This window comes from Gopherus evgoodei, chromosome 3 (genome assembly GCF_007399415.2).
Source record: "Gopherus evgoodei ecotype Sinaloan lineage chromosome 3, rGopEvg1_v1.p, whole genome shotgun sequence".
In the NCBI taxonomy this organism is placed as follows: Eukaryota; Metazoa; Chordata; order Testudines; family Testudinidae; genus Gopherus; species Gopherus evgoodei.
In genome coordinates, this window is record NC_044324.1 from 219920680 (window position 1) to 220055304 (window position 134625).

A 134625-nucleotide genomic window follows, 5' to 3' on the forward strand; every position below is an offset into this window, starting at 1 on the left:
AAGCGCACAGTTCTTCCCTGCCCATAAATGAAAAGGAACATGTAAAACTGTAAGATTAGTGTGCATCAATCCCTTCATTTGAAGCAGGAGACACCTTAGTTTAAGCGTTATGCAGGGAAAACAATTATTTGATTCAAAGTACATTTCATAAACTGCTCAGGATCAATTTATTTGACCGTTTTATGGCTTGTATCAGATTATATGAAAACTAAAACGATTTAAAAGAAGTGTTAAATACTAAAGAAAGAACACAAACAAACCCTTCCTCATTGTAAACTTTCAGTGAGCCAGGAAATGGGGCATTGATGCTAGTTAGCAGGGATGTGAGTAATTATTCTTTAGTCAGTTCTGAGCCCTTCAGTGTCAGCATGGAGGATCACAGCACAGACCTAGGTTTGTAATGCCTCCTCCTTCACGATTTCCCTTCACAGTAGCACACAATTCCCTGAGACTAAAGAATAAAAGTCATGGGAAACACACATGAATGTGCAGCAAAGAGTCCCGTGGGCTGTGGCACCTTATAGACTAACAGACGTATTGGAGCATGAGCTTTCCTGGGTGAATACCCACCCTGCATCTGATGAAGTGGGTATTCACTCATGAAAGCTCATGCTCCAATATGTCTGTAAGTCTATAGGGTGCCACAGGATTCTTTGCTGCTTTTACAGATCCAGACTAACACTGCTACCCCTCTGATACTTGACACATGAATGAGTACGTCTGTTGGAGGGAACTTCACTGGGCCCTCGTTCCTGTTTCAAATCCCATGTATTCATCAGAGCTGGTTTTAGGGTGGATGGCACTATAAGGAGAACAGTCTTATGGTAAAAGCCCCCATCTGGCCAATCTTTCTCCTTTTCAGCCAATGATTTTTTTTTCAGACTCATTTTCACATGTTCTGCTAGATAAGAGAGAGTTAAAAAGAGTAGGACTAATTCTCTGTTACTCCATTCTTGCCCTGGAGGCAGGGACAGAGGTATCACAGTGCAGGGTGCAATCCAGACTAGTGAGGGGTTGTGTCACCACCTGCTCTGAAATCTGGGATACCTTGTGATCAGGTGTTCACCTCATACTGGCAGAGAAGGGGTTAATAGTGCCCTGGGGAGGCTGAGTGGGAAGCAGCCAATAGGAGAGGGGCTGTGAGGAACAGCCAACCAGGACTCAGCAGGTCTATATAAAATGGAGCTGCAGAGCTGAGTGTGGCAGTTGCTGCAGGGAGCTCAAAGAGTAAGGACTGTGCCCCTGGAGGGCTGAGAGAATGGTAAGCACCGTGGACAGAGTAGTGGCTGGCTCCTGGGACCGAGGAGCTGAGTTCCCGGAGGGGAGGGTGAAGATGGTGCTGGGGCCATGGAGAAGTGGCCTAGGGAAATAGAGCAATATTGATGGAGGTTATGGAGCAGCAGCAGGAGGCTGCTATTTATAAGTCCTTGGGTTGGGGCCCAGTGAAGTGAGAGGGCCTGGGTCCTTCCCCCGCCCCCCACCACTTGCCACTGGGGAAGTGGCTGGACTGTTGGACAGAGATACTCGCTGCCTCTAGCCCCAGAAGGAGGACACACAGATGAACTAGGCAGAATGCTGAGTCCAGAAGAGGATGCCAGTGTGCAGGCCACTGACATGCATTGGTCTTGAGCTAATCCCCAGTATGACTAGCAGGAGGCACCAGTCTGCTGATGAGGGGTATATTCTGTGACATGCCTCAAAATGCTTTGCTGCTGTAGCTCCCAATGTGGGGTGCTCACAGACAGCCAAACAGCATACAGATCACACCCTGAGTGTCTGTCTAGCTACAGCTGGGTTCAGCCCCGCTGACCCCAGTAGCTTGCTGTAGTAGGAAGAGAACCTGAGACATCAGCTCTTGGAGCAGGGCAGTCAAAGCTTTGCTAATATAAAGCAAAGTCAGGCTGTGAACTAGAGGCAGGCCCTGCTCACAGAATCTGGCAAGAACAAGGCTGATATTGCAGAAATATACATTCCTAAGAAATACTAGGCACAGAACACATGCAAATGCATTCCAGAAGGGTGGTACCAGAACACCTCGCTACCCACACATTCCCCAAAGATAACAGGAACACGCTGACCCATCTTAAAGATAAGGTCAGGATAACAGCTTAATGGACAGATGTTTGGTCAAACCAACATGTACAAGGTAATGGATGGCACCCAGACACATCAGAGGGGCAATATGTATATAAAGAGGTATCTCAGAGGGAGTATGTGGGAGGATGGAAAGTCCCAACACTGAGCTGCATCCATTGTCATAGGCATATGTCTTAGTATCCTCATAGAGTCTGCCAGGTGCTATTACTGTGCTTCGACAATAAACCTGACCGGGTGCCTTCATACCTTAACGGATCTTGTGGTTATTGGGCAGTTCGATCAAGGTCTTCTGTGCCAGCTGTCTGCACAGAACTGGGACGGCACACAGAGAGAACACACACATGCAGCCAAACATCTGACTACACCTTCGAGCAACACACTCTGGCTTCCAACAGCCTTGGTTACTATCTGCAGGGTGACCCCAACACACTCTCAGTTCTAAATTTCCCCCCAAACATGTTCTGTGCTGTCCAGCCATTTCCTGGGCAGCTCAGATATTAGAGGTCTTTTGTCCCTGTAAGGGATCACTATACAACAGTTTGCTTTGTAACTGGGGTTGCTCATACAGTTCAATTTAAACACAATATTAGATTAGTTTTGATTAAAGAATAAATGTTTATGTAACTATAAGGAGAGATTTTAAGTGAATACAAGTATAAGGCACTAAAGTCAGAAATGGTTAGAAGAGAAATAAGGATACAGTGCTTTCTAGTAACTAAAACTTAACAAGCTAGATGTGGTTAAAGATAAAATCCTTACTGCAGGTCCCCAGCAACAGGACTGACCAAATGCTCAGATCAAAACCTTCCCAAAATCTAATAGCTGGTTTCTTTGTTGTCTTAGGTGAAAGAGAGAGAGAGGGAGAGAAAGAAAGAGGGAATACCTGGAGTGTTTCTGCCCCTCACTTTTATAATCCAGTCACCCTTTGAAATGCATTTTCCTCAGGGTTACCCCTACATAAAGTTCCTTATCCTTGTGAGGACAGAGACATGGCAGCTCGTAGTGAAAGAGGTTCCATGTTGTTTTTTAAAATGCATATTGATCTGTTCCTGCCCCTCTTTGTTGCCCAAGAATGGCCAATTGACAGGTGCTTGTCCATCAATTTTGATGACACCTATCTATGGCACTAGCTTGTCCTTTGTCTTTGAGGAACAGGTTTACCCCTTTCCCAGTCTTGTCTGGTAACCAGTCATAATTTCAGTTTATGTCCATAATTTTATACATTACATTGCAAGACACATTTCACTATGATCTTATTGACCAGCAAGTTGTTAGTTTTCAGACAATAACTCACAAGGCATATTTTGTACAAAGATTATTACAATAGTGTGTAAGGTGTGAATACAGGGGTTCATTCGATCACAAGAGGGCAAGGGGCAAAAGTGAAATTAAGTGACCTTTACTCGCTTTCTATTCTGTGGCTTGCCAGTGCTTCCCATGATTCCCTGTGTAGTGTGGGAAGCAGAGCATAGCCTAAGTGCAGTGTATTTTGGATATACCCTCAACATGGCCTTGATCTGTCCCCTGCTGGAGGGCTAGGGAAAAAAAGCTTGTATAGAGCTCTTACTGCAGGTCTCTGCAAGCTGGCCTCTGGCACAAGGGGTGTTATCAGGGCCCTACCCATGTTCAGTCAAGAAAGATATTTCCTCATATTATCAAGAACCATAAAAAAAAAGTCTAAGTGAAAAGCGACAAAGAAAAACTGAGCTTGACCCTGGGAGAAAGGAGAGAGATGGTAGAGATCACACTACCTGCCATCAAATCAGGAATGACCAGCAATGACAAATAGATTTGGGATCCAACCTCAAACACAAGGCATAACCCTATCCTGGGAGGGTCGTGCCAGCCTTGGACAGATACCTGAAAGCTCTGTCTTTTGCTTTCAGCTTGATGCCAATAAAGTCTCACTGAATTGTACAAAGGCCTCTTTACGATATTGGAGCAGTATGACGGCACCTGAGTGAATTAATAATTAGGCCCGTTATCTTTAAAAAGCCGCTGTATAGTAAATGAAGGATTAAAACATGTCAGGCAAAAATCTGCTCCCATTTACCGCTGTGCAACTCAAATGATTGGAGGTGGTGGAAGCTTGCTTTGAATGGGGAAGTCGGGCAGAGGAGGAGTGGGATGGATGCGCTGCATGGGGAGCAAAGGAGATTAGTAAGACTCAGGGAGGAAGCAGCTGGCTTCAGGCTAGGTCCTTGCACTTTGCATATCTCTTGCCAGGTGCAGCGGCTTCTGGCTCCAGCCTGATCCCCTGGTTTCTACCTGCTCCCTGCCCCAATCTTAGATGCCGCAGCAACTGCTCCAACCCCTCCTGGTCTTCCTATTCAGTTGCATGTGAGCACAGTTTACAAGGAACATTGGTTCCCAGAAGGTGAAGCAGAATGGTGCGTGGGAGCAGAAACATAAATCTGACCCCCCCCCAGTATTTCAATTGTGGGGGACTAGCCCCACCATCCTCTAGTTCTGCCACTCCCGCACCTAACACATATAAGCCCAGGCACTACACATTGTATGTGGTGCATTTATTACATCACCTATATGCACGCTACAGATAGCTTCTAGTAAAATGCATGTTACACTATGAATGAAAGTACTGGACCTAACTTTCTGGGGCAAAGTTAATGGGAGCTACAGTGATGAAAGTACCAAACAGTATATTGTTAGAAAGTGGAGTCAGTTTTGTCAAATATATACAGAGGGTTCCAGAAAAGAAGAAAAAAACAGTCAGAGTAGGGATGGCATATTGTATGACAAAATTGGGAATTAGTACATCTAAAAGAATATCCGATTATGTAGCTGTCATGACAGCCAAACTAGTAACAATAATGCTAGTATTAAATTGGATCTGGGATGTATGCCTAGCATCAATTTTTTTTCAGATTCAAACTCAGGCTTTTTGGGAATAAAACAGAATATCTCAGTATGTTGAGTATCAGAGGGGTAGCCGTGTTAGTCTGGATCTGCAAAAGCAGCAAAGAATGCTGTGGCAGCTTATAGACTAACAGATGTTTTGGAGCATGAGCTTTCGTTGGTGAATACCCACTTCGTCAGATGCATCTGCTCCAAAACATCTATAAGGTGCCACAGGATTCAGCATGTTGAAGTCATTTAATCAATGAAATTCCATTTCAAATAACAGAGTTAATACAGAGGGATACATGTAGCACTAGCCTGTATCCCAGCATTTACTGGGACAACAGGGAACAAAATGGTGGACAAAGCAGCTGAAGACATTGTAAGAAATGGATGGATTGACATAGAAATACCCATGAATAAACAGGAAGTCAAAGAGGAACGGCAAAAAAATTAGTGAAAAAAGAGAAGATTTTTTGAATTCTGCCCTAGAGTTGAGGATAAGGATGTACTTCAGGGTGTGGATAGCTCTAATGAAGTTCTTTTGTTCAGAATACTAACGAGGCATTGTGGATTAAACAAAAATCTTTTTCAAATAAATAGACACAAAGATGAACTATTTGTACACTATAAGATGGAAGAAACAATTGATCATCTTTTATGCATAGGTAAGGGCTTTGATAAAGAAAGGAAAAAGCTTTCTGGGGAATTCAAATGTCTTAAGGTAACAAAAATTACATTGTTATTTAGTAAAAACATTGGGGCAATAGAGTACTATTAAAAAGGTGTCGTATTACTTGAAAGACACAAGGCAGCACAAGAGACTATAAACTGCTAAGTACTGAGGAATTATAGTTGGTGTCAGCTATAGACTGTTTGGTCAAGTCTGCTGTGCCATAAAAAAGATAAAAAAACAAAAAGCAGGTCAGTTCCTGGCTGGGGGGAGGGATAGCTCAGTGGTTTGAGCAGTAGCCTGCTAAACCCAGGGTTGTGAGTTCAATTCTTGAAGGGGCCACTTAGGGAATCTGGGGCAAAAATCAGTACTTGGTCTTGCTAGTGAAGGCAGGGGGCTGGACTTGATGATCTTTCAAGGTCCCTTCTAGCTCTGTGAGATAGTTATATCTCCAATTATTGTTTGTTTTGGGGACCAGAGGGGTGAGGAAGAGTGCTCCTCTCTGGCCTGGATGTAGAGGATACTACCCATGAGATAGGGTGAGAGATAAAATGGGTCCAGTAGGAAGAAGCCCAGTGAAATAGCAGTGACAGGTTGGAGTAAGGAGTAAGGCTGCTGTGAATAGGGTCCCTGGGTTGGAACCTGGAGTAGTGGGCAGGTCTGGGTTCCCCTACTGGCCACAGGAAAAGTGCCATAAACCCCAAAAGGGGGCCTTTTTTGGGAGCCCAAACAAAGGGATGGATTTAAAGAGTCCAGAGCAGGGCTGAAGACTACCAAAGGCAAGGAGACTTATATTTGCTGGACTCCTTAAAACCCCTGAAGGGGTTCATTTGGACTTTGACTGGGCCAGAGGGCCAAGTCACTGAAGACCTACCAACGTTGGCTGGCAACCTGCAGGGTGGCACCTGCGGTGAGAAAAGGACTGAGGTTTCACAGCCAGCTGCTAGGTGGCACTCAAGAGGTGAGTGCCTCATCATGGTGTGCTCAACCTGCAGACAGTGTCTCATGGAGGCCATTTTGGAATAACACTTTTTCTTTAATGTTTACTTTATACAGTATCAAAAGTGGGATAGTATTTATTCTGATTTTGGTGTTAGCAGCCAGGAATGGAAAAGAGATCTTATTTAGTATTACTCAACGCAAGCTGAATTATGGAGCTGCTGCAGCATCGCTGTTTATTTTTAATTTACCTCCCCCCCAATGATTCAGCAGATCAGAGTGGAAACTGATGAGGGTTGTCTTGGCTTCAGTCTGTTACTCCTCCCAGCACAGAGGGGGAAGTGTTTTTATGGTTAGGAGCTGCAGAACTTTTCAGAGTAGCTTGCACAGTGAGTGTGTAGTGTGGCCAAACTCAAGCATTCAAAACTCGTGAATCAGGCCTCTCAAAACAATGATATTGGCTTAAAAATTACGAGATTTAAAAATAATACATTTTGACCTTTAGGGTACTCGAGCTAGAATCACATTTTCAACTTTTTCTGCACAACCAGGAGAGCTAGACATTTACTTAAAAAAATAAAATAAAAAGAAAGCCGAGATTGTCACAAAATCATTTGACTCCAGCTGCTGGTGCTTTAAGAAAAAAACATAACATATAGCAAGACTTGTGAGGAAAATTGTGTGTTGGAAACACTGATGGGGAAGAGGGGGGCTATGATATTCTGGTCCCACTGAAGTCAATGACAAAGTTCCCATAGACTTCCATGGTGCAGGAGCATAGCAGGTATTATAGCACTTATTTCATTATTTTAAGCAGTCTGATATATTCTGAAAATGGTTCCGTTATTTTCCCTGTAGATGTTGGAAGAAACATCAGGCATTGATAGACCTGACTTTTATAAAGTCTGGATCCAGATCCAGATTTCAAACCTCTCAAATTTCAGGCATGTTCAGGTCCAGGGTTTTGTTCAGGATATGTTAGAGATAGGGGTCAGTTGCAAAACTGCCTTTCTAGTTGTCAGTAAGTATGAAATCATCCTGCAACAGAAGCCTGCATAGCATTTATGTGCTTTCAATAGAAAGAAAATAGAGCAGCAGGGTTTTTCTTTTAATCACACTTTGTGTGGATTCAATAATAAAAGTCTCCTAAATCTGCAAATCCTTTACATATGTGTCTCATTGTGTGTAAGCATTTCCATGAGCTAAAACCTCCCATATCTTTATGAGAGCCATTTATTTGTAGTGGATGTGTAAGGGCTAAGCCAGGCAGCAGCTATGATTATTCAAGTGATGGAAGTTAATTTAGGGGCTGTTAAGTACTACTATAGCTATCCAGTAATGCCTTTTACTTTAAATTTAAAGTTTGTTATCCAAATTTGAAACTGAGAAGTGGTGAGATTCACTAGGAGTACTGCTGCAGAACACTAAAAACTGACAGAAGTCTCCTGAACTGCAGAAGAGGACGGTTACTGTTAGAACTGGGCTACTCAATCTGCAGCTTTTGGGTCACGTGGTTCTTTAGAGCCTGGAATGTGGCTCTCTTCACAAGTTTGAGTGATGCCCTGACTGCCATGTGGTTATTGCCCTGGGGGAAGGGGCAGGGTCAAGGAAATGTGAAGCAAAATACGCACACACACACTATCTGTGTTGCACAGGTAATCAACAAATACAGGTAAATACTGATGCTTTAGTGTGTTAGCTTTAGGAAAGTTATTCTAATGGAGGGTGATTGTGACTAATGCCATTAATCATTTTATTATCAATGTGTACTTTTCTGTTCCAAATACATTTGAATCTTTTGGAGCTGTCTGCACCTCCACTCAATGAAGCATTTCTTTTGTTATAGGTTTGAGTACCACTGGTTTAGAGGTTGGACTTTTTTTTACCATAGTATTTGAGCATCCCCCTACTTATGGAATTATTCTCACAACATCTTGGGAAAGTATTTACCCCATTTTACAAATGGGGAAATGAGTCACCAAAAGAATAAGAAACTTGCCCGTGGGTACACAAGAAGCCAGGAATACTGAACCCAATTCTTGAGAGTCCCAGTCCAGATCCTTAACTGTAAGGGAGAACCTCCTCTAATATACCTCTACCCTGATATAACGTCACCCGATATAACACGAATTTGGATATAACGCAGTAAAGCAGCGCTCTGGGGGGGGGCGGGGGGGGTGCACACTCCAGGGGATCAAAGCAAGTTCAGTGTAACACAGTTTCACCTATAACACGGTATGATTTTTTGGCTCCCAAGGACAGTGTTATATTGAGGTAGAGGTGTAGTTGATTTGAAGCTGGGTCTTTCAGACCTTTCCTCTCAGGGAGAGGCCTAGTGACTTCAGCAGAATTATTGCTGTATTTAAAGATTACTCCTGTGAGTAGCAGGATTAGGCCTCTCCCAGTCAGCTCTATTAGTGAGCTGTTGACCACCGCCTCCATTCTGCCAACAATGCCAATGTAAGCAGGGGAATGATGCCCCTGTTGTGGGGAAACTTTCCTGGCTTACACACTACCCCTTTGAAATGGGCTAGCGAAAGGATCTGAATCCTCACTCCCACTCCCTTTACCCAGAGGCCTGCCTGACCTCGAGGGCTCCCCTTCCACTCTCCTGTGTGGCTGAATCCTCATAACCCCAACAACGATGGGCCCAGGATTCCTGGGGGGGGTTCAACCCCCAATTTTGTCATGGACGTGGTCACTTAGGGCAGGGGCTAAGGTGTCCTCACTCCAGGCTGCTCTCTCTGCACTAGATGCTTCCCTGACTCACTGATCATTTCATACAGTTCAAAGCAAATACAATTTATTAAACAGCAATCAATTAAAAAAATAAGGAAAAAATGGGAAAGGTTAAAGGAAAACACATAATCCCGCTCTGTGGCATGGGGACATCCCAAACAGCATCTCTGGAATGTCAGGGAAGTTCAGTATGTTTCATAGAACGGTACAGAGCACATGCATTGTAATCCAATCCAACCAATTCGCAGTTGTGGGGAGCAAGAGGCAGCTGCAGGCAGGCACTAAAGGCAAAACGTTGAATGAACGGCTGCAGCAAAATGACTGGTTTATACGGCAGCATGAAAAAAAACACAAGCCAAAATCTGTGAGCAAAGAACCATAGTCCACAGGGCACGGAGAGGGGTTACTGAGGCAAGCCACCTCCAGGGAGCTCTGCTACAGAAGCAGCACCAGGGTTTTTGGCGCCCTAGGCGGGGGTCCTTCCGTGCCCCCAGTCGTTGGCGGCAATTCTGCAGCGGGGGGGGGGGAGTCCTTCCGCACTCCCGGTCTTTGGGGCACTTCAGCGGCAGATCCCGGAGCGAGTGAAGGACGCGCCGCAGAATTGCCGCCGAGGATGGCAAAATGCTGCCCCTCCAAATCCTGGTGCCCTAGGCGACCGCCTAGGTCTGCTACCAAGCTGTCTGCAGACTGAGGCAAATGTTACTACCTCAGCAACACTCCGCTCATGTTTTCAAGCTTAACTCCCCAATAGGGTGATCAGACAGCAAGTATGAAAAATCAGGACAGAGAGTAATAGGAGTCTATATAAGAAAAATCCCCAAATATCAGGGACCGTCTCTATAAAATCAGGAGATCTGGTCACCCTACTCCGCCACCACCAAGAGGTTTAAAATCATAATTTTTTTTAGAGGGAAACTGAGATTCTGGGACCTAATTCTAAGGCACAGATTAATGCCCCGAAACAGGCCCTTGGGGCAGCTGTACATGGAAGAGCCATAAGGACACAGTGAGGGGCAACAATGCTGGGTGGCCGGGGGCACAACCTTCCTTTCTTCCAGCCCTGGGGGCAGCTGCTAGCAGCCAGAGGCCACAGAGGGCAGGAGCCAGGTGACTAATGTCTGACAGTGGCCTGGGGGGGGGGGGAACTGCCCCCCCCCCAGCAAGGGACGTGGGGGCGGGGCTTATAGACACGCGAGGGGCGGGGCCTGGGCTGCCCTGCCCGCCGTGCGGTCCACTAGGGGATGGAGGGAGAACGACACCGGGGGCGGGGCCTGGGCCGCGGTCGGGACTGAGAGCGAGGCTCCTCTGCCCGCCCAGCTCTTCCGGGGTCCGCTGGGCCGCGATGCATGCTGGGAGCCGTCGCTTAGGACACCGGTGTAAACAGGGCGGCATGTGCGGGGCGCCCGGGCTCGGCGCCGCGGGGGGGTCCCGGCGCCCTCAGCCCGGCGGCTCCTGCGCGATCCTGGGTAGCCTCCAGCTGCGGCTCCGGGACAGGTGAGGAGCCGGGGTCGGCGCCGACTCCTCCGGGCCCCGCCCTTCGCTTAGCGCCGCCCCGGCCCGGCGGGAGCCGAGCCCGCCCGCCAGGCGCTGGGGCTCGTCCCTGCCCCGTAGTCCCCTTGTCCGTGGGTCCCTGTGAGCTTCCCTGTCTGCCCCGTGCGTCCCCCTCGGGTCTGTCCGGCCCTGCGCGGCCCGTCTCCTCAGCGCGCCCGCCCTCCTGGGCCCCGCCGTCCATCCGTCCGTCCCCCGCCCCGCCTTCCTGGGCCCCGCCGTCCGTCCATCCGTCCGTCCCCCGCCCCGCCCCGCCCCGCCCTCCTGGGCCCCGCCGTCCGTCCGTCCGTCCCCCGCCCCGCCTTCCTGGGCCCCGCCGTCCGTCCGTCCGTCCCCCGCCCCGCCCCGCCTTCCTGGACCCCGTCCGTCCGTCCGTCCGTCCCCAGCCCCCTCTTCCTGGGCCCCGTCCGTCCGTCCCCAGCCCCGTCTTCCTGGGCCCCGCCGTCCGTCCGTCCGTCCCCGGCCCCGCCTTCCTGGGCCCCGCCGTCCGTCCGTCCGTCCCCCGCCCCGCCCCGCCTTCCTGGGCCCCGCCGTCCGTCCGTCCGTCCCCCGCCCCGCCCCGCCTTCCTGGGCCCCGCTGTCCGTCCGTCCGTCCCCCACCCCGCCCCGCCTTCCTGGGCCCCGTCCGTCCGTCCGTCCCCCGCCCCCGCCCTCCTGGGCCCCCGCCGTCCGTCCGTCCGTCCCCCGCCCCCGCCCTCCTGGGCCCCGGCCGTCCGGCCGTCCGTCCCCGCCTTCGGCCCCGTCCGTCCTTCCCCCGCCCCGCCCTCCTGGGCCCCCGCCGTCCGTCCGTCCGTCCGTGTCCAGCCCCGCCCTCCTGGGCCCCCGCCGTCCGTCCGTCCCCCGCCCCCGCCCTCCTGGGCCCCGGCCGTCCGGCCGTCCGTCCCCGCCTTCGGCCCCGTCCGTCCTTCCCCCGCCCCGCCTTCCTGGGCCCCCGCCGTCCGTCCGTCCTTCCCCCGCCCCGCCTTCCTGGGCCCCCGCCGTCCGTCCGTCCGTCCCCAGCCCCGCCCTCCTGGGCCCCCGCCGTCCGTCCGTCCTTCCCCAGCCCCGCCTTCCTGGGCCCCCGCCGTCCGTCCGTCCGTCCGTCCCCAGCCCCGCTTTCCTGGGCCCCCGCCGTCCGTCCGTCCGTCCCCAGCCCCGCCCTCCTGGGCCCCCGCCGTCCGTCCGTCCGTCCCCAGCCCCGCCCTCCTGGGCCCCCGCCGTCCGTCCGTCCGTCCCCAGCCCCGCCCTCCTGGGCCCCCGCCGTCCGTCCGTCCGTCCCCAGCCCCGCCCTCCTGGGCCCCCGCCGTCCGTCCGTCCTTCCCCAGCCCCGCCCTCCTGGGCCCCCGCCGTCCGTCCGTCCGTCCCCAGCCCCGCCCTCCTGGGCCCCCGCCGTCCGTCCGTCCGTCCCCAGCCCCGCCCTCCTGGGCCCCCGCCGTCCGTCCGTCCGTCCCCAGCCCCGCCCTCCTGGGCCCCCGCCGTCCGTCCGTCCTTCCCCCGCCCCGCCTTCCTGGGCCCCCGCCGTCCGTCCGTCCGTCCGTCCTTCCCCCGCCCCGCCTTCCTGGGCCCCCGCCGTCCGTCCGTCCGTCCGTCCTTCCCCCGCCCCGCCTTCCTGGGCCCCCGCCGTCCGTCCGTCCGTCCGTCCTTCCCCCGCCCCGCCTTCCTGGGCCCCGCCGTCCGTCCGTCCTTCCCCCGCCCCGCCTTCCTGGGCCCCCGCCGTCCGTCCGTCCGTCCGGCCTTCCCCCGCCCCGTCTTCCTGGGCCCCCGCCGTCCGTCCGTCCGTCCGGCCTTCCCCCGCCCCGCCTTCCTGGGCCCCCGCCGTCCGTCCGGCCTTCCCCAGCCCCGCCTTCCTGGGCCCCCGCCGTCCGTCCGTCCGGCCTTCCCCCGCCCCGCCTTCCTGGGCCCCCGCCGTCCGTCCGTCCGTCCTTCCCCAGCCCCGCCTTCCTGGGCCCCCGCCTTCCTGGGCCCCCGCCGTCCGTCCGTCCTTCCCCAGCCCCGCCTTCCTGGGCCCCCGCCGTCCGTCCTTCCCCAGCCCCGTCTTCCTGGGCCCCCGCCGTCCGTCTGTCCGTCCCCAGCCCCGTCTTCCTGGGCCCCCGCCGTCCGTCTGTCCCTCCCCAGCCCCCGCCCTCCTGGGCCCTGGCCGTCCGTCCCTCCCCAGCCCCCGCCCTCCTGGGCCCCGGCCGTCCGGCCGTCCGTCCCTCCCCAGCCCCCGCCCTCCTGGGCTCCGGCCGTCCGTCCCTCCCCAGCCCCCGCCCTCCTGGGCCCCGGCCGTCCGGCCCCAGCCCCCGCCCTCCTGGGCCCCGGCCGTCCGGCCCCAGCCCCGCCCTCCTGCCGTCCGGCCCCAGCCCCCGCCCTCCTGGGCCCCGGCCGTCCGGCCGTCCGGCCCCAGCCCCCGCCCTCCTGGGCCCCGGCCGTCCGGCCCCAGCCCCCGCCCTCCTGGGCCACGGCCCCAGCCCCCGCCCTCCTGGGCCCCGGCCCCAGCCCCCGCCCTCCTGGGCCCCGGCCGTCCGGCCGTCCGGCCCCAGCCCCCGCCCTCCTGGGCCCCGGCCCCAGCCCCCGCCCTCCTGGGCCCCGGCCGTCCGGCCCCAGCCCCCGCCCTCCTGGGCCCCCGCCGTCTGTCCGTCCGTCCTTCCCCCGCCCCGCTCTCCTGGGCCCCCGCCGTCCGTCCGTCCGTCCTTCCCCCGCCCCGCCCTCCTGGGCCCCCGCCGTCCGTCCGTCCGTCCTTCCCCCGCCCCGCCCTCCTGGGCCCCCGCCGTCCGTCCGTCCGTCCTTCCCCCGCCCCGCCCTCCTGGGCCCCCGCCGTCCGTCCGTCCGTCCTTCCCCCGCCCCGCCCTCCTGGGCCCCCGGCGTCCGTCCGTCCGTCCGTCCCCCGCCCCGCCCTCCTGGGCCCCCGGCGTCCGTCCGTCCGTCCGTCCCCCGCCCCGCCCTCCTGGGCCCCCGGCGTCCGTCCGTCCGTCCGTCCCCCGCCCCCGCCCTCCTGGGCCCCGGCGTCCGTCCGTCCGTCCGTCCCCCGCCCCGCCCTCCTGGGCCCCGGCGTCCGTCCGTCCGTCCGTCCCCCGCCCCGCCCTCCTGGGCCCCGGCGTCCGTCCGTCCGTCCGTCCCCAGCCCCCGCCTTCCTGGGCCCCCGGCGTCCGTCCGTCCGTCTTCCCACAGCCCCGCCTTCCTGGGCCCCCGGGTCCGTCCGTCCGTCCCCAGCCCCGCCTTCCTGGGCACCCGGCGTCCGTCCGTCCGTCCCCAGCCCCGCCTTCCTGGGCCCCCGGCGTCCGTCCGTCCGTCCCCCAGCCCCGCCTTACTGGGCCCCAGGCGTCCGTCCGTCCGTCCTTCCCCAGGCCCCGCCTTCCTGGGCCCCCGGCGTCCGTCCGTCCGTCCGTCCGTCCCCAGCCCCGCCTTCCTGGGCCCCCGGCGTCCGTCCGTCCGTCCGTCCGTCCCCAGCCCCGCCTTCCTGGGCCCCCGCCGTTCCTCCGTCCGTCCGTCCGTCCCCAGCCCCGCCTTCCTGGGCCCCCGCCGTCCGTCCGTCCGTCCGTCCGTCCCCAGCCCCGCCTTCCCGGGCCCCCGCCGTCCGTCCGTCCGTCCGTCCGTCCCCAGCCCCGCCTTCCTGGGCCCCCGCCGTCCGTCCGTCCGTCCGTCCCCAGCCCCGCCTTCCTGGGCCCCCGCCGTCCGTCCGTCCGTCCGTCCGTCCGTCCCCAGCCCCGCCTTCCTGGGCCCCCGCCGTCCGTCCGTCCGTCCCCAGCCCCGCCTTCCTGGGCCCCCGCCGTCCGTCCGTCCGTCCGTCCGTCCCCCGCCCCGCCTTCCTGGGCCCCCGCCGTCGTCCGTCCGTCCGTCCGTCCCCAGCCCCGCCTTCCTGGGCCCCCGCCGTCCGTCCGTCCGTCCCCAGCCCCGCCTTCCTGGGCCCCCGCCGTCCGTCCGTCCGTCCGTCCGTCCCCAGCCCCGCCTTCCTGGGCCCCCGCCGTCCGTCCGTCCGTCCCCAGCCCCGCCTTCCTGGGCCCCCGCCGTCCGTCCGTCCGTCCGTCCGTCCCCAGCCCGCCTTCCTGGGCCCCCGCCGTCCGTCCGTCCGTCCGTCCGTCCCCAGCCCCGCCTTCCTGGGCCCCCGCCGTCCGTCCGTCCGTCCGTCCGTCCCCAGCCCCGCCTTCCTGGGCCCCCGCCGTCCGTCCGTCCGTCCCCAGCCCCGCCCTCCTGGGCCCCCGCCGTCCGTCCGTCCGTCCCCAGCCCCGCCTTCCTGGGCCCCCGCCGTCCGTCCGTCCGTCCCCAGCCCCGCCTTCCTGGGCCCCCGCCGTCCGTCCGTCCGTCCCCAGCCCCGCCTTCCTGGGCCCCCGCCGTCCGTCCGTCCGTCCGTCCGTCCCCAGCCCCGCCTTCCTGGGCCCCCGCCGTCCGTCCGTCCGTCCGTCCGTCCCAGCCCGCCTTCCTGGGCCCCCGCCGTCCGTCCGGTCCGTCCCCAGCCCCGCCTTCCTGGGCCCCCGCCGTCCGTCCGTCCGTCCGTCCGTCCCCAGCCCCGCCTTCCTGGGCCCCCGCCGTCCGTCCGTCCGTCCGTCCGTCCCCAGCCCCGCCTTCCTGGGCCCCCGCCGTCCGTCCGTCCGTCCGTCCGTCCCCAGCCCCGCCTTCCTGGGCCCCCGCCGTCCGTCCGTCCGTCCGTCCGTCCCCAGCCCCGCCTTCCTGGGCCCCCGCCGTCCGTCCGTCCGTCCGTCCGTCCCCAGCCCCGCCTTCCTGGGCCCCCGCCGTCCGTCCGTCCGTCCGTCCGTCCCCAGCCCCGCCTTCCTGGGCCCCCGCCGTCCGTCCGTCCGTCCGTCCGTCCGTCCCCAGCCCCGCCTTCCTGGGCCCCCGCCGTCCGTCCGTCCGTCCGTCCGTCCCCAGCCCCGCCTTCCTGGGCCCCCGCCGTCCGTCCGTCCGTCCGTCCGTCCGTCCCCAGCCCCGCCTTCCTGGGCCCCCGCCGTCCGTCCGTCCGTCCGTCCGTCCCCAGCCCCGCCTTCCTGGGCCCCCGCCGTCCGTCCGTCCGTCCGTCCCCAGCCCCGCCTTCCTGGGCCCCCGCCGTCCGTCCGTCCGTCCGTCCGTCCCCAGCCCCGCCGTCCGGGGCCCCGCCGTCCGTCCGTCCGTCCGTCCGTCCCCAGCCCCGCCTTCCTGGGCCCCCGCCGTCCGTCCGTCCGTCCGTCCGTCCCCAGCCCCGCCTTCCTGGGCCCCCGCCGTCCGTCCGTCCGTCCGTCCGTCCCCAGCCCCGCCTTCCTGGGCCCCCGCCGTCCGTCCGTCCGTCCGTCCCCAGCCCCGCCTTCCTGGGCCCCCGCCGTCCGTCCGTCCGTCCGTCCGTCCCCAGCCCCGCCTTCCTGGGCCCCCGGCGTCCGTCCGTCCGTCCCCAGCCCCGCCTTCCTGGGCCCCCGGCGTCCGTCCGTCCGTCCCCAGCCCCGCCTTCCTGGGCCCCCGGCGTCCGTCCGTCCGTCCGTCCGTCCCCAGCCCCGCCTTCCTGGGCCCCCGGCGTCCGTCCGTCCGTCCGTCCGTCCCCAGCCCCGCCTTCCTGGGCCCCCGGCGTCCGTCCGTCCGTCCGTCCGTCCCCAGCCCCGCCTTCCTGGGCCCCCGGCGTCCGTCCGTCCGTCCGTCCCCAGCCCCGCCTTCCTGGGCCCCTGGCGTCCGTCCGTCCGTCCGTCCCCAGCCCCGCCTTCCTGGGCCCCCGGCGTCCGTCCGTCCGTCCCCAGCCCCGCCTTCCTGGGCCCCCGGCGTCCGTCCGTCCGTCCGTCCCCAGCCCCGCCTTCCTGGGCCCCCGGCGTCCGTCCGTCCGTCCGTCCGTCCCCAGCCCCGTCTTCCTGGGCCCCCGGCGTCCGTCCGTCCGTCCGTCCCCAGCCCCGTCTTCCTGGGCCCCCGGCGTCCGTCCGTCCGTCCGTCCCCAGCCCCGTCTTCCTGGGCCCCCGCCGTCCGTCCGTCCGTCCGTCCCCAGCCCCGTCTTCCTGGGCCCCCGCCGTCCGTCCGTCCGTCCAGCCCCGTCTTCCTGGGCCCCCGCCGTCCGTCCATCCCCAGCCCGTCTTCCTGGGCCCCCACTTTCCGTCCGTCCTTCCCCCCGTCCCCAGCCCCGTCTTCCTGGGCCCCCGCCGTCCGTCCATCCCCAGCCCGTCTTCCTGGGCCCCCACTTTCCTTCCGTCCTTCCCCCCGTCCCCAGCCCCGTCTTCCTGGGCCCCCGCTGTCCGTCCATCCCCAGCCCGTCTTCCTGGGCCCCCACTTTCCTTCCGTCCTTCCCCCCGTCCCCAGCCCCGTCTGCCTGGGCCCCCGCTGTCCGTCCTTCCCCAGCCCCGTCTTTCTGGGCCCCCGCTGTCAGTCCGTCTGTCCGTCCTTCCCCAGCGCCGTCTTCCTGGGCCCCCGCTGTCTGTCCTTCTTTTCCCAGCCCCGTCTTCCTGGGCCCCCGCTGTCAATCCATCTTTCCGTCCTTCTCCGCCCCGTCTTCCTGAGCCCCCGCTGTCCGTCCTTCCCCAGCCCCGTCTTACTCGGCCCCCGCTGTCAGTCCGTCTGTCCGTCCTTCCCCAGCGCCGTCTTCCTGGGCCCCCGCTGTCTGTCCTTCTTTTCCCAGCCCCGTCTTCCTGGGCCCCCGCTGTCAATCCGTCTTTCCGTCCTTCTCCAGCCCCGTTTTCCTTGGCCCCCTCTGTCAGTCCGTCCTTCCCCAGCCCTCTCTCCGCCTGCCCGTCTTCCTGGGCCCCCGCTGTCTGTCCGTCCTTCCCCAGGCCCTTCTCTACCTGCCCCATCTTCCTGTGCCCCCGCTGTCCGTCCGTCCGTCCTTCCCCAGCCCCTTCTCCGCCTGCCCGTCTTCCTGTGCCCCCGCTATCTTTCCATCTGTCCTTCCCCAGCCCCCTCTCCGTCTGCCTGTCTTCCTGTGCCCCCGCTGCCCGTCCGTCCATCCTTCCCCAGCCCCCTCTCCGCCTGCCCTATCTTCCTGTGCCTTCGCTGTCCATCTGTTCGTCCCCAGCCCCCTCTCCGCCTGCCTGTCTTCCTGTGTCACCGCTGTCTGTCTGTCTGTCCTTCCCCAGCCCCCCTCTCTGCCTGCCCCATCTTCCTATGCCCCTGTTGTCTGTCCTTCCTTCCCCAGGCCCCCTTTCTGCCTGTTCCTCTGTCACCATCAATTGCACGTTTTTGCTGTTCTGTTTGACCCCCCCCACCCAACTCCCTCTCTGTCCGTCCTTCCCCGTGTACCCTGTTAGCCTCCCCACCTTCAGCCTTTATTTGTCTCACGCACTCTTGTAGTCCTGTAGCTCCTCTTATCCATCTGACTTCCCTCCTCCTACACTACTCCACCCCCTCACCTTAGTGCTGGCCCTAATAAATAGGAAGTCCAGGGAAAGGAAATAAGCAACCTAGAGACTAAATGGGTCATAACCAAGCTGCTGTTGTAAAACCACTTAATGTTCATGTTGCCTTAATACTGTCCCAATGTCATGTCTTGATGTAACCAAGAACTGGTTATTCGGTGGAAAGTGCAGAATTGGGACTGAGAGTTCAGGTGGGTGGTGTCTTTGGCCTTGGCAGCTTGTTCTGTGTGAGTGGACTCCTTTGGTAGTGTAGAGCCTCACAGAAGTTAGCTGGATACTGCATAGACACCAAGCAAGTTTCCGAGCCAGGGCCTAAGAAGGGATCTCTGAGTTAGGGTGACCAGACAGCAAGTGTGAAAAATCGGGACGGGGGTGGGGGTGGGGGGTAATAGGAGCCTATATAAGAAAAAGACCCCAAAATCGGGACTGTCCCTGTAAAATTGGGACATCTGGTCACCCTACTCTGAGTTAGTCTACACAAAAGTCTGATGGCTACTGCACTAAGTAATGTTCCTGCATTTGGTAACCTAGCACAGCGCCACAGTGTTTGTTGCACATGCAACAAGAGAACATCGAAATGCATACTTAAAAAGACCTCATTTTGAAAAATTGGGGGGAAAAAATCATTAAATCACTTCTATTATTAGGTCCAAAACAAAGTTTTAAACACAACTACATTTTGGCCTAAGTCGCTTTAAATGTCTCAGAGGATGATACTTCTGCCACTTCATTTTGTTTTATCATTTCATTTTGGCAGTTATATATTTGCTGTTGAGTGTGAAGTATGTATACAGATTGTTAAACTTCCTAATTATTTAGCTTCTTTAACACCCCACTTTTGTGATGTGTAGGCTGGTATTGTGAATAATATCTATAACAGCTGCTGATCTGTTGCTGATATTCTGAGCTTTTCAAGTGAAGTGGCACTTTGACTTGGCCCTATTTTCAAAATGATACACCACTTTTAAACAAACAAACAAAAATAGAAACCAACACTTTGAGGACATACATGCTTAAAGGGCCACATATATGCATGTTTCTGTAACAAATTATAATCACAGCCTAAATTAAAAAAAAATACTAGGGATTTTAGGTGCCCTCTGTTTTTGAGTCACAGCATGAGACACTTTAAAGGGGCATGATTTTCAGGAGGTGCTGAAAATCAGGATTCTTTAAGGTATGTCTGGTTGAGGCACCCCAAATAGCTAGTAATTTTTAAAAAAAGTTTGGCCTTTAGTAATACCTCAAGCTGTGTGAAATGAATTGATAGTCTGTTACCTACTGGATAAGTGTGTGCATTGCAGAAAACACCACTACAATTGACATTAATTAGCAGGTGGTTTTGGCAATTTTTAAAAGAGAGATCAGAGTCTGAACAAAAAAGGTCCCTTGAGAGCACAGAGTCACATTGGTGGAGCACTGTTGAGAAGTTTCTATTGTTGCTGTCTATGCCAGAAGTTCCCAAACTTCTTACTAAGGCAATCCACCAACTGCATTTTTGTCTTTTTGTGACCCACTGTGATGCTCTGTACCTCGGGGGAACACCCAACACCCGCATATTCATCCTTGTAAAATGATTGTGTGGTATCCAATGCAAAGTTTGTCATGTTGGGTGTCTTCGGAAGGCTCATGAGGCACTGAGCATGGTTGTTATAGTGATGTTATAGTGATTGTTGTTGTTACAGTAATGTTACAGTTATAGGTTGTACTTTCATATATATAATTGAGTCTGAAAATGTATCTTCATGGCTTAAAATAAGCTCAGGCAAAAACTCTAAGAGCAGAGGGGCAGTTCACACCTCATCAAGGCAAGTATGGGACAAACCCATCCCAGCCTCACAGGAACAAAGGATGCTTTTGGACTCTCGAGTGAGTCACCCCCTTCCTTTGGTCCGTTTGGGACTGTGATGAGGAAATGCTCACCTGACTCTGAGGGGGGGCAAAGCCAAGAGGGAAGAAAGAACATGATAAAAGGGAGAGATGTTTGCCAGGCTCTTCCTCTCTCTCTCCCACCTCCATCTACAGACACCACACCAAGCGACTGAAGTGCTGATCAAAGGGGAGAGCCTGGCTGAAGGGCAGCCAGCCAGCCTGTGGTGACAAGCATCTAAGTTTGTTGAAAGTATTAAGATCAGCTTTGAATGCATTTTGCTTTTATTTCATTTGACCAAATCAGACTTGTTGTGCTTTGACTTCTAATCACTTAAAATCTGTCTTTATAGTTAATAAACCTATTTGTTCTACCTGAAGCAGTGTGTTCTGTTTGAAGTGTGTCAGAGAATCCCCTTGGGATAACAAGCCTGGTACATATCGATTTCTTTGTTAAATTAACTCATATAAGCTTGCAGCGTCCAGTGGGCATAACTGGACACTGCAAGATGGAGGTTTCAAATAGGTGTTTACTGGGATTGTCAAAAGCACCTATCTGCATTTTTACGCACCTGAATACCTCATTCAAATTTGGCCCAGCTGCCATCCGGCATGACAGAGGGATGGCTGGGCCAAGCCTGAGTGGTGCTGTGTCCCCATGCACCAGGTTACAAAGCCTGGAAGGGGAGCCTTTAAAAATCTGACTCCGGGGGGGAGGGATAGCTCAGTGGTTTGAGCATTGGCCTACTAAACCCAGGGTTGTGAGTTCAGTCCTTGAGGGGGCCATGTAGGGATTCAGTAGTTGGTCCTGCTAGTGAAGGCAGGGGGCTGGACTCAATGACCTTTCAGGGTCCCTTCCAGTTCTAGGAAATAGGTACATGTCCATATATGAATAGTTTAGAAGAACCTTTTAAGTCTGTCTAGTTGAGTAGATTTTTTAAGCACAGTGTAGATCAGGGATCTCAAACTCAAATCTCCACAAGGGCCACATGAGGACTAGTACATTGGCTCGAGGATCATACCACTGACACCTTTTCATATAAAGATACAAAAGCCCCCTCTACCCCCAGTCCCACCCCCACTCCACCCCTTCCATGAGGCCCCACCTCTTCCCACCCCTTCCCCAAATCCCATCCCTACCCTGCCTCTTCTCTACCTTTTCCCAGAGCGTGGCTCCCCACTCTCCGATTCCCTCCTGGAAAGCACTGTGCCGCCAAACATCTGTTTGGCAGCAGGAAGCACCTGGAGGTAGGCAGAGGAGCGGGGATGTGGCGTGCTGGGTGGGGGCGGAGGGAGCTTGGCAGCCACAGGAAATAACTCTGGGGGGACAGGGAACTTGGCAGGCCGCAGCAAATAACTCAGCAGGCTGCATGTTTTAGACTCCTGGTGTAGATGTTCATGAAAGCAGGATAGTGAGACTGGATATAATTTGCTTCAATTAGAAAGTGTTTCTGGATTTAAAAAATCCACCTGTCCAAGATCTTGGTGGTAATGCAAAACCTAAGTGACAGTAAAAAGCAACAAAGAGTCCTGTGACACCTTATAGACTGACAGACGTATTGGAGCATAAGCTTTCCTGGGTGAATACCCACTTCATCAGACGCAACCCACGAAAGCTCATGCTCCAATACATCTGTGAGTCTGTAAGGTGCCACAGGACTCTTTGTTGCTTTTTACAGATCCAGACTAACACAGCTAGCCCCTGATACCTAAGTGACAGTATTTACTTGTAGCTAGAATATCATAGCCTTAAAAAAATACTGTTAACAACTTTACATTTTTCACATCTATTGTTTCTAGTACAATATTGATGTAAAGATTAAAAGCCATGGACCAAGTACTTGGCCAAGTGCCTTCCTCTTAGCATCGCTCTGGAAGGGAAAAGAAGGATGGAAAGCTGGCTCAAAGCCAGGTGGTGATTCCTCTTGCATAGGGGAAACCCCGGGTGGCATAAAGCCGGGAGAACTGGCTCTGTGCCATCTGCTTCTTACATTCTCTCCCTGACCCCATGCCTGCTACAGAGAATGTCGCTGGAAAATGTTATGCTGGTGATCCTGTGCCATTGAAACCACCCACCTTTAAGATGCTGTCACCAGCTGCTGTAATTTAAGGCAACTTTAAGTGACCCCCTCCCCAGGATCAGGAACAGAAAGGTGGCATAATGTCACTTCTGTCTCCACTCCAGGTCCTGTGCCAAGTATATCTTGGCCAGACTCAGAATATGTCTGAACAGCTCTATCTAGTTTTGCTTTAACAAGATGTCTAAAAAGAGTAATATCCAGGCGGCCTTCTCCAGTTGGCACATACTCTTTCCCTCCCTTTCTCCCCATGGCTAAAGGAAATTAAATTAGCATGTTTGTTTACTTTTGTGTTTGCACTAGTATTATCAATGATAATAACGCCAGTGCTGCAAAGGCTTCTGTTAATTGCCTTTAGGTGGGTCCTATGTGAACACTGGTCATTTCAAAATTTTGTAGTGATTAACTGGCACTTTAAAAAAATGTTTAGAATCTGAGGATTTTTCTCACTAGATTAAGGCTAAAAGTCTCAAAAGCACCTCAGTGATTTAAGAACCTAAGTCCCAACAGGTGCTTTTGAAAATTTTACCCTGTATCTATGAGTTAACAAAGAATGTTAACATTGCATCTAAATCGCCTGACAGCGTTGCATCATCCTGTAGTTGTTTACATTCTTCCCTTAAGTGGTTGGTTATGTTCAAACATAATATTGGGACAGTATTAAGAAGATATGTGCATGAAAGGGGTCTGCAGCTTGGTTATATTTCTGTCCTCCCCTCTTATTTTTGCTGAAGAAGAAAGGAGTTCCAAGTGACTTCCCTTCTCCTCCTTTAAATCCCTCTTGAAATCACACTCTTCTAGTGAGACATTTTAAGAATAAGCCGCTAAGACTTGAACATACAATAAAAATCCACCAATTGCATGAAGATTCCTGCCCTCCCTCCCCTTCTCTCCCTGTGTACAAGAGTGTATATTATTGTTGAATGTATGAGATTATATTTTGGACTATATTGTCTGGTCCTCATTGTCCTAGACCCTGCTGCACCTTGTATAGTAATGTCAACCTATGATAACTTGATATAAAATGTTACCATTTGTGTAAGTCACTGTGCACAGATGTTACTTGCTACACTAGGTGCAAGGTGGTGGAGACTCAAGCCCTTGGTGTCTAAGACAGTGAGATCATTGGAGGATGGACTGTCTTCCATGTTATGTACAGATCTGAGCAGGTTGTGATTACTCAACATTTAAATAATTTTGCATGACTGTTGGGTGAGAATCAGAATCTTCTTATATGAGAGGTGTGAAAAATCAAGTAAATAACTTATATAGCTAAGTGCTGTACTTAGTATATGGGAAAATATTTAATTGCTCTCTACAACAGGATTTCAAAACTATAGACCTACTAATTATCTTTCCATTTTAACAGATATTTTCATGCACCATTGTAGCACAGGCTTTGCTATAGCTGTCCCAGTTCACGCATGCAGGCAGAAGGACAGTTTGCTAAAGGAGATTTTGACAATAACAACTTTTCTGGAATTGAGAAGTAGAACAGTCATACTGTCCCAGCAATTCATTGCCTCTCTCAAGTCTAAACTGTTCTCTCTGAGAGTGTTAACTTTCATACTTCTGAAGAAATCATTCTTTTCATCTTGAAATTTAATCCAATTTCTTGCCTAATTTAAGGTTCTTTGCCTTATTTTAGAACAGTATGAGAAGATTGCAATTTTGAGGCATCAGAAGATATTAGTTTTTCAGTTGGAGGTCAGTGCAGCCTTGTGTCCTCCACTTTAATGCTCCCTGAACTGGCTCCCCCAAGCAGCCCTAAACTAGTAAGTTTGGATGCTACTTTGGTTGTGAAACACTGATTAGTTAATATCAGGATGACAGAATAGGCAACTGTAAAACAAATCGATCTATTATACTTCTATGGCACTCATTGCTGTTGTATGCAAGCACCTCAAGATCTTCTAGGTACTTGTTCTTACAACACTGTATGAGGCCTGGTCTACACTACGCGTTTAAACCGATTTTAGCAGCATTAAACCGATTTAACGCTGTACCCGTCCACACTACGAGGCCCTTTATATCGATATAAAGGGCTCTTTAAATCGGTTTCTGTACTCCTCCCCGACGAGAGGAGTAGCGCTAAAATCGGTATTACCATATCGGATTAGGGTTAGTGTGGCCGCAAATCGACGGTATTGGCCTCCGGGCGGTATCCCACAGTGCACCACTGTGACCGCTCTGGACAGCAATTTCAACTCGGATGCAGTGGCCAGGTAAACAGGAAAAGCCCTGCGAAATTTTGATTTTCATTTCCAGTTTGCCTAGCTTGGAGCTCTGATCAGCACGGGTGCCAATGCAGTCCCAAATCCAAAAAGAGCACCAGCATGGACCGTACGGGAGATACTGGATCTGATCGCTGTATGGGGAGACAAATCTGTTCTATCAGAGCTCCGTTACAGAAGACGAAATGCCAAAGTGTTTGAAAAAAAAATCTATAGGCTACACAGTGCTGCGTGACAAGCATAACAGGAAGCCAGAGACTCGCTCATGGAGGGAGGGAGGGGGTACTGAGGACTCCAGCTATCCCACAGTCCCCAGCAGTCTCTGAAAAGTATTTGCATTCTTGGCTGAGCTCCCAGTACCTGTAGGTTCAAACACATTGTCCGGCGTGGTTCAGGGAATAGCTCATCAATTTACTCCCCCTCCCCACATGAACGAAAAGGGAAAGAAATCGTTTCTTGACTTCTTTCAGTGTCACCCTATGTCTACTGAATGCTGCTGGTAGACGCAATGCTGCAGCAGTGAAGAGAAGTATCCGCTCCTCTCCCCTCCCCGGTGGCAGACGGTGCAGTAGGACTGGTAACCGTCCTTCTTATCAATCCGTGAGTGCTCCTGGCTGGCTTTAGGTGAGGCTGGCCAGGGGTGCCTGGGTGAAAATAGGAATGGCTCCTGGTCATTCCCAGTAGATGGTACAGAACGGCTGGTAACCATCTTCATTATAGCAACTGGGGGCTGAGCTTCAATCAGCCCCCTCCCTTTCATGTGAAAAGAAAAGATTCTGTACTGCCTGGACTGTCATAGCACCGGGAGGCTGCCGCCTCCTCATTTTATGTCACTAAAAACTCAGTGTTTCTTATTCCTGCATTCTTTATTACTTCATGACACAAATGGGGGGACACTGCCACGGTAGCCCAGGAAGGCTGGAGGAGAAGGGAAGCAACGGGTGGGGTTGTTGCAGGGGCACCCCCCCGTGAATGGCATGTAGCTCATCATTTCTGCGGGATCTGACACGGAGCAGCTGTGCTCTCTGATACGCTGCTTCTCTAGTACATTTGCCCCATATTCTAGGCAGGACTGACTCTATTTTTAGAAACCATAAAGGAGGGATTGACTCGGGGAGTCATTCCCAGTTTTGCTTTTGCGCCCCCGGCCGATCTCAGCCAGGGGCACCCATGATAGCAGCAGACAGCACAGAAGGATAGATAACCATCATCTCATTGCCAAATTACACTGGCAGCAGACAGTACAGAACAACTGATAACCATCTCTGCTATCATGCAAAAGCAAATGAATGCTGCTGTGTAGCGCTGGAGTATCGCCTCTGTCCGCGGCATCCAGTACACATACGGTGACTGTAAAAAAAAAAAAAAAAAAAGGCTGAACGGGCTCCATGGTTGCCGTGCTATGGCGTCTGCCAGGGCAATCCAGGGAAATGATTGTCTGCCGTTGCTTTCCCGGAGGAAGGAATGACTGACGACATTTACCCAGAACCACCCGCGACAATGATTTTTGCCCCATTAGCCACTGGGCTCTCAACCCAGAATTCTAAGGGGTGAGGGAGACTGCGAGAACTATGGGATAGCTATGGAATAGCTACACACAGTGCAACACTCCGGAAATTGACACTAGCCTCAGACCATGGACGCACACCGCGGAATTAATGTGCATAGTGTGGTCGCGTGCACTCGACTTTATACAATCTGTTTTATAAAACCGGTTTATGTAAAATCTGAATAATCCCGTAGTGTAGATGTACCCTGAGATAGGGGAAGTACTATTATCCCTGTTCTATGGATGGGGACTTGAGGCAGAGAGTTTAAGAGCCTGTCTATTCATAAACTTAGTTTGCGGCAAGCGGGGGTGTAAATCTACCACGCACTAGCCTGCCACACACTGTATCCATGTGGACCCTGTTGCTGCACACACAAAGCTCCCTAGTGTTCTTTGATTTACTCCCGTTTCAAAATCGGGTAGGTCAAAGTGCATCCGGGAACTTTTTAGTGTGCGACAGCAGCATCCACATGGACACTTACTGTGTGGCAGGCTAGGGTGGGGTAGATTTACACCCTGGCTTGCCGTGAACTTAAGTGATTTGCCCATGGTCGCACAGGAAGTTTGTGGCAGAACAGGGAGTTGAATCTGGATCTTCTAAGTCTCAGATTCACACCCTAACCACTTGATCATCCTTCCTCTCTAGAACCTGAAGATTCTGTGTGGCCTGCGAACGATTCCCCTGGACTCACTGGTAGAATGCTCGGGAGTGCTAGTCTTGCCTATTAAACACAATGTTTTATATTATTGTGAAGAGCCGGTGCTACATACTGCAAAACTGTGTGAGCCAAAGGGAAGCCTCAGGCTGGCTGACTTGGTCTTTTATGTGAAAATAAAGGTGTCCTCAGTATGCTGTGGCTTAGAAAAAGACATAGTAAGTTGTTTGATACCACCTGCATTTGAAAAAAAAACTAGGCAAGGGCTAAAGCTGCTATCTCCAACTGATATATAGGGAATCGTAGTTTATTAGGCAAAGTTACATTTCAGGCTACTCTAGGCTTTGACACTAACCAGATGATGATAGTCCAGACGTTGACTATCTGATCCCTAACACTTTAAGCATTTTTGTTTGATGGAACTCCAAGAAGATCCCACTTTCAGTAAAACACTTGTTAAATCAAACACCTGACATACAGGCCAGTTATAGGGATGGTGGGAAGCCCAAGTAGGACCAAGGAAAATGAACATCCTCAAAAACCAAACTAAGCAATATATTTCCTGTTGACATTTTATCTATTGTATCAGAGAGTGGGAAATGGTATTGTAGCTTAAACTATCAGGCTGAGATCAGATGTTCGTGACAGAGTCAGGAGCCAATCAATGTGCTGTGGCACTCAAAAAAGCTAACAATGTTAGCAACTGTTAGGAAGGGGAGAGATAAGACAGAAAATATCATAATACCCCTACAGAAATCCATTGACTGGCCACACCTTGAATACTGCATGCAGTTCTAGTTGTCTTGTCTCAAACAGATATGTTAGAATTGGAAAAAATATAGAGAGGGCAGCAGAAATGATTAGGGATATGGAACCACTTCAGTCGGAGGAGGGACTGAAAAGATGGGGACTGCTCATTTTAGAAGAGTGATGACTAAGGTAGGGGGGATTAGATAGAGGTCTATAAAATAATATGAAGAAAGTGAATAAGTGTTAATTACCCCTTCATATAACAAGAATCAGGGGTCACCCAAGGAAGTTAATAGGCTGCAGGTTTAAAACAAACAACGTACCTACGTACAACGTACGTGGCATGTGCTGGCACCTGGCCTGCCATCATCACACAAGGTCCTAGGTCTCAACTGAACACTGAGAAATGCGTAGCTGGAAACCAGTCTGGCTCACCTGTATGTTGGTATTGTTAATATAGGTGTTTGTGTTTATTTGGTGTTTAGACTTAATGAATCACTTGTAGGATGTTGCATGTAATAATCTCATTTATAACATTGGTACCCCTTGTTATAAGGTGGTAGTAAGTGTTTGCATTGTAACCTTCTGTATTTGTGTAAGTCACCAAACAGGAAAGAGGCATTAATTAATGTAAAATGCTGGGTTCCTATGAAAGGTGCTTGGTCCCTCCCCATCAAGAAGACCCATTGAAACCAAATGAACAATTGTGGAACATCAAAGGGCGAAGACTTTAATTGCATTCATCCTCCACCCATGAAGAGGAGAGGTGTGCATGAATTCATCCCATCAGCTTGAACTGTGGGAGGAAGAGAATACAAATCCCTAACAAGAAGAAATTATATTTCTATGCTATTTGGACTTTCAGAGGACAATATTTCTAAGCATAAGCAAAGGATCCCCAGGTATTTAGCCTGGGTTAGCCCTAAAGGGCATAAAGATCTTGCATATTACAGCAGCTTCTACCACCTTTTGAAATGTAAGCTTGTAACTCATTTGTTGATGTATGTTTACCTGCTTTAACCTAAATAACAGTCCTATTTCTTTTCCTTAGTTAATAAATCTTGAAAGAGTTTCTTATAATATTGGCTACAAGTGTTTTTGGTGTGGGATTTGAGGTGCAGTTGACCTGGGATAAGTGACTGGTCCTTTGAGAGTAACCTGTATATTTTTGTGATTTTTAGTGTAAGGGATCATCGATCACAAAAGCAGGCTTCTCTGGGTGGCAAGATAGATTGGCGTGCCTAAGGAGACTATCTATGACTCCTTGTTAAGGCTGGTGTAGTGCCTGAGGAGTTTACACTTGGTGATTAGTTGATGAAATCTATAGAAATCATAACCAGTTTGGGATTTGTGCCTTGCTTCTTAACAGTCTGTGCTGAGGTTGGTACTCTGACTGTTGTGGCACTCCAGACAGCAGGATACAATGTTCATACAGTGCACACTCAACCTGTGGAGCTTGTTGGCAGAGGATGTCATGAAGGCCAAAAGAATAACTGGGTTAAAAAAAGAATTAGATAAATTAATGGAGGATGGGTCCATCAGTGGCATTAGCCAAGATGCACAGGGATGCAACCCCATGCTCTGAGTGTCCCATAATCTCTGACTGCCAAAAACTGGGACTGGATGACAGGGGATGGATTATTTAATAATTTCCCTGTTCTGTTCCTTCCCTCTGAAGCATCTGGCACTGGCCACTGTCAAAAGACAGGATATTGGACTAAATAGGCCATTGGTGTGACCCAGTGTGGCCATTCTTATGTTCACACAAAGCAGCTGGAGTAGGAGGTTTGGACTGTATAGCTTTGAGCCTTATGGTTAGAACATTTGCCTGGGATGTGAGAGACCCAGGTTCAATTTCCCCCTCTCTGCCACAGGGGGAGAAAGGATTTGAATAGGGGTTAGTCCCTTCTGTGATGAGTGTTCTAACCACCAAGCTATGAGATATTTGTATGTGGTGCTCTGTCCATCTCTTCTCTTGAATCTGTTGTACTGTGGTTGAATAATGAAAGAGTGATTGGAGGAGAGGGACTGGACTTGGGGTTTCACACCTCTCAGGTAGGTGCCCTAACAACTGGCCTACAGAATCATGTTCACGTGTTCCAATAGCTCAGTGGTTAGAGTGTGCACCTGAGACATAGGATTTGCACAGTGATCTCCCTTCTTCCCCCTCTGGTTGAGAGGGTGGGAGTCAAACCTGGATCTTCCACATCCCAGATGAGTGCTCTGACTACTGGACTAAATATTATAATGTATGCTCCTCTTCCTCTGGATTGTGAATGGCACCTGATCCACTAAGCAGCCTCTAAACATGCCTACTGGATTGGGCCCTGCATGTGGCTTAGTTAGCTGAACGCTGTTATTCACCTATCTTCTCCTGCTTTGTGATTTGCTCTGGGGCTTAGGCTGGAGATAGGCATCAACGCTCCTAGCAGGAGGCAGCAGCATGCATGCTCAGAGACAGAAACTTAGGTGCTGAGTGAGTTTAGGTGCCTGCAGGGTTCAGTAAGAATTTTGTGAATCTCAGTCAAGACTGAGACTTAGGCACCTAAATCTGCGGTTTAGGGAACCTAAGTACATACGTGGATCAAACCTTAAGACCACAGTCATCTTCAGACATTGGTGGAGGCAAACTTGTAAAATGGATGCCTTGTTCCTGTGGTTTACTTGTGGTTCCTTGTTCCTGCAGCCATCTCCTATGCTTGGTGTACAAGAAGACCCAGAAGGACAAGGACAAGGTTACATTAATATGGACTCCAGTCGTATTGGTTTACTAAGATCAGTGTGGAAACCTGAGAAATGTTGCTATTCACCAAGCTTGTACAGCAAACATCTCTGATGTATTGAGACAGCCCAAGGCTGAAATTGTCAATCTTGAACATGACAGCAGAAATCAGGAGTGTAATTATTTGCAACAATTTGTAGACTTGATGTTCAAAGCCAGAAAAGATTTTGAGGTTGCCTAAAATAATTTGGAGTACTTTATTTGCTAGATGCAGGATTAGTAATATAAATCCACTGCAAACCTCTACATCCACTCTATTAGACTTTTTACTCATGCAGTGTAGTTGTAGCCAAGTTGGTCCCAGGATATTAGAGAGACCAGGTGGGTGAGGTAATATGTTTTGTTGGGCCAGCTTGTGTTGGTGAAAGAGACAAGCTTTTGAGATTACACAGAGCTCTTTTTTTCAGGGCTGGGAAAGGTACTCAGAGTTACAGCTAAATACAAGGTGAAACAAGTTGTTAAGCATAAGGAGTTAATTCATGTCGCAAGAGATCTTTCCAGGTGAAGTGGACAGCTAACACCACTGCAGTTCTACGGCAAAGGAGGGTTAGTGGGTTACAGATTGTTATGATGAGTGATAAATCCAGTGTCGTTGACACCATGATTTTTAGGGCAGGCCTACACTTGAACTACTGCATCGGTGCAGCCGTAGTGCTTTAATGAAGATGCTCTAAGTCAGTGGGAGGGAGCTTCTCCCATTGGCTTAGTTAATTCACCTCTGCCAGAGGTGGTAGCTGTGTTGGCTGGAAAAGCTCTTCCACCAGCATAACTCTGTCTATTCCAGTGCTTAAGTTGATATAATTACATTCTTTAGGAGTGTGGATTATTCACACCTCTGAGTGACGTAGTTATACCAAAGTAATTCTGTAGTGTAAACCGGAGCTAAGTATCTAGCAAAATTTTGAGTTTAAGCTCCCAGGCTTGTCTTTTGAAGGGCTTGTGCAGATTTCCTTTGAGGATGGTGGCCTGATAGATCAGATATGGAGTGATTGCTTTCTGAACAGTGTTCACCCACGGGTGACATGGCGTTTTTCTCTTTTATTATTTTTCTGAGAGAGTTCATTCGGAAGCATAATGGTTGTCTAGTTTCACCCACATAGTTGTTATTGAAGCATTTGCGCTGGAGGATGTACACCACATGTTATGATAGGCATGTGTTGAAACCATGGATTTTGAAAGGTGTGTTGTGGGGATATTGATCCTTGTAGCTATAGAGATATATTTGCAGGTTTTGCATCTATTATGGCAGGGTCAGGAACTGCTTTGAGTCGGTGTATCCTGGTCTGAGGGGGAATCTTGCGGCTGATGGCGAGGTTGCTCCTGGAATGAACCCAGTCCCTCCAAGCACAAGTCTTAGCTGTGCGATCAGGTCATCATCTTCACCTTTTGACCTCTTTTTTTTTTCCTGTTACGCTATTTTTTCTTGATTAAGGTTGTTCATAAACCAGCTACAGAGTTTGTCTTTCATATCATTTGAAGTATTTGTTTATTTTCCTCGAAGCCCAGTTGTTGCACAGAGGTATTGTGGTGTTCTGTATTTGAATCACACTTATTTTGGTATATTAGTTGTTGGCAGTGTTTGTTGGATTCTCCTGTCGCTTTGATGGATGAGTGTTTAGGTCGTTTTGACTTGAGTTCTGGGTTTATTTGTTTTTATGGCTTCTTCCCTGGAAAGCAAATCCAATCCTGGATTTGCAAATGCAGTTGCCTGTCTTGCAAGTGTACTCGTTGTTTGGGAGAGGGTTTGAGGTTATGTCCTTATGGTGAGCTCTCTTCTCCTTCAGAGACCGCTCATGCCACTCCTCAAAAGTGGACATGCCCTCATGGCACAAATCACTTTATCTGGGTCTGTCCAGTGCAACAAGCTTTCAGGCTGTAATGTCTATCTTGCATGCTTTCAGGATGGCCTTCAAGGTGCCTTTATATCAAAGGCTCGGTCGACATGTAGAGGAGGTTCCCATGCTCAGTTGACTTTAGAGCCCTACTTTCGGTGTATGGGAAACCTCCATGTGGACGATGTATACAAAGATGAGTCCTGATGACCAGGCTTTTAGTGCAATGGATTTGGCATCTCTCAAGGACTTTCAGTATTGTACTGTCCTGCCACTTGCTATTGCAGATGGATCTTTGGCAGTGGGACTGAAAGCTGTGATGTTGATAAAGCATCCATGTTTCACAGCCATAGAGGAGCGAGGTGAGTAGAACAGCATGGTAGATTTTTATCTTGGTTCTGAGATAGACTTCGCACTCCCCCTAGTGCTTGTGGGTGAGCCTCTCAAATGCCAAGCTGGCCTTTGCCAGGCACTGAATGATCTCATCATCCATCATGGTTGCTGGAAAGTATGCTATCCAGGGAGCAGAACTGCCTGACCAAGTTGGGGGGAGTGTTGTTAGTTGTGACGATGGGATCATGGTACTTGTGATGCTGGTGGTCTGGTGCTAGCTGGTACATGACCTCTGTCTTTTTCAGGCTAATTGTGAAGCTGAAGCATTTTGAGGCATAGGCAGAGGTGCACAATAAACTGAATGTCCTCGAGTGTGCATGCAAGGAGAGCACAGTTGTCAGCAAACGAGAGCTTTTTAACTAGCTGTTCAGTTACCTTAGTGTGAGTCCTGTGTCAATGTAGATTGAATAGATCTCCCTCCAATTTAAACCAGAAGTGAACGCCTCTGTCAAAGTCATGGATTGCGAACAAGAGCATGGCCAAAAAGACAATGGCAAAGAAGACTGGAGCCCTTACGCATCTGGTTTGGTGCTGTTGGTGGCAGGAAAGGCTTCTGATGAATCACCACACTCCATCACCCTGGCCATCATGCCATCATGAAATGAGTGGATGACAACAATCATCTTCGGGCAGTCATATTTATGAAGGAGCTCTCCCACGATTCACCATATCAAAGGCCTTGGTCGGTCAACAAATACTATGTACAGGCCCTTGTTCTGTTCATGAGCCTTCTCTTGTATTTGTTGGGCTGCAAACAACTTGTCCATTGTGCCGTGGCCAGCACAAAAACTGCACTGCGACTCTGGATACACCAAGTACACTATGTGAGAGATGAGCCCGTTGAGCACAGCCCATGCAAGGATCTTCCCTGCTATATATAGCAGTGAGATTCTGCAGTGGTGGTCACAGTTAGATCTACTTCCCTTCCTTTTGTATAGCTGGACTGTGCATGCATCCTTACACTCCTGGGGCATGGTACTCTGTCCCCAGATAGCCTTAAAAAGGCTGGTGAGTTTTCTGACCATGTGGGCATGTCCGCATTTGTGCACTTCAGGTGAAATGCCATCAGGGCCTGCAGACTTGCCTGTTGATTGCTGCTTGATGGATAGCCTTAGTAATCTTCTCTAAAGAAGGGTTCCAGGGCGGATCCTGTGGGAGTGAGTCAGCAGCTTCATCTGATGTAATGGAGTGACAGTTCAGGAAACTATCAAAGTGCTCTGCCCAGCGAAAGAGAATAGCACTTTTTTTCTGTGAGCAGCCTGTTACCATCTGCTGTGAGGACAGGGCCTGTACCACTGGATTTTGGACTGTACGTAGCTCAGAGTCCTTCGCAGAAGGCCTTCATGTCATGCTTGTCAGTCACTTCCTATAGTTCTGCAGGCTTCTGCTCTCACCAGTGGTTCTTCATAATCACACTTATTTTGGTACATCAGTGACATCATACTTAAGACCGCCAAAGACTTTTCCTTTTAGTAATATCTTTGTAATTTGCGAATTCTGTTCTTGTTTGAATATTTTAGAGATTATGAATCTTAACGTGTTTGAATTTTCTGACGTATTTTTGGATTCTTAAATTATATATAGTTGTTTCAAAAATAGCATATTTACAGCATTATCAGGTGGATTGGTGTTCACCTTCTCCAACAACTACTTTAATTGCATGCTTTTGTTTGATTATAACAAATTCATGCACAAATCTGGAGAAATCTTTTCATCCACCAGCAAAAATGTAATTGCATTGACTTACTAGTTACAACTTTGCAAATTTATTACTGTTAAAAAAAGTTTATTTGCTTAATGTTTTTGTCCAGTCACCAGTTTTGGAAGCCCTCCTGTGGGGCTCTGACTTCAGGAGGGTGATGTAGCTGGTAGGCCCAACAGTGCCCTATGATTGGTTAATTTGTTTCTTATGAAGAAGTAAACATAATGTGAGTAAATTTTCCACTGCTATGAGCTGGAAACAAAGAAGCTTATTTATTTAACTGTTAATGTGCCTAGAGAGCATTGCTCAGGATTCACTCTTTATTCTCAAGGGAAAGCTGTTTTGCTGACAATTTAAGGTCCAGCTGCATCATGGGCCTCTGTACTAGGCACTGTATAAACATGTAATAAAAATGCTGGTCCCTGCCCCAAAGAATTTATACTGTGTTTTCTTTACTCTTTGGCAGCTTAAGATGTACATTTGAACAATGGGTTGATCATTCTGTATTTCCTTTCTTTTTTCTTTAGTGAAACAAAGAGGCTGGAATTGGAAAGAAAACTGTTTGAGTATAGCAAATCTGATACATACATGTAAGCCTATTAAAATACTACTTATGCATTATTTTATTTTCATTAGGACAATGTAGAGATGACTAAATGCTTTTGAAATATCGTTGTAAAGTTTGTCAGTTTTTAAAAGAATTTAATATTCACATGTTCAATTTAAAAGCTTATTAAATGTCTGTTTGTTACAGTAGTAAAAACAGTTGATGAAAAATGCCTTGAGCGTCTAATGAAATGTAACCATATTCTCCTTACTCTGTATTATTACTGAAACTTTGTGTATGACTTTGTTAGACTTTCTTTCTGTGAAACCTTGGTGATCTAATTCATATGCGGAAGCTTCAGACAGTTGTCATGGAAGTTTACCACCCTGGGCAGAAAGTGTAGCCTTTTATGGTAACTTAAAAAAAGATTGATATTTTACATGTCCCATAAAAACAAACAGAAACTGTCCCTGAGCAAATAGACTCAACATTCAGCTTTCCAGAATTCAAATTCTTTCCATGATGCGTGTGAATGAATTCCATTAAAGTAAATATAATTAACCCATGGACAACAACAAGAGAATATTCTTTCTACAGTATATACTGCCAGTACTAGAAACTAAAAGGTGTGTGCTGGTATGACGGGGTGTATAAATCCCCCACAAAACACAGACTGCAAGACCAGCCCTGCCCCAGCTGGGTTGTGAGAAATGATAGTTATGGAGAGATGCACCGCAGCTGCTTTAGCTAATGAGGGCAAGCTCAAGAGGGAGGAAGAGGAAAGGAAAAGGTAGAATAGCTTGAGACTTCAAGGGAGTAACAACTCCATCAGACTGAGAGATTTATAACCTTCTGGAGTACAAGTGAGGTAACCAGAGATGGAAGTGCTGAGGGCCAAAGGCTTTTTGGCTCAGTTCTGTTATGTTTGTTGACTCTCCCTTTTTTTCTTGTTGATGGGGTTTAAGCCATTGTTGCCCAGGTCCTGGACTGAGCCATGCTGCTCTAACTGGGACTTCGCACAAGACGGTGCCAGTCTCTGCTGATAGCTTCTTGTACTTGACTTTTAAATAACCGAAATTAAAAAATCCGAAAAACCACAGCCACCCAGGAAATATATTAATGGTGAGGATAGAATTTTATTTTGATGAAACAGAGATGACTGCCTCTTCTACAACTTGCATAGTCACAAGTGGGAATGAGCATGCTGTGATAAGAGAAATACAGAGCTGGGAGTGGAGGAGTCAAAGCATCAGTGACAGCTGCAGAAAGAGCAGCCTTGTAGTATTCACAAAACTTTTCTTTTTCCTACTTCCAGCAGAATAAAACTTAAGGAGGAGGATTCCAACTTAGCATCAAATATGAAATTGGTCCTTTGCCTGACCTCAGACCAGAAATTCTTGATACGGGGCCTCCCACAATATATGCGCTAATGTAGAACCAAGGGAGTTACATTTCCAACAGTGGTCAACATTTATGAGGCCCATTACCATTAGCCTATGTGGGGAGCAGTATATTCAAAAAAGTGTCTTTTGGTCAATAAACTGTAAACTCAGGTCTATAGTTGCTTTTTTGACATTAGATACAATTGTATTCCAATGGACAGAGATAATTGTGTATCCAAATCTCTATTCCAAGCAACTCAAATGATCAATCTTTGGCAGAGATTTTTGGGCCAAAAATAGTAAATGTTTACTATGGCTGAATAAATCTAGGAAGTTTCCTCCAATATAATAAAAATTCTGGGTTCTGTCATCCAGTCCTTCCACATGAAGGTTTTGCCACTGATTTTAAGGCTAGGATTGCTCCGCCTCTGTAGGGATAGAATCAGAATTTTCTAGTTAGGTTTGACCAAGCTTGCCTCACAGCCATGATTGTAGGCGCTCTGGAGCCATCAAATCTATAATAATTTGACCCCACAATGACATTAATTGGGAGAGTGTATATTAATTCTCATTCAGTCTGAACCCAAGGTGGAGTCTGTGTGGTCAAATCTAACAGCCGCAAAGATGTCTGGCTTAACTAAAAGGAGATATAGTTTTCCAAGTTGGGAAAACAAAATTCCCCGAGAGATAGGAGGGAGCTGTAATTTGTTCAGAGTCAGTCTAGGTTTCTTACCTGTACCCCAAAGGAATGTTCTGAAAATACTGAATTTCTTAAAATAAGTTTGCGGAATAGAAATAGGAGATGCCCCTCAGGACATAGAAAATTCTGGGAAAGAAATGGAGCATGACTGTCTTTTAGATCACGAAGCTCATGAAAATGGTGATGGATGAGTAGAGAATATGTTCAGTATGTATCCTGATGCTCTAATACAGGGATGGGATCTCCCATGGCTTTTGGACAATCAGCCTAGGACTTCTTGTTTTTAAAAAGTCTGTCTGGCCCTAAGAAACCCATCCTTCTCTCCAGGAGAGAGCAGATAGCTGTCCCATGATGCTGTATGCATTTTATCTGAATAGGGCTCATATACTAGAAAATAAATGTTTGAAAAGATGGGGGAAATAAATATACTGAGTTATTCACTCCCACAGATTGACTGACTATTTCTCTTTTTTATCTGATATGAATTTAGATGAGTTGGAATTTCTCTGAGAACACTGGCAGTTTGGAAGACTTTTAACATTTCTGTCTGTATGACAATCATTCAACAAACACCATTCCTTACAAACACAACTCATTTTTAATGTGAACTAATATAAGATGGTTAACATTAGAAATTTAATATACGAAGTCTGAAAATATAGTGGATTTTTTGGGGCAAAATTTGTTAATCCACTAATTTTTGTGTCCTTTTAAATGGTGTTTTAAAATCAAATTTAAATCTAAGTTGTTTAGATGTAGCATCTTGTTATTGATAATGTAGCCTTGAATAAATTGCTCAGATCTATACTTAGTCTTTTAGGAGTAAGAGAGTAATACTGAATACTGTACTAGCATTTTTTTTAAATCTCTCCCCCACAAATAAACTGATTCAAATTGTTACGTCTGATTTCATTTTACATCATAAAAAGTGTTATTTTCCTCCCTTAGAGCTAAAATAAACTTCATAAAACTCAAAAAATACTTGAAAGAAATATGTGAACGACAAAAAAATGCCATGTGGCGAAACCAAGAATTTTTAAAGGAATTTGATCGTGTTGAAGCTCATATTAGGACTTTTACAAGTTCAGAGGCACTTCAGAAATTGAAGGTAATACTTGTTTTATTACAACTGTTGTGTTATGGTATTTACATTGGGGAAGCTGGATTGATTTTGTTATGCACATCAAGATTTCAGATGTCAGTGAATCCTAGTAACATATTTTTGCAATGCTTAATATTTGTCTCTTTGGGAGTAGGGAAAACTGAAATAAGCTGATGTGACCTTGTTGACAAATGGCTTGTTAGTAATGCTTTATTATAGATTGTGGGTTTAGTTCTGTGAAGTCCCGAGTTTCTCTTGTGAGGTGCCAAGTGCTCTCAAATCCCTTGGAAGCAAGGAAGAATTGAGGATGCTCAGCACCTTGCAGGATTGCACCATGTATTTGCAATAATGCTGTAGTTCAATGTTATCATGCCAACTATTAGCCAAGTAGATGTTGCTGTTCCATGATCAGTTAAATCGGAACATTGGGAAGGTTATACAAAATTTTCCTAATGATTTCTTTATAAGATTTTTAATTTTTCACTAGATGTTTTTCCACTTTTGTAACAAAACATCATTACATTTGACATAGCAAAATTAAAAAAATAATGAAACCAGCTGGAAGACCATCCTAGGATGGCCATAATTGGTGTTGTCCTGCTTTGCTCATTACTTTTCCTCTGACTTCTCTATATTGCTTCTGCTGATGCCATCTGAAGAGTTTTAAGGGCTTGTCTTCACGTACAGCTCTACATTGGTGCAGCTGCGCTGCTTTAGTGAAGATGCTGCTATGCTGAGAGAAAAGCTTTTCCCGCCAGTGTAGTTAATTCACCTCCCTGAGAGGCAGTAGCTATGTTGATGGGAAAAGCTCCTATTGACATAGCTCTGTCTACATGGGCGATTAGGTTGATATAACTATATTGCTCAGGAGTGTGGATTTTTCATGCCCTGAGCGATGTAATTATATCAATACAGGTCTGTAGTCTGGACTCAGCCTTAATTGACTGATGAGGCTGTTATATTAGATGTAGTTCAGCCTTCTCCTGCCTTTTTTTACTGCTGCTGATTTATCACCAGTTAATTGTTTAGTGACAAGATTAATTGTGACCTCAGATTAGCTCTGCAATTTATTTGCATGCTTCATTCTTGCTGGTTATAATGCCATAATTTTTTCATTGAAAGCCAGTTCTGTGCTAACATTTTGATGGCAGGCACAGCAACAGAGAAATGTGATTCAGATGAAACCACACTTTTCCAAAGTTGATGAGAACTATAAACTTTGCTATTGGAGTGATAAATGTAGGGAAATACCCCTGTGGGATGCTTTATACTCAAAGTACATGAGGTAGATGGAAAATGGACTAATAAGGAACATTTTAGCACCAAATGACCAGATTATGTGGAACCAGAAAAGTGTAGAATTTACACTTTTTAATCTCACCTGTGGTGGTTGTTTCATGTAGAATCAAAGAGAAATCTGATATCTCCCAGCCTGTCTCTCCAATCAGACCCTTTACCAGCTATGTTTGCAGCCCTGATTACTTAAAAGAACACATTACTGATCTCACTGAATGTAGTGTAACCAAATTATGCCAGTTTTATAAAGAGAGACATTTTCTTAGTATGAAGGAGATTATGAAACTAGCTCTTAAGCCTGTTCCGCTTTTTTGATTTTTTACAAATTAAAGGCATTTATTATGTAATGTGCAAAACAAAATAGTGTTCTCTTACTCCTTCCACTGGCCAGTGACATGGTACAACCACAGCCCTTCTCTTCTTAATGTATTGCTTCCTGGTTTCTGTCTATCACTAGAAAGATCAATTTTATTTGAAGCCATGGGAGTGGGATATTGCAGTTAATTTTAGAGAGGCAGATAACATTACTATCTGCATTATTGGTTGCTAGCTCACATGATGTCCCAAGGCTCTGTCATTTTGGTCATCAGTAACTTATTATGGAAGGTAATGAACATCCAACTCATCTGACCCTAAAGTTTTTATGGTAATTAAGAAACGTTATGCTTGTAGGAATAAAAATAATGTGTAATATTCACTTCATGAGTACTCTGAGAAAGAAGGATCGGTTGTACATAAGCCCCAGAATCTTCATAATTTTTTTTCACATTTAAATTAAAAATTGATGAATCCACTTGGCTGCCAATCTCTTCCATTCACAAACTCAAGTCGATTTTTACTTTTTCCTATGTAGTCCAGTTGGTTTGGGTGTATGTAGTTGTGGTGGGGTTCCTTTTTTTCCTCTCCCTAATTTTTTATGGTAATTGTGTATTTTTAATATTTGCTCTTTGTATAGGTTGAATGATTATTAAGATTTCATTGCTCTTACTAAAATAGCAATGATGATCCATCTTATGCCTTACAGTAAAGTAAATGAATGAATGAATATTTCTGTTTTTATCTTAATGAAATGTTTGTAGTGAAATGGATCAGAACTGTAAATAACATACTGCACATGGAGACAGAAAGATAACTTTTTAACTGTATATGTATAATGGAGGGTATGTAGTTTTTAAAAATGGTAACTTTGCAACTGAAATACTTTCAGATCTACACTAAATGAGCCAATGGAAGTAACAATCCATGCTCTTTAGGTGTATTTATCTGTGCTGTTTCTAACATATTGTCTTAATACCCACTACTGAACAATCTGGAAAAGCTGAAATCTAATAACTATCTTTGATAAGATAGAACTATTTTAATTTTAGTTGATTTATTAAGCAATACTTATGTGACATCTGAGGAGATATCTGAGCCATTAGTGATTATCTTTGAAAAGTCATGGAAGATGGGAGAGATTCCAGAAGACTGGAAAAGGGCAAATAGAGTGCCAATCTATAAAAAGGGAAATAAGGACAACCCAGAGAATTACAGACCAGTCAGCTTAAATTCTGTACCCAGAAAGATAATGGAGCAAATAATTAAGCAATCAATTTGCAAACATCTCGAAGATAGTAAGGTGATAAGTAACAGTCAGCATGACTTTATCAAGGATAAATCTTGTCAAACCAACCTGATAGCTTTCTTTGACAGCGTAACAAGCTGTGGGGGGGGGTGGGGGAGCAGTAGACGTGGTATATCTTGACTTTACTAAAGCTTTTGATACTGTTTTGCATGACTTACTTATTAAAAAAACTAGGGAAATGCAACCTAGATGGAACTACTATAAGGTGGGTGCATAACTGGTTGGAAAACTGTTCCCAGAGAGTAGTTATCAGTGGTTCACAGTCATACTGGAAGGGTATAACAAGTGGGGTCCTGCAGGGATCAGTTCTGTTCAGTATCTTCATCAATGATTTAGATAATGGCATAGAAAGTACACTTATAAAGTTTATGGATGATACTAAACTAGGAGGGGTTGCAAGTGCTTTGGAGGATAGGGTTATAATTCAAAATGATCTGGACAAACTGGAGAAATGGTCTGAAGTAAACAGGATGAATTTCAATAAGGATAAACACAAAGTACTCCACGTAGGAAGGAACAATCAGTTGCACACATACAAAATGGGAAATGACTGCCTAGGAAGGAGTACTGTAGAAAGGGATCTGGAGGTCATAGTGGACCACAAGGTAAGTATGAGTCAAGAGTGTAACACTACTGCAAAAAAAGAGAACACGATTTTGGGATGTATTAGCAGGAGTGTTGTATGCAAGACGCGAGAAGTAATTCTTCCACTCTAATTAGGCCTCAGCTGGAATATTGTCCAGTTCTGGGTGCCACATTTCAGGAAGGATGTGGACAAATTGGAGACAGTCCAGAGGAGAGCAACAAAAATGATTAAAGGCCTATAAAACATGCCCTGTGAGGGAAGATTGAAAAAACTGTGTTTGTTTAGTCTGGAAAAGAGAAGACTGAATGGGGATATAACTGTTTTAAAATACATAAAAGGTTGTTACAAGGAGGAGGGAGAAAAATTGTTCTTCTTAACCTCTTAGTATAGGACAAGAAGCAATAGGCTTAAATTGCAGCAGGGGAGGTTTAGGTTGGACATTAGGAAAAAATTCCTAACAGTCAGAGTGGTTAAGCACTGGAATAAATTGCCTTGGGAGATTGTGGAATCTCCATCATTGGGGATTTTTAAGAGCAGGTTAGACAAACACCTGTCAGGGATGGTCTAGAAGATATTACCTAGTCCTGCCATGAGTCCAGGGGAGTGGACTAGATGACCTTTCAAGATCCCTTCAGGTCCTATGATTCTATAAATCTACTGAGGCCATAATAATGCATCATCATCATAATTACCAGTCTGGTCAATATTTTATGATTTTTTTTAACTTTTTGCCATAAACAAAACAAAACCTGAATATTTTTTGGTTTTTTGTTTATCAAAGAAAAGCTTTTTGTGGCAAAAAGTCCCGCTCAGTAATTTTACACTCTGTAAAAATGTATTTCTTTGTAATCACTTGAAAAATTTGCTGCCTTTCATTTCATTTGATGCCCCCTTGTTTTTGCATGATAAAAAGGATGACTAGCAATGCCTAATCTGCCTTCTCTATACTATTCCTTACTTTTCATACATTTGTCACACTTTGACCTATTCATCTGAAGGTAAAGCTTTGTATTCTGTTTTCATATGTAAGTTTTCCATCCTTCTAATCATTCTTGTTGCCTGTTTTGGAACACTCTCTATTTCAGCTATATCATTTTTTAAATGGTTTGATTAGAACTGTTCATGCTGAGGAAAATTCCTTTTCAACTCTAATACCTTTGCGCTTACATTTCTGATTTGGAAGGTCATTTTCCTGATGGCAGTGTCTTCAGTTTATAGAATGAATAATGATCAGGTTCTAGTGGCTGACCCATGTAGGATATGTTCATAGGTTGCAATTGACTTCCACTTTAATAAGTCAGGGCATGCTGCTAACATCCTATGCCTGCATCCCCATCCTAATAATGTTTTTTTCATAACTACCTCTAGCTTATATCTGTTCTCTTTCTTTAAGTCTATGAGCTGCACGTGCAGAACATTCTTTCCTCACATAGCTGGAGATCTGTTAGCTATGCCCCAAATCTCACTTATGCATTGCTGTAGGTGGTATCTAGTGGAGCATGCTTGGATTCTAACTCCTTGCATGGGCTGACTTGCACCCAGGGCCGCCCAGAGGATTCCTGGGGCCTGGGGCCGTCGGCGGCAGGCGGCTCTGGTGGACCTCCCGCAGGCGTGCCTGTGGAGGGTCCGCTGGTCCCGCGGCTCCGGTGGAGCCTCCGCAGGCATGCCTGTGGGAGGTCCACCGGAGCCGCAGGACCGGCAAGCGGCAGGGCGCCCCCCACGCGGTGAAATGTCTAGAGCTGGCCCTGTTCGGCGGCAGGAGGCCCTTCTGTTCCGGGACCCACCGCCGAAGTGCCCCGACCCGTGGCGGGGGCCCTGCACCGGCGAATTACCGCCGAAGTGGGACCCACCGCCGAAGTGCAGCCCGCTCTTCGGTGGTAATTCAGTGGTGGGGGACCCCTGCTGCGGGTCTTCGGGGCACTTTGGCGGCGGGTCCCGGAACGGAAGGGCCCCCCACCGCCGAATTACCGCTGAAGACCGGGTTGCACTTCGGCGGCAGGTCCCGCTTCGGCGTTAATTCGCTGGCGGGGGGTCCTTCCCCCCGGAGCGGAAGGTCCCCCCCGCCGGCAAAGACCGGGAGCGGAAGAAGCTCTGGGGCCCGGCCCCGCAAAAGTTTTCCGGGCCCCCTGGAGCAAGTGAAGGACCCTGCTCCAGGGCCCCGAAAAACTCTCGTGGGGGCCCTGCGGAGCCCGGGGCCTGGGGCAAATTGCCCCTCTTGCCCCCCCCTCCGGGCGGCCCTGCTTGCACCATACTTCTTCTGCAGAGTAGAACTGTTAACAGCTCTGCCTACAGACCGTATGCACCTGTGGTTGGGTCAGGCAAAATTGGTACCTAAGGTTAAGGTTATAGATATCCTTCAGACTGGTGCATTATTCAGTGTGTCCTTATAAACAACATGTGATACACATTATGATCTTGGGTGGTTTATTTTATTTTTTCAAGTGGACCCAGTATAAGTAGAGAAACGTTATAAATGAACTGATGTGGGCCCCAGTTACTCTATATACTGTTCTGTACGTGATGTCTTCAGTATCCCATTTAGAAGTTCTTATACCATCATTTCATTTTTTACTGGGTTGATGCCATTTTTACTGTGCTCGTTGGACAAAGCACAGCTTATAGAGCCCTTGTGCAATACTGTTGGAATGATTCCACGGTTTGATTTCCTATTTGTGGCAATTTTCAGGATTAAATGGCTTAATAGAGAATAAAATAGTAATCATTCAAATAGTATTGAAATAGAAAATAGTAATCATTCAAACTGGTATATAGATGTGCAGGCACAAATTAAGTTATTAATTTTTAACACCTTTTTTTTGGTGGCGAGAGAATGCACTTAGGAGTGAATTAGCTTAACTTCACGTACAGCGTATTAAATGGCTATTGTTACCAACTACTTTTCTTTACAAAAAAAAGCTTAACTTGTTTCCATGTACTCCTGCAGTTTCTTCAATAACTGTTGGAAGCTTAACTGAAATAATTTATTTAAGCTTTCGGGAAAACTGAGTAGTTAAACATTTCATCAGTTTTGAGCACCAGGTGTAAAATGCTTGGTTGAATATAGACTTTTTTTCCTTGTGTTATTTCAAATTTTATGAACAAATGTATCTGGAAAATAACACTTTATATATGCAGATTGAGAATTAAAGTACAGAGCTGTCCAAGTTGATTAGTTATCAGATGTCTTTCTCCCTGTATGCTCCCCGATTCAATATACATAGTGAAGTGCACCCACTCAGGACCAGTGTAGTCTGTTCTTAAGGTTTACAATTACTAACATACAGTACTAATTATAGGTGCTGTATATGCTTAGCTTTTAAGCAATAGTCCTTTTGTAACTGCATTACTTTTGGTCAATTAAACAATGTAGTGGAGGAGAAGACATTTTTATGTAGTTCTTTGTTAGTAACACTAGAACAAGTTGTTTTTTTCATGCTGTGTTGCTCTTTGTAACATCTGCAGTATATTTTCTTGTCAGAATAGCTCAGCGGATTGTAAACTGACTTACATAAACCAATACAAAATTTAAAGCTCAGCATTTCACTGCATAGCAGCTAAGTCATTATGTAGGTATAGCCAAAATAATCTGGAATTATAAAAAACATTATGAATAAATGTCTGAGTCCACCAGTTGTTACTCTTTAGAATCATGAAATGAGTGAACACATGAAAACCTACAGGAGGATGCACAAGCCACATACAACATATGTTTTTCCTGGAAACTAAAACATATTTCAAAAGGAATTGTGTCTTCGGATGTTTTCTTCTGAGCTGTTATAAACATCTTTATTTTTCTCAGTTAAGATTATATCTTTGTGAATAACAAATCTTAATAGATTCCAGTTCATTACTTTTATGCCCTTGATTTCTTTGATTACAAATTGTGCCATATAAGCATTTGTTGATCTGTATGTGTATGTATGACTACATTTTTACAATACATAAATCATTTATATGATGGATCTATTTATATGTAGGTACAATATGAAGGAGAAATTAAAAGTATACTGTCACTTCAGAAGAATAGCATGCCAATAAAAGGTGACAAAGAAGATAACGATGAGCAGGTAATGGAAGATAAGTGGAAAATTATATATATTTTGTAACTTGAAGAACACTTAGATGTTTTCCTCTAAGGTGTACCATTCAGGAAATGGTGGTTGTTGCAAAATGCCTTTTTAGTGTGGAATTTTTGCCATATTGTTTATTTTGTGAAACAGTGCTTTAACAACAAAATCAAGCAGATTAATTGAAAAAATTGTGCTAATATTTTTATCAGGGTAAAAAGAGAACCATAAGAAACTGAAAAAAACAACCGATGTTTGTTTCTGATCAGCTGTTATTTTTATATTTTAATATCAAAGATTGTGAAAACAATGTAACCTCTGAAAAACATTCTTAAAATACACAAAATATAGTGATTGATTTATGTCATATTCATAATTTTGTACATTTTGACCTTTTCTCAGAAGAAGCAAAAAAAAAGATTGCATATCTAAGCAACAGACAAAAAGACTGACAAGGAATACTTAAATATATTCTGCTCTATATCTGCAGTAATGCAGGCTTCTAATCCCTCCTCCTATCTCTGTATAAATGATACAGTTCAAGACCATAGCTGTTTTCTTCACTAAAAGCAGTAAAGCTCTTTTAGATGAAATGTCTAAAAACATCTTGTAATAACTTGGAGCATGCTGGCAAGAGTAGTCACTTGTGACTATGTGTGAAACCCCCTCAGCTAGTCGATATTGTAATAAGCAAAAATGGTAGAATCACTCCATTATTCAGAAAAGCCAACAGCATGCTTGTCCCTTAGGCTACAGCATTCATTAAGAAAAGCTTACTGGGCTGAAAGCTGGAAACAGATGATAACAGGATATGATTTTCATATTTAATGCATTCCTTGGAAGAGTATGTGTGCTGCAGATTGATAGAAGAATCAACTGCTACTTTACTAAAAGACTTCCTAGTTTGCCCTATAGCTACCGATGGAATCATTCAGCCAAGAAATTAACTTTTTCTCCTTTTACCTGCTTTATGTATCTGCTAAGCAGGCTGCCTGGCTGCCAGTAAATGTTATTATGCAGTTAACTGTTTGGTATTTAAGACTCTTATCAGAAAAGAAACAGAGGCCACACTATTTTGTTTTTATAGTGGGAGGAAGGTTTTCGTTTTTCTTTCTTCAGTGCATTAGCAGGCATTAATCTGAGTTTATGGGAAGTTTTCCCCCATAGATTAAAAAGTTAAAAACCTTGAATTTAGAGCATTCTTTAAACTGTAATATACAAAGCAATGGATCCGGCAGCCTCGACCTATATAAGCAGGCCTTTAAGAATGCATGAATTAAGTATATTCAGTCTAGATTTACAGGAATTCATAGAGTTAGTTCTCAAATGCTGAATTTTTAAATAATGTTTGGTTTGAAAATAATTTTCATAGAAAGTAGACATTTTAATCTATAGATTTTTTTTCAATTTATTGTACTTGTTACATAAATACCAGAATACTAGCGTTGCTATGGTTCCAAAAACGTTTCTTCCCATTCAAAATAGTGAAACATTTTGTGTAATATTAGGAAGCTTAATACAAAGCAAAAATTGTCAGTTTACATTGCATTAAAATTGTAGTTAAAATGGGGGGGAGGTTTATTTGCTGTGAAATACAAAGATGGCTTCTTTTAAATTGTTCTGTGGTTATGATGCTTAGAGAGAGGTTTTAGCTTATCCGAGAAGAAGGTAACATGAACACATAGTGCAACTTAAAACAAAATATCCTTTTGGTTGGTGGTTGTAATTCTGATTTTTATAGATCTTTCTTCAAGAAATAACCTGAAGAATGTCCCCACTTGTTTACATCGCATTTCATTTTCAAGAATGTTTTTAATTTGGCTCTGTTTTTTTAACCTAATCATGCCTTCTTCCTCTCCATTCTTAAGTTGACTTTAAATCTCTTTCATTCAGATAAGTAAAGAAGGTGAAATTCATTCTGGTGCTTGGGCCTTGTGCAGTGCCATCAGCGTCACTGTAAAGTCCTGCGGTGAAGCTGTGACAAGGCCACTAGCACAGGAGGTTTCCCTATGAGGCGGATGGCACACAGGGTGGTATTGTGGATGAGAAGGGCTATGGACTCTGCCACTATTTGGAGCCTACGGCTTTACTACCCACATACATTTTGGAGGCAGGGAACAGAAGCTTCTTCAACTTGTAGGCCAAAGCAATGGCCTCAGGGAGCTACACTGCACACTGATAAGTAGATAAGGACTTGGATTTCACCTCTTCCACTGCCATTGCCTACACTTTTTTCCTGCAGAAAGTCCAGTTTTTGTTTTTTTATGAATAATCCCCAAAGCATAAACTAATACAAATCTAGTGTGCAAATTGTGTTGATTGATTTGTTGCATACTATGGCTTACCTGATGACAATTGCTTTTTGGACCAGCACTCCAACAGAGTGATGGGCCTGACCCGCATTCCTCTCTTTGGCTGGCTGAGTACTGCAGGATCATAGCCTATGTAGAATTACAGTATTTCTATACAAAAGCCAAGGAGAAAGTGCCACATCTTTTTCAAGACCTCATTAAAATTGTACAGCAGGTTGTCGCAAGTAATGACAGTATATCCGATTTTAATTCTGTTTGCCTTTACCTAAATGATGTATGTGGCTCTTTCGTGATTTATCTTTATCTGAATAAACTGTAATGTTGGGGGAAAATAAGCATCATATTTTACTGTTTAGTCTGAGAAATACAGCGATGAGAGGTCACCCAGTTAACAGGATTTGAAATGCTTGGCTTGCTTAAATGTCTGAGAATCATTAAGGATACTAATGCAAGACATGAAGGTGAAGAAGATGTATATCCTTTGTGTATGGAACTTATTGAGAGAACACATTTGGAAGTAGAAACTTCAAGAGAATATTGTCTAATATTCATATATATTTGGGGACAGGAAGAAACATTAGTCAGTCAGAACTGGTATTTGGAAGGAATAGGTTGGGTTTTTGAATAAACTGCACTGGATGTTAATGTAATTCCAAATGTGAAGGGTGACATGCAATACTTGGACTTCAAAAGCCTGACAGGACTGGACTGAAGGCATCTGGGGGGGCTTAACTGTAAACAGACACAGATTTGGATTTTCTAGCCGCACTTTGCCCTGAGAAGCTCTTGCATTGTTGTCTGACAAGTCAGAAGAAACAAGCTGATGTAGGTTTATATTTTAGAATTTTATAAGTAAATTGAGTGTCTGTTTAGCAATATATTTGTATAGGTGTGTTTTATTTTCCTTTTTTTCTTCTTTCTATAAAAGGTGCTAAATGTGATAGGGACAAGGTCAAAAGCAGGTGTTTCTGTGAGGTAGAGTGGCTATGAGAAGCCTTCCATCATGGACCTACTGTTTCTGGAAGTGGAGGAGGTATCTGGCCCTTAGCATCCTTTCTTCAAACATCCTGTAGATAGCCCATGTCACAACTTACCTATTGCATTTGTCTAACTGTTCCAATCCAACATATGTCAGCTTCTCTTATCATATGTTGGGAAACATCTAATTGTTAAGGAATCCAAGAAGGGTTTTTGTTATGATTTTTGCTAATTTTTTTTGTTAATAAAATAAAACAAACAGCCCACAATTGCACAAAAACTTTTTTTTCTATCCATAAGATTAAACCTCATTTTTTGGGTACGTTCTGTGTTTTGGGGTTTCTTTCTTTGGGGATGCTAGGAGAAGAGGATGCAACATAAATTAAGTGTGGTCTACTCTATATTCTAATTGAATTGGTCCTTCTCAAAACATCACCTTGGTAGCCAGAGTAAGAGAGACTGAAGAATGGTGTTGGGGGGAGAAAATAAATTCCTTTAAAGATATTGTTACAGGATTCTCCCTTGTGGGTTTTGTGCCTACAGTACGAATCAAATGAGAACTCCCTAAATTCTATAAGCCTTTGGTTCTCTGAGTCAACCTTCTCTGAAAATGCTCCAGCTGCAGGTACTTCAGAGGTCTTGAAATACTGTAGCCTGTTCCTGTCTGACTGCAGCCAATGAAGAATCTCCCTCCTGGAGTTGTACAATAGTTTCCAACCACTGCAGCTCTGGCTTTCATTGCCCATCCCACTTGAGGTAGATGCCTGATATCCTTTATAGGATAAGTTCCCTGGCTTCTAGTAGGATATAAAACTTTTTTAGTTTGTATTTAATCTGTTTATTTCCTTTTTATAGAAGTAGCATTGGCTCTTCCCCAATATATCATGTTAATCCTATGTGTCAGATAGTTCTGTTCTTTATTATAGTTTCAACCAATTTGCCTGGTACTGAAGTTAGGCTTACTGGCCTGTAAGTGCCAGGATTGCCTCTGTAGCCTTTTTGGAAAAATTGGCATTACATTAGCTACCTTCCAGTAGTCATGGCAGAGCTTTTAGACGTACGTAGAGAAGGAACTCAGCCTCCAGCATAGACTTTTTAACAAATGGAGCACAGAATACGGAAGCTTCTAACCTTCAAAGCACAGAAATTCTATACTGAATAAAACTCAAGGTTCTCCAGATCCATGATCTAGGTTGCTGTAGTGCCAAATATCATCATCAAGGAATCAAACTAAGCACAACGAGATTCTGGACTGCTGGACATTCATGCTGAATAATAGGACTTAGTGCTGACCAATGAAGCTTCATGCTCCCACCCTCCCTGGAATGGCTCACTGGGAATTAATGCTGCTTGTAGTGATCTAGTGATGAGAAGTTTGGCCTGGGCTGTTTCTCAGGTGTCTCATGTAGTTCAGTGTCAACCGAACGCTCCAGGTGAGACTCTGTCCTCTTTGCAAAGTAGCTGAATTTTGATGCACTAGGAAAGTAAACATTTTTTTCTTGTTAAAGAAAAGTGCTTTGAGAAGGGCAATATTTTGTGTGTGTGTTGTGGAGAATGAGAGGAAATACCTGGGTAAAACAAACAGAAAAGCTGGCAATTGAGAGGGCATTATGGGTAAATTCATTTGCTGTTTTCCTGTGGAGAGTTGAATTCAAATGTATCTTAGCTGCCAGTGAGAGTTGTGTGAGATTCTATAACTGATTTTATAATTTTAGCTAAATCTCTTCCCACTCAAATGTGCCTCCTTTTCCTTTCATTTTATTTTGCTGCTTGGTGAAGAACTACACAGGGACCAATCCTTATCTTTCAAATTCTAAAATTCAAAGCAGATGAAGAGAGATTCTTACAATCAAAAAGGAGTTTGCTAGCAAGGCAACTTTTGCTGTAACATGCAGAGCTGATAAATTCTGTTATGGAACACTAAATCCAGGAGCCACTAAATCCATAAAACATTTGCTGGATAAATTTGAGAGCAGAAAATCAGACCCAAAGGAAAATAAGAGGAACCCAAAGTAGTAGTGATGAAATAAATTATAAGCTTAATCTGAGTAACATACTCTGAATCTTTCTGCGAATAACTTAGTTTATGGAGTTATTAGATTTTCTTTTGTTTGTATTAAAAAATGAGCTGTACCATGAAGCTTTGTCACATTACCAGATTAGGTAAATTTAAGACCCTTCCGCAGAGAGGTAGTAGCTGAACCTGTGTAACAAATAAGACCACCCAATGAAAAAGGATGGAGGATGCAACAATGATGCAGTCAATGGGATTCTGTTATGTTGTTATGCGCAAAAGTGTTAAGATGTTATTAGAATACTAACTATACTTACTATTGTAGCATTAATCAGCTAATTCTAGTTCAGGGTCTGTTTATACTGACACTGGCCTTCTACTTCTTCTAGTAACCATTCCATAGAAATCTGTTACATTTATTAAGCACACACAGAAAACCAAAACAAACTTTAAAGTACTTGAAATTTATGCGGCTACCAGAAGTCTTTTGTAGTGAGCAGAAAGAATTGATTCACTGGTGGATTTTTGGCACAACTGTTGTTGTTCCTCCTATTGAGACAAACATACAAGAGGGAGAAAAGGGCAACAATGAAAGAAAAAAGACATCTGTCCCTAGTGCTTGCTTTGTTGATGTGGTGCAAGCAAGCTGTAGCGCATAGTCAGGTCAGTCTTCAACAGGTGTGCTTCAATATCTACCCAGCTGAATTCCCCAGTTTGGGTTGGGTCCTTCTTCATTCTGGGGTAAGGTTGCTTACACTGCTTTAGCTTTTTGTGCTGATCATAATAATGATATGGAGCTTGGCTAATTTAAAAGTTGATTAGACAGAAGCCCAAAGAAGTATAGGTGTGAGAGAGAATAAAATAATGTTACGGAAAGGATGGAGTATCGGGAATCTTAAAATTTACATCCAATGTGTTGTGTAGGGTTCCGCTGTAGGAGTGGGGATGGTATCTGCATCCTTCTCATTCAGTCAGGTCAAAAGATATTTCAGAATCAGAAAAAGGTGGCCCAGTGGTGTGATGGTAAACTTCTTCTTAGCTCCAGGTAGTTACCATTTGACTTATGCCTTAACACATGCTACTTTTGTGAATCTCAGTTACATTTCAGTGAATTTTAACTTTTGTATAAAAGCAACTCTCTCTCTATATAAAGTAGCCATTTCTTTGTGAAAGAAATACTTCAAAAATAGTTTGCACTCTACTTTTCATTGTTGTGATTTTGCTGTTATGAAGAGTACATGACTAACGTCTCTCCTGCAACCACCAAACTGAAGGTAGATCCTCCAGACGAAGATTCAGGCGAGTTGGAAAGAGAATATGGAGAATTTTTATCACAGCTGTATATGGAGTACTTGCTTTCTGGATAGCAGACTTCAGTTTCTAGGCTATAACTCCAGAACCTTTCATAAACACTCTTTTACAAAAAGTGAAATTGGGCAGTTGGGCTTCCAATTCATGGGCTTTCTGTGTGTAAAACTACAGAGAATAAATGGTTGCCTGGAATGTTAAACTACTATAATTGACATAAACTTTGTTTAATATGCCATTTGACAGAATGTTCTTACCCTTCCATGCAAAATACTGTACATTAAGTGAAATGCCATGAGGACTTTACAGCAGTTAAAGCTGCTTTCTTGTTCTTGTAGTTCAGCAGTTAACAAACCTAATGGCAACATTAGCATTGTCCAGTTTTTCTAAATATAGGCATCATATTTGTTTGCCAATATCTTTCTTGGCGTAGCTACCTTTTGGTCTGGATCCTGCAAGGTGTTGTCTGTCTCCTGTGAAGTCCTGGCAGACTTAATCTCCTTCTGGCTTCCCTGGAAGTGGAGGGTACTTAGTACCTGGTACAAGGCACTCAATATCTTGCAGGAATTGGGTCATTCAATCTTATTTTAGTTTTATAAAATAAATGGACAAAGAGAATGTTTGTTTTATATGTGGACTAGCATAATATGATAAAAAATATTTAAATGATATAGAACATTTGTTCTCCAAAGACTAACACAGACCCTTTAAGAAATGCCATTTATTACATGAAATTCATTCTTAAGCCATCTCAACCTCTGTTTTTCAGATGCTGCCGGTTGCAAGACAGGCAGGAATTAATACCAGGACAGCCACGTCAAGAGGATTGTATAATCCAGCAACAATCTTTATGGGCCGCCAAATGTCAGCCATCTCAAGCATTGAAGATTTCAGTACACAGCAGAAATCTTCCCAGTTCACAAAGAGCTTTTCAGTTTCTGACCCACATTCATGCAGACAGGCAGCACAGAGCAGTAATATGACAGACAGCCATGTAGTACAGACTAATAGTGATATACGGTGCTTAAATAAGTCTGACAAAATAGATGGGAAGACATCTCTCCAGATGGGTGAGAAAATGCCAGTCACATCCAGTGTATCATCTGAGAATGGAAGAACTCATTGCTTAGAGATAGAAAGCAACCCGCAGAATGACAATACTACTTTAGTAGAAAGCAAAAAATCTGCTCAACTCAGCTCCCTGTTACATGAAAGATTAAGTCCAGAGAACAGAATCACTGATTTAAAGAGTGACTGTTGTAGCAGCTCAGTAGAAGAAATAGTGACAAAGGAGTATTTTGCAGCAAATAAAGAAAGATCTAAACAGCCAATCCGATTGGTGTCTGCTCCTGAACTACTTGTTTCTGGAAACGAACAGCCAAGAGACAATTTCCCAGGTATGACGATGGTATTTGTGTGATGGCCTTGCTGTGGGCCAAGTGCTGTCTTCCCCCGTTGATCCAGGTTTTCAGAATACACTCATCACCACAGGGTCTGAGTGCCTCCACAAATGGAAAGGAATGGCTAAGGCTCGGTTTAACAGGCTGGGGAGGGCAGTTCAAGAGGAGTCTGTTGTGTGCTGTGGAGCAGGCAGTGTGGCCTAGTGGACAGGGACCTCCCCTGATTGTCAAGAGAGATGGATTCTGTTCCTGGCTCTACCACTGACTGGCTGTGTGACTTTGGCAAGTCACTTTCCCTCTGTTTCCCCTTTCTCCCTTTGTGTCTTGTCTGTCTGGTGCAGGAACTGTCTGACTCTTTCTTACTGCTTACCACAGTGGGGCCCTGATTTTTGGTTGGCGTGGCTAGACGCTACTGTAGAGGAGTCCTCTGATGTGTGTCTGTGAGCTACAGTGCTGGGGCAGTGCTGAAGCTGAGCCAACGAATCTGACGCGTTGCAGCTCCAAAGGCCTAAACTTTCCACACACGGAGCATGCAGAGGTCCCAAATGCTACTACTGGCCCTGGCAACAGAACAGTTCTGCAGCTGTTTCATGCCAAGCTGCTTAGCTGTGGAGGAGTTAAGAGGACTTTTTTGTGTCCTTTCTTTGATCCCAGCACAGAAGTGTGTTTCCTTGGTCTTTGTCTTGGTTTTGGGGTAGCAAGGGATCTCTGTTTCCCCTGTTACAATGGTTTGTCTGTGAGAATGGTGCATTTGGAACAGTGTCCCCATTAGTGGTGCATCTGATTCGTGTGACCAAAGACGTGATTCACAGTAGTACCAACCACACAAAGGACCATTAAGAACTCTGTGAGGAACTTGATCCTGGCCAAATTAGCTAATCCAAGTAGGCTTCTCTGTGACCAGTCTCAATACTAAACATGTAAGGATTTGCTTTAGAATGGAGGGGGATCCAGTTTGCTGACAAGGCCTTTCTTTTGGTAGGGCAAATCACAGTTTAACCTGACAGGCCTGGGATGGGCACATTATCTGGAATATCCAGATCTGCTGGATCTCTCCAAAGAACTGATATTTTTATTTTTTCCAATCCCAGTCCTCTTTTTTTTCAGTGCGGGTCAGGTGTTGGAAGTCAAACCTATTGATACACTGGTACCCACAGATTAACAAGGAATGTAACTATGGAATATGGTTCTCACTAGGCCTTTGGGTGCTTTCGTTGAACCACCAAATGATTTTTCTCTCCCGTATTTTTTTTTGAAGGTGGTCTTTCTATTGACCATAACTTTAGCTAGTAGGAAAGTCTTTGAGATCTAAGACCTCATTGATAATCCTTCTTTTACTGCCTTTCACAAGGGTGGCAAGGTGTTTTTATTGCTATGTCCACAATTTTTACTAAGGTACTGTAGTATCAGATCTTTCTGTTAACCAGTCTAATGTTATTTGTTTTACTTACCTGGGAAAACAAACTTGGTCTCTGCCTCAGGTTGATTTTGTTCAGAAAGTTTGTGCAGAATAGTTAATCTATTTCTGAGAATAAAGCTACTGAAAAATAGGTAGGTTTGGCAATGGTACAATATTTTCAGATAATTAAAAATATATGTATCTAGTGCCTTAGGTGTTTGGAAGAGAAACTTGAAATTTGCCAGGGAATTTGTCCTGAGGGCAGAGAGGTGCTCTTTGCTATCACTGTGAAAATCCATCCAGATTTGACTAAGGCCTGGTCTGCACACCAATATGGCAGTTATACATGTGATTTTTCTTCTTTTACTAATGTTGTTATACTGGCACAAACCCTGCATACCAATATAGTTCTACCATACTGGAAGGGGAATAAGTACTGTTATAAGACACCTTTATACCATATAACTACGTTCTCACTAGGGGGATCGATCTACTTTAACTGTATTGGCATAGTTAAAGCAGTACAACTTTTGTGCATAGACAGGATTTGTTCTAAAATTTAGGAATGACTATTTGTACATGTAGATGAATTCATTACATGCTTACTCATTAGTCTCTGAATGTCCCATGCCCTGCTGAGAACCATGCTTCATAGGCATATCATTCACACATGCTGTTTCCCACAATCAAAATATCCTTTGGCCTAGTGGAAGAACCATACTTCCCCCTGCCCCCAAAGCCAAGAACAGAACCCAGGAACCACGATTCCCAGTTTTGTGCTACTATCTAGAAAACTACCTACTGGGAAACTGTGTCTTAGCACCCTCTAGTGGCTTGGTGCACAAATGATAACAACCCACTATTATCTGCTAATGGAGTTATTATTTTTAGCTCAAGTGGTAGTGATGAGTAACTCAAGAAAATTGATCAAACTGCTCTTAAGAGCTTGCAGAAATATTCTCCTCTGCCTTTCCAGTAAATATTGCAATTTTCAGGTTAACACAATTTTCTGAGCCATATAAGGATTGCTAAAATGGAGCTTTATAATGGAAATTACTGGCAACCTTAATAATGGAAGGGCTACTGCCTCTCAATGTAATTATCACAATTTTTTTGTACAAAAGCTGGCAGCCTTATCATGTTATCCTGTATACTTCTTGTTCTCTTCTTTGGCATCCTGTTGTTGCCTTTTTTGTGGTTTTTCCATTTCTCTTGCTTTCAGGACTCTGTTTGCTTTTCATTGTCTCTACTGTCACTTTGACATATTTGCCACTTCTCCAGTTAATGCAAGACTGTCGTTATTTTGAGGTGGAACAAGACAACACCAACCTGGCTTATATTAGCCTTAGAACTTTGCATAGCAGATTTGGCATAGTGTCTGTTCTCTCTCCTTTGCTCCCCAAAGAAATGTTAAGGTGGTCAGTGTCATATTTGGAAAAATACTTTTAATTTTGGAATGTAATACTTTTACCTTAAGGGAAACTATAAGTTTGATTCAAAATCAGAATGATCAGTGACCACTTCAAATTTCCCCTGAGCGTAAGGGGAGAGCTTCTAAGTCTTTATGATATCAAACCTACATTACGGAGTTCTAGGGTTAAAGTAGTCCAGGTTTGAATTTCTTGTTCTAGTTCTCATAAAAGGTTGATCTTTCATGCTCTGAATTACAGGGAAGTGATTAAGAAGTTTGGCTCTGCTGTGTGTACCACAACTGAATGCAAGCTAGGCTTTAAGCTGCAGGTGTTTATGCAGTGCATTGTTACTTGAAGCTGTTTTTCCTTTGAGTACTTTTCTATTGTGCAGAAATGGTAGCATAATATGTATAAAAGCAGCATGAAATAAATAAAAGTAACAGCTTATCTCTTACATTTATTCATATCCTGAATGCTGGAAACAGAAAATATAATATAAGATCTTGTCATTATTTGTATCAAATACTATTTTTCTGAAATCTACTGTAATTCAAATCAAAATGAAGCTCAGCGTATGGAAGGGAGAAGATATTCTGTTTTGCAGTACACGCAAGACCCTGTGAACACTGGGTAATTTAGAAATAACTGATACTGCAGTGAATCTTGTGGGAACTTGGGAGTTTCATGGCAATGTTAATTGATTACAGAACTGTTTGATACATTTTCATGAAATTCTAAAAATGCACCAGAAAGTGAAAATGTTAATAGTGCCTATTTTTATTTGTATCTTAGAAGATTAATGCATCCTCCTTCTGCTGAGCAGCAAGGGGAATCAGCTGCCATGCTCAACTTCCAAGCCAACAGGCAGTGAGTTCTGCTCCTGCATGGATTAGAAGCCCCAAACAACAGCTGCCTCCTCTTCAAACACACTTCTGCTCCCCACCCACCCCCAGACTGTTTTTCAGGCCATTCTGCCCCATTATGTCAGAGGCAGTTTGCTGGAGGAGGCTGTCTTAATCCTTGTTGCTGTTTTAAATTGTGGAGGATCCCTTCATCTGCAGCCCAGAGGAGGCATAGAGGATCCACTGAACACCCTTTGAGAGGAAAGCATAGAATAATACACAGATATGAAGAAGGAAATTAGGTAATCGGTGTACAAGCTAGGGAGTTGAAAGATATTAAGGAAATGATCATTTTTGTGGATTTATGCAGCAGTAACTGACGAACAGCTTCTTGGCAAAATGTTGAAATATGTGGCCATTCATGCAATTGCATGAACACATTACACATGAGACTGACCAGAAGGAAACATCTAAGGGCTTTGGCAAGTCTTTACTGCCTAGCAGGCCGTGGAATATTCCTGTGGTTGGTTAAGAAGCAGAACCAGTCCATTAGGAATATTCCTATTGGGGCAGTCTCTAAAGAAAGAGAAGCATAGCAGCTTCAGAGAGTGTTTCAGTAGGCTGAACCCAGGTCACAAGGGAGTTTCTCCAAAAAGGAGAGCAGGGTCAGCATGCAGGGAGAGTACCTGCAGGGTTAGGAGTATGTCACGGGGAAATTTCTGGGGGCTGTAATGTAGCATGCAAGTCCCTTGTATAATAATAATTTGACATATTACTTAAGGGGAGGAATCTAAGTACAAGACTCAAACTTAGTTCCTCATTTCCAAGTCAGGAGGAGTTTTGAGCATTGCAGAACAAGTGCTACATCTATTGAGAGAGAGGTTCATGATGTTCTTCGAGAACCCTGGGAATGACTCCAGTGCCAAATTGATGGATTCCAGAGAAAGCTACATCCCAGGGCCAGCTTTAGGCCAATTTTCATGAAGTGGGTGCCGCACCTAAGAGGGCCCCACAGCATCCAGAAGAAGGGGCCCCGCAAGGTAAGGCCCTGGAAGACAACTGCTGCCAAGGAAGGATCCTCTGCCGAAGTGCCGCCGGAAACAGCGACAACAGATTGAGCTGCCGCCAAAGGTGGCATTTTGGCAGCAGCTCTTTCGAATCAAGACTGTACGTCCTAAAGCCGGCCCTGCTGCATCCATCCCCGTTAGGCAAGAATGTTGATGAAAGGAATAAAGGAATGGAAAACGGATATTTGGAGAACCCTGGAAAAATGTGCAGAAGGGGCAAAGGTTTTAGACTGTATGAATTACATATTTCTTGGGAAATAGGAGAATATATCAAATGTACTTGTCTGGGACTCATTGTAACACAGTGCAATGTATATTTTTTGTCATGCTCCTATTACTATGTTGGCAAATTTGTCATATTTTTATTCCAGGTCTAGCCCAACACACAGATGGTCTGTGGCCCTCTGAAAACACACTGGAGCTGGAAGATGAAAGTTTAGATAGCAGCAGTGACCTTACAGTTTCTGTGAGTGAAGAGGATCAGATAATAAACACAGTTGAACTACAGCAGAGCCTAGGAGATATGGATTGCAAGATGTCCTTAAAATCAGTGAACTCAGAACAAGAAAAAGAAACCTTATCCACAAAAGAACATTTTTCTTTGCAAACAATAAACCGCCATATGACAGATGAAGACTCTTCAGCTAATTCAGCAACAAGAGAGTAAGCCATTAAAGATTTTCTCACTATGATTATTTAGTTAGGACTTTTTTTTGGAGATTGTCCTATTGACAATCTGTATTACTGTAAAATATGTATATGAATATGCAACTTTCTTAGCACCTACACGCAGACATTTTAATGAGGGTCTATTTTTTGTGATTAATTAACTTTGGAACTCCTCAAACAATTTGAGATGCTTGTTTCTATAATTTCCATTAAATGCAGATGTCATACTGTTTTTCTTATTTTTGTATATCAGTTCAGTTGGATAATAGAAATAACTCACTAAACAGTACATTTCATGGTAATTTGAATTTTTCAGGTGGTTAAACTCCCTGGGTATTCAACCTCACAACTTAAAGCAACACGTGAGAGGTGTGCAACTACATCTTAGAAATGCATTGTTTGTTCTCTGTGTAATTCTATTTAGATACTTTTTATGGCCCCCATCACTGTAGTATCAATATGTCTTTCAATCATTAATGGCTTTTATCCTCACAACACACCCATGTGAGGTAGGGAAGCATGATCACCATTTTACATGGTGGGGCGGGAGATTGGGGCACAAGTATATTAAAGGACATGCCCAAGGTCAAAAAGGAAACTTGTGCCAGAGCCAGGAGGTGAATCCAGGTCGCCTGAATCTGTTGTGTCTTGTATCATATCTTGTGGTTGACTCGCTTCACTCTGATGGAGCACTTTGGTGTAAACCAATAAGAATATCACTCCTTCTGCACTGTGAACCTTTGATCTCACAAAGCTTTGTCTCTCTGAGCTCCTGACCAGCTTGTTGTGCAGCTCTTCCGTTCTGCTTGCTTCTTCAGCTGCATTTCTGTAGGGATGGCCCTTCTGTACTCTCCTCCCAGCTCTTTCCCACCTCCTACTTCATCTGGATGTGCCTTTTACTGCTGCTAGTCTCCCTGGCTCCTGTTGCAAGGCTTCCTGCCCACATATTCTCTCCTTTTCCTTGCTTTTCCACTTGCTGGCTTTCCTTCTTTTTGCTCCTCCTAGTCCCTAGCTGCAAAGGTTCTCCCTGTTGCCTGCTTGATTGTACCCACTCTTCTCCAATGGCTGCCTGCCATTTACCTGCCTTGCCAGCTTCCCAATATTCTTCTTCTCTTCCTCCTCTCGCTCAATAATGCTCAGCTTCCTTACTGTTCTGGATCCTAACAGCCTCCCAGTGGCCATTATCAGGAAAAGCCACCCTCATAAATACATACATTCCTCTGTTTCTGCTGCCCACCTGACGTCTCCACTTGTCTTCCAGATGATGCTACCTGTCTGATTTTTTTCCCTCCTTCATCCTTGAACAGTTCACATGCAAAATGTTTAGGACTGATGTGGTTAAACATATTCAGGTGGTGATTAGAGGCATGTGAGCTAGTATAGAAATAAAAACTGTTATATTAGTTTGGGGAGAAGACTATGTAGCCAAGAAAAATAGCATTTGTTATCCAACAAGAATGAATGAGACTTATATAATTTTTTAAACCAATCTCCCCACTGATCCTTTATCTATTTGGTCCTTTGTCTTTTTAACATGTTTAACATATCTTTCCTTTTTTTAATACACCTCTACCTCAATATAATGCTGTCCTTGGGAGCTACAAAATCTTATCGCGTTATAGGTGAAACCATGTTATATTGAACTTGCTTTGATCCACCGGAGTGCGCAGGCCCGCCCCCCCCCCGGAGCTCTGCTTTACCGCATTATATCCAAATTTATGTTATATTGGGTGGTGTTATATCGAGGTAGCGATGTATATGCACATGCACATATAGTCTTATTAGAGAATAATTTCAGTAATGGTTCATATTTTAATAGATGATAAATAAGCAGAAAAACACAAATATCCATTAAAATACATTTCTGCAACGTTATCATTTCAGTTTTTCAAACCATGTGTTGGACTATTGCTTACTACAGAAACATCTAATTTACATCTAAATAGCTTTTATAGAGTTTTCCTTTTGTGTAACACCTGTTAATCTTAGCACTTCATACGAAAGTTGTATAGAGTGGTTGATTTTGCTAGAAAAGTCAGAGTTGAACAGTGGGAATGTAACCTTTTGTCCTGTCCCTATAGATTTTAGTGACTTTCAGCTGCTGAAATAAACTGATGGAAAATATTGCATGTTGTTCTTAAGCCTGGATAAATTAGAGGGAAGATTTCATTGTTCTCGTTATCTCTGGAATATGACTCAAAGCTTAAAGTGGGTAATGGCCTCTAAAACTGTCAAGTCTTAGTTTTTCAAGGTCATAAAAATGTGATCACAGTTGATCCATTTCTACAGGAATTATACAGATTTTATTTTGCTTTTGTTTTTGAAAATTTAAAATACAGATAGAATACAAAGTATTTGCATCTGGGAAAGAGCCTGTGGAGAGACAGGTAGTTTCTTCATAGTTAATTTTGTAAGTAGGAAGCATTTAGACCCCACTGCCCTATTAGTCACTCAAATTCAGACTTTAATGTTATGATATTTTTCAGAGTAACTCTCAAATGGAAAGATTTTTCACAAAGTTTTAAAATGATTAATAAATGAGTTTGTGATACAAATAGCCTCTGTAAAAAATATAACCTCTTTTTGAAATGTGGTCTGAAGATGTGACATTTATTACTGTTCTTCTACCCTACAAATATTTTGTTGTAAACTAGTCAAACTTTCCGTATAGTTATTAAAACAAACAAACAAAAAACACTAGTGCACAGGTTGTATTTGAAGAAATTAGGTTGTTATTGAGCAAAATTTTAATGATTGGGTATTGAACTGAAATGGTTCTAGTTTGAGCTGTCAGTCTCTTTGTATCTTCGTTAATTCTTAAGCATGGTATTGTGACAGCAGTGCCACCTCTACCATTTATCACTTACCTCTGGGTTTGTGAGTATACTTTGAGTTACTATTGGTTAAAAGTAGTAAGGGTGCGTGTGGAAAGGAAATCACAGAGACAGACTATTTTGAGGCTGATGTTTCACTGAATTAAAAACAAAACAAAAATCTTTACTGCACATCAGCAAGTCCACTGGTTTTCAGGTGACATTATGTGCATCCAACTTAGTGGAGAACAGTGGAGCATCCTCAGTTAAATTTTCAAATTTTGTTTGTTGTGCAAATATATTTTGTAAAAAGTCGTTTTTTTTCCAAATTAGTTTTTTAATGTCACATTTTAGCTTACTGTGAGTTAATACAACGCAATTACAAACTGCTTAAAGTATGATTTTTATCTTGGATATACGGACAAGCTGTTACCTGTGGAAATACATGAATGATGTTGCTATGATAGCAGTTTTTTTTTAAAAGCTTGTAATCTAGTTTAAGGAAGCAGACATATTCACTACTTTCCTAAACAGCTGAATGAGTCAATTTTGATGTCCAAGTTGTTAAATTAATAAAATATAAAAAGTAGTGAGCTCAATTCATGATGAATGAGTTTCTCTCTTCATCTGCCGGAGTGTGATGGTGCACATATGTTTAAAATATTCCACTGTAAATTCAACCTATATTGTGGGAACCAAATAGGAGAGATGAGTAATCTGTTCTTTGCACCTGTTCATTTCTTGGCCTCTCTGCTGAGCCTGCCAACAAGTGCTCTAGATTTTGCTAGTTTTGGTTGTAGTTTTTGTGATGTCACCTTGTTTACTGTGATTAGTACTCAGACCTGTAATTCATTTCACATAAAGTACTGAACAGTTATCATATAACAACGGCTGTTCTCTTCTGATTTGTAACAGATTTGAACCAGTGAACTAGAAGCAAAAAGCTCCATATCTTTATTTTTTTTTTCATTCCTCAGAGCTATCCAGTCTCTATTTAAAGGGCTAAAAAACCAAAACCAAAACCAAAAAACCCCAGAGAATTAGTGCATAGAAAGATGATGACTATTTTAAGGCTTGTGTTAGGGGGCGGGGGAGACAGAGCTTTTGCCAGCGCTGTTTCAGTTGCATTGAAGAGGACTTAGCACAGATGGATTGTGCATTACAAAATGTAACACATAATTCAAGCTGTCAGCTTAATCAGACTGTTTCCAGGAAGCAACCTGTAAAAGAGAAGGACCCCTTGTTTGCTGACCTCTGATCCATAGCCTGCTGCAGATTGTCATACATTTTGTTTCTCTTTATGTTGGTGTCCCTTCCTTCCCCTTCTTTTTGTTATTGTATTCCCTTCAAGTGGCACCCTGGAAAGACCACCCAGAGGGAGTAAAACAATAAGAAATGAGCTAGCCACTAACATACAGGTTTTGTAAGATTTTAGTAAAAGAAAAAGTACTGTTTAACTACATATGTGATCTCTGGTATTGCTGTATGTATTACAAGTCCAAAAACTGCATGCACAGCTGTTTAAATTTAATTTTTCTTTGTAGTGGAAGACAGGGCTTTAGTATTTTTGAGAACAAGCAAAGCTTAGCAAAGTTTAGTGAGAACAAATTTCAGCTTTATATATGAAGGACTTATACCATCATTGCAAAGTGAACAAAGCGTACTAAACTGTTATATATTATAAAAACCTTGATTTGGCTACTAGACTTCTTAGAACTTGTAGCCCAGCTGTGTTGTTGCTTCATGGAGTTCTTCTGTTGAAACTCCTTAACAAAGGAGGCCATCTGAAATCAAAATCTGAATGGCTATTTACACCTCTGTAAAAGGATTAGCAATGCTGCATTGTTACAATGTTTAAATCTTAATTTGCATCATTATAGAGGTGTAGCTTCATCAAATCCCTGGTAGGTCCCAGTTATGTTTTTGGACCTGTAGGTGGTCACTAAATTTATTCTGTTAGTGGAGGTAAAGGAATTAAATTGCTCATTGTGTCAGTAATTTTAAGAAATTATCTCAGGATCTAATTGACTTTGGATAGTTTAAATGCTATTGCAGATTATTACTGTATATTGGTTGTTGCATGTAGTTGCAAGATGTGTCCCATACATAGGAAGGGAATGTATGTATATTGCTATGGAGTTTGTACATACATCTCTTAAAGATGTTCCTTTTGGATTTACAGGAACATGTTTTCACTATAGATTGGCCCAAGCTGCAAAGTTGAGATCTGGATTTTGAAAGCCCCCTGTCCCATTGTTCCTGCAGCACTCAGATCTGAAGTTTCAATTCAGGCCTGTCTCTGGTTTTAATATATATGAGCATCATACGGACTGTGCAAGGGATGTTTAAAAACTGAAACTGTTGTATTACTTTCCTTTGGGAGAAAATAGTCTAGTAAAGTGGTTCTCAACCAGGAGTCCGGGGCCGCCTGGAGGGCCATTAGCAGTTTCAGGGAGTCTGCTAAGCAGGGCCAGTGTTAGTCGCTGGAGCCCAGGACAGAAAGCCGAGGTCCCCCCACATGAGGCAGAAGCCTGGGGAACCTGAGCCCCACCACCAGGGGTTGAAGCTGAAGCCTGAGCAATGTAGGTTTGCAGGGTCCCCATGCAATTGCCCCACTTGCTACCCCTTAATGCCAGCCTGGGCTTTTATACACCAAAAAACAGTTATTATGGCACAGGTGTGCCATGGAGTTTTTATAGCATGTTGTGAGGTCCTAAGAAAGAAAAAGATTGAGAACCTCTGATCTCACAGAAAGTACAAATAACACTTTTGTAACCACTTTGTATAAAAACCAGATTAATTTTTTTAACCTTTTAAAAAAAAATTAACATGTAGATACTATAGACTCATACGTATAAAGTTCATTTGGTAACAGGGAAAGATGATCAGAGTTTAAAGAAAGCCAAGAAATTTTTTTGTGTTTGGGAATCAGCTTCACAGGCAGTTTCATTATAGCAGATGCCAGTAGAACCCGCTACAGCTAAAGGCAACCTGCAAGGGAAATAGAGGGCTTGTGCTCTTTTTTTCTTTATGAAGGGTTTTAAAAAAGATGCGTGTGTGTATATCTATGTATATATGTGTGTATATATATGATCATCTGATCATATATATAATGTACATATTTTTTCTGTTATTAAAGGTTCAGGTTCTAACTGGCAGACTGTTTGAATAACAAGTAAAGTATTTACATCACAGAAGTCAAGAGAGTGAAAGATGAGCAAAGAGTGAAAGAGAGTTAAATACTTCGTGAACACCTATGTAACTTCAACATCAAAAAATGTTCTGGAGAAGAGACGCCTTTAGATTCAGCGCTGTCACATCTTCAGATAAAGGACAAGAGGTCACAAAATACATGTTCTGAGCCTTCTGGTGCAGTAGTTCTCAACCTTTCTTGACTCAGGACCCATTGGTAGACATTGGTGGCCTGCTGCAACCCAGTAAATAGCTTTAGTGCAAAAAACTCCTGGCTCACTAAATATTTTTTACCATGATCTATAATATATACGTTAACCTAATAGGTACTAAATAAGTATACTGTGCGTACCAGAGCAATGGGTCCTATACCGTGGGGCTGGTTGAGCTTGGCATTCTACTCCGGACATTGCGACCTGGTGCATGGGATCACAATGGCATTCATTCAAATTTGGCCTGGCTGGACCCCCATCATCATGACAGCAATGCAGTTGAACCAAACCTGAGTGGTGCTACAACCCCGTGCACCACGTCGCAACATCTGGAGTGGCGAGCCGAGCCCAGCCAGCCATTTGGATCAGAGAGTCACCACTGCAGGGTCAGCGTGAGGCCTACCACATGCCCCTTTGACGTATTCTGGCAACTCAATTATGGATCGTGATCCCTGGGTTCCTCCAATTAAATCAAGGAAGACCAGAGTTTACATTCCAGATATTCCTAGAGTAAAAAACAACCAACCAAAAACACACGCAGGAAGAGAAAATATCTCTTTAATCTCAGCCTTTCTGGCCTTTTCTTACACGTCGTAAAGAAGCAGAGGGCACAAACCCATTCTGTAAAAATACTTAGCAGGCCATTCTTAAAGTTGCAGTGCATTTTCTATTTTAACCCCTTTGCAGAGGCTCTCATAGCTTTCTGAAATATTCACTTTTGGGGTTGAAATGTTGTGTGCTGCTTCACTTTTCAAAGAGGGTGTGCTTCTGTGTGTGTGTGTACATAAAAGGATAAGCTAAGTCCATTCCTTTCAGCCATTTTTGAGTAAAAGTGTGTGGAAAAAATACACTTTAGCCCTATAAAAAAAATTCTGGTGTGTTTTTGAGCATGATTCGAGAAAGTTGTGAAAGGTGAAATTTGACATGGAAACAGTCCCTCGTTAAGGATTAGCCTGTGGTTTTGGTTTGGGGGAAAGGAAGGATTAATTTCTCAAAGTTATTGTGTTGGTGAGTGGGATATATTACCCTCCCTCACAAGTGCTTGATACTGTGTATCTTTGCTAGTCCTGACCCATGTTCATCTACTCCCCCATTTGAAATAAACACCAAAAGGCACCTCTCCACATCAAGGGCAGTAAACAAATTTGGCATTTGTAGGACAAGCCATTTTGGAGACGAGGTGGGCTGAAAAAAGTTAAGAAAACTTCCAAAAAGTCAATAAGAGGTGAATATTTTTTTAAACACCGCGAGTAAGCGTTCCAAAAGCTCTTGGCGTTGGCCTAGCTCTGATCCCATTGAAGTGAGTGGTAAATTGAAAATCACATTCCATGGCTGTAAAACTCCTTTTCTGATACTTTATTTTGCCAAACATCCCAGTAGTGTGTGTTTGAAAGAGATACTAACTCCTCCCCCATCTCTGCAACTCTTTCTCAAAGGGCTAGGACATTTTGCAGTTAATGGGGGAAAACAGTATTTAACCCTTTCCTACCCCTTTATTACTTTTTCCCCTCACCCCTAAGCCCTTGTTTTATATTTTTCCTGCTCATACATATTTGTTTCTCTGCTTATTGATCTGCCTTTACATGTGAAGGATTGTTAGCTTGAGGTTTCTTGTGGATAGAGGGGAGGTCAGGAAGACAACATATATCAGGAAGTGCAAATGTGCCCTGCCATCTTATTGCCAATTTCACTGACCCTGGTAGACATTGAAGTCCTTGTGAAGCTCTCTGTCATCTGTGGATGAGAAATGCTATATAGGCATAAAAGGATAATGGATTATAGATTTTGATTCTGGGTTATAATTATGGATTCTTATTCCTTATGTGGTCAAATCTACAGCAGTCTCCAAAAACTAGAGCAAAGTACTGATTTCTGTGAAGTTGGCAGGAACACAAAGACAGCCCCTGAAAACAAGAACATGCATTTACCCTAATTAAAAATAAAACACATATTGGTGCTATTGAAACATGGCGTCCAAAGTGTACCGAGACAACTGGCAGAAATGTAAAAGAATTGATGGAGTTCAAGATTTTTTTCTTTTTCTACAGAGCTACAGCAATATTGTTTTTGCTGAAAGGTAATTCTCAGTTTCACTAGCAATATAAATGTAGATTTAGCACTTTTCAAAAAAGCTGTTTATGTAGTATTCTCTTTCATATCTGGTTTTCCGCTTACCGTATTCATTTACTTTGTTTTGGGAGTCTGTCTGAGTTCTGTCTTTTTTGTCAAGACTTTTAACTTTTTTGTAAACCTCTTAGTGTGAGTGAAAGATTAAAATAAGGATACAAATCAAAATATTTTAGAATTTGCTCAAAGGCAAATTCTATCTAAATGCATACATATGTTTGACTTGTGCTCAGTAGAATGCAGTTTTAAAAGCTTTAAAGCATTGTTTGTTATCTGTCTTCAGGGATTGTTTGTCATTTGAAGGATTCTCCCGTTTACTCCAGTTCATAGAAGATTTGGTGGCGAAAGCAGCACCTGAATGCTTGGCTTTATACCAAAGTGAAACCATAAGTTCGGCAGAAATGAAGAAGTTTATAAGGTTGGTGCAACTTTCATTTGTTCTACACCAACAGAACTCTAAATTTAAAAGTAGAAATTTGAAATGGATAGTATTTCTTCTTCCCCAGTCCCATCTTATTTGTATTGGCCTTTTGCTTTAGTGTCCCTAGCTGTAACATCTATAAATAAAATTTTCTTTAAATTGTTTGTTGGCTACTAGCTTGGAATTTGGCTCTGGTGACTGGAAGCTGTTGCCCCTGGCAGCTGTTCAGCGATCTTTGAGATATAAACTGCTGGTCTGTGGTCTTCATTCTGTTGATGAAAAGGAGCAGAGAAAGAAAGAGCTCCTCCAATCCAACATCTACAGTAGTTAACAAAAAACCACACTTCTTATGTCAGCAAAAAGCTGAAATATGACTTTAGGAACCCCAGCCCACCAAATAATTTTAATAAATAAGGGCTCTACTCAGCCTATATGTTCAGAAGGTTACTCTAGCCCCTGGAAATGGCCATTAGTGCTGGGATTAGTGTAAAAAGTGATGATACCACATTCTTCTTTCTGGGTTGGCAGCAGAAAATGCACCAAAAGCCAAACAGTAATGAAGAATGTATGTAAATAGTTGTATGATATTGTCCTGTGCCTGTCTGCAGCTATGAAACCCATCGTTTGGCACCTCACTATGTCTACAAAAGCAGGCATTGGGAGTGAAAGGTCTTTATTGTATTTATTAAAGATAGACATCTTTAATTAAATGCTGCCATAAAAAAAGATCTGTTTATTTTAGGGAGTCATAAGGAACGTTTCCAAAACAAGTTAGAATTATTTGCCCATACAATGGGTATAATTAGAAATAGTTTCCTGCGTCAACATGGTATTTACCTTCACTGTGGCAACTCCAATAATCCCTATGCTTATAACTATATTTAAGAACATAAGAGTGACGATACTGAGTCAGACCAATCATCCATCTAGCTCAGTGTCCTCTTGTCTTCCGACAGTGGCCAGTGCCAGGTCTTCAAAGGATGAACAGAACAAGGCAATTGAGTGATGCATCCCCAGTCATCCAGTCCCTGCTTCTGGCAGTCAGAGGTTTAGGGACACTCAGAAAATGGGGTTGCTTCCCTGATCATCTTGGCTAATAGCCATTGATGGACCTATCCTCCATGAATTTATCTAATTCTTTTTTAAACTTAGTTATACTTTTTGGCCACCACAACATCTCCTGGGAACAGGCTGACTGTGTGTTGTGTGAAGAAATACTTCCTTTTGTTTGTTTTAAACTTGTTGCCTTGTTAATTTCATTGGACATTGCCTTGTTCTTACGTTATGCGAAGTGGTAAATAAAACATATTTATTCATTTTCTCCATTCATGATTTTATAGACCTCTATCAGATCCCGCCCCCACTCTCATCTCTTTTCCAAGCTGAACAGTCCCAGTCTTCTTACTGTCTCCTCGTATGGAAGCTGTTCCATACCCGTAATCAGTTTTGTTGCCCTTATCTGTAGTTTTTCCAATTCCAATGTATCTCTTTTTGAGAGGGGGCAATCAGAGCCGCATGCCTTTCAACATGTGGATGTACCATAGATTTATATAGTGGTGTAATGATATTTTATGTCTTATTGTTCATCTGTTTCCTAGTGGTTCCTAACACTATTAGCTTTTTTGGCTGCCACTGCACATTGAGTGGATGTTTTCAGAGAACTATCCACAAGATTCTTGAGTGGTTACAGCTAATTTAGGCCACATCATTTTGTATATATAGTTGGGATTATGTTTTCCAATGTGCATTACTTCCTATTTATCAACACTGAATTTTTTCTGCCATTTTGTTGCCCAGTCACCCAGTTTTGTGAGATCTCTTTGTAACTCTTTGCAATCAGCCTTGGACTTAACCATCTTGAATAATTTTGAATTGCCTGCAAACTTTGCCATCTGACAGCTTACCCTTTTTTCTAGATCATTTATTAATATGTTGAACAGCACTGGTTCCAGTACAGATCCCTGCAGGACCCTGCTATTTACCTGTCTCCACTGTAAAAACTCACCATTTATTCCTACCCTTTGTTTCCTATCCTATAACCAGTTACTGATCCATGAGAGAACCTTTCCTCTTATCCCATGACTGCTTACTTTGCTTAAGAGTCTTTGGTGAGAGACCTTGTCAAAAGCTTTCTGAAGTATACTATATCCGCTGGATCACCTTTGTCCACACACTTGTTGACCCCCTCAAAGAATTCTAAGAAATTAGTGAGATATGATTTCCCTTTGCAAAAGCCATATTGACTCTTCCTCAACATATTGTGTTCATCAGTGCGTCTGATAATTCTGTTCTTTACTGTAGGTTCAACCAAATTGCCTGGTACTGAAGTTAGGCTTACCAGTCTGTAATTGCCAGGATCACCTCTGGAGCCTTTTTCAAAATTAATGATACATTAGCAATCTGCCAATCAGCTGGTACAGAGGCTGATTTAAGCTAGCGGTTCTCAACTTTTCCAGAGTACTGTACCTATTTCAGAAGCCTGATTTGTCTTGCATACCCCAAGTTTCACCTCACTTTAAAAACAACTTGCTTACAAAATCAGACAGAAAAATACAAGTGTTGCAGCATGCTATTATTAAAAAATGGCTGACTTTCTCATTTTTATCAAATAATTATAAAATAAATCATTTGGAAAATAAATATTGTACTTACATTTCAGTGTATAGTATATAGAACAGTATAAATAGGTCATTATCTATATGCAATTTTAGTTTGTACTGACTTTGCTAGTGTTTTTTATGTAGACTATTGTAAAACTAGACAAACATCTAAATGATTTAATATACCTCCTGGAAGACCTCTGTGTACCCCCAGGGGATGTGTACCCATGGTTGAGAACCATTGATTTAAGCAATAGGTTACATAGCAGAATTAGTAGTTCTTCAATTTCATATTTTAGATCCTTCAGCACTGTTGAGTCATATTGTCTGGTCCTATGACTTATTACTGTTTCATTTATCAGTTTAACTACTGTTGATGTCGAGGCCCCGGTCCTGCTAACACTTGTGCACATTCTTAACTTTATGAATGTGAATAGGCCCATTGACTTCAGTGGCACTATTCATATGCATAAAGTTAAGCACACATGTAAGTGTTTGCATGGTCCCACTGCAACTATGGCTACACTTGAAATTTCAAAGCGCCGCCATGGCAGCAATTTGAAGTGTGAGTGTGGTCAGAGCGCCAGCGCTGGGAGAGAGCTCTCCCAGCGCTTCACGTAAACCACATCCTCTACGGGTGTAGCTTGCAGGGCTGCAGCACTGATTACACTGAGGCTTTACAGCGCTGTATCTTGCAGCGCTTAGGGGGGTGTTTTTTCACACCCCTGAGCGCGAAAGTTGCAGCGCTGTAAAGTGCCAGTGTAGCCAAGGCCAGAGGGTACTGAAATTTGTGTTGTTTCAATCTTAATAGTTTGCATCCAGTCTTTTATACCCAAAAAAACAGCTGGTGGGTATATTTTGTTGCATCCAGGAGTCACAAAACTGTCAGGTTACAAAAGTTATTGCAGGAACTTAACTTGATATAATCAACAATATAAAACTTTACCTTTTTAAAGATTGGTTGATAGGTTGGTTTAGCTCACCTGAAATATTCATGTGGTGTTTCTTGTCATGTGAATAATTATTTTTCAGGTGTAATATCCACAGCCAAAGGGCATTAAGGAGTTAAAAAGTTGGATTTGATCCCTGGGTATTTTAAACAAAATCTTTTTCGAACTACATCACTCTACTTTATGTCTTTGTCAAGAGACATTGTCATGGCTACATTTTTATGTCTAGATTATATTACTGATTATTATTCCATAAACCATGAGAATTATTGCAGATTCTATATCCAAACCTATTTTAGCTGTCTGTCTGGGCTTAAATAAACATTTCATGCAGCACCTGTTTTATTTTATAGCTTTTGTAATCAAACTGGCAATTTGAAAGAGGAAGACCTTGAAGCATGTGAAGCAGTTGTCCTTCATCAGCTTCAGGGATTGTTGCAGAACACATTGAATGGATGCCTCTTACCTGAGAAAACACTTAATGACGGAGGTAGATCTACAGATGAAAAGCAAGTCAGGTATCATAATCACAAAACTAATGCAATCATACAATTAATGTTCTTACTCTTAATTTGGTTCTGAATGTTTCACAAAAAGAAAGCAAAATACAGGTCAAATCCTGAGTGACATTAAAATTTCAGAATTCCAAGAGGTGATCTACACACACTTCAATATCAGCCATGTGATTCTAAATTAGCAGAGTAAGCCGATTTTTTTTACTAGTCAGTTTTTAAAATCACTTCATTTGAGCTCTTCTCACTAAAAGGTTGTGCACCTATTTGCTTTTTACATGTAAAGTGTAAAGTTTTTTTTCTCATTTTCAATGAGACATTATATAGATTTAGCTCGGCCTTCCATTTGCATCAGCGAGAGATATGTGGCTAAAGTCCACTGGTCAACTTGAAAATGTACCGTTAAAATATGTCAATTACATAATACACCTCCCTAACCTAGAAAGGTAAGTGAACTGACTTTCAACAGCAGAAAGCTACTCTTTGGTTTGTCTCGTCATCATAGACTCTGCACTCTCAGGGAGAAGACTTGCACTGGATTCCCAGTGTATTGCAGCCCGGGCTGCGAGTTTAGTGAATTTCTCAACAGTGACTCCTTTTGCTGATTGAAGTTTAATACTATTCCTCTAAGGGATTTCATATACTCATCCTTTACTGTTTAAAAGGCGAGTGATTGCAATATGGAACCACGAGGATGTGGGGTATAAATTTGAGGAGTAAATAAGAGTTCTTACAAAGATGCAGAAGATGCAGATCTTTCTGGGGAGGAGAAGAGGAGGGAAACGCAGCTGCTTCTAACAGAGTGCTCAGTGTCTGGTTTATATGCAGTATCTGAAATACTATACAAAGTATCTTTCTAAAAAGCAAGATACATACACATACATAATCTGGTAATTCTGTTGAGAGCCCAGGTTGTGAAACGCATGGCCAGCATAGAGACATTTATTTGTGTCCTAGAAAGCATGATGCATTATTATAATCTTTCACTTTGCAGTGAAAGTTAGAATTAAATGGTGCAAACTGTTTCAGTTATAAACTTCTGTTTTCATATGTTTATGCCAGTTTTTAATAAAAACACCTTTTTGGGATAAAACTATTTATGTTTGCTCTTGGCTTCAAGCTGTTTGGAAACTGAGGAAAATTCTATCAGTCATTTTTGAGTTAAATAGAGGAAATAATACTAGTTTCACTTTAAAAAAACAACAAAATACTTCTTTATTAGACTAGACAATTAAAATTGACTGAAATTTGAAACTTAATTGGACATAGCCCTCAATGGTGAATAGTGTCTTTGCTGGATTTGTAAAAAATGGCTTGAAATTTAACAAAGTTATGATCATATTAAAACTCTGTGCTGAGTATGCTCATTTACAAGTGTGTACTTTCAGGTAGACTCACTGCCCCTGTGTGCTGCACAGGATGCATGCACTTAAATAAACAGATGAAGGGAACAGCAGTTGGTCTGTTTAGCATCTTCTTATATGGAGATATACCTATCTCCTAGAACTGGAGGGGACCCTGAAAGGTCATCAAGTCAGCCCCCTGCCTTCACTAGCAGGACCAAGTACTAATTTTGCCAGGGCCGCCCAGAGGATTCAGGGGGCTTGGGGTCTTTGGCAGCAGGGACCCCCAGCTTCGGCCGTAATTCAGCGGCGGGGGTCCTTCCGCCCCAGAGCGGAAGGGGCCCCCGCTGCCAAATTGCCACTGAAGAAGCTCCAGGGGCCCAGACCCTGCAAGAGTTTTCCGGGGCCCCTGGAGCGAGTGAAGGACCCTGCTCCAGGGGCCCCGAAAAACTCTTGTGGGGGCCCTCCGGGGCCTGGGGCAAATTGCCCCACTTGCCCCCAGGTGGCCCTGAATTTTGCCCCAGATCTCTAAGTGGCCCCCTCAAGGACTGCACTCACAACCCTGGGGTTAGCAGGCCAATGCTCAAACCACTAAGCTATCCCTGCCCCTAAATTTATATTTTTGACCAGCTTCAAGTCCCTTATTCATTTTTCTCCTCTCACTCATGCCCCTTCACCTCCCACCCCAGTAGAGTTTATTTGAATGTGTGATCATGTTTCACAGATACTCAGGCTTTGTATTCCAGCCACAGAAATTTGAAATTCATAGTCCTCCATTGCATCCCTGATTGGCCAGTCTTTGTCCTCTCTCCTCCCCAGTTGTGGGTTGGGATTTAAGGCCTATCCCTGGTTCCTTTAATGCAGAGGCTGGGATAACTAAATTGAAATTAAAATGGAACTTTATAGGAATGGACCTTAAAGGATGGACAGTTCAAATAAAAAAAAATATAACTTCTCAAGAAAAATTTAACTCTGTCACGATGCTTTTACTGGTCTGTAGCAAGGACAACAGAAGTAAAAAATATTAATTAAATTGCTTCACATATTGTTATGATTTGTTTTTAGTGTTTAAATATATAGTATAAAATCAACTCTGTATGCCATGTGACTGAGCTAAGATTGCTGCAGGAAACCTTTAGCTTTTGCAGTCCCTGATTTTTATTGTAACTGTGAACCCTTAATGGTTAATTATTTTGTATATACTATTGTAGAAGTCTAGAATGTTTCCTTTTCATGCACATGCCACAAGGCAGAGGAAGGTTTCATTAGTGAGATCATTTGCTGGCACAGAAACGAAAACAGAACTCCCTTCCCATGCCTTACTCCTAACGTTTATGCCCTAATCTCTAACATGAGTAAAGTTACAGGAATGCTTGTGTTTGCAGGATCAGGGCACTTATTAGCAGTGAAGTCCCATTCATTTCACAGGATTTAGTTGTCCTTTGGAGTCAGATACATCTCTGAGCTCTGATGTGTCGTTGCAGGATTTCCAAAGCTGTTTCTCAAGGAAATACACCTATAGCATTAAATGAAACTTGCCTCTTCTTGAATTTGTGAAATGTCTTTGGAATTGGAGCAATTTTTTTAAAATAATTTTTTTTTACCAGATGTAGTAGGGAATATTTTTCAATATATGGATTGTTGTGAAAAATGGAAAAGCCCCTTTTGCTCAAAAATCCCTGTAAGTGTGGATTTTGAAAAAGCTGCTGGAGAAAGAGGTGTTTCTTATCAGGCTGCTTAGTAGGGTAAGCAAAGTATTATTTGGGCCAGTTAGTTGCAGAAGGGAAATAGAACTCAAAACCTCCTGGCTCCCAACACCACACTTAATCCAGTATACCATGTGACTAGGAATATTTGTAAAGTGTGTATCAGTGCAGTAGAATGTTGCTAATTTATAGTAATGACTGGAAGGTCTATTATGGAACACTGAATTTTGCAAATTACCAAGTAAGATGTAAGGGACCAGCGTGTAGGTGGTGTGATCTAGCCATCACAGCTGGGTAGGGGTCCGCACATCAGGGATGGTAGTTGGTGGGCGGGGGTCAGAGGAATCATTAGAGCTGGTATTAGGAAGCAAGAATTGGGGTCAAAGTCAGGCCAGGGTGGAGACGGGAGACCAGAGGTTGTAGTATTAATAAGAGTGGGACTTTTCAGCTTGGAAAAGAGATGACTAAGGGGGGATATGATAGAGGTCTATAAAATCATGACTGCTGTGAAGAAAGTAAATAAGGAAGTTTTATTTACTCTTCCTCATAACACAAGAATGAGGGGTCACCAAATGAAATGATTAGGCAGCAGGTTTAAAACAAACAAAAGGAAGTATTTTTTCACACAACGCACAGTCAACCTGTGGAACTCCTTGCCAGAGGATGTTGTGAAGGCCAAGATTATAACAGGGTTCAAAAAAGAACTAGATAAGTTCATGGAGGACAGGTCCATCAATGGCTATTAGCCAGGATGGGCAGGGATGGTGTCCCTAGCCTTTGTTTGCCAGAAGCTGGGAATGGGTGACAGGGGATGGATCACTTGATGATTACCTGTTTCTTCATTCCCTCTAGGGAACCTGCCATCGGCCACTGTTGAAAGACAGGATACTGGGCTAGCTGGACCTTTGATCTGACCCAGTGTGGCCGTTCTTATGTTCTTATATGTACCAGGCTGGAACTGGTAGGCAGGAATCGGGATCAGAGTCAGGCCGGAGGTAGTGACCTGGGATCACAGGTAGTACTAAGCTAGAGTCAGGGTCAGGATGAGAAAAGAGAGCATTGATCAGGAGACCAGATGAGGTCTGGAGTTGCACCAGGCCCCAAATCTGTGGTGTTGACCAGCAAACTTCTTGGGGCACCTTCCAGAGTTAAACAGGGTTGCTGGCCAACCAGAGGGCTGCAGGATACTGTCATGCTGGGTCCCTTGGGTTGTACTTCCTGCAGCGCCTATTCTCCACAGTGCACCCTGGCTGTGGCTCAGCATGGCCTCCTAGAGGCACTGTGGGAAAGTCAGCCATCCCAAGCATTGCAGACTCAGGTTCTAGTCCCTGCAGCCTTACATAAGTGAACAAACTTCATAAATCCTCAATAAAGCATCCCACAGTCAAGCACATTGACAACTATACTTTAGTTTTAATAATCTCTGATAATTCTATATAGTATATTATTAAATGTACCCAGACTATGGCAACATCAGTGATTATGTGAGCACTAATGTTAGTGCACGAAGGAAGAGGTAATCAGAATAAAAGGAGTTATATTTATTTCATCTAAATTTGTAAGACAGGGAGGGCAAGGATTTGTCAAGTGTAAAGGGACAAAGTCTGTAGACACAGAAATGTTATTTTCCACTTTCCACGAGGATATTACAAATTGAGTTTTTAAAAAGTAATTAATAATATCTCATTGATTATACTGCACTAAACAAAAAGATATGAATAGTGTGGGCTGATTTTACATTTTATTGACACCCTATGTCTGTCATATTTACTGCATGTATGTCTGTTTTCCAGGCCTGATGTGCCATTGGATTTTGCCATGTTATGGGAACGTTTGTGCAAACACATTTTGTTCTTGAAAAAACACCATGTTTTGCTGAAGGAAGAAGTAAAAGAGATGTTTGGAACGTTACTGATTTCAGAAAAAAATGCACAAGGTCGCCAGGTTAGCACTTATGATCATTCAGCAGTTTTGCTTACTGGTAATCAAACTGTTCATGTGTGTGCACACAAATGTGTGTCTGTGGCTACAGCCTGAGGTTTTGGTGAAAAATAGAAATAAAAAAATTTTTTTTTACAAAGCCGTTTTAGACTTACAAATAGACATCAGCTGTCACAGTGGTCCCCTACCATGATTCTTGTGATCAGTGATCACTACTGTGAAAGTTTAATCTTTACTCTTTGCTCTTTCCCTTTCCCACTTGTGCACTGATAACAGCTATTTAGAAATATGCATACGTTTATAGGAATAAGCGATATTTGTATAAGCACCATTATACTGTAAAGTGGTGGCCACTTGTACCACTTTACCTGTACCAGTTTCTAAACCATTATGGTTCAGGTAGTGCAAAAATTGTTTAGAAAAGAAAGCCCCAAGGAAGCTGCAGCTTTATCAGCTATCACATTTTTGTCTTACCCTTTTTCCTTTAAAAAAAAACACCAGGAAATTCCATACCAAAAAATCAGTGCTTTAAAGTTGCAAGAATCAAGAAATGCCAAATTATATAACCATTTACTGTTGGTTTCTCAGGACCTCTATCTTATTCCATGTATTATCTATTTATAAATATATGCATTTGTTTGTAATCTCAGCAGAAGTAAAATATATAATGTGTAAATCAATGGCAATGTCTACATAGTAAATCATACTGGAAGAAAAAACAAACAAACATAAGTCACTAACCCCATCTGACATTTTTCTTTTATTTAAAAAAACCCGAGAATGTCAGAAAATAATTGCCATTCTTAATCAGACTCTGAGATAGTTGAAAGGTGGTTTGGGAGAAGAAAGAGGGGGTCTCCATTTATTTTCTTCATGGAATAAAGCATTTTAAAGACTTTCTTCAAGTTTTTCAGTAGGGCATCAGTATTCCCCGGCCCCCCAAAATCCATATTTTAAATTAAATAGATGTGCTGAAGTGGAACCAGGAAAAAAAAATCACAAGCCCATTATATCTCATTGTTCTCTGTTCATCAGTCTCTCTAGATTAATGGCTTTTCATTGTGAGTGATAGATTTTTTCTTTCTTAAAATAGCATTGTAATGCTTGGTATACTAAATTTATATGGACAATTTTACAAACAAGGCCATTGTGTACACTTTTAAAACTTTAATATATATGGCTATAAACCAGCTCCTTGTAAAAAGAGCTGGCAGTTTGATGGACCAGATACTTCCCCCACCAATCCTACCACAAATCTCGAGTAAACGGGCTTTGCACAGAGCCGTAAGAGGGGACAGAAGAATAGAATCCCCGCCCCTGCCCCAGCCTGGCAGCTTGGATTGGACTAGCTGTGTGGCAGCTTGGCTGTCTCTCAACCCAAGAACTGTAGTAATAGTTGGGGCTCTTGCACACCCTCTGCAGTTAAAGTGTTATTTTCATACCCTACGTGGTTTTCCCTCTGTGCAGCAGAGCATTGAGGTTCCATCTGTGACTGAGGATTTCTGTACTTGCTGGCAAGGACACGGAGACATTTGTCTGTATGTTGTGGTGACTTTTTAAAATTTAGTATTAATCATACATAGCTGTTATGTAATGCTTTGCATCTGTTGATCACAAAGCTTGTTACAAAAGAAGGTGAGAATCATTATCCCCACTTTACAGATGGGGAAATGGACACAAAGTTACGTGCCTAAGCATCCACAGCAGGCTAGTGTCAGATCAAGGAACAGAACCCAGGTCTCCTGACCTAGCCCTGTCTGCTAAACTGTACTGTTTTCTCTAGAGGAGATAGATCATTATTGTCATCCAGGATATCTCTCTTCTCTACCTTTAAATTATGAGTTTATAACAAGACTTCTTTGCATGAATCCACAATCAAAAATCAGCCCTTTGCACATCACAGAGAGCAGATATATTATGAAGGGTTAATCAGATTTAGATTTGTAATCAAATTTTTTTCTTAGATAGTTCATAGCTGAAAAAATAAACTGAACAAATAATTTACAAATCTTGGTTTTCCTCCTCATTTATGCAGTTTCCAGAGGTAACTGATTTTTTTTTTATTTCAATAAAATCATGACCCAAACAATAATGTTTAAGAGATTGGTACATTGGATCTTTATTTTAAATTGTAGTCAAGGTAATTGTACTTTTAAAAGAAATAAGGATAAATTGTTTGGCTTTCAGACTTGCAATGCACTTTGTCCGAGCAAGAGACCCAGTCAAGGGATATATCTTTGAACTGATAATAAATATATTTACAATATTTGTGGAGCTACTCTTATACCTTTTATATTTGGTTATGGCATTGAGGAAGATATTTCAATGAGGCTAGAACTTTGAGTGTATGATGACAATCAGGTGAGAATTTGAATAAAGATAGTAAAGAAAAAAGGATTTCTATTTAGAGTTCAGTAACATAAGAACTTTATTGCTCAACATATGCACTATAATCTGTTTGCTGTTGTGTTACATTGGTACCCATGTGTGCATGCATTTATTTTAGTATTATATCTACTAATCAGGTTAAATTCTTAAGGGAATTTATCTTCAGGATAGATTTACCTTGGAAACCTCTTATTTACAAGGAAATTGCACAGGACAATAGGCTTCCATGAAGTAACCTATATAAATAAGGATAAAATACAAAGGCACGCAGCTCATTAAATACAACACATACGTTAAAGCTACTTGGATTCCTGGAAATATTTAAACAACCTGCTATTAAATTCTTTAGAATGGAACATATTTTATGCTAAATTTTTATCCTGCCTCTACACACGCACCTGCATTTTGAAGTACAAATATCTACATGTTGAAAAAAAATCAAATATTTGCACTTAAAACTTCCAAATGGGCAAAAAGAGGCAGGTGGAGTTGTGATTTAATTATTTTGCCCATTGTGTGCACTTAGGATTCTTAATTATTAGGACTTTAAGATTAATACAGTTTTCAGGCCATTTTTGAAGTTTTACTGTGCTGACAGATGAAGATTCCACCAAACCATACATTGCTGGCTCCATGTATGGCATATTTTGTCACAGCATTGCTAAAACATCCAAGAGCATGAAAAGCCCTATCAGCATTCCAAATGTGCATATAAATCCACTCATGGAGGAACCCTATGGGCAGAGTTGGGAATGCTTTAAATGAGCATCCTGAACTTAAGGAAATTCCCCTCAGTCTCTGTACCCTTCCATCACACAACCAGCCCGCTCCTCATTCAACAGTCCTGATGGTCTCAGAAGTGTTTGGCTGTGACCAGTAAGCCTAATTTCCCTTCTAGCATCATGTCAGATGTTGTGATCTTCTGTTTTGACGTATTCTCTTCCTCTCCTTCATTTTTCTCCAACCCTAGGTTACCTTTGTCCAATTCCTCCATGTGGTCTCCGCCATTCAAAAAGTTGTGGAGTCTCCCTCTTCCTTCCTCCCTGTAGTGTTGCCCGGATTCCTTCCTTTCTCTCTTCTCCTCCCCGCACCCCCCGCATGTCTTACCATCCATTTCTTTGTCTCCCTCCCTCTCCCTATCCCCTGCCATGGATGTTTCCTCTTTCATTGCCATATACTTTGAGAATACCTGATGCTCCTTTTGTGGCTTTAGGGCTAGTTGTAGGGAGTTTTCCTCGGACGGGACTCTCCCTTTTTCTTTTGGTGGTCTTTGAGGGCATCTTGACCTTGAAACTTCAGGGTTTGACTTATGAAAGAAACTTTCTAACAAGTATTTCTGATAGAGTTGTTCATACTCAGTTACACTCCTGTAAATATAGGAATAATGCAGCTTATTTTAGAACATGCACCATCTTTTTAGCCTGATGTAGATCCTACCAGACTTTGGTTAAGAAGGCCTTTCTCCAGAAAAGCTGGAGACCCTAATAAGGGTGTGAGAGTTTGGTCCCTGCTGGTCCAAGCATCAGCCCTTGTGCTTTAGGAAGCCATCCCATTTTATCTGAATTCCTAAATGTAATATTTAGTTTCCGTTTATTACTTGTGAATGATAATTTGGAATGGTTTAACAATACTTTACTGGAGGCAGAAAAGGTCACAGTGAAGGAAGGTGGCCATATTGGTAAAAAAACAAACAAAAAAACCCAACCACTTGGTTTAAAGGGGAAGTGAAGGCAGCTACAAAAAATAATTATATAATATTAACATATGAAGAAAGGGGGAGTTGAATATAAATAAGAAGTTAGCAATTGTAGGAAACTGATAGGAGAAGTAAAAGGACACGAGAAATCTATGTCCAGCAGAGTTAAGGACAAGAAGAAGGAATTTTTAGAAATATATATTGGGAACAAAGAGAATCTAACAATGGTATTCATCCATTACTAAATGGAAAGGTTAGAAATATTAATAATAATGTAGAAAAGGCTGAAGTGTTCAATAAATATTTATTATGCATTTGAGTAAAAAATAGATGACATAGTTATCTCGTATGATAACACTTTCTATTTGTCTGCTATCTCAGGAGTAGGTTAAGCAGCAGCTGCTAAAGTAAATGTTTTTAAATCAGCAAGTCCAGATAACTTGCATCCAGGAGTTTTAAAAGAGCTGACTAAGGAGTTCACTGAAGCATTAACGTTGATTTTCAATAAGTCTTGGCCCAATGTGGAAGATCCAGAAGACAGGAGGAAAGCTAGTGTTGTGCCAATATTTAAAAAGGGTAAACAGGATGATGTAGTTAATTTCTAGGCCTGTTAGTCTGACATCTAACCAGGGCAAGATAATGGAGTGGCTGATACGGGACTTGATTAATAATGAATTAAAGGAGGTTAATATGATTAATGCCCAACCAACATGAGTTTATGGCAGATAAATTTTGTCAAATTTGATATCTTTTTTTATGAGATTACAAGTGTGGTTGATAAAGATAAATGTGTTGATCTAATATACTTCTACAAGGCATTTGAATTAGTACTCATGACATTTTGACTTCAAAAAACTAAAAAGATCTAAAATTAACATGGTACACATTAAATTGTGGCTAATAGGTCTCAAAATGTAATTGTAAATGGGGAATCGTCATTTGATGGGTATGTTTCTAACAGAGTCCCACAAGGATTGGTTCTTGGCCCTGCAGTATTTAGCGTTTTTATTAATGTCTTGGAACAAAACATAAAATCGTCACTGATAAAACTTTCAGATGACACAAAAATTGGGGGAGTGATAAATAAAAAGAGGACCAGTTGCTGATATAGATTGATCTGGATTATTTGATAAACTGGGCGCAAGCAAACACTATAGGTTTTCCTGTGGCTAAATGTATACATCTAGGCACAAAGAACCTACCATACTTTTATGATAGGAGACTCTGTCCCTGAAAGCAATGACTCTGAAAAAGATTTGGTGGGATGAGGGGAAGAGAGAGTGAGAAGGGATAAAGAGCTCAATCTTACTCATTTTAACAAAGAAGGTTAAAAGGTGACTTGATTAGTCTATAAGTATTTACATAGGGAATAAATATTTAATAACGGGCTCTTCAGTCTAGCAGAGAAAGGTCTAACATGGTCCAATGGCTGGAAGTTGAAGCTAGACAAATTCAGAGGCATATTTTTTTTTGTTTAAACAGTGAGAGTAATTAACCACTGGAACAATTTACCAAGGGTCGTGGTGGATTCCCCATCACTGACCATTTTTAAATCAAGATGGGATGTTTTTCTAAACATTAAGATCCAGGAATTATTTTGAGGAAATTCTATGGCCTGTGTTATACAGGTCAGATTAATTGATCATAGTGGTCCCTTCTGGCCTAGAATCTGTGATAGTGCACATGTCCATCAGTAACAGCATAAAATATATTACTAGTAGAACTTTTATGTCAGTTGAATTGCTTCTGATATAATACATTAGATTTGCATTGTGATGGGCTCTCAATTGGAAACAAGTCTGTCTTTTCAGTAATAAAAATATTTTGTGACCCTGGCTATATAACCTAATTTTTATTTTTAACATTAACAAAAAGCAATCATTTAGAATTTCTCTGATTTGTGTTGATGTGCTTTTGTTGTTTTCACGCATTGAAATTGTGTGCATGAGGTTAATTTAAAAAACAAAATAAAACCTTCACTGAAAGTTATTTGCTTATGACTCAAAAAGAGCCATTGTGGTCTCTTGGGTAAATAGCGGGTTAAGAAAAAAAGCAAATGAGTAATATTTACCTATGGGACCTGAGTGATGCTAGTTGGAGCCATTTCATTCTCACAGGTAAACATATAAAGAAAGTCACGAAATCTAGGATTACTTCCATGAGACATTAGTTCAGATCCTTGGAGGCTCCCTCATTTATTGAACCATTAGATAATTAGAGATTTGAATCTAGTAAGATTTGCAGAATCAGGACACTAATTTGCACACGATATAATAAAAATACTTAACAGATGGAGGGAGGGAAGAAAATGGAAACAATGCTCTATATTGATAAAAGGTTCATTTGAAAATACTTTTTAAACTGTTATTTGCTTGTGTGTGTGTGTGTGTGTGTGTGTGTGTGTGTGTGTGTGTGTTGTGTACTTGATTTTAAGTTTTGGATCAAATCCATTTTTGAGTTATACAACCAAAAATTAAAAATATGTAAATTTCCATTTTAAAAAGCTTTTAATGCTCAGAAATAACTTACTTTTTAAAAAAGTGCTAAACTTGCTTGTGAGAATGCTTTTAGCTCGGAGCCTTTTTTTTTTTTTTAGCAATTATAGCCTTCTGGGAAAATGTAGGTTTTAATTAAAGATAGAAAAAGCAAAAAAGAAAGCTAATAGATTCTTAACTATAGAGATATGAATGGTGCTGCTGAAATACATATGAATACACAAGACAGAATAAACTGTCTGGGGACAATCAATAATACTATACATTTAGAGCCTGAACCAAAGCCCATTTCAATAAGTGGAAAGACTCCCATTGACTTCAGTTGGGTTTGGCTCAGGTCCTTCAGCCCCAAGTACATTGGGTTAGGTATAATTTTATCTAATCTTATTTTATTTGTAGTTTAAAACAATTTAGGTAAACTCTAAGCGTGGTCCACCTGGCCAAAGTGGATGAGGAAAAATGCTTCAAAATCCACTTAGTCTGAAACAATTTTAAAATATTGTAACAATATTTCTGGCCTAGCATAGGTGATGGCGCACTGTATTTTCTTTACTTAATGGGTCACTCATCAATGACAAAACACTGATGATTTCTGGAAAATGTATTGCTTAAAAAAAAAAGGTGTTGTTAGTTTTGTGTTAGGAATTAAATTAAACTATGAAGTAAAGTAACAGCAATTTAACTCAGAGATAATTTAATATCTAACAACAAATATCCTGGCAACAGATTATATTGTTAAGTAAAGATTAACCTTCATTTATGTTGAAAAAGAATGTAGTTCTGAGACTAAGGATAATAGCGTGCTGCAGTTATTTTTACGTATTTATTTACTTTATTTATTTTAAATGCTGTAGGTTACGCTGTTATTGAGAGAGGTCCTTCCAGAAGAGTGTGATGATAGGTCATCTATTCATAGTAATGAATCATCTTACCGCTTGCCATCAATTCTGAATGACAATGGGGAAATAAAGCAAACAAAACACGCACAATGGCTTGACAGCATTGGTACAAGGGAACAAGGTAACTAGTGTTAAAAGATCCACAGAAACAAATGCATTCAAAGTTATTGTCATTCTCGGTGTCTCAAGATATATGTATAAAATATAATACCAAAGTCTGTAGAAAACTGTGTGGATTACTGCAGTTCTGATGAATAAAAAAATTTCTTTTTTGTATTTACCGTGGGGTAATATAACATGCTCAAATGTCCACTAGAAGTAATTATTATTTCTGTTCACTTATTTTAAATGAGCATTCTATAATGATTAGATTTCTATTTTTCCTTTTTAAATGTAAGTTAGAAACGTAAGCCCTGTGTTGAGGTCAGTCTACCATTTATAAAACACATTTTGCCATATCAAAATTAGGTAAATGTCGTTTACTTATAAATCTAGATTGGGGAATAGACTTTTTTTTTCTTTTTTCATTTTTGGAAGTGAAAAATCCATGACAAAAAAAGCTGCATTGCATTTTCGAAGTTATGAATTGAATACGTTTATAAAAGTCTGGTTAATATCTTTAGCTAAAGAAAAGTAATGTAATGTAGTCTGTTGCGATGACTAAAATATGGTAACTTGCTTGGCATGCGTTCAGAGCATTCCTTACATGAAAGACTAAAAGAGACAGGCAGTTAGGATGCAGTCCTCTTTACAAAGCAAACATAAACAAATTGAGTCAGATCTCCTAAATTCCTGCTAGTCTGACCCAGGGAGGAGAGAGATACTTTGATTTAAACTAATTAATTTTCCAGTATAATGTATACTATTGCTCTTGGACTATTGGGCAAGACTGTAGTGTTTCCAGGTTTTGTTTTTTGTTGTTGGTTTTTTAAAAATCTCTTTAGGACTTAACATTATTTAAGATATTTGGTTAGCTCACTGCTTTCTCTGGAAGCTACACAGAGACACAGTAGCATCATATTTGACTAAAGTTCACAGTAGGCTCCTCTTTTAAGAACCGTAATGGACAGTTTAGATCAATAAATAGGAGAGAACAAAAGTGAAAAATTAAAGGGAATATGGCTTAAAAGAAAACAAACCAGTCTGATCATTGTGGCTTTGAAATGTGTTTTCATTATTGTGTGTTCACATACAGAAGTCACAAGCTGGTGTGAAGATGAGAGCAAGGAAGAAAGCTTGGCAGAAAAGATTCCTATTACAGGTAAAAGTAATGGCTGCATAATAGCCTCAAATACAGTATTCAACTTTATTATATAAACAAAACATTGCATTTCAGTGGTTTGTGGATCCACTAATACTGAGTAAATTCTGCTACTACGTACTGAGCACAGAGATTAAACATAAGATCATAAAGTACACGCTTATGTTAACATAAACCAAGATGGAAAAATAACAGTGCCTATTTAATTCCTTGTAATCATGTTATACATTTAAACCATGTGAATATCCTCTGTCATTTAGCCTTTGAGGTCTTAGTATCGGTGTTACAAAGGTCAGTCTCCATGGGGAAGATCCAGTAATTATATGGCAAACTACAGATGTTTCTGATTTGATTCTTTTCTTTTCTGTAGTAATTGAACATGTATCATTAGAATAAGAGCAGAAAAAACTGTGCTAGACAGGAAATGCTGCTTGTGCCTCTGTTATAAAGGCTGTCTGGTAATTTAAACATTTTATCAATAAGATTTATCAAGACGTGCTAAGATCTCCCTGTAGCAACTGTATTGTGCTTGTTTAGATGGAATTTGAAAAATATCATTACTTTTTTAGTTTTAAGGTATCAATAGCATACACCAGTATTCAGGACAGAACTTGTATTTGTAATCTGTCTAAATGTATTACTTTATTTTGTAAAGTGTGGACTACTTCATTATAAATTCAAGTGTATGGTTCAATGTTTATGCAGGTGTATATACAATGATATGGAGGTGATGAGGCATACATGTGCATATACAATATTTGTTGGTGGTTTTCTGGCCTGTTTTTTTAAATATAAAAACAGTGTTCTTTCATAAGGAGAACAACTCATGTTTCTGTGGAGGTTTTTTTACATTTCTTTCGTGAACCCTGTTTTATAGCTCAAATATAAAGACTTACTCCTTGTGTTCCAGGATTTCACCCTAAGAGTGGTTTCCCTTTATTAAACAAACAAATTAAAGGTATGCTTTGATCTTTTTCCATTTTGAAGAGAGGGGAAAATACCTAAGCTTACTGGCTTTGTGTGCTGTTTTTCCCGTCCTGTATCCAAACATGGCTTTGTTTTTTAACAGAATAACTGAACTGAATTTTAGAGAGGAAAAAACAACACACAGTTTAGAAACCTTCAACTTTAACAGAATTAATGTGTAGCCTCAAAATGACAAATGCACTTCGAAAACGTGAGTGGGTGGTTAGTTAAACGTACTAAGATTCACATTCTGAGTTCACTATTTCTCCTGAAAAGAGTGGATGATATTACTAACACATAGACCAGTGTAAAGAATGGTCATTTTCTCTATGTAATTACATCACTAATAACTCCTTGAGGAGAACACAGAATCCTGAATTTGCATCTTAGCAGTTCGAGAACCTTTCAGTTTACTTTTCAGTTTCTTTTCTTTTTAAGGTACATTTGTTGTGAGGTCTGAAAGGCTTTGTACAATAGATTCCTCTGGGGTAAAGGTGCCTTCCAAGTACCATCCTATTTAAAAGACTCTTTGGATTGGGGTCCAGTCTTGCATACTACTGACCCAAGTATGGAGTCAATGTGCTAGCATCCAGCACTCCGGGGGCGCTGGGTAGATCAAAGACTGGGCTGCTGTGTTGCAAGTGCAGGCAAAATCAGACGTACCTCTTTGTGCAAGCAGACACTCTTCATGTTTTTCTTATTAAATGTTGGAGTCGCATATAAACAAAAACAAATATTACTATTTCTCTCTTTGTGAAACTGCTGAGAAGCTTTAATCAATATTCAAATACTAAAATACTGGAAAAATCATTTTAGTAAATTGACCCCTGTGCTTTACAAGCAGTTCATGCCAATTGAGGCCTTGCTTTCCACACCAGTTCCAGCCTGATTTCGTCAACTAGTGTTCTGTCATTTTCTCAGAGCATGAGATATGGGAGGGATAGCTCAGTGGTTTGAGCATTGGCCTGCTAAACTTACTAGGGTTGTGAGTTCAATCCTTGAGGGGGCCATTTAGGGATCTGGGGCAAAAATTGGTCCTGCTAGTGAAGGCAGGGGGCTGAACTCCATGACCTTTCAAGGTCGGTCCCTTCCAGTTCTTGGAGAGTGGTATATCTCCAATTATTTATTTATTTATATGCCATTTGAAAGCTAGGTTACTTCTTACAGATGCGATACATCTTCAACCCATGATCTACCACAGGTTTCAGCTGGCCTTTGTTGATTTCCTGACCCTTCTGGTAGTTTTTTAATAAAGTACCTGTAAGTTTTGTCTGTCTGCTTGTCCTTTTACACTCTGAGCTTTGTGGCCCTGGAACACTGAGCCCACTTGATGCCTAGACTAGAATTTTCAGACTGGCTTTATGAGAAAAAATTTTGAGCTCAGATTAACCTTTTTTTAATGGTTAATGTCTCTGATACTTTGTTACAGTTTTTCTGTACTACCTATACTGAGCTTAATGCGTCCAAGCTCAGTCTTGAATACTCCGTTCACCACTTTTCGATGGGGATTCATTGCAACAAGGTGTTGAGACCTTAGAAGCACTTGAGGCTTTGGGGAATCGTAGCTCTTGGTGGTCTTTTTGCCCTTACTGCCAATATTGAGTGGAGGGGCTTCAGCATGTTTTTTATGAAGTCTGTGTTGAAACTTCATGGTTACCTGACAAAGCTCCCGGGCAGTTTGTTTTATTCCTCTTGTTCTGCTTTTGTTCCAAAATGTTCTCTTCGCCCTTGCCACCTGTGAAGGAGTGTCTGTGGCTTCAGAAAGATGAGTGTGACTGCTATATACTCTGGCTTGGAGTCAAGTGTGATGTGTGTGGGTGCTAGGGGTGACCCAGAGATAATCTGTTTTCATGAAGAGCACCTTAAGCCTCCTAGTGGTAACCTGAAAGTGCTTCATAGGATTCGTCTTTTAAACAGAGGCCTCAGTTGTTCTGCTCCACTGAACAATTGGACCTAACTTCCCAATAGGACCAGCCGGTCCACTTCAACTGTCCACATTGAATCTAAGATCTCCTAAGTGTGTAAATGCTTTGATACCATCAGCACATTGCCACACCAGGGTGAAGGTGCTGAGCTCTGACTCAGTGAATGAGGCATCACTTCCATGAAAGTACCAAATACAGAAGGTACCATGTGAGAGCCAGACACCTTCTGATGCATCACTGTAGAAGCTCCAAACTGGAGCTGCAGGATACTCCTCTCCAGGTGTAGCAATTAGAGATGAAGTTAAGGAATCTTGATACCTTGTTGAGTGAACTGTTAAGTGCGTTAGGTTCGCTAGTTTTAGTATCTCAGAAATAATAGTACCATCTCAATACCTTGAGAGCACCATCAGAAATTGCTGGCCAGGGCACAGAAATTGATTAATCAACTCAGGCAGAGTCATTCTTTGTGCCAAGACCCTTTGGACCATGAGACTGAAAGTCTTTCTGCAGCTGGTGTAGATTCTTTAGAGTGGGATGAGGGGTATGTTTCTGAAGTTAATGAGTGCTCTTTGGACACGGATGAAGCTGTTTTTATCTCTACAGCAAAAGATCAGCAAAAAAGTGACCCTGCTCTAATGGGTTTGTTTTTCTAGCAACTTTTAAAGAAGCTAACTAAGACAAATGGACTTCATTTAGTTACTGTCCAGGTACCTCAGGTGCCAAGATTGACTAGTACCTGGATGAGGAGCCCACTTTGAATGGGATTGCTGTGACTTCCCATCCTATTCTTCATGAGTTTGCTGGAGAACTTTTGAAAGGCGCCTTGGATCTCCTTCCCTTGTCCTGGTTGATTGCGGAAAAAATATACCTTATCTGAGAAGACTTCCAGCTGTATCTTCCACTCCGCACACACATTCGTGATTGAGGTAGCTATTGCCAATGGGAAGAACAGTTGAACTCACAGCAGTGTGCCAAAATCCTGAACTTGATGATGGGATTTCTTTGATAATCAGGTTTACTGTTCTGCAGCTACTACCAGGTCTGTGTGATCAAAGGGCAGATCATGCTAGGAAGGAGGTTGTTGATCTGTCTTGGCAATAGGTAAAATCATACTTTGGTGTGAACAATAGTTATCAGAGCTGCTTCCAGGCCCATCAAGATAAATTTGGGGCCTGGTACACCATGTTCGGTAAGGCCCCACCCCCTCCCATTTCACCCCTACTATACACTGAGCTTTAGGGCTGATGGGTTAAATAACAGACATTACAGATGTTTTGGGGGCCCTGATTCAATTGTCACCCCTTTCCACACTACTTGTCAGAGCTGGCTGCTTCCTCAGGATTAGATGCCCAGAAGTATTCATGTTTGCAACAGATTCAGAAAAACCTTGAGGGCCTTCCATTCCTTTTAGAACATAAGAATGGCCATATTGGGTCAGGCCAATGATTCAGCTAGCCCAGTACCCTTTTCCAACAGTGGCCAATGCCAGATGCTTCAGAGGAATGAACAGAACAGGGCAATCATCAAGTGATCCATCCTGCATCATCCAGTCCCAGCATCTGGCAGTCAGAGGCTTAGGGACGCCTAGAGCATGGGGTTCCATCCCTGACCATCTAGACTAATAGCCATTGATAGACCTATCCTCCAGGAACTTAGCTAATTCTTTTTTGAACTCATTGGCCTTCGTAGAATCCCCTGGCAGCAAGTTCCACAGGTTGACTCTGCATTGTGTAAAGTAGTACTTCCTTTTGTTTGTTTTAAACCTCCTGTCTAAGAATTTCATTTGATGTCCCCTGGTTATTGTGTTATGGAAGGGGTAAATAACATTTCCTTATTCATTTTGTCCACACTATTCATGATTTTTTAGACCTCTATCATTTTCCCCCTTAGTCATCTCTTTTCCAAGCTGAAAAGTCCCAGTCTTTTTAATCTCCATATGCTTAATCATTTGTGTTGCCTTTCTCTGTTCCCTTTCCCAATTCTAATATATCTTTTTTGAGATGGGGTGACCAGAACTTCACACAGTATTCAAAGTTTGGGTCTATCATGGATTTATGCAGTGGCATTATGATATTTACTGTCTTATTATCTATTCCTTTCCCAGTTGTTCCTAGCATTGTTAACTTCTTTTACTGCTTCTGTACTTTGAGCCAATGTTTTCAGAGACCTATCCACGAGGACTCCAAGATCTCTTTCTTGAGTGGTAACAGTTAATTTAGACCCATCATTTTGTATGTATAGTTGGGAATGTTTTCCAATATGCATTACTTTGCATTTATCAACATTGAATTTCATCTGCCATTTTGTTGCCTACTCATTTTGTTGTGAGATCCCTTTGTAACTGTTTGCAGTCTGCTTTGGACTTAACTTTGAGAGATTAGCTCAAGGTTGCTTTTCAGAAGGCAATAGAGACTAACCCACTCAGTGTTCTCTGGGCTCGCAGTGTCCTCATCCTTCTCCCATGAGGAAAGGAAAAGGCACCTGCTAAGAAGATGTCCGCATTCAGAGCTGCCCATTACCTCCAACTTTTTTCTCAGGTCCTCTGGCTCAAGAGCAGTTGCAGAAGCCAAAACAGACTAGGTCCCCTTTCTCAAGGCATCAGTAAACCAAATAGTTTTCAAAGGGTTCCATAGCAGTTAGCCAGTCAGCCATTCTCAGTAGTCTGCTGGAACCTTTATTTCAGAAAGAAGCTTCAAGCTGTCTGCTTCTGATGGCCCTAGTTATGATGGATGCCTCACACTTTACCCTGTTCTTCCTCCTGGAAAAACTGCTGTGCATCTGTCAGGAAGTGATACTGCATGAAATCAAATCTCTCCAAAGAGAGAGTGCCTCTCTGGGTGGCAAACCCTGCGTTGTGGAGAAGATGTGAGCAATTCACCTGCCCCTCCATGATAGTAGAAGTGGGCTTTTTAAACCCTTCTCGAAAGGAGAAAATTGAAGGTTTTTACATGGAAAGTCATTTTCCTGAGAGCCTTGACTTAAGCTCACAGAGGGCCATGTTATAATACCCTTCTACTAAGTAGCTCCTTACTCCACTTGGACTACTTATGGCATAAGGTATTATACTGCATGAGCAAGCGAATCAGCCTGGCCCAGAATGAGTAAACTTTTGGATCTAATAGGGGATATTTCCACTGCAAGAAAAGACCTGCCGCACGGCCACAGCTGGCTCAGGTCACATGACTCAGGCTCATGGGGCTAAAAATTGCAGTGTAGATGCTCTGTCTCAGGCTGGAGCCCAGGCTCTAAAACCCTGTGATGGGGGCAGGTCTCAGAGCCTGGGCTTCAGCTCAAAGAGCAATATCTACACTGCATTTTTTAGCCCCGGAGCCCAAGGTGGCCAGGTTCCGAGACTCGGCGCTGCAAGTTTTTTACTGCAGTGCGGACATACCCATAGTGACTGATCCATATTATATCAGGTTGTACAAGGATAAACTGGTGGATGCTATGGATTCATCCTCCATTCTAGTTTCTTTCGTAAAGATTTTCACCTTAGAGAGACTGTCAAATATAGGCTTTGTACTTTTTTTTGGTGGCTGCTTTATGAAGCATATAAAAGACTTGAAACATAGAGAATATTAAATCTGTTATCTTGGTTTTGCTGGAGGACTGCATGGAGGTCTTGTTTGTGCCTTGTGAGCCGACTCTGCGCCTAATTGAAGGGCCAGGATTGTTCAGTCTTTAACAAAGATAGCATCTCTCCCAAATGTTTGATTGTGTCTTTGAGTTAAATAGATATTAACAAAGATTCAAAGAGTTTGAATATAAATTACTTCCTGATTCCAGTCATCAGATTTTACTTGTTGGCATCTTGAATGTCATAATCCTTCTGTTCTCCAGGTATCTTTACAGTCTTCTCAGATAGAGTAAAAAAGACCTGAATTTCTAATGTAAGAATAGGCAGGGGGAAAAAAATCTTTAAAAAAAAAAATAAATTTTTTTTAGGCCTTCCTCTCACATCCTAAAGAAGATAAAAGGGCACAAATCCAGTTTTGTTTTGCTTTTCAGGTTGCCTTTAATGAGCCAATCATCCTGCCAACTTTTTTCCCATGCCTGCACATCCTTCTTGGTGAGATCCTTCTTTGAACGTGAAGTTAAAAGGTTCTTGGGGGGTTCTAGTTGGAGTGGACTACTAAAGGCTTTAATAAGTCTTCCCAACTTTTTTTGTTTCATTTGATATCATTTCATTAGGAATCGCTGTTATGAAAAAGTTTATATGTAAATGACTGCGGATTGCATTTTTTTACTGTTGTGCTCTGACAGTCCTGCAGTGGAAAGGTCAGGGCACACATACTATCTAGAGAAGTTTTACCTGCTAGCTGCAGGAGTGTTTTGGTACAAGGCATGCGGGTCTTCCTACGTATCTTTGAGAAACGCTGAAAGTATGAACTTAGTTTTGAAATCTAGGCAGAAATGCCTGTTAGATCTTGCAGTCTTCTCCCAAGTGTTTTTTTTTTTTAACTCTCTCTTGGGATTTTTTGAATTGGTCAGTCTTTGAAAGTTTTTGCTTTTGTGAGAGCATGTCCTTTAAACTTTGTCAGTTTATGCTTCTTGTTATGTTTAGAGTTATCTTATATCTCTCTTCATTAAAATAAAAATCCCAAACAGATGCTTTCATGTTTCTTTGTTGGGTATTGGCCTGCTTTTGGACACTGTTGAAGTGTTTTATCAGTGTTTTAATGCTGAGATTTCCTTCAGCTCTATATTCTCCAGAGAGTGAATTCTGTGATTGATATTTTTTTAAAAAGGGGAAAATATTTTCCTCTAACTTTTCTTCTTTGAAGGTGTCACATAAGATTCTTATTTGCGGACCCATTTCCCATCAGAGTTTTGGAAATATTCTCACCCTGTGTGTTTGTCTCTCTCCCTGCCTCTATATTAAGGGAATTTAGTGCTTGTAAAAGGGTATTGGATTGACAACACAAAGTGCTCCCCACAAAACAGCACAGACAGCAGCTGCACACATTGGGGAGCACACTTCTACCAGGGTTAGGGTAGATAATAGTGTGTGGCGATTTAATCCTTGACTACACTTTTTGAGACTACCAAGAATGTAACAATCACAATCAGTTGTGGTTTGTGTAGCACCTAGCAAAGCGGAAGCCCAATCAAGCCCTTAAGTGCTACTGTAATATAAACAATAATTATAATAGTATATACGTTATTATAGATCATTATATATGATCTATAATAATTAACAAGGTAACTAAAGCTGTAACGTTTGTCAGTGGTTTCCGATAGTGTTAATTTCAAGGGATGATTAACTTTGAAGGTGACTATTTAGATATCAAGATTGCTAACTGATATTGACCAAAACATGCAAGAAAGGAGAAAGATAATCATGTTACCAAGAAGAACTATTGTAAGTGACATTTCATTTGGATACCCCAAAGGGGTGGAGATTGGTGTGTGGACACAGCTTGCTGAAATACCACTGCTTCCCCCACTCTTCTTCCCCCCCCCCCAATTTTACCTGTGTTTGTGTGTAGTTTTAGTTAATGTTATTGCACAGTAGTGGTGACCCCCATAAACACCCTGACTTTGCTGATCTAGTTTACAGTTTTATGGTAAGTATGAGTGAGGGTTGGAAAGTGTGTGTGTGTTTTGCTGAGAGATTGTGTTGATTTGTGCAGGCGGTAAATGAGTGGGGTGTGCTGCGGTGAGGGGCTACATGTGTTTGGGATTATTGTGAGTGGTGGTGGTATATGGGTGGATTTGAAAAGCTATGGCAGTTTATTCTTTCCTCTGGGTCCTAATCATGTTGTCCTGCTGTGTGCCCGAGGGATTTCCACTTCTCACGTACAAGGAAGGAGGGATTAGTGTCAGCCACTTCTGCAGCAGTGTCCCCCACCACCCTGCTCTGTGTGGGATCAGGAATCTGCACAAGGGGAGTGGCAAGCAATAAACAGGTACAGCTGGAGGATATGAACTTTGTTCCCCAGCTGGGCTTCCATAGTTACACCAGAAAGGATATGATAGCCCTAACCTTCCACAGCCCTCCCCGCTTTAAAGGGGGTCTTGGGAAAGCTATCAGTTAAGGAGGTCCTGGTAGTGTGGCTTCATTGTTGTGGCAACTGACAGACTGGGGGCTCCAGGGATCCCATGTCAGGGCTGAAGCACAGAGCCTATGGAGGGGTGATCCCTGGGCTCCATGGAATCCCCAAGAATCAGTAGTCTTTGAATTCTGTTGGGGACAGAACATATATCCCACTCCTTCACCCTCCACCTTACAGAACAATTTGGAAAGAATTCCTTGTGGAGATGCTCTGTTTTCCTCTCCGTTTTGCCCTTTCATGGATTTTTCTTTTGTGAAAAGTTGTCTTTTGGCACTATGGTAATTAAGTATTAAAGTTGTACAATTAAGCACTGAAAAGGCAGGAGAAGCAAAAGTGAATGTGCAGCCTTAACTCTGCCCCCTGTGTGTGTGTCTGTATGGTTAATGATACTCTTTAAATTGATAGTTGCATGTTACCTAAGATACACACACACTTTAAGTTTCTAACAAGTATTGTATATAAGGGTTTAAGGAGAAGCGTGCTATTACATCATTGAAGGCGCCATTGTAGTGCAGATCGTTGAGTGCTCTTTTTACATTTTTGCTTTTGTTGACTTTTGAGTGCTGTTCAGCCTAGTGTTATGTTAGCTTTTTGCATTTCATAGGTTTTGATTTAGTTGAGGGACTTCTGCCACATGATATCATTAGTGTGCTAGACTTAGAGTTTTAGCCCAAGAGAGCAGCGCAGACTTTGGTTTTAGATAGTGTTTCATACTATCCCAACGCTTGCTTTCCTGTACTCAAGCTGTTCTTCAATACAATGAATAAGAAACGTATTGGGACAATGATTATGCTGGAAAATACAGCAACCGTTACCTGTTTAGCAGTAGTCCACATGTAGCCTTAGATATGATGATCTGTTTTACTGGGGAATCGTGATTGCCAACGGTGGATTATTTTCCAAGGGACAATGTTGAACTAAGCCACAATTCTATAAGGAACGCAACAATTGAGTCTTTTTCTGGCTGCTGTTAGATTTTGTGCCTTTACATTGCATTAATTACCGATGTTTTGTCACACTGACGAAACACTACAAATGAATATAATTATTACTACTTACTTGCACTGCGATAAACCCTGTTGGCTAGGGATCAAGGCCACATTGTATTAGGAACTTGTACGCTTGTAATAAGACATTTCCCATAACAGCCTACAGTATTGGCATATGACAAGAGACAAGTGGATTCCACAACCAAGTGGGAGTTAAGATGAGGTGTGAGCAAAGCTATCATGTTTATATAATAAGCATCAGCAACTGCCTGCCCCCCCTCCTCCCATCAGATGTTTTGTAGGCATCGCAGCAGAGATGGGTTTTAAGGAAGGATTAGAAGAAAGATCACGTAGTGGATTTAGATTAAGATTTAGATTTTAAAGGGACTTCTCACATTCGTAACGGGTGAGGTGCAAGAAAGTACACACATGCTTGTGGAAAACATGGGCAATGAAAGCTGGTAACAGTAGGGCAAGAGTGTGGATTGATGGCACAATATTGTATTAGAAATGAAAAGCAGGGCAGAGCTAAGCTATGAAGAGTCTTAAGGGTGAAGGACAAGTAGTTTGTGTTTGATGTGATGGAGGAGAGGAAGCGAATGAAGCGATGCAAAGAATGGCTGAAGGGTCTGGTGAGGGTGGTAAGATTGCAAGTGCTGATGCTAGAGCAGTGCAGAAGGCAGTACTCAAGATGCAAGATGTTCAAGGTCTAGACTTGAGTTTTAATAGTGTGGGCAGAAAAACGAGGCTGGAATTTTGAAAGGTTGCACAGGAAGATGGAGCAGCAAATAGAAGTGGCTTGTATGTGTGGATAAAAAGAGATATGCAAGTCAAAGATGAAGCCCATCTGACAACCGTTATGAGACAAGAGAGGGGAGGAGATGGGTGAGAGAAGAACAAGGGCCCGTTTTTGACTGTCTAAAGTTTCAATTCATGGCTAGACATTATGATGAGATATTAAAGACTGGTTAAAAAGAGTTTGAGCAGATGGAGGGTGGTTTGGAGCAGAGAAGTAGATTTCAGTCATCAGGGCAAAGATTGTGGTTGAAGCTATAGTTGCAGATATCCTCCAAAGATGAGGTGCAAAAGCTTTAAAGGAGGGAGCCTAGGATGGAGCCATATGGGACTCCCACCAAAAGAGAGAGAGAGTAGATGAGGACCCACCAAATGAGGCAATGAAAGAGGTGTGAGGAGAACCATAAGATGGTAGAGTTGCAAAAGTCCCCTGCTCCTCTCCCCCATTTGCTCCTTGGCATTTAAAAAGTTCCTTTGAACCTGGATAAGTGTTGGGGTTTCTTTGCAGAATTTCAGCCTGAAATGAGGAATATTCTAGGTCTAGCACTCCAGCCTTCCCCAGCACTCATACCAAATCTTCTAAGAATGTCCAAAAAAGCATATTTACCTTAATACGTAGTGCTCGCTGACCTGTGGTGGTGATACAATTATGCTAATATAGAAGTAAAGGTCTTCATGGGAAGATGTAAAGATTTGAACCCATCCAACCTATTTGTATCCTGCTTGCTCAGTATATGGTTAAAGCTGCTGTTAATATCCCTGGCTACTGCTATTAGATGATGAACTGTCGGAACTACTTTTTATTAGAACTTCAATCGGAGTTAAGAGGTCTGGAAAAATGACACTGAGCTGCAGTTGCTTTGCTGGTGAGAATAGTTAATTGAGCAATCAGAAGTCTTCCCTCCCGTCCCCCCAAATCTATGTTCCATGGATGCACATGGTTCTAATTTTCAGCCCTGCCTACTGTAGTCACATAAATCTGAAAATCAGGGCTCCGATTTGGCCACTGAATAGCAGTATGGCATAATGAGACCTCTCTCAAGCTGCTGCCTTATTCTGCTGAATCTTAGCTTTCATGTATAAAACAAAACCAAAGGAAGTCTCTAGCTGTCAGGTTTGCAAAGAAAACTTCAAAAAGCTGAAAATAGTGTAACAGCACCCAAGATCTCTATGTGAGTCTGCAGAGAAGATGCAACAGTAGCTCGGAGAGGTGTGAACTGCCTCAGTCCTCTCAGTGAGATGTTTGCTCCGATGCCCAATGACATTAACTATTTACATAAGAAAGGCGAGAAGGGTATCGCAGATTTGCGAGTGGTCTTACTTTGGTGCCACAGTTAGGCTAGCATCTGGGAGAGACCACCACATATTCCCCCCCCAGCTCCAGGAGGCTAGTAGAGCCCATGGACCTATTCATGCCACACTGATTGAGAAGCAAGATCAAGGAGCTCAGAGGACATGCCCAGTCATATTTTGCACATCTGCATGACCTACTCTCAGGGGCATTGAATTCGATAGAGTGGAGCTTATTTCGTGGGCAGAGCACCAGGTTTTATTTCTCTATTGGCTCTCTGTTGAAAATACACCCCATTTGTTCCCATAAACGAGGCGTGCCTACAATGTTTGCTGCGTGGGCAAGATTTGTTGACCCTAAAAGTCCTTAAGATCATACTTTTTAATTTAAAAAAAAAAAGCCAAAATCTTCAATCTGTTTTTTCCCCTGTGCTCTTTAGAAATAAAGTGATTCCACTGAGACCTAACTCATCCAAATTGGATGAAAATTGTAGTAATACTTCACTGCTCAATGAAACATATAAACAAACAACTTAACATTATAAAGCTTTCCAAAATAGAAGCCCCTCTTTCCTTGATGTATGCCAGTCTCCATTCCAGTACTACTGCCTGCCGCTCTAGCTGCTTTCACTCTCAACCAGGAGCTCCTCTTTTGATCTCCCACGGGTACATGTGCTTCTCTGCATGTGTTCTTCAGTGTTTCCCTCGCAGCAAAGTTTCTTTTCATGTCACCAGCTCTTTTGAAAGTGGTCAGACTTCTCCCCGTGAAGTGTCATACCGCTGCCACTAGAACTCCTAGACTTTGCCTCTTCTCGTCTTCCACCATGAATAAGATTTTTTTTTCTTTTTTTGACTTCTTTGTTGGAAGTGCGTGACACACTGTGAGGAGGGTTTGTGTATCTTAAATCTGTTAACAGACTTGTATGCGTGATTCAGGTTATAGAAACTGTGTCTGATTATGACATGCACATCCAGTTGTAAGGGGAAAATCTGTCAGAGCCTTAGAAATTATATTTTATTCTTTTGGGGATAGAATTACGTTGGTAAGAATTACGTTGGTAAGAGTTACAGTTGTTCATATTTTGGTTTTCAGTTGTATCTCACCTAAATAATGTTTAGGGCCTAAATCTCATTTACACTAAATCCACTTTACAGTATAAAGAAGCCTTAAAGTGAGTGTACTGTAATTTGAGAATCAAGCCCTGTTGTATTCAGAAATATTTAAGAAAAGGCCTGATTAGATTGGAACTAAGTTGGTATACAATTTATACTCATTGAAGCACAGAGAGGAAGTGAGGCATGTAGAAAAAAGCAAACCGTTAAAAGAACCTTAAAATACATAATTTGTTGTCTGTTTAAGTCACAAAATTAAGTATTTTATAGAAGTTGAGAGGGAGCAGGAATGACATAGCATAACAGAGAGAGAATTGTAGCCCTCTGAAAATAATCCAAATGGAAGAGGAAGGCAAATAGAAATGTGCTCGCTACCCAGTGACCTAAGTAAACAAGACTTCAGGAAAAGGGAAAATAAAACAATTGAGAGAAAATATACATAACAGTGAGATTTTGCTTAAGTTGACATATGATGCAGTGCAGCTATTGGAACAGAATCTCAGTGCCCCAAAGGCGTTTTTTCTAAAATTAGTTAAAACGTGCAAAACTACACTAATCCTGTGCAGTTATTTCTACAGATAACTTTCTGCCTGTCCGAAGAAGATTGTGTGTTGTACTGTTGTCAGTTCTGCCAAGTCATGAGAATAAAACCTCAGGTGTAAAAACAAATGGAACAGAACTAAAGTATGAGTCAATTCCTTGTTTCACCGATTTACAGAGGCTAGGAATAGCATGGGCAGGTTTTAAATAGAGTCCCATGTGATAAAGGAGCTGAGCTTTGTGGGTCAGGGATGAGGATTTTTTTATTTTGTTTTACAAATAAAGTAAACTTACCTCATGGGAGTGTCCCTGTCCAAGCAATGGTGATTAAATTGGCCAGTTTATTAAAAATAATATCAGGGACACATTTTGCTAGTGCATTCTGTTCCTGCGTCACTGTACATTTTTTAAATAGACCCTTAAAATGGTATCGCTTTGATGCTCTCCAATCGTACTTTCTTCCAAAATATCACAAGAAAAACACATAGTGAATAGTTATTTTATAATATGTAGTATTGATTTCAGAGTCCATGACACTTGTTTGTTCTCTGTTGCTTAAATAATATGTGTTTCCATTGATTTCTGTAAGCAAAAGTTACTGTGTGGACTACCTTTTAATTAAGTGTTTGCTAAATGTTTACATTTGGTGTTTATACTTACCACAGGTTTGAATATCAGTAGCAATAGTTTCAAGACCAAGAAAATCAACAAAATCAGTTCTGAAGCTAGTTTTTCATCTAGTGAAGGAAGAAGTCCTTTGTCAAGGTAACGTCATTAGAGCATTTCATTTCTGAATGGCTTTAGCAGAATAAGAAGTGCCAGTAGAAAATGAAAAAAACCCTGAATATATATTATTTTGTTTGTGACTTGTACGAGGCTTAAGGTTCGTATTTGTGTTTATTCAATATAACAACCTAAACTTTAGTACACCTTAGAAAATATTTGCACCAAAGTCAGGTATTGTTTTGCAGCTGTTGTTTTCTCATTTTAAGACTCAATTGACATCTCAGTGAACCACAAATTAGCGTGTACAGCTGCTCTCAGTAGGGCTACTTAGAGACCAGACAATAGAAGTTGTCAGGAAAAGGGCAGACATAAAACATAAAGTCTCGAAGAAATAAAGTGGCATGTTTCTTCTTGTAGATGTAGCTGAGAAGTAAACTAACTGAAGCTCAATACGTATATTTTTAGAAGTATTTGATGCTAAAGTATTTGCTACTTTTTTTTTCTTTTACTTTCAAATTGAGTATGTTTAATTAATGACCTTGCCTTTTTCTTAAAGGTGCAATTTATCTTTTTAGATTGGTAAAACTGCAGCAGTTCCTTTTGATTCTTTGAGCAGTGTGATGTTAGATGTTCCTTGAATTTGTCATCAGCATGAAATACTAATCAAACAGTGGCAGTCAAATTAGTGGTCAAGAAACAGTAGAAAATGGAATATAATACAACTATCTCCTGAAATTTTAGCTTGGCTTTAGATTGTTATCTGGATGCTTATTAAAACATCACAGTAAGTGGGTTCTGTTAGTATGTGGTTCCTTGTCAGAAAACTGCCATTTATGACATCCGATAAAATACTTTAAAACATTTTGATGAATTATTTAATCCTATCTAAATTTCCAGCATGTTTACGTCCTTTTGTACTTCGTAATATTCATAATGATTTTATTGACATTTATTGTCATAGGAAACAGTTCCAAGATAATTTTAGAAGAAATCTGAATTTCTTATTTTGTGCTGATTTATATTTCATTTTAAAAAACCACAAGAGTTTCTCTTATTCCAATGCAATAAAGTTAATTAATGTGAAATGATTAAGACTTGTGTAAAATATTGACAAAGTAAGTTTTTGCTTTTGTTTAAAATAAAACGTACCATTTTAAAATGATTAAACTTTCCTGTATTGTAACCTAATTTCTATTTGAGAGACTGATAATTCTAAGCAAATAAAACCTAATATTATGAAGTGCAAATGAGTTTGTTTATATATATATATTTTTAAAGCCCCATGTTTATACATTTTTGGTTAGCCTCTGTTCCCATTGACTTCAGAGAGAGGGATCAGGCCCTTAATGTGATTATAAAATAGCAAGTCTTAGGTCTTTTAAGAAAATATGTACAATTTAATGAACTATGCAAAAATATTTTCAAGCATTAATTTTACTTTGTTTGACATGTTACAGTGCTGGTTTATAATGTATGTTGGCAACTTTGACCATTTATTTAAATGCTATTCATCTACAATTCCTTAGTCTTAATTTTACCTTTTCAAATTCATATGCACACTAGGCAGATTTTGGAAACCATTTACTTTGCCTAATAATTTCATGCCTTTGGTCTCTTAGAAGTAAACATTTAGAACTAAATCCTGGATTGAGATATTTTTAAAAGCTTTTTTTAGAGTAGTATCATAAAGTTGTTTTCCCGAAAAACTTAGAAATAATAGTGTCTTTTCAACATAAAGTCTATTAGTAACACTTGCTGCTGGACACTTGACATCTGTCTTACAAAGCTATTTGGAAGCGCAAAGTAGCCAAAGTAGTATGAAAGAATGGGAAATAGAGAGCTGAGCTGGTTGCTTATTTGTGGTGGGGATGCAGCGAAATTTCTTAGAGCCTAACATTTAAGGATTCCACTTATTGCAGTCACTTCTTGTGCTTTATTGCTTTTACAAGTGGTCTCGAAACCAGTACTTGAGAATAAACATAACAGTGTAGTACTGCTGTGGTACTTTTTAAAAATTCTTCTTTGCTCTATCTTGTCACTGAGCTGATGAGTGACCTCGAAAAAGACCCTGCTGGACCTAAATAAAAAAAAATGGCTTCCTCTGATGTCCTAGAGACAATAATTATGATGTGCCAGTTAAGCCCAAACTACAGCTGAGGGATTTTACTTTAAAGCAGAGGCTTGGGCGCAAAAATGCATTTATAGCTCTTTGTCTGGCACCTCATTATGTGTGGGCCTGATTCATTAAGTAATTGGTTTGCAGTTGTTTACATGAGTATTAAGGCTTTCTATTCAGCTGCCTTTGAGAGATACATTGTGCAAATGTTGCATGTTATGAATGCAGAATGAGGGGCAGAGGACCAGTCCTATTGGCTAAACACTGCACTCTGTTGAAAAGCAAGAGAAAGAGATTGGGTGCTGCTTTGCATAGCAATGACTTTCTTAATAAGCTTTACAGATTAATACACACAAGCTATAAAAGATGCAAAGAGATACTCTTAGCACATTTATACATGCTCATTTCACTATTATGGTACTGGAGATGGAAGAATCGAGTTCTTTCATACTCAGTTTTTCAGTGCAATGTGTTCAGTGCATGAGACTTAATAGAATCCGATATTTATTGTATTATAAATCATGGGGAAGTAGGCAGATCTGCAACAGTTTATTATTAAGGATTCTTTCAATGTAAATCTTTTTCTGCTATTGTATTTCCTACAGCAAAATCATTTTGTGGTTGAGTGGGGATGAAAGGCATAATGTACGAAGGAGTGAGTCTTAATAGGAAGCTGCTCTCTGAGTAAAGACCACTTGTTCCCTTTTGTTCAGAGGTGCATGCCATAGCTTCCTCTTCTCCCACAAATATTGTCCTGTTTTGCCTTAACTATAAAACTATTTTTCCTGTATTCATTTACTCTACCAAGAATGTTTAAACTGCCTGAGATGTAACTTTAGTTTGAAGAGTATAATATTTTGCCAAAAGAAAAGAATGTGTTAAGTAATATTATTACTTGGGAGAAAAGGTCATGACTGAATCTCTCTAAAGCAGAGGGCAGAACACGATGTGTGTGGCATTTTGTAGTCCTGTAGCAACAGAATCAGCCAGTGGAGGTCACTAGCATTCTGGATAATTCTGTATTTTGATGCGGGCAGTTTATTTTTCTTAGGCTTGTTTGCTTTGTCACATTTCAGAATGATCTGAAGATTAAAGATAAATTGTAGGCTAAGGTAACCAAATAAGATTTTTAATTTGTGAATATATTAACACTCTATGAAGTATTTTTAATTGTGATTAAATTGTATTCCGTAATCCATTATATTCTGTACGAACTATTTCTTAAGCAAAACTGCATTTTTATTAATTTTTTGTTTATTCTAAGTAAATAATCTGCCAATTGCAATTCATCCTCTTAATTATTTTATAAAGAAGTATTTAATAATGAGGGAGTAACTAATGCAATCTTAAATGCCACAGCATACTGTATTGTAGGTAGCCAGTTTGACCATCAGGGGGCACTCAGACTTTGCTAAATTAAAACAGCTTCCAAATTTCATCCTGCTTTTTCAAGTTAATAATTTATACTGTTTTGAGGCCCTTAATTTCAGTTTTCTTAAGTTCTTGTCAATTTTTTAATTGATTTGTAAGAAAATTCTTTGTTTTGTCTGAAGTTCTAAGGAGATGCTACAGAATTTAGGTATGAGGCTATGAAGTGTATATATTTCTAGAAAGTTTACATTGGCTTAAATAATGATCCAGAACCTTGAAAGTAACAGGACTTGAGTATATTTAGTCTAGATCATTTATCATATTTACACCTCTCTACAGAGATACATAAGAGAATGAACGTCTAACTAAGATATTTGATTACTGATTTATTTTAACATATTAACTTTATTTAGTTGTATAATGCTTTTAATCTTCTGAGCTCTTTGCAAAGAAGTAAACATTTTATAAATAATTGATTTCAGGGCTATTTTTCTGACATTGTAGTGTAAGCAGGACACATGCAAAACTTACTGTAATGCATGATTTCTAAATCTTAACTATATATCATTAGTATCTTATGTTGACTAGCCAGGACCTTTCATAAAACTTCTATAAAAAGCAAGTTGATACTAGTTCTATACAGTTACTGAGACTTTTTTCTTTCTCGATTTTATATTTTGTGGTTTTGCTGTTAGCAAAGGAAACAGGATGCACTGGGTGAAAATTCATCCCTCTCAGCACAAAGCTAGACTTACATGAGCATTGTGCATGGAACTAAGTGGTAGTAGAAAGGAAGAAATTCCCACACACCCTGAACTCACAGCTCTCCAGCCGCCACTGTTCCAGCCTATGCTGTGCAATAGCCACGACTGCCCTGCTGAGTCTTTTGTGTAGAGGCTTTGAGATATGCCCTAATGCCAATCTGATGGCTCATGGTCCCTACACCCCCTCTTCTCCTATGGTGCAGGCCTATTGAAGTCTAGCAGTGAGAGTCCCTTTACTATACAAGGAAAATGGAGGCTTTCTCTGCACCCACATCATATGCTCCCCTTACACAGGCCAACCGTGGAGTTTAAATGGTACAGCAGGCCTTGTATGGGCCCTGGGTGAATGTCACCCTTTGTGCATCAGTTCTTACAGGTGTAGCGTGTGAGGGTAAAATGTTCTGCCCATAGTCTGCCAGCTTGATAACTAGAAAGAGAGTCTGGTCTTAAACATAGGTTGTCTCGTCATTGATCTTTATATCATAATTCAAATGTGATTGCACTTAGTTTTAATGTATTCCTCAGTTTTATTATTAATGAAATTATTATTGGATGTAGTTTACAGAAGCAAGATTCATGTCATAATTCTCTCTGTTTAAGTTTCCATTTATCTTTCTGAAGTACATTTGTCTGGTTTTTCTTCAGAAAATGATTGATTTGAAGTAAGCCAAATGTTCTTTTTCATGCTTATTGAAAGTACAGAAAAATATCTTCATCAGCTGCACCTATCTTGAATGAGTTATTTTTCCGGAGGAAATAATAGCCCAAGTTTTTATTCTAATTCACGGAAAAAAAAATATGACCACCCACTATTTGGTCACAGTATGGAGATTGGAATTAAGTAGTCAGGCTTGCATTTTATCAGTGATAAGCTTTTTTAGACATTTTTGAAAAATGAATAATTTTGGAGAAGGACCACAACTTAATCCCAAATCATTGTTGGAAAGAAATTCTATACCTGCTATCTCACACTCAGAGGGTTACTAAGAACTACTTTGTGAAAAAGAAACAATTCTATTTGTCTACCACATGGTATTGTGTCTCAGCAATGCTTTTGCAAGATAGATTCACACAGGCTTCAAGCTCTTTTACAAGATTAACCAATCTACTTCCAGGCATATTTTTATGGAATATCAATGTTTCTATAACTAGGTTCTTCTCAGTTTTGTTTGTTTTTCTGATGGAAGATCTTTTTGTTTTCACTTAACATCCAGTATAAGGGTTCAACTGTTCTCTGCCAGAGATGTATCCAGAGATGTATCCAGCACAGAAATAAAAGAAAGTTTTCTGGTTTTCACTGAAACTTTTTGACTTGATTCACTCTATTAGTATGTACCAAAGGGAATCTAGACCACCTCTCTTGAAATTTTCTTTATGGGGACAAATATTCTTCTTTAGACACTTTTCACTTCCTTTTTGTTTCGAGAGCATCTTGCATATAGGCCCTTGTCTTATCAAATTAAATAGGCATCAAAATAGGAGATTTGGTCTACAGAAAAATAGATGAGGAAATTGGCATTTGGAACTTAAACTGCTTTTTGATAGAACCTTGACATCTTTGGTTCCATGCTGGGATGCATTTTAGAGAAATTGAAGCATGTAGAGAGAGATATGCGAGTCTATAAATTTGCCTCAACTTATCTCCTTTATATAGACTTTTACAATTCTTCCCTAGCAGTTTTGGATGATGATGATATGCTTCCTGTGTGGATGATGACTGTCATAATTGTATTTGCTGATTCAGAATATAAACCTTCTGGACTACAGAGAGCTTTTTATCTTTTATCTGCATTGGCTAACATTTAATTTCAGGACGCTGTTTAGGAAATGAGGCTTGTCACGTTTTCTTTTTGCAACTCTGAATTCAGAACAGTCAGTAGTTTTCCACTGTCCATTCCTCTGGTCTCCCATTTCCATTTGCTAACAATGCCCCAGCCTTTTTTACATGTCAGTGTTTTCAGAAAAGACTTTTCAAATTTGTCCCAGCATTCTGCCAAGCCTCTTCTGATGCCCTTTTCAGTGGCTGTGTCCCTTGCTGTCCATCCTCTGGTCTACCACATCAAGGCCAAGATCCTGGTTTCCTACTGCTGCTCTGTGCCTTATTGCTAGTGAGTTCTGGTCCTAAAGTCAGTGCAATCAGCCATGGGAGAATCATCCCATGGGGATGAGATCCTTGAGTGCCTAGAGCCATGTGAGTGGCTCTGACATTACTTCTTTCTCTTCTGCCACCATAGAAGGGGGCCAAGGTCCTGCAATTGTGGCTTCCCTATAGCCCTGATCATCCCTGGCTACTGTATCCAGGGACGGCTCTAGCTTTTTTGCCACCCCAAGCACAGCAGGCAGGCTGCCTTTGGCAGCATGCCTGCAGGAGGTCCCCGGTCCCACAGATTTGGCGGCATGCCTGTGGGAGGTCTGCTGGTCCCGGGGCTTTGGCGTACCCGCCGCCAAATCCGCGGGACTGGTGAACCTCCCGCAGGCAAGCTGCCAAAGGCTGTCTGACTGCCGCCCTTGCAGGGATTGGCAGGGCACCCCCGCGGCTTGCCACCCCAGGCATGCACTTGGAGCGCTGGTACCTGGAGTTGCTGCTGACCCTATCGTCCCCTTGAGGCCGTGGACAGCCAGCATAACATAGTGCTGGCTTCATGCTGCGTTAAGTTCTGCAAGGGGACCACTGAAACCCAGCTAGCTTAGAATTAGGAGAACGTAAAGGCCAATTTTCCATCCATGCTACCAAGCTGTGCAGTGTGACCGTCAGGCATACTCAAGGATCTGGGTCCAGATGATCAGTTCTGTCTTGTATTTATTTGGGCTGGGCCAAGCCAAAAAAAAGCCAGGCACAGAGAGGCATCTTGAACTCTCTACCCTGGTGTAATAAGAATCAGCCCTCTCTTATAGATCATGGAAGATGAAGAAGCAGACTGAGTACAAACAGCGGCTATCAGCTGATGATTTTGCTTTGCTGAAATACATGAACGATGAAATGGTTCTTGCACAGCCCGTCACAGAAGTCACCTCACTCAGCAACAGGTGGCAACTGATTCTGTCCCAGGAAAAAATGATGCTGCAACCAGAACAGCATCTCCTGAAATCCATTTCTGTAGCCTGAATCTGTAAGGTGTCTGGTGCCTCCTGAGCTCTACTGGGACTGTCAACTTCTAAACTAAATGGGAGTTGAGGGTACTCGGCACCTTGCAGGACTGATCCTTAGCCCCAGATTTAGCAAGCTGCCCCTTTACAGCAACGCGTGCAGACCCCTTCTTGAGCATGTGCTTAAAGTTAGGCACATCCTTTAAGTTCATTGCTAAATGAATAGGGATGGCCGTCAGCATAAGTGCTTTGTTGAACTAATGCTGAGGTTGTAAAGCTGAATGTCTAATGAACCTCACCTTGAGGGCAAAATATTATATTGGTTGCTTTGTGTGTGTAAGAATTTTTTAAATTCATGACTAAGGGTCTCAGATGGATTTCGTTTGAATGGTATAAAATGTAAGATTAATGCTGTAAGATTAATAAATTAAAATAATGTGCTTTAACAAGATGTGTCAACTGTTTGGTAACTAAACAGTTCTTTCGCATTTGTAATATACAACATCTATGAAGGTAAACTCTTCGGTTTAATATTTTGGTTGAACTTTAACTGAGACATTTTTAGTAAGGACAGCTACCATATTATAGACCTTCTAGGATTTTTGCCTAAGTTCAACAGAAATATAAAATAACCTATTACACGACACAACATATTTCTTTTACTTAAACGGGTAAAACATGTTATCGTTGTAGTGTAATGAAACTGCCCTCTTGCTTTTCAGTTCAGTTGATCTTTTCAGTTGTTCATTAGCAGTTCGTAGTAAATGTAGCCCTGATTCTTGAGCCTTTGCTCACCAGTCGGCTTACTTGCTTAAGTGAGAATTTGCAGTGTAATTAGACAGCGAAATGTGTAAGATAGCACATTTTCTTTAAAGGAGCATTCAGAGATTATTTGTATAAATGTTTTGACATTTAGGATATTTCACTGACTCTCCTGTGATAGCAATTAGAATATTTCTTTTAAACCCTTGGCTTTAAATCATTATCTTTAGGATCTCTCTTTTTTCGTTAATGGAATACTACAGGTGTATAAAATCTCAGTATAATTGATTTAAGAATAAGTCCTGCATTAACTGCCATGAAGGTTTCAAACTGACATTTGTTTATATTTCAACAGTTTGAACAGCCATATCACAAATATCTCCCATTCAGTCTTCCTTACGAAAATCAACTGAAGCTTTAGTTTTTAGTGCTTATCACAAGATTGTTAATATAACAGTTAATTCTCCTACATCATTGCCTCCATGTGATTATTTCACAGCACCAACACAATACACATGCTGCACACAAAAGATCAAAATGATTCCAGCTTGTTTGAGAGATTGAAAAGGGTTTGTGATGCTCTAGACACAAGATCAGTCATTTAACAGAACAGAATTGCAACTGCATATGCATCAAGGTAGATCAAAGGCGGCCGAAAGGCTGCACATTTACATAGGGACATGGGTGATGCTATGGGAACCCAGTAGCTAAGTTCTAAGAACAGTTTTGACAGCAAAGGAAATCGGGAAATTTGGTGGGGATTGTTTTTGTTTGATTGTGTCTTTTTTCTTTCCTGTCCTGTATTTTAAAAGGTGCAAAGGTTTCATGCGCAGCAAGGACATTCAGGGCCAGATCCTCAACTGGGTAAAATCAGCATTGATTTCAATGGAGCTATTCTGCTTTACTCCAGTTGAGGATCTAGCCCTGAATATCATTGCTGTGCATGAAACTTTACCATCCTGTGTTCTAAAATGCCTTGACCCCTTTTTTTTTGTTTTTTATCCAAAAAATAGAGATGCAGTTCTAGAACTTAGTAAATTTACTATCTTAACTTGGGTAGAAGCATTAACTTGACTCCTAAACTTTTAATACTGTTTTACCATCTTCTGAATATGTAAATACCACTTTGTTTTGCAGGAACACAAGCAAAAGGAGAATATCCACTATAAAATCAAAAGGTGAGAAACAAATATTATGCTATTTAGAAATGTCTTTCTCAATGTAATTTATATTGTATATGCAAGCCAAAGTAATGAGTCTGCACCATGGATAAGAGGGGACATGATAAAACTACATAAAATGATCAGTAATATTGAGAAGGTGGCTCAGGAGCTTCTGTCTACCCTGTCTCATAACAGAGGAACCAGAAGTGATTCAATGAAAGTGCAGATTCAAAACCAGTAAAAAGAAATAATTTTAAACATAATGCATAACTAAGCTGCGGAACTCTCCGCCACCAGATGTGGCTGAGGCCAAAACCTTGACTAGATTCAGAAAGGACTGGACATTTATTTGGATAACAAGAATGTCCTGAGTTATAAAAGTTAATGCTAACAAATTTTAAAGGAGTATTAAACCTCATGCATCAGGGTGTATGTCAATCATTAACGATTAGGGATTAGGAGGAGATGTAATGTAAAGAGCAGATCACCCCACATCTGACCAATGAGAGGCTTCTTGCATCTTTCTATGAAGCATCTAGTGCTGGTCATTGTCAGACACAATGTACTGAGCTAGATAGATCACAGATCTGATCTGTATGGCAATTCCTCTTTCCCTCATCAGTTGCAATACTCTTGCTGCGTAACAGGGAGCTATCACATTCAGCCTAAGAGTACAGCTATGTGATGTGCACCACTTAGGGGCCCCCTCCACTCGCCTTGAGCATCAGATTGAAGCGAATGGCTCTTACCTTTCATAGTGGGGGACGACTTCTTGCTCCTGCTTAATGTCCCTTCTCTCATCTCTGCCGAAATTCCACTTGCTCCCCTCCAGCCTCTTGCCTTGTGGCTCCCCTTACGTTCTTCTCCCACTCTCCTATTTGTGCCTTCTTCCCTCCACGTGTGTGCCTTTCAATTTCCCTCTTCCTTCCAGGCCCTCTGTGTAATACTTTTTTTCTCTGTAGCCTTTCAATCACAATCCACCAAGCATAGCCTTGTAAAGAGTGAAAATCACCCATGAAACAAAAAATCTACATAAGCTCCCAAGAGACACAGCAAATTAATCTAGTCAACTGATTTGTTCTTTACAGGCAAACTTAGCCTCCTTCCCTTGCATCTACTGATGTTTCCCCAATACACCCACCTCTGTCTGTCTTTTTTTGTTGTGCTTTTGATCTAATTCATATTATAAGCCTCTTGCAAACGGAGCCTTGGCAATTGACAAAAAGGATCTGAAGACATTAACTCATAAGGAACTACAGAAATAAAAAGGACCTTTATGGCTTTTGGTCCAAAGAAGTTTTGTAGGACCCTGGGACTGTGCAGCCTCAGAGACGAAATGCAGTTCTAGGGGGAATGTTCCTTGTTTTGTGGATATGAAACACACCTTTAGTCATCCTGGGCTGTCTTTTACCCCAGACAGACCTGGACTGCTCCCACCTTCTGGCAGCAGGGTTGTTTTGGATGCAGTATAAGACTCCACTGAATATACCCAAGTCCCTGCCCTGGAACCAGGTTCAGGATCGGCAAGATCCCAGACTTTGCACTGCTTAGCCTATCTCGAGGGTCGCACTTCAGCAACAAAATAAAACAGTCACTTTCCGTGTGCCAGCTCACAAGTGAACACGGAAATCCGATGTAGAATTGCCAGGGATGTGTTTAGCTATTTCCGTAGCTGGGTGCACAAATATGTGTGCGCAATGGTGCATTTTTGCATGTGCAAGTGAGCTTCCTTTTTATAGACCAGTTGCACAATGAATGCCTTATTCTCCTCTAACGTTGGTTTTACACCAACATAATGCCATTGCCTTCGGTTGAGTTACCCACATTTGACCTGCTGTAGATGAAAGGAGTTTCGGGACCTGAGTGTTTTGTGTCTGGAGTCCACCTTTATTGGCTCTCTAGTCCCTAACCACAGCGGCTGTATTTTGGAGTGGGCAGTCTGTGCTGTAACGGGGGATGCTGTTGATGAATCTTGTTCTGAAGTGTGCTGAAGGCTCCCATCACCGGGCTAGGCCAGTCACTCCCCTGCAGTGGAGCGGAAAGGCCGCAAGTGCCAGATTGTGGAGTTTAGGCGAGGGAAGCTGGATGATTTGCCCCCTTTGTAGCATCCCCAGTTGACGAGATGAAGCTTCAGACCGCTCCCCTGCTGGAAGGGACTAGCCTGCAGGAATTGTGGGCAGCAGATGGTTTGTATTTTTAGTTATTGCCCAAAGCACTACGAGCTCTGAGGCCTTTTTAATAGAATGAATGAGTTAAAAGAAAAGTATGTGGAGGCCACTTTCCTTTGCACTGCTGCCGTATCCCTGCTCCCGTTGCCCCAGCAGGATAGTATGGCTGCTGTGCGGGCTCCTGATAGCAAGCAGCCGGCACCAGAAGCCCATCCGGAGTGGAGGATTGCATGAGGCAGAGGGTCCAGCTGGCTGTGCTAGCTTCTGCCAATTTCCCGCACAAGTCTGGAGGGGGAAAACCTGGTGGAGCCTGGCTGAACCCTTATGGGGCTTCCATGCAACTGGGAAGAGGAGGAGCAATGTGCCCTGGAGGTAGCATATTCATTTCCATGCCTCCCCCCACCGCCCCCGGCTGGGTTCTGCTGCTGTAGGCCGTCCCCTATGCTTGCAGCAGCAGAGAGGAGCTTTTAGCCCTATATTAAGACATTGCCAAAGTCGGTCGGGTCAGAATTTGCCCTGTCGTCTCCTCCTGGCTTTTTGTAAAGTCCATGTCACTTTCCTGTGTATCATTTTAAAAACCAAACGCTTCAATGCTCTTTTCCTATGAAAAATATTCACAGCAGCAGCCAGCCCTGCATTCATGAGCAATCCTCCTATACCATGCAGATGTTAGGGGGAAGAGGTTAAACAGGGCATTCGTTATTGTGAAAGATAATGATTTAAAATTATTAAGCAAATTGTTGACAAGTCACCAGCTTGAACCAAATCTTTGTCAGTGTTTCTCCTTCAAGTGCACTGTATTTCCCCCCCCCCACACACACACATTTTTAAACTTGCAGTAATGCTCCTGCTTTTCTCCTTAGCTCTGAAATGAGTGAATTTCATGCCAGGGGACGGCTTTTGACCGCTTCAGAATTAAAATGTTCCTCTCGCTATTATTTTACGGAAATTTCTTGCTACACTTGCTCATTCCCCAAATCATCTGTGTTTAAATTGTTTCTCTGGTACATTCCTATTTGATCCTGCGGGAAAGTTGTGCTACTTGATTTGTGACATCACTGCCGTTTTCATGCCAGCTCTGTGATGTCACTGTGATTATGACTTCACTTCAGGGTCAAATAGATAGAGAAAGTGGAGTGTAACAGACAAAGCTCCTATTCAGACAACAGATGTCAAGTAAATTGCTTTGAGTGGAAATGTTTTATCAAACACCTTGAGAAACAATGAAATGGGACTTTCTAAATCAGCATGCAGTATTTGTGCACAACAATCCAATTAACAAATAACAAGCCTTATAAGCTACACAGTGTGTTGGAAATTCATACCTAAGAGTATAATAATAACAATTATACCCATACAATGAGCCTAATACAATGATAGGGTCTAAATTAGCTGTTACCACCCAAGAAGGAGATCTTGGAGTCACCGTGGATAGTTCTCTGAAAACTTCCGCTTAGTGCCCAGCAGTGGTCAAAAAGTCTAATGATATGTTAGGAAAGGGATAGAAAATATGACAGAAAATATCATCATAACACTATATAAATCCATGGTACACCCACATCTTATACACTGCTTGCAGTTCTGGTTGCCCCATCTCAAAAAGGATACAGTGGAACTGGAAAAGGTTCTGAGAAGGATAACAAAAAGATGATCAAGAATCTGAAACGGCTTCCATACGAGGAGAGACTAAAATGATTAGGGCTGGTTGACTTAGAAAAGAGACAGCTAAGGGGGGGATATGATAGAGGTCAAGATAAAATCATGAATGGTGTGGTGAAAGTGAATAGGAAAGTGTTATTTACACTTTCACGCAATACAAAAACCAGAGGTCAGCCAATGAAGTTAATAGGCAGTGGGTTTAATACAAACAAGAGGAAATATTTGATCACACAACACGCAACTGACTGTAGAACTTATTGCCATGGGATGTTGTGATTCCAAAAGTGTAACTGAGTTCAAACAAGAATTAGATAAATTTGTGGATAGGTCCAGCAATGGCCATTAGCCAAGATGGCCAGGGATAATCCCCTGCTCGGGGTGAGCCTAGACCTCAGACTACTAGAATCTGGGAGTGGATCACTGCAAAATTGCCCTGTTCTGTGCACTCTCCCTCATGCACTGGTACAGGCTAATGTCACAGACTGGATACTGGGCAAGATGGACTATAGTCTGACCCAGGACGAAAGCTCTACGTTCTTATGAGTTACACAGTGTCTCTGAAAAGCTGTTATCTGTCCTAATTCTAATTGGATACATGAAAGCTCTCTACAGAGAGAAAGTGTGTATGTGTGTATATATATATAATGGCTTTGATTTTTTTTCTCCTAGCTTTCTGGGGTGAGTCTGATGACAGCAACTCAGAAATTGAAGCTGCTTTGCGTCCACAAACCCATGATACACATGCCGATGAATTTGATGATTTCTATGACTAATGTATTTAACACGTGCTTAGGCGGGAAAATATAAGCTGTATTCTCTTGCAGAAACTGCAGTTTTATTCTGTGTGTTTGGGTCCATATTTCTGCAATGTATCTAATATCTTGTTTGGCTGTATAAATGTTGAACAAATAATGTTCAGTGTCTCTTTGCTTGCATACATGTGTTTTTATTAAACATATATTTTAAGAAATATTTTGAATTCAGACAGATTTCTTTAAAGTTGTCCATAAAAATCAGCTGATGAGAATGTGTGTGGTGGTGGTTGGCTATTCCCCACGGATAGAAGGAAAGTGATGGTATCTTCTTAACTGTCCATGTGCTATTAGTGTCAGACTCAGTTCTAGTCCCCATTGGTTATTATTATTCCAGATGATTTGGACCTTTTTTGCGGTAACAATTTTTGTGGGGGTTGGGAGTTGGGTCAGTCCATGTTATGTCACATCTCTTCCTCTGACAATGGGTCAAAGCCAGTTCACTGCCAGGACCTCTCCCAGCCCACTTCCATGACACCCCCTTGCTGGCCCTCGGTGCTTGGCACTGTGCAAATACATATAATAAGAGATGAGCCCCTTGTTAAAAACAATATTCACGAGAGTTTGACACACACTAGGAGGGTGGGAGGGCAGTGGGCCCGGTAAAATAAAAACAAAGGTTACTCACGCTAATTACAAACTGGAGTGGATTCTGTACTGGCCATGGATTTTTAAAACCTGTTTATAAGCTACTTCTTTTAAAAGGCAAGTCGAGATTACTGGAGAGGTTAGCTGGAGGGGAGCAGAAAGGAGGAGGCAGAGAATAAATAGGTAGAAAAGAGAGAGGGGGGAGCGGAAGGGTAGGGTGCAGACAGGTACAGGAAATGGATGGGGGAGGGGGAAGATGGGGGGGCAGCATGGTGAGGTAAGAGGGAACGTATGATCTCAGTAAGAAACATGTTCAATACAGCAGTAAAATCACCCAATGGTGGAAAATGGGACCCTGTGGTTAGTGGAGGGGAACTAGGACGGAGCCGGTGGACGGGGGATGTCATCTCCTACCTCTCCTTTTGTGAAAAGAGTCTGTAGTGAGGAGGCTGGCGGCAGAGCTCCCTGAAACCCCACGTGTCCTGGAGATGTGAGACAGCGTGCTGAGCGGAAAGGCTAAGTAGTCCTGGGAGCAGATCCTGATACCTGCTGTTGCCCAGGTTCAGCTGCAGCAGCTGCCTTTCTTCCAAAATCTGATCTCTGCCTGAGAGAGAGTTGGAAGATGGTGTGATTTCCATCAAAGATGGAGAGCTGGGTGTGGTCTGCTCACCACTGTTGTCTCAGACCTTGGCCTCTCATCATTTCCCCAGTTGCTTTGTGTATATGTTAAAAAAGGACACGGGGGCAGGATTTGATCCTTGTGAGATTCCACGTGTGAGTGCTCTGGAGCTGAAGAATTTGGAGCCATTTCAGAGCTTTCCTTTCAACCTCTGCTGTGTCCCTGAGGTGAGACAATAGTCAGTGGTATTGTATGCCACAGACAGATCCAGGAAGATCAGTATGGGTGTTCTCCCTTTGGCTACGAACACAGAGAGATCACCCATTTCAGGTACCTCCGTGGCCCCTATTCCCACACAATCCGAGTACCTCTTAGTCTCTATCCGTTATCCCATTTTCCAGATGGGTACTATTGAAACACAGAGAGACGGACCAACTTGTACACCAACTGGCCAGTGTGGACGCTGTTGGTGCCCATTCAGTTTCCTGGTGCATGTTAATGTAGTCCCATGTCACATGGCACTACTCTACACAGTTGTGCCATGTAGACAAGCCCTGAACGTTTTCCCCACACATGTAGTTTGTGGTGGAGAGCAGGGAATTGAATGTGGATGTTCCAAGTCCCAGCCTAATGGGTTGACCACTAGACTATTAACACTATCCTTCCCTGCCCAGGCCTGAACCCTGACTAGGATACCAGGGGTAGAGAGCTGTGTTGGGAGTGGATACTACTTTGCTAGTTTCTATCAGTTGCAAAAATGGAATTCTTGGCAGTGGTTTGCAAGGCCCCCTGGGTCCCAGGGGCATGCACAAGCAGGGGCACTCCCCCCTCCCCAATATCTATGTGCCCCTGCAGCCCAGGGTGGGAGGGAAGCAGCAGAGTGGCTGGCTGCCTGCTGAGTTTCTCTTCCCCTCACCCCTACAGCTGCTGCTTCTCCTTCCCTGCTGCTGGAGTCCCAGCGCTGCTGCCTGCTTTTCAGATGCCTGCTGAAGTGAGTCAGGGGGTTGGGCAGAGGCAACGCCTGGGAGCCGCTGCTGAGCAATCTGGGGCAGGAGGAGGTAGAGGGGGTGGTCACATGAACCTTTCATTTGTGAGCTAAGGGGAAAATATTAGCAAATGATAGAGAGCGTAGATGGTGATGCCCTGCTTGGTGGTGACATGGGTGCTGGGGGTGCAGCCGCACTCCTTGGCTTGAGGTGGTTTCCCCCCACTATACAAATTGTTCCAGCACCGCTGGGTGTAAAGCTGAGGGCAGTCCCGCTTGTGACCCACAGTAGCTCTGTGACTGGGACCTACCTTAATTTCCCTTGACTGGGAGGCAGTAGGTTTGCTTTAACTGCCCAGAACAAGGACACTAACCCACACTAATAAAATACCATGTTCCCATTTTAAGGCAGCTTCAGGCCAGAAGGAATTACCACAGGCCGTTCATAAGCTCCTCCCTCGGGACCCTTGGACAGAGCTCCAAATTTAAAGGCTATAACACCTTAATACAGCTTAATGCAAGATTGGTGGCAATATAATTCTTTATTTAAAAAGAATTAATAATACTTAGCTTTTACTTAGTAGGTTTTGACCCAGGATCTCAAAGCCCTTTACAAACAAGCCCCACGCAAAGAACTATTAGCTTCATTTTACAGATGAGAAAATTGAGATTCTGAGAGGTTATGACACTTAAATTCACCTCCAGTAGGAACAGACACCTTAATTTTCATAGATTCATTAATTTTAAGGCCAGAAGGGGTCATTCTTATTAACTAGTCCAGGGGTTGGCAATCCTTCAGAAGTGGTGTGCCGAGGCTTCATTTATTCACTCTAATTTAAGGTTTTGTGTGCCGATAATACATTTTGTATTCATCTGGAGTACTACACAGCAAAGAGTCCTGTGGCACCTTATAGACTAACAGACGTTTTGGAGCATGAGCTTTCATGGGTGAATACCCACTTGGTTGGATGCATGGAGTACTGGAGTACTGTGTCAAGTTTTGGGCCCCACACTACAAGAAGGACGTGGAAAAATTGGAAATAGTCCAGCGGAGGGCAAAAAAAATGATTAGGGGGCTGGAGCACATGACTTATGAGGAGAGGCTGAGGGAACTGGGATGGTTTAGTCTGCAGAAGAGAAGCATGAGGGGGGCTTTTATAGCTGCTTTCAACTACCTGAAAGGGGGTTCCGGAGAGGATGGATCCAGACTGTTCTCAGTGGCGGCAGATGACAGAACAAGAAGCAATGGTCTCAAGTTGCAGTGAGGGAGGTTTAGGTTGGATATTAGGAAAAACTTTTTCACTAGGAGGGTGGTGAAGCACTGGAATAGGTTATCTAGGGAGATGGTGGCATCTCCTTCCTTAGAGGTTTTTAAGGTCAGGCTTGACAAAGCCCTGGTTGGGATGATTTAGTTGGGGAATTGGGACTGGTCCTGGTTTGAGCAGGGGGGTTGCACTAGATGACCTCCTGAGGTCCCTTCCAACCCTGATATTCTATGATTCTATTATTTTAACATTTTTAGAAGGTCTCTTTCTATAAGTCTATAATATATAACTAAACTATTGTTGTATGTAAAGTAAATAAGATTTTTAAAATGTTTAAGAAGCTTCATTTAAAATTAAATTAAAATTTAGAGCTCCCCCGGACTCATGGCCAGGACCCGGGCAGTGTGAGTGCCACTGAAAATCAGCTTGCATGCCGCCTTTGGCACCCATGCCGTAGGTTGCCTACCCCTGAACTAGTCTGACCTCCTACATAACAGCCAAAAAACCTCCCCCACTAAACTCTGCATCAAGACATAACTGTCTGAGCAATAGTGTAGCTTTTAGAAAGATATTCAGGCTTGATTTAAAAACTTCAATTGTGAATCCACCCAGCCCTAGATAGGTTGGTCCAATGGTTAATTACCCTCGCTGTTAAATATTCATATTATATTTTTAGTCTTAATTTTTCTAGCTTCAGCTTTCAACCAAGAGATCTTATTATCCCTTTTTCTGCTAAACAGTCATCTCCTATCAGATCTCTCTTAGCCAGGTTGGCACTTGTAGACCCCTGATCAAGTCACCTCTTATCCTTCTCTTTGATACTCTAAATTGAGGTGGGCAAACTCCCATTGGGGAGCAGGGTCTGGGGCTTGAGAGCCGGGGTACCGGGTCGGGGCCCTCATCGCGCAGCTCAGCTCAGCCCCACTCCATCTGGGGTGCCGGGTCAGGAGCCGCACTATGTGGCACCCAGAAGCAGCCGCATGGCCCTGCTCCGGCGCTAGCAGGGTTGGGGGCTGCTCCACACGTAGGAGCCGGAGAAGGGACATGCCACTGCTTCTGGGAGCCACTTAAGGTAAACACCACTCAGAGCCTGCACCCCTGAACCTCTCCCCACACCCCAGCCCCTTGCCCCAGCCCTGATCCCCCTCTCACCCTCCAAATCCCTTGGTCCCAGCACACAGCACCCTCCTTCACCCCTAATCTTTCATCCCTAGCCCCACCCTAAAGCCTGCACCCCCAGCTGAAACCTGCACCCCTTCCAGCACCCATGCGTCAGCCCTGATCCCCCTCCCGCCCTCCCAACCCCTCGATCTCAGCACACAGCACCCTCCTGCACCCCAACCTCTCATCGCTAGCCCCACCCCAGAGCCTGCACCCCCAGCCGAAACCTGCATCCCTTCCCGCACCCATGCCCCAGCCCTGATCCCCCTCCTGCTCTCCCAACCCCTCAGTCCCTGCCCAGAACACACTCCTACACCCCAAACTCCTCATCCCCAGCCCACCCCAGAGCCCGCACCCCCTCCTGCACCCCAACCTCAATGTTGTGAGCATACCTGGCCCGCCATACAATTTCTATTCCCAAATGTGGCCCTCAAGCCAAAAAGTTTGCTCACACCTGTTCTAAATAGATCATGCTGCTTTAGTAGCTCACTACGAGGCAGGTTTTCCAGACCTCTAATCATTCTTGGAGTTCTTTTCTGAGCTCTTTCTAATTTGTCAACATCCTTTTTGACAAGTGGATGTGCGATGTGTTGAGCACCTGCAAGCCCCTTTTAAGTCTGGGAACTGCAGGTGCTCATTACTTTTCCAGATCTGGTCGAACCTCCCAAGACATCCTGACTCTCAGAGATTGTACCTTAAGCAAAGCAGAGAGGACAGGCAGGGTGTGGTTAAAAGCCAATTGCAAACCAGACAATTTCTGTTCCTTGTGGTCACAAATACAATCACCGTTTCTCCTTCCTTTGGACAAACAGTCTGGTTTTCTTTCTTGATTTTTTGTTCTGTATTTGCCAAAAAAACAGTATCCTAGAAATAGTGTTTAGTGACTGAATCAAGCCTCTCTTATTGGGGAAAGTTACAATCCATACAGCACGTTTCTGGGACTATATTACCTAGAACTTGCTTTTGCAAATTCTTGTGGCAGTCCTGAATGCAAAAAGAACATTTTTTTCAGATGATTTTACATATTTTAGCATTAAAAGAGTAAAGAGCTAAACGTGGTTTAAAAGCATTCTCAATGTGCATGCATACACTTTGCGTATACTTTGCCTGTCTGTTTGATCTTTGCCTTATTCTGAGACACATCAAGAAGAAGAAATGCATATGTACATTTCTAATAGAGCAAATTTCTAAATATAATGGCATTTCATTGTGGCAACCCCCTGAATTTCCGTTTCCACTGGCTTTGTAAAATTCATGCTGCCATAGCTATGTGGACATCCCAGTAATCGGATGACTCCAGAAGCTTCACGCATTTTTAATTTTCTTCTTGAATTCCTTTTATCTGAAACTATGTTAATTAAACCTGAGATTTTCCTAAGAAAGAAACCAAAGGACAAATTAAAGAAAATCTGTACATAAATATGATAGGTTCAGAAACAGAAGCATCCCTCCAGTTAAAGTCTACTGAAAAGCAGTTCTGCATATTTGAATTTACCAGCTTCCAGTAGCCCACTTGTTGTTTAGGGTCAGCCCACTTAGTAACAATCAAAGAAAAAATTTCTAGTGCTTTGACTTGAATAGTACGAAACAGCTTTGGTCAAAAATCTGCCATGAAAGGTCTTGGGCAAAGAGTGAAAAATATTTACAATATTCTTCTTAAAAAAGCAGGCTGACTTTTCCAAAGAAACTCAGACCTGTATAGAGTACGATTGAAAGTGTGATGTTAGCACATGTTGGCTAACACGTGCCAACGAACATGTTTGAAAAGTGTAATGTAGACAAAGGACACTGCCTTTTAAAATGCACTAAACCGGCTGAGTCATCCCCTCCCCTCCCACACCCAGGGTTTGAGTTTAATTTAACTAGTTTAGCATGTATTATTAGCCTTGGGGCCAATCTTCAATGAGTGTAAATAATCATAGCTCCATTGCTGGAGCTAGGTTGGTTTACACTAGTGTAGGATCTGCCCCAGGGTGTTTCAATGTGTTAACGTGAGCTAACATCACATCTTTAAATCCTACTCCAGCCAAATCCTTAGGCTGTGAGTCTGAACTGGCAGCGATGCAGTAAGGTTAGCTCAATGCCCATGTGCCAGCTCTTGGCATTTTATCACAAGTCTTGCAATATTTGGTGGTGTTTTGTTAAAGCCCCAGCTCCTGAAATCAAGATTCACAGCGCCTTGGCTTTTCATCTCTTTGGGGCAGGGACTGTCCTTGTGTCTTCTCGGTTTGCACAGCACCTAGCGGAACGGGGTCTTTGTGATTACGGTAATACAAACAGTAAAATCAGAAGAATCTCCGCCTTCATTTAAAAAAAACAAAAAGTGTCTAGTCCCCAGGGTATAGCTGAAAGGCTCAGAAACCAGAAGGCAAGAAAGAACCTGACATTTATTATTTGGCTTACAAATCATGACTTTTTTTTTAATCGCATGATGTTTTTAGGGCCTGATGCATAATTTTTGAAGACCTACAGCTGGCAAGGGTGCAATGTTTCATTACAAATTCTTCCCTTGTTTATAAACAGGGGATGGATCACGTGATGATTCCCTGTTCTGTTCATTCCCACTGGGGCACCTGGCACTGGCCACTGTCAGAAGACAGGATACTGGGCTGGATGGACTTTTGCTCTGACCCAGTCTGGCCATTCTTATGTTCTTATTTGAACCCTCTTTATACCAGGCCACTGATAACAGTGTTCTGAGCTGTCTGAGAAAGGAGACAATAAAGAACGTGCTAAAAAAACCAAGCGTGAACCAGCAAGGCAGTGAGCAGTGCTAGTTGGGGAGGAGGTGTACTCAGGACTCAATCCTCTCACCGCCTCCACAACTGGTGGTTCTTTGGAACCTCCAACACTTAAAGTTGTCTTCCCTGGTGAATTCCCCACATCGCACCGTGGCTTAGGCTGGGAACCGATAAGGACAAGGAGATGTAGTTTCCACCTCCTGGCACCGGATTGGTGGAGTCTGGCCCAGTCCCTGCAGAAGTTGCCTCTATTTTCCAGCAGTTGGAGAGCTCTCGTTAAAGAACTGCTGGAGGCTTTAAACCAGCAACCCTAAATTGCCAGGCTGGAAAGCAGATTCAAAGCTCTGCCACTTAAACCATCTATCGTGGACATGAGACTGGAAAGTCTGTGGGCTTGTCTGCAACATGTAGGGGCGAAAACAAGGGAAAGGGTGGTGACGGCGACACAGAGAATTATTTTAGAAACAGCCCATGGACTGTGGGACAATGAGTGGATCAAACAGCTTGAGAACTATGCAAAAGTCTCTGAATGATCAGAAGTTTGGGGGATGAAAGATCCTAACGCAGCGAGTGGCCATTGTACAACAGGAAACCCCTGCTCTGTCCCATCTGGATATTAAGGATGATCCTGTTTGTATCAAAACTTGCTACCATCTTCCACCAGCAAGAAGTCTACTGCCAGAGGTCCTGTAATTCTCACTCTCGCTGCTTCTCAGGGCAAGGAACGGACAACACTTTATTAATAGTTTCTGAGCTGAGTGCTACGTATCAGCCCATTGGCTGCAGTGGGCTTTGGCTAAGGACCCAGATGAGAAAAATACTGACTGTAGTAATGTAAAGAGGTCTCCTGAGGTTTCTCTCCCAGGTGGTGGGAGAACCTGACCATGCCCAGTCACTTGCTCTGGGAGGCTTCTGCACAGGCCCTAGTTCCTTACTTGGGGGCCTTCTTAAGTCTGTCCTTGGGAGTTCACTGCACTCCCCATAGGGTCAGAGTGAAGATCATCTGGATGGGAGTTTCTCCTGTGGCTCCAGGAGTTACTCCAGCAGTCTTCCTGCTTGGCAATCCTGCTCCTTCCCCCACCAGCTGAAGAGCTTGTCTAAGAAGACAAGAAGGTATATGAAGTGAGTGGGGAAATGGCCAAAGTACATGCTCTTGACAAACCAGGAACAGTTACACCTTCTGAGATTTGGTTGAACACTTCATTATGAGGCTACTGAAAAAATAATGGACCTATGACAAAGTCTACCTCATGTTTCACACCTATGCAGTGGAATCAATTAAAATATATTGCTAGAAAGAAGAAACTCCATGGTATTGCACCATTGCATCATTGCAACAAAAGAGTTGACTCCATGAACATCTCCAGTGCCACAGTGAAGAAGATGCTGTCTCATACTTGCCCACAGAATGACTTCACTGCACACCTTACAGGGAAAACACTCCAGTGTGTAAAGAATTGTTCCAAGAATTGCATGGCACAATGAAGCTGCTGCCTTACACTGTTCAGTGGAGTTTCTTCATCATTCCCGTGGGGCGGCTGACACTAAAATTATCTTGCATGCCATCAATGTCACAGGGAGAGGTGCTACTAAGCTCTGGATCTGGCACAAGACACAGATGCTACCCAAGACTTCCACCAGATTGTTTTTGTTTCTGCTGCTGGGGAAAAGAATCACTGTCTATTCCTCCGAAATGTGTTCCTATCACAGGGGCCATTAAAAGCCACCACACTGCTAGGGTTCCATGCCTTTTCAAGGATGTGACGCTACTGGAAAGACCAAATTCTCTTAGTGGAAGGCACTTGATGCAGTCTCTGAAGACACTCTCCTCACTCTGAAGGTACTCGGAATGGCTGAGACCATCACTGATGAGGTAATAAATGCACTGGAGGCGTCCATATGCCAAGTTTACCATTTGAAGACCAACATTATGACATTTGCAGAGCTACGTCAGTAGATGTTTTCCAAGAAGCAGACAAATGGAGAAAAACAGCCACTGTCAAGGGGTGCATTTATACCTGCTATCAAGGGGGCAAATTGTCAAACAGTGGAATGGCTTTGGGATGATGGAGTGCATTCTATCCTATCAGGCATGGGTGGGTCTTGGAGGATGGACTGATCACACCAGTTATGTGTGAAATACCGTGCACTTCCGGATCAATCCTCCAGCTAATCAAGTGGTCGTGTACAAAGACCAGATGTTCATCAGCCCACAGATGTTTGGCCAGCAGCCTGCCTGGTATGGAGATGTGCAGGTGCAGCATTGATGAGGATCAATGGGACAACGCATCTAACAGTGACCCAGGACAGAGAAAACACTGATGATGAATTTGATGAATAAATGTATCAGTTCTACACATCAAGGACAACTTCCCTAGGATTAGTGAAGATCAACGTCTCTTTGAGGTAAGTAATACATTGCTGTGCTAAAGTAAAATTTAAAAAAATGTTGATTTTTAAACCTTTTCTTGAATATATAGATCTACATCATTATTCTGGGTTTCTCATGCTTGATGCCATAGTGTCCGTGGGAAAAAGGCCTTTTGAATGAAACCCAACTCAACCCATTTCTGATGACACTGTGTGGTCAAAATTTCCACCAACTGGAGGTCCTGGAGGAGGGAGCTGGGGGAGGGAGAGGGGAGCAAGTCCCCCCGCCACACAGCAGAGAGTGACACCATTGAAATGCAGAATGTGCCGATTTTTATGGATCAAATTATTCCTTCCTCACCTTTCTATCACTGCCTTGCCCACGGAATGCAATTGTATTCTATTATGCTCTCGGACTAGTAGCCATTTGAAACATCGGGCAGGATGAGGGGGCAGTGTGGGGAAGAAGATGCAAAGAGGTTTATGCTAATTGCAGATGAGGCAGAGTGGAGGTGGTGGGGCAACAATAAGAGGTGTACGCTGAGATCCTCACCGTGGCTCTTACCCCTTTACATTGAGCAGAAGGCCCCAAGGAACAGAAAAGGACTCTAAATCCAGTGAGGGCAGAATTTCTCCAGGGTGGGCACTGGGGAAGACAGCCTTCCATGGACGCATGGTGGAGGGGATGCAGGGTCACATGCCTGCCCAGATTTGCTGCTTGGCTTGCACTGAGCATGCTCAGTACCATCTGCTGAAGCTAGGGTAACCATATGTCCCGTTTGGGCCGTATCCCTGTGCTGGCTTTTTTGGCAAAACTGGGTGTTTGTCCCATTTGCTCTTGCGAACTGATGATCCTTGGGCTAGTGCCAGGTAGTGTCCCATTTAGCCTTTGGGGAAATATGGTCATCCTACTGAAGCCACTGCTTTCACTCTGCCCCCCGCCTCCCATCAGCAGGTGTGGGTCATCTCTGCTCACAAACCCTGCTGTGGCCAGAGCATCTTGCACTGCAGAGAACACAGGCAGTGCTTTGTACTAGGGACAGAGCTGTCTAAATTACACTGCGGGCCGCTGAGCAGTTATACTGACCTGCCTGCCTCTCGCGGCTGCACATCTCAGCTGAGGAGTGTCTTCACTTCAGTGCTACAGCTGCATCAGAGCAGCTGCGCTGAAGTGTAGACCTGCCCTCATGCCCTGAATCTCCATAGCACATCACCCAGCTGTTATCGTATTACCAGTAAAAGCAACACCCTTGTTTTTGCCTGGGTTACATCCTAGAGGAAGAACAATCAGAAAGGAGACTGGAAAGGGAAAATTCCGATACACAGTCAGATCACCAGGTACAAGTCATTCGTCATACACGGCACCTCGACGAGGGCTTTCAGCTGAGGCTCTTAAAGCACTTCACACACACACACCAGTCAAGTATCACAGCGGCCTGGCTAGCATTCAACCAACCATTCTCCCCATGGCTGCCCCTTCCTCGGTGTTATCCTGGGTCAATTCAGGCCCTGAGAACCACCCAAGAACACACTAATCTAATAACTACGTTTAAAAAGTCTATCCTGTTTATAGCGTTGTTTTTTTTAATCATGAAGAGTTTGCAGAATGTGGGTTCAATTGGGTAAAAGAATAAGAACAGCTGATGGTATTTCAGTCTTTCTGCCCTCGGTCTCAGACAAAGGCAGAAAGGGCAGAGGTATGGTGATCAAATACAAGCGGATGCCCCTGTCAGTGCCCACAAGGTTTAGGTTCTGTGTTGAGTTTTGACACAGATTTGAGTCCGTTCTGAGTTTGTTCAATCTGGTTTGCTTATTCCGAATAGAAACCAGTGCACAATACTGTGGTCATGGCTATGCCTGTGGATAATGCGGCTGTAATTGCAGAGCCCCGTTTTGACAGAAACCGCTTCCAGAGCTGCTAAACACATGCCTGCAAAAGAATAAACCCAATTTGAAGGGCTAGCTGCTGCCTTTGGGCAGACACAGAAGTGCCTCAGCTGGAAATTTCAGCATCATTCTGAGCACTCTGAAGTGCAGGAGAAATTCATAATGGTTAAGGCTTGCTCACAGACGTGACGCTTACCATATGGCTCTGGCTATGGGCTAGGTTTGCAGATCTGCACTTCGGATACACCAGCAAAAGGCCAGTGTTTAACCAATATATAGACACAGTCCCCAAAATCGATGATAAAAGACCATGAAAAGTGCACGGTCCAGCACTCGAATGCCAGGAAACGCCAACGATCAGGTTTCCTGTGCAACTCAACTCTGTCCCCTTGTGCATACGCGTTCAAACACAGGGCCAGATTATCAGCTGCTGTAAAGCATCAGAGCTCACTAAAGTCAATGGAGCTATTCTGATTTCCACGAGCTGAAAATCTGGTCCAAAGTCTTTAATTGTAATTTTTTCACGACCCCTGCCTCATTCAGTAGCCATGCTGGATGGGCACAATGAACGTGACAGCTGTTCACTTCCTATTTGCATCCCATTCACTGCACCCCATCCAACTTGCATGCTGGAATAGTTCCACTGAAGTCAATGGACTTACTCTGAATTTACACCAGCGTAACAGAATATATTGTGCTCTCGGTTACACAGGTGGAAATTGAAAGCAGGTCCACTGATTTCAGCAGAACTGCTCTATATTTACACTGTGCTAACTGCAAAGAGAATTTGACCCAAGAATAAGCGCAGACTTGCAAGATTTCTGTCTCATTCACAGCACATCTTCAAACTTGCGCATCGTCAGAGGGTTGCCACAGACTGTTACTCGTCCTCATGTTGAATAGTATCTGACTCAAACAGTCCCAATAGAGACAATTCAAGGAGTCAAGTGGTACTGGAGGTGAGTGAGGGTATCACAAGATGACCTGGAATGAGTCCTGCCGAGAAAACAGAATAGAGTCAGTCAACACAAAAAGGGCAGGAGGGGGGAATAACTCAGTGGTTTGAGCATTGGTCTGCTAAACCCAGAGCTGTGAGTTCAATCCTTGAGGGGGGCATTTAGGGAACTGGGGTAAAGATCTGTCAAGGGATTGGTCCTGCTTTGAGCAGCAGGTTGGACTAGATGACCTCCTGAGGTCCTTTCCAACCCTGATATTCTATGATTTTCAGGTTGATGGGCATCCCGTAACTTTGATATTTCTTCACTTTTTGAGTGCTTCACTTGGAAGCATTAATATTCCTCTGACAAAGGGTTTGAATTTCCCAGGTTTTTCCCCCCACCAAAGATAGATAGATAGAGATATTTACATCTTTAGGTACTTAAATACATATAATATACAATACATAAAATACATGCAATATATTTTAATGTAATATACATAAATATACTGTATGTATTGTTATATATGTAGTATATATTCTATATATACACACATACAATATATTTATATGTAATATACAATACATAAAATATATGCAATATATTTGCATCTTTAGGTAGCTAAATACCTTTGAAAATCTGGCCTTAAGTCCCATTTTCAAAAGTAATGTAGGCATTTAGGAGTCTAAATCTCACTGACAGTCAATAGACGTAGGCTCCTAACTGCTTAAGTCACTTTTGAAAATGGGACTTAGGAACCTCAGACGTTTTTGGAGATCTTACTGAAGGCTTTGAGCCTGCACTTAGGCAGGAGTGTAATTTTAAATGATGTCAGTAAGATTACTCATGAGCATGTGATTATGGGTTTTCAGGACTGAGCCGACAATGGGCCATTCACTCAGTCTGCCCTTAACTTTCACAGAACGCAATAGATGGGATTCAGGGAACAAACCTAGTACAGACACTCACTTGTGGACATAGGACCAGGTACCCATCTCTGTGATGCCCTCCAAGGTGCAATCCACAAGCACAGAGTCTGCTTCAAATCTACTGTGTCTCTCACAGAGACGAGGGTCACCACATCCCACTCAAATGCAAATCTCCAGACTTCCCATCCATGATCCTCAGCAAAATGATTTCCTCCATGATAGACATATGAGGGGGCAGGATCAGGATTCAGGTCAGCCCCTGTCTCTAAACATAATGAGAAGAGAGAGAAGAAATCCAAGTAAATTTAAAAGAGCAGAATTGACACTTGCCCTTCTTTCAATACTTAAGCAGAACATGCAGGCCTCCGCCAGCAGGGAAATGGGTGGGGAGGGAGATACGGTCAGCCAAGAGGGATATGCATCTTTCTCCAAAGCCCTTCCTGCAGATTTTACCTCAGGACAGGTTCTATTCAAGGATGATCTGGTCCCTAGATTTTGCTTAGCCCTGTGGTCAGGCAAATGTTCATTCAGTAAGCCTGGCTCCTTTTCCAAGGAGTAACCAGCATTGCTAGTACTAAAATCCCCAAACACTGCTAAGCAACATTGTATACATTCTTCTGTGCAGAATGCTAATGAGATTTCAGCCAGATGAATTTAGCTTTAATATTCCCTAGAAATTATTTGGGAATTTGCCTCTGGATTTGGCCCAGTGCAGAGACAGTCTATTATATTTCTATGCCACCCTGGCTTCTTATCTATTCCCTTGCTGATGAGCCCTATCTGAATTTTTTCCTCTGCTTTTAAAAAGAACAAATTAATGTAATCCTGTCCTCTCTCTCTCCCCCTTCCTTTTTCCTCACTATGTGGTCTAACTGGTTTCCACCTGGGCCAGATCCCTTAGCTGGTGTAAATTGGTGTAGCGCTATTGACTTCAGTAGAGCCATATTGAATTAGACCAGCTGAGGAACAAAATGAACATATGCTGCTACTAACAGGCCTTTTGAATGAAAATTTTTTCCTTCAGTAAAATATAGAAGGATACTTTGTGAACCAAACCAAGGAGACGAACGTATTTATCTGGCTAAGGTATTTATACTGTCGCCATTACCCTAATATCTGAGTACATCTTCATCTTTAATGTATTTTTTTCTCACAACCCCCTTGTGAATAGGGAAGTAATATTATCCCATTTTACAGATGGGAACTGAGGCCAAGCCTACACTACAAACTTACATTGGTATAACTATGTCACTTTGGGGGGGGGAGCATGAAAAATCCACACCCCCACCTGAACAATGGAGTTATGCTGACCTAGCCCCCCGGTGTAGATAGTGCTATGCTGATGGGAGGGTTTCTCCCATTGCCATAGCTACCTCCTCTCGCTGAGGTGGATTAACTACACCAACTAGAGCATAGTAATAGCTGGGTCGCAGCAGCTTTTTAAGTGTAAACCTCCACCGATACACAGTGAGGCTAAGGCCAAGATCCTTAGAGATGTTTAGGAGACTAATTGCCATTGAAAGCCCGTTGAGGATCTGGGCTTGAGTGACTTGCCCCAGGTCATGTTGGAAGTCTGTAGCAGAGCAGACATTTGAACCCAAGACTTTAGTGCCCTAACTACTGGCGCATCCTTTCTCGCTACATTGTTCTTACACTGTCCTTAAGTCGTAGTTATTAATTTTTATGCACCATAGCAAACCTACCAAAAAGGTGCCAGCAAATCATGCCACCCAAAGATTTTGTTGCTAGATAATTTCCAGGGAACTCATCTGGCTACAGTCCCATTAGCATTCTGCAGTGGAGATCTGACACAATATGGTTTGGCAGGGTTTTATAGTTTTTAAGCACTTTCAGAATCATCTTGAAATCACTGATTCCAGGATGTAACTCCATTTTAAATCTCTCTGAATGAGGCAGTGCATTCACCACCACACTTGGATGTTTTCCAGTCCCTCAGTCCAGGCCAGTCACTGACAAAAAGACTAATATCTGATGACAGATGGCTCCGTGAGACCCCGGTAAGGCAATATCTCACTTTTGGAATTCAAGTGAGAGCCGAGTTTCTCTAGAGCATTATTTATGATACTATTATTGTGCCCAAACTCATTAGATGTAAAACATTCTGCCAGTCAACTTCATTCTGCACTTCCACAGCTGTCATACTGGCAGCCCAAAGATTATGACAGATGATGCTGATGGACAGTAGGATTGCAATCTTTACAGCTGTAACAGATTTAAAGCTGCATGCCACTCATCTAAGGGAAAGTACTATCCACCAAAGTATAATAGATTGCTGCAGTTTATACACAATGACACATTGCTAAATTATTTTTGGAGAAACTACTGTGCCACTACAGAAACATCTCATCCAGACATTTAATCACTGCCTAGGTTTTAATGGTTTAACACCAAATTTGAAAGGCATCCACAATAAGCAAGTGTGCAAAAAAGGATATATGCTTACAAAAATCTGCATTACAGGATCAGACTTTCCGTGCAATTACTGGATTTTTGTGCTGGTTTGCATGGGTAAAATTAGCCCATGAACATTTTTGTAGGAGAGTGCCTACCTGTGTTTGAAAATTGGGTCAAAAGGTTCCTTTTATCCATTTAAGAAAGAGTTGCCTATATACAGTCTGTCGTCCAGAAGGGGACTTTAACCCCATTGTCACCACCCTAGCAGAGGACTCTGTATTTCTATGGGGCACAGTGGCTCTGCTGGGATGGTGTCAGAAAGGGCTTTCACACACACAAAAGTGTGGGGTGACTGGATCCTCTCTCCTGCAGAGCACACCCCAGCCTGCTTGAAGGTAGGGAGCAAGGGCTGTGAGAGAAGGGAGGTCCAGCATGCCCACTGGTGATGGGCCTCACAACAAGCCCAGGGGCTGGCTCTTGTATTGATGGCCCCTGCCACTCCCATCCTGAGAAGGGATACAGTTGTGGCATGGGGCAAAGACAAGGGAGACCTGTGACCCAAGAATCTCTTGATGCCAGTCGGGAGAGGGCACATGGGTGCATCAAGGTCCTGAGTGTGACAGGTTGGAGCACAGAAACCTCCTGGGGCTGCCAACTGATGTGCCAAGACTACTTCTTCCCCTGCTTTCCCGGCCAGCCTGGGACTCCAGCATCCTGTCTTGTTGAGTGAGACACACCAGTCTGCTCCAGCACAGACCCCGGGTCAGAACCACGTGCCCCAAAGCTGCAGACTTAATTGAAAGCAACTTAAGAAGTGTTCCTGTCTTTAAAACTCAGATGCCCAACTCCCAGTGGGGTCCAAACCCCAAATAAATCTGTTTTACCTTGTATAAAGCTTATACAGGGTAAACTCATAAATTGTTCACCCTTTATAACACAGAGAGATATGCACAGCTGTTCCCCCCCACGTATTAATACATACTCTGGGTTAATTAATAAGTAAAGAGTGATTTTATTAAATACAGAAAGTAGGATTTAAGTGGTTCCAAGTAATAGCAGACAGAACAAAGTGAATTACCAAGTAAAATAAAATATAACACACAATCGATGTCTAATACAGTAAGAAAATTGTATACAGAAAAGCCTCACTCTCAGATGTTTCAATAAGCTTCTATCACAGACTGGACGCCTTCCTAGTTAGGCACAATTCTTTCCCCTGGTACAGCCAGGACCGGCGCTAGGGTTTCTCGCTCCCTAGGTGCACGGCCATTTCGCCGCCCCCCGCGCTGATCCAGCGGCTCCGGTGGAGCTGCCGCAGTCATGTCTGTGGGCGGTCCACTGGAGCCGCGCGAGCAGCCGACTGTCTGCAGGCATGACTGCGGCAGCTCCACAGGAGCCACGGACCAACGGACCCTCCGCGGGCATACCTGCGGCAGGTCAACCAGAGCCGCCTGCCACCCCCCCGGCAAAATGCCACCCCCCAAATAATCCTGGCACCCTAGGCGATTGCCTAGGCTGCCTAAACGGTAGTGCCGGCCCTGGGTACAGCCCTTGTCCCAGCTCAGATGGTTCTGTGTTCTGATCCACCCACTTCTATATCTTTTGCATATGGCAGTAATCCTTTGTCCCTCTAGGTTCCCACCCCTCCTTCTCAATGGAAAAACACCAGGTTAAAGATGGATTCCAGTTCAGGTGACATGATCACATGCAGGGCCAGCTCCAGCTTTTTTGCCGCCCCAAGCGGTGAAGCGGGGAAAAAAAAAAAGCTGATCGGTGGCACTTTGGCGGTAGCTCAATCGCGCCGTTTCATTCTTCTGCTGCAATTCGGCAGCGGGTCCTTCGCTCCTGCGGACTGAGTGACCTGCCGCCGAATTGCCGCCGAAGACCTGGACATGTCGCCCCTTTCCGTTGGCCGCCCCAGGCACCTGCGTCTATATTTTCACTGGTGCAAAAGCACATATCTGGCACAACAGCACTAGGTCTTTTATTTAGCTGACTGCTTGTTTGGATCACAATGCAGGGTCTCTCATTCCTTTAGGTACATTTCTGTTTGGCAAGCACTGGCGGACATTTCTTTAAAGAGGGATTTCACATAATAGATTTCTGCACATGGCAGGGTTTGTTTTAGGATATGTAGCAAGGGCTACATTTTTGCAACAAAAAGTAGGTCAACTTTTTCAGTGGAATGTTTATTGAGGAATTAAAAATATTTGGAGCTAGTGAAGAACAAGAATTTCAATCATAATTTAAGCAGTAAGTATAAGGAAAGGAGATGATTAGTTTTGTTTACTAGTCCATTTGTCATTTTTATTATCAGAAAAACTATCAATGCTCAGAAACTGTTTGTATTAAGTCACCTCTCTATGTGATAAGTATACTAATTTCTAAGAGTAGTAGTGTTACAATAACATGCTTCAGTCAGGGGACGTTTTTGAAGGAACAGATAAAGGCCTATCTTTACCTCTTTACTGAGAAACCTATTCAAGTCACAGATTTTTAAACAGAGATATGATCATACATGGTTTAATATCATAAGTAAATGAAGCTATGAATAATGAGAAGTACAATATTGGGTTAATTTGTTTTACTGTAAATACCTAAAGTTCTTTCCTTCCCCCCCACCCAATCAGTCTAGATGACTTAATACCCAGTACTGAGATTATTTTTATTAATGTTTCCCCAAAACTTTTTCTTACTTCCTCACCAATGTCATTGCCCTAATGAAGTCGGCATATTGTCACCAAGACATGGTAGAGTACAGAATCTTGATCATGTTAATGCCATTTAATAGCTGAAGATTTAATTCAGTTTCAACATCCTCAAATGGCTAATTTATTTTTATTTGCTTAAACAATGTACAAATGACGTGACAAGGGTTTTTTTTATTGCTGCTCCTTGTATTTGTCACAAATCGTGCCTTCCAATTTTCCAGTTTGTGCTTCTGTTGAAATTGCATCAGCTCAGTTATGTACTTTCAATGCTCTATAATCATCATGACTTTTCTTAAAAACTGCTGCTGCTCGCTTTGTGAATCACCACAAGAGGCAATATTTCCGTAAATCCCTTCTGAAGGGGAAAAAACTCCTCCCCTCTTACGTTTCAAACCTGTTTCATTACTGTGCAGCCATATCCTTTCTGTGGTACAGGGGGGAAAAATCTTAATAAGTCTTGGTAGCAACATCTTGCTTAATTTTCTTTATTCAACTGTTTTCTGATGAAAAGTGTCATATAGCCAGAGCCAGTGGAGAAATTTTTTTACAAAGTTTGTAGTTAGTTGAATATAGTTAGTTGGAAATGATACTTAAGGCAACATAGCCAATTACCAATGTGCACTGAGGAAGGGGCAGTGCATAGATGCACAGGAGTGAAAATTGGGTTCTTGGTTCCCCCTTTGTTCTCTATTGGTTTTATACTTCTGCCATTCAGCACAGTGTCTGATTGTCTTCCACATAAATCAGTAGCAATGGAGTCCTAATGGACTTCATGGAGTCTCTGGAACTTCTTTCTCAGGGTTAAAAGTTCTGCTTGCAGTAAGGTTTTTTGTTTTGTGTTTGCTTGGGGTGGTGGTGTAGGGAGTAGAGGAGAGTGAAAGTATTGTGGGTGCTATAGAGGATAAGTAATACCTGTCGTTCCTGTTGGGTTCCAGGAAGGAACTTCCCTCCAAGTCAGCTTGGCAGTGACTCTGGGGATTTTTTCGCCTTCTGCTGCAGTATGTAGAGGTTGTTCATGTGCTGCTATCTGCAATGAAGGTGTTCTGCGTGGGGGAAAAAAGCAGTACCTTATGCTCCCGTACTCTCCCGCACCAGTAAGCAGAGTGAGCAACAATCCTGACCTTGAAAAATAATGTTCTTTTCAGTTTTCAATAAGTCTTCTTTCTTCTTTTATAAACTCACATCCTCTAAACAAGCTTGTTCTAAAAATCCTTCTGATTGATTTTATACAATTTCTTTCTTTAGTTAAATATATAAAATGATGCCAATACTTATAATTATTACTAATAAGAAATCATAATCCCAATCATAGATCCCAGGTTCTGGGCAATTATATAAAAATTAAAATTCACCATAACCAATAAAACAATTCCTCCCAAAAGTTGGTCAATTGGTTATGGATAGACAGACAAGGTGGGTGTGGTAGTATCTTTTATCAGATCAACTTCTGTTGTTCAGAGAGACAAGCTTTCGAGCCACACAGAGCTCTTGCTCTTGTCTGGGAAAGGTATTCTGAGCATCTCAGCTAAAAGCAAGATGGAACAGTGACTCACTAACCCCCCCCCCATTCTGTCCTATCACTGCAGGGATGCTAATGGGCCACTCTACCTTGAATGGTACCTTAGACTATGTCTACATTGACAGGTAAAGGACAAAACTTTTGTCTTTCAGAGGTGTTTAAAAAAAACACCGCCAGAAGACAAAAGTTTTGCCCACAACAAGCGCCGGCGTGAACAGTGCTTTGTGGGCAGGAGCGCTCTCCTGCCAACAAAGCTAACGCCACTTTTGTTAGCAGGAGAGCTGACAAACAGTGGCTACACTGCACATCTTTTGGTGGCCTGGCTGTAGCAACACAGCTGTGTCACTAAAAGCTGCGTGGTGTAGACACAGTCTAAGACTATGTGCTAACTACTTCTGCTAAACAATCTATTCGACCTGGGGTCTGCGACGAGTGGACAAAACCCCGTGTGAGTCAGAAAAGTGTTAATGGCAGGGCTGCCCCGGGGGGCAGGGGAGGCGCAAGTGGGGCAATTTGCCCCGGACCCCACAGGGGCCACCACGATAATATAATATTCTATAGTATTGCAACGTATTTTTATGGAAGGGCCCCCCAAAATTGTTTTGCCCTGGGCCCCGTGAATCCTCTGGGCGGCTCTAGTTAATGGTCTGCTGGGGGCCCAATCAGCCCAGCCCCATGACACTCAGGAGCAGGTGTCAGGCTTCAAGGGAGGAGCTAAAAGCAAAGAGCCCAGGTTAGTTGGCTGGTGGCTGGGGTCAGGAGTTGAAGGAAAGTGCTGTCTAGCAGCACCCTCCTGAGGGAAGGCATGCCTGGGAAGATCACCTTGGTTGGTTGCCAAGACATGCCTTAGATTGGCATGAGTCCAAAAGGGGTGGGAATGTTTGTTTTTTCGGTCTGCTCTAGAGTGAGAAAGGGGGTGCTTTTGTGTTTATTTGGGCTGTTAAGTACCAGGGGTGGCACTTTTCGCAGACTTAGGGCTGACAC

At 43.1% G+C, this 134625-nt stretch overlaps 1 protein-coding gene across 3 annotated transcripts; it reads left to right on the top strand.

Annotated features, from left to right (window-relative positions):
* The first annotated feature begins 10626 nt into the window (after nucleotides 1-10626).
* KIZ (kizuna centrosomal protein) lies at nucleotides 10627-113673 on the top strand. 3 transcript variants are annotated; one of them, XM_030558123.1, is made up of 14 exons: nucleotides 10627-10801; nucleotides 34478-34540; nucleotides 37528-37687; nucleotides 45165-45254; nucleotides 52636-53263; nucleotides 58358-58649; nucleotides 67283-67417; nucleotides 71324-71488; nucleotides 76325-76475; nucleotides 83906-84071; nucleotides 85146-85211; nucleotides 99551-99650; nucleotides 108849-108889; nucleotides 113371-113673. In XM_030558123.1, exons 1-14 carry the CDS (start codon nucleotides 10650-10652, stop codon nucleotides 113472-113474), a joined length of 2313 nt encoding a protein of 770 aa, XP_030413983.1. In that variant the 5' UTR covers nucleotides 10627-10649; the 3' UTR covers nucleotides 113475-113673. The 3 variants fall into 3 exon arrangements, with proteins under 3 accessions (XP_030413983.1, XP_030413985.1, XP_030413986.1); XM_030558125.1 differs by lacking the exon at nucleotides 113371-113673 and adding an exon at nucleotides 102804-102839; XM_030558126.1 differs by lacking the exon at nucleotides 99551-99650 and having other exon boundaries at nucleotides 113371-113457.
* The last annotated feature ends 20952 nt before the right edge of the window (nucleotides 113674-134625 follow it).

Excerpts from the sequence above, each read along its gene's own strand:
- KIZ (XM_030558123.1), top strand. The coding sequence starts at position 10,650 with ATGCATGCTGGGAGCCGTCGCTTAGGACACCGGTGTAAACAGGGCGGC. Across the intron at positions 84,072-85,145 it reads CATTGGTACAAGGGAACAAG|AAGTCACAAGCTGGTGTGAA; the intron begins GTAACTAGTGTT and ends GTTCACATACAG. Across the intron at positions 85,212-99,550 it reads AGAAAAGATTCCTATTACAG|GTTTGAATATCAGTAGCAAT; the intron begins GTAAAAGTAATG and ends TACTTACCACAG.